Source organism: Phaethon aethereus, assembly GCF_964289735.1.
Source record: "Phaethon aethereus genome assembly, chromosome: 9".
NCBI classification, from domain to species: Eukaryota; Metazoa; Chordata; class Aves; order Phaethontiformes; family Phaethontidae; genus Phaethon; species Phaethon aethereus.
In genome coordinates this window covers 16062676-16206263 of record NC_138585.1, presented here as the reverse complement: position 1 = coordinate 16206263, position 143588 = coordinate 16062676, and the positions used below count along the sequence as shown (strand labels likewise).

The following is a 143588-nucleotide window of genomic DNA, read 5'->3' as shown; positions in this document are numbered from 1 at the left end:
CAGAGACGCAAGCTCCTGTGGTTGTGATACAGATGCAAAGTTAAATTTCAAGGATGTACTGTAGGCTACAATGTTCGCATTATGAGAGCTTCAAAAAAACCCCTCCTTCCAGAAAGTAATCTCTGAGAAGATCTTGCTTTGTCTTGAGTGCTGAGGCCACTTGCATAAGCACGGACTGAAATAACCAACACAAACTCTTTCAGTATTTGGCTCAACACTATTGGTACAAGTGAGGTAAATCAGGCACTCCTGGATCAGACCCCAGTGCTCTGCATGAAGATCCCCAAACCGTAAAGTGGCTCTGTTTTGTGTTTGGCAATGTGTTGTCAGAATGTACAAAGCAGAAAATACAGGTGAAGAGAGGGACTGATCGTCTGCCCAACATCTGAACCCTCTGTACCCAGCATGGGGGTCTGCTCCTCTTAAAGGCAGCTGGAGAGTTCAGCAGAAGATAAAGAGCTGTGTTAAATGCCTGGCCCTCTCTTTGGCCCATGAACCTCTGCACCAAAGAAATACTGGAAATTCAGGTGCATTCTTCCCTGGAAAATACAGGGAATAATGCAGGAAAATACTTCTTCTCAGTAAGTGTTAAAATGCACATAACAGATGCTCTAGATTCACTGAGATCTGGAAATTGCCAGCTTCTTTCTGCTTAGTAAAAATTTTGCCTGGACAAAGTCAGTGAAGATCCAAGATCTGACCTTGTGCATGACAATATGTCTATACCAGCTAAAAACTAGGATAGCTAGTTGGGGTTGGACTAGATGACCTTTAAAGGTCCCTTCTAACCCAAACTATTCTACGATTCTATGATAAATGATAGCAAAATCTATTGTCCATTTCTATAAATCCAGACATAGAAATCCAGATATAGAAATCCAGTTCAGGACTGCTGTCCCCTGCTGCAATCCAGGCTGCCATAGGCTGGATGAGGCTAGAGCATCAGCAATGTCTTCACTAGGGTGGGTGAAAAAAAAACCCTGTGTGGTTTAACATGTTCCCTAAGGATGGAGGTGAAAGTTCTTCCACGCCTTTAACGGAAAGAGAAGCTGAGACACACTTTTCTTAGGTTTGGTAGGAACTACCCAAATCCAGTCCTTTCCACCATGGACACCACATCATATGGCCATGCCCACCAGGGGCTGAGAAAAGGCTCTCGGCACAGAGGTATACCTGCTCAGGGGCAGTGGAGAAGCAACAGGAGTCTCAGGAGGGTGTGCACAGCCGTGGGTACTGAGGCACCACCGGAGGTAGGCTTCCTCCACTGACTGCCTGGTGGGAAGACTGGGTGGAGAAACTCCCTTTCTGCCCCCAGGCAGTACGAGGTGAAGCCTTATATGTTATGAGGGCTGGAGGCAGATGGGATGGCTGTGGGTGGAGTGGGCTGTGTCCCAAAGAGCCCCTCCGATAGCCCCTCCGATGGAAGATGAGGGGCTGAGTCCTCTCATGGATTATCCTGGAAGCAGCGTCTTGTGCTGCAGCACAGAACTGACCAGCAACGTTAAAATATAACCCAGACCTGACGCGGCTCCTAAACAAATAATACTCAGGCCCTGGGACAGACGGGACAACAGCAGGTCCATATGGCTTTGCTACGGGCTCAAGCAGCTCCACAAGGCTCAGACCGTAACGCAACCATCCCAGCAAGAGCCCTTGTGGCATCGCTGCTGCCTAAGTGAGGGAGGCTTCGTGCCTGCAGAGTTCATGCTGCTTTGGTTGGCAGATGTTTACGTTAGTCAAACTGAAAGCAACTTATTACCAACAGATGAGCTATATTGAACAGATGTAAACACAGTGGGAGAAGTGATGGAGGCTTTTTTACAAAATCCTGAGAGACAAGGAGTACAAGAGTTATGAGCGATGTGATGAATTAATGGATTATACCAAGAATGCATGAAGACATCTGGAGGTGATCGGAATTTCTGCCTGTTATTGCAGGAAGCTGCATCCAGAGCTCTTTTTTTAAAAAACTTTTTCACAGCCATGTCAGAAACATATATTCGCTGTGGGGCTTTTGGGGCAAAAGAGCTGGTGCTGGTAAGCTGTGCTGGGGCAGGGAAGCTCTGGGGACGTTTTTGGGTCTGGTTCCTAGGCTGTGCCCGGGCAACCCTGCTCCTTCAGGGACACACCGGGAAGGAGAGGGAGGGCGAACCCACTGCTGTGCTCAGCTCCTGCTCTGATGCCTGTGTCCCCGCTCCTCCCCGGAGAGGCAAACGCTCCCTTAACCTCCCCGAGGGAGAAGAAATGCTGCAAAGCCACGGGCTGCCCCAGTCCGACTCACCCAGTGTAGAGATGCTCCTCGAGAGGAGGTTCTGAGCAAAGACATCATTACTTGGACCAAAATCCTGAATCAAATCCTTCCCAGACTATGCAGCCAGCACGTTAGCCCTCTCCACTAACACTCAGGGACACTCACCAGCCCCTTGTTGCTGGTTTCTATACCTTTTTCTGAGGCATAAAGATTATCTCTTGCTGGGATGATTTATTTCTTGTTTAGCAGAGGAGAAATAGTCTGTGATCATCCACCAATGTGGGTGTAATTGCAGATCTCAAACCATTGATTTCTCCTGTTCTTTTTCGCCAGTATGCTGTAGTTGAAGAGACTTCTGGGCCTTTGTCCCAATGATGTTCAGCTTGTTTTAACGTGGTGGGAGCTGTTTTGTGACTTGCAACACATGGGTCACACCAAGCAGCAGCTCAGTGGACACTTCGGGATTGAACGTCTATGCCCTGATCAGGGGTGGATCTAAGGAACCAGTCTCATTAGCCCCTCCAGCCCTGTGCACCTCCTGGGGGTACACAAATAAGGCACCCGCATACCCCAAACACTACCTTAACTCAGGGTCCATCATCCTCAAATACACTTTGCATACGAAAAATGTACATACACGTATTCTCTGCTACGAAGAGTGTTGCATAAACATATGTGAGCCCTTTTCTTCAGGATCTATTAGAATAAGGGTTAGTCCTTTAACCATACTCCTGTTCTAGCCACACTCTATGATAGCTTTTGAGGATCTATCTCCTGCACAAGAGGACAGGGAAAAGGTCACAGCAACCCTTAGATTTGCCAGGTTAATGTTTTGTAACAACCAGTCTAATACTACATTGCTTCATTATTCAAATCCTGCTGACAGTCTATCTGATGTTTTGATCGGTTGTTAATATTTGTTAATCTGCTGTTTGATTTAACTCTGACTCTGATTTCATGACTGCAGTATTCACTCCTCATTAGCTCATTACCATACGACGATGCAGATCTATTTTACTTCGGTTGTTCATTCATTAGCAAGAATCCTCCCAGAAAGTACACAAGACTTCTTTTTTTCTTTCAAAATCACAACTGGTCCCTAAGGCTAAAGACATCGCAGGTGACCTCAGATATTAAGGTATTTCCTTAATATCTACCTACATCCCATTCAGCAGCAGCTCACTAGGTATGACAGACTGACTCCGCCTTCCTGATGGCTGCTGATGTCTTTACCAAGGCTCTTTGCTCCGATGCAGTTTCCAGCTGAGGCCCAACACTGAACCCTTCAGTGCCAACAGCCTTTTAGCCTTCTCCAGACTTTCACTAACTTCCAAGTAGTATTTTTGTATGTTTGGTCATCTCAGTCAGTCTCATTTTGTTTCCCAGGTTATAGGCAGAATCAGGGACTTAGCTGAGAGTGCCACGTTTCCTCCCTCTGCTTGTACTTGCCTCATGGTCTTTCCTTGAACTTGGGGCTCCCCATTGCACTCTCCATGGACAGCACACAGCTCAGTGCAGTCTGCCAGGGCTCCGGCTGCTTGCAGGTTACGGAAAATAGCAAAGTCTTGTAGGTAAGCTCTTTGCTAAGTTGATTTCATGCCTTACAAATAGGTATTGATTTCCCATTTTGATATATGCAAGTGAGAGAGAGAATGAAACAGTGACATCTGCAATGGCTGTCCTTTTCTGCATGCAATGCTTCGTCCTCTCACTGCCTCGATCAGCCTTGTTCATAAAGGCTCTTAGTAACTCCAGCTCCAATTAGGACTCGCTTTTACTGTGACCTTGTGAACTAGACTGTCTCCTTCTGCAGCTGCATGAATATTTTCTAAAATATGGATTTCCCTCCTTTTCACACACATTGCAATGTGATTTTTGTGTGAATTCAGTAGATCTGAACAATTATTTTCAGTAGAGAAGAATGTTACTTCAGAATTCTGTTTTCCTTACCTATTGTAACATTTGTGAGATATAATAAATGCAGTTCTCTTTGCGTGTCCTGTTTCTCTAACCCCACATCCAAGCTTCACCCAGAAAGGTCCTTTGCCAGGTGACCTGCTCTGACTCCTGTGAGGGAAATCACTGCTCTCCTGGAAGGGCACACAAAAGGCAGCAGCACAAACAGGACCAGCCCTTGGGAAAGTGGGGTGTGATTTTGGAGGCTGCCGAGACCTTTCCTGGTAGCTGCAGACCCCTGACCCCAGCGCACACTTACAGCAGCGGCTCTTGGACAGCTGGCAGACTTTAACCCCAGCTTCAGCACATAAACTTTCAAAGAAAGAAAAATAAAATTCCACCAAGAAAGCGAGATTTTCTCTCTCTCAGCTGGGGCTGGAGCCCACAGTTTGCTCTTTTGCATCTGTTAAACATTGTGGGCAAGCGATTAATGACTGAAATATTCTGTCCAAGCACAGTCACAGGGAGCAGAGGACAATTTTCTCCCGGTAGCTCTTGGGTCCCTGCTGTAAGGTGCCGTTGAGCGAGGAAGGAAAGAGCCAGAATTGTGCCATCTAGTGACCCGAAGAGAACGAGCGTCTGTCCCCGGCCACATCCTCTTCCTCCCTACACAAAAGCCTTTACTCATAATCCAGACTCTTCAGATGGCAATAAAAAACAGATGAGCATTAATTAACGAGCATTTTTATTACTTACACATCTTTCATGTGCAACCCTCCCGGCAGCCCTGACCGATGCCCTGTTATGACTCAGCTGCCTTTGCTTTTGCTCTGTTTTGCCTGAGAACCAGTTTATGACTTTATTATTCAGCTCTTGACGTGCGGAGGTGAAAGTCCAGCCATGCACCTCGCCACGTTCCCTTCGCCTTTCGCTTCCAGATGGTCACCAAGCGATTAGCTCCTCTGCACTGCTTTTTTTTCCCTCTCAAGGCTTACTGACAACAAGTTCTCCCACAAACACATCTGCTTTCTAGTGTTTTCTGGGGTTTTCTAGAGCAGTTTGCCATTTCTTCTCAAAGTCAGCAGGAAGTATAAGTCAGAGGATGAGTGGCAGCCAGAGGGTCACAGCAGAACAAGTGCTTTTCCAAAGCAGACCCAATTCCTGAAGTGATGATTTATAAAGAAATGGCTCATCTTTCCTTACAACTCTGGAAACGTCAGCCAAACTGCATTAACTGCCCTCGTTAAGGGCTGAGAGCTTACAGAAGCACAAGATATCAGGCAAAATCTCTGGTTTTGTAAGAATGGGAACACAGGCCTGGAGAAAGCTTGCCCATTCTGCTGGAGTGCCTGGGAGTAAGGGGGCAGGCTGGGAGAAGCAGCTTTCATAGGCAACGGTAGGTCAGTGGGGCCATCCCAAATACGTTTGCAGAAGGAAGGAACCCATCCCTTTCTCCATTTTAATGATCAGAAAGCCAAGGACCAGGGCAGTGCACACCGAGGCCCCTCTCAGGGTACTCTCCTTCCCCACCCCAAGCCAGGAGCAAGGTCAGTTTATGACCCTGCCCTAAGCAAAGAAACCCTACACAAACTCTTTTTGCAGATGGGTCCTGGTCTTCTGCAGATTTTAGAAGCGCCTAAGTCTCCTGCCGTGTTGCACAAGTACCACAGCACACAGATTCTCCCACGCTGGTGACAGCCAGCAGCTTGCTTTACTACAAGCCACTTGAAGCAATTCTGATGGAATAATTTTATTCCTTTTGTGAATAATCGAAGCACTCCAAACATGAAGCTGAACGCACTTGAATGCACATTAGTAGCACGGCAACACAAACCTGTTCCCGTGAATGTTTCTGCAAGAGCAGCAGCCTCCTGGGTGCGTTGCTGAAAGCCTCGCTTGCCCTCTGTTGGGTGCCTGGGGAAGGATTTACCGCCTCGGCAATGAGTGCCGCTTACTGGACCTTGTGAAAGAGGGATGCAGAATGATGGAGGCATGAAACCAGAACAGTCCTTGCTTGTTAACCTCTCCAGCCACCTGATTAGAAGGTGACATTCAATGAAATTAAAGGCAGCCATTTACTTAGAGCCAAGCAATTAATAAACGGGAGAAGGTAATATTTTACGCAGCATATAATGCAGACAGCCTGTGGAGTTCACTTCCACAAGGGGGTCACTGAAGCAAATGCGGCTTGTAGGTGGGAAGGAAGTGATGGCTGATTTAATGCCCACTAGCAGGCTACGCCAGCTGAAGTGACAAACATAATCAAATCTCATGCTTCAGGGCATAAATTGAAGGGGTTGAGTAGTGGAAGCAGTTATGTATATAAAAGGTCTGATCCTGAGAGGTGCTGATTACCTGCAATCCTTACTACGTTCAGCCAGCGAAAAGACACTCAGGAATTGCTTGACTTCTCCACTAGCCGAGTCTGTACTTGCTAATTTTCCTTATTAATAAATCCTGTAATACTTTAGCCTGCTGGCATAAACATTCATTTTGCTACAGTAACATTTATTTCCTTTCACACACGAGTCAAACATTAAAGCTGCTTCTAAAATAAGATTTTTATGGAGATAATTTGCGGTGGTGCTAGTAGAGAATTTGTCTCTCAAAATATGCTATAATTCTTTATCTAGCGAAGGTACTTATATAGCCTCATTATGAGAATATGTGAGCACTTCATAACATTTAGTGGGTTTATCTTCCCAGCTTCCTTCCTGAGCGGGGGAACCGGTACTAACCCCACTCTACAGGTGGGGAGCTGTTCCCCGAGGCAGGCTGTGGGCTTCCATTAATCTTTTGGGGTACCTGGGATCGACCCAGCTGCCCACTTTGTGAGCTTGTGGCTCCTGGGGCACGCGATGCACGGTACTAGGAGTGACATTTACCTTCTGCACTAAGGGGGGTCTGATTTCAGCCCCCAGCCCTCACCATTAAGAGAGCCGTGGCAGAGAGGTCAGGCAGGCTGAATCCAGCGTTCAGTGACCTGTCCATGACAAACAAATGAAATATTTGCTTTCATCTGGAATCCAGCTAAGGGGGAAATTCGGCATCTTTCCTCTGTAATTTGAGAACTAGACAGGCTAATACCTCCTAGGAATCACTTAAGTAGAGCTGATCCTGCTTAGGTATAAGGCAGTCTTCTTGAAGTCTCTTCCCATTTTGTCTGCAGCGGTCACCTCAAAGAAAATGGCACTCTTTATCTTACTAAATTTCTGTAGCTAAGCACGAAATATTTAACCCCATAATTCATGCCTGTGGGGAACTGCCATGTGGGTCCTGGGCCATTCAAAGTCTGTAGGTATGCAGTGTTAGGGCAGGAATAGCTGGGGACAGTCTCCACGAAATTAAGAATGGCTTTTATGAGCAAACTTCCCTTTTTTGTGCACTGTTACCAGCTCCTGCCACTGCTACTCCCTCCCCGAATCCCCATCTCTTACCTTGCCTCCTCTGGCCATAAATTTGCTGCTTTTTGCACTAGAAAAATCTGATATACTGTGCTAAATATTTTAAACGTGGCAAACAATCCTTCATCGCAGAGGGGCATGATTGCATTACAATGTATTAGAACAACATGACTTTGCCAGAGGGTGTTTGTTGGCACCGTGCCGAGTTTAAGAAGTAACTATCAAGTCATTTATCAACATTTGGTCCTAAAACACACAGGGCTGCACCAGCTTGAGCAGCCTTAGAGAGATAAATCTGCAGGCTGTGCCAGAAACCCCAAATACAGACAGACCTTTGAGGAAGCTTCTTGAAATCCAGAGCCCTACCAAAATGTCAAGCTGAGCTCTTGTGACAGATTCAACACATGATTTTGGCATTTATTCTGTTGCATTTTGTCTCCCCTTTTAGGTTCAGATGAAATATGTGCTGTTTTCAGTCTCTTGGCCAACCTGTGGAAAGGGCTGATTTGATCTCACACTACTGCAGCATAATGGAAGATCTCCCATGAATCAAGTGGAATCGCAGAACACCAACACATGGCATCTAGAGCTTGTTTTCCTTCATAATATCCTCATAGGGTGGAGGCAAATCAGCTCTCCCAAGGCTGAAATGTGGGGCAGGAGAAGAGGACATCTCTGCAGTCATGCAGGGGCTCAGAGATCCAGAGAACGGGCACTGAGGCACTTCACTTTCTGGAAAAAAGCAAAGCCATAACAGTACAGCAGACAGGTGTGAAGAGCAAGCATGGGGGTGAGAGGAGTGAGCCTGGGAGGCGCTGTCAAACCGCTTGGAAACAAGAAAGGCATGGATGTAATTTTTGAAGCACGGCATCACAAAACCTCTCACAGCAAACTCCATATGCAAGAAGTGAGACCAGAGGAATTTGTGTGGGTTTGGGGAGGGTCCTTCTTGTTGGAGACACTGTTCATGACCACCCAGAAAGCAGGCAACACATCCTCTGGGAAGGGCTGAGTCTAATGACAGAGTTAGCTTGGAGGGACTGTTGTCTGGCCCAGCCTGCTGATGTTGCTGGCAATAGTCCAGGTCAGTGCTGGGTGCTACACATAGTCATTATAGCCCAGTTCTCAAAAGTCTGGGTGCTCCTGGAGGTATGCTAAGGGTGGCCACCGTGATGAACAGCACCCACCAAGACAATTTTTTGACAGACCCCAGGGTGTATCAGCCAATCAAGCTGCCTGCTGGGGTGGCTCAAGTAGACCAGTGTGGTCTTGCTTGAGTGAGAAATTCAGGTCATGCGTTGGAAAGGGCTGCCTGACCCCAGGCAGTGCCCGTGGCTGAGTACATCAGTACATGGCTGAGTGCCCTGGCACCAAGCAGAAGGTCCCACACACCTCCAGTGTTAGTGTGACCAAGCCCCGACTAGACACCTTTGGTACATGTGGACACAAGGACAGCACTGAGTTCAGCTGAAGGTACAGTTGGGGAAAAGAGGACATGGCTTGCATAAGCCCTCCAGTCCATGGTCTGAACATCCTTCCAAGATGCCCAAGCTGGGCACCCCACTGTTCGCCAGAAACACAGCACTCAGCTGCAGCCTGGCTCCCACTCAAGGCTGGCCACCTCTTATTGGGTTATGCATGGGCCACAGGAAGCCCATCAGGGCCAGCGGGACCTTGCGGCAAGCAGGGAGAGGACTGACCGCAAAAGGCATTGGAGCTGCTGAGCGCGAAGACGGCCAGGGTGCGTCGGTGGGGGAGGCTGCTCCGCCGTTTCAGCCAGCACTGCAGGCAGCAGCAGATCCCGCAGGACACGAGCAAGGCCAGGAAAAACAACATCAGGAACCTGAGGCAGAGGCAGCAGGGGAGGAACAGTACCATCACCATCTGCGGGCAGCACCGACAGATGGCTGTGTGTCTTCAAATTAACATATTCATTAACATCTTTTGCAAATAGCCTTTAAATGTTGCGGTTTCCCCATTAACGTACTGGACATGATCAAAGTCCGTGGAAACCAATGTCTCAGTGCTGAGTGCTCAGCGCTGAGTTCTGGCTGGAAATTTTAACATTTCTCCCTGAAATCATTCATCGGTGTTGCCCAGCTCAGTTGCCAGCGTACAGTGAGAGGCTATGGATAAATGATTCCCATTAGTCAGTAAAGACAGAACACAGGGACAGCCCAGGAGCAATGCTCTCTAGCTATCAGTCTCTCTTAATGCCTTTCTCTCTATATATCCATCAAAGAATATTATTTGCCAGTTTTTCCCTCTAAAACAGATCTGAAACTTACCACACGTACCAGCTGCTAAAGTTTTCATCGCTCTGCCCAATGCACCTAAAAAGGGAAAAAGAAAAGGAACTTTCAGTCCAGCATGAGGGGACTGGACTGGCTCCAACACACATCTACCAACACAAAGAAAGGCATCATCGGTCAGTAGAGGATCGAGACGTTTTCCTCCATCAAGGGAACCCTATTAAAAGTCTCTCTATGTAGATGGAAGCAGATGCAGCTGATGTGGTTCGCCTTTCAACACTGGCACCCACCACCAGTGTTTTTGCTGAAAAGGGCCAAACGGCCCTTTCCTGGAAGCCCTCATTCCTCTGCCATGCCGGCATCCCAGGCAGGAGCACAGCATCCCCAAAAAAGCCTGGGGTGGGAGCAGTCGCGGGTGAGAAAACGGAGAGCCACACTCACCTGTTGCCAAGCTCACAGTCCGACTCAGAGTCTGCTAACTGAAAACACACACATAAATCAGAGAGGGCAGATATGTGTTGGTTTTTTTATAATTTACCAGTATAATTACCGATCTTCGAGCGGGAAGTTGGAGAGGAAGGGCCATATAGGTGCTGGCTCCTGCAGGGACGCACACCAGACCTCTCCTTAGAGACCGCAGGGCTGAGCTCTCACCGCTGCGGTCTCTGGTCCCAGCTAGCCCGTACCGGTACCGGAGGATAACCACGCAGAGAGCTCGGTAAATTCAATAGCTTGCAGATGAAAGCTAGGCCAAGGGGAAAGCATCTCTTTTGATGTGAAAGAGGGAAGAAGGGAGACACGATCAGGTGTCAGCTGTTCATAGAACTAGGATTGCTGTTCAGAAATGTCTGCTGAAAAGGTCCTGTGGCCAAATTCTTGGTCTGTAGCTCATTTTCCAGTATCTGATTGTGAATGTAGCTGTGAATTGGAGCTGTTTTAACCAGACGTATGCTCTACCCAGAATTTTAGTGTTTTCGGGTAGTAGTGGTGCATCATTCCCAGAGTCAGGTTTCAGGTATGGCAAATATGTGATCCTGAAACTTGTTTTTCAGGTATCTTTTCTACTCTTTGGTGAAGTAAGTTTATTTTTTCAAGCCTTGTTGATCTTAGCCTCAGTTTCAGATTATCTGGGCAAAAAGTAACTGGAGTGGTTCATTAGTATTGTTGAATCAAATTCAATACAATTTTTGGCTGACTCGCGTCAAGTGTGTAATAACACTTGTCCAACTTTTCTATGAAAAAACTTCAGCTTGGGTATAGAATTGCAATAACACCGGGAAACAAAATAAGGAAGATGGAAGCCTTTAGATTTATTTATTGGAGAAAACTATTAGACTGTAATCCGTAAATCATTACTTTACTTCGGATTTCCTTCTGTGTATATCCAAAACACATAGAGATTTCTGACTTTCTTTGAGTCAAGCTGGAAAGCTCTGTTCTGTATTAGAAATTTGTATCAAATACTTATAATTGAGAGATCTCATATTACATCTCTAATTAACAGGACTTCTTTGCAACAATCTTGTTGTGCAAAGCTTGTGTCACTGTAAACAGCAAGAAAGCCTGTGCACACACTGCCTTTCAATCCCTAGTTTCACCAGAGGCCTTTAGGTATAATAAGTCTTTTATATAAAACATTATCTGTGAAATTTCATGAGTGGCTGAAACTCAAATGAGGAATAGAGAAAAAGACAGAAGCTTCAACTCTTCCAAATGCGTCCTTTTAAAACTGAGCTAATTTGCCATTCTGCACACGCACCCTGGTGCAGAATATTTTAATTTTTTTTGCACTTCAACTGATTATTAGAATAACAGGTCAAAACCAGACAGCTGATTGCTGTGATTGTGTGTACCCTGAGTATTCTTCATGGCTGAATGACAACCTCTGGACTCTCTTTTATCATCCTTCAAACTACCTCGGCAGAGCTACCTTAGCATAGTTAAACGGCAGCAAAATGCATCTGCTCTGAGGCAGCAATCTATCAATGCAACCAAACACCCACCCGTGCGGCTAGAGACCCACGCCGTTCCACTTCAATAGCCATAGACAGAATAAAAGATTAAGGCAGTCATGTTTTCTCTGTATTAATTGGAATTGTCGGAAACATTAAACCCTCCCCAAATTCATCAGGTCCTCAAAAAAGCCTTCTAAAAAAAAAGGGGGGGGGAGGGGGGCTGATGACTAAATTCTATGAAAGTTGAATCCTGCCCCCCCAAATCTCTAAAATCATCCTGGTCCCAGTGAAGGGTTTGGTTACCTGGGAGAACGTTAAACACAGAAATCCAGTTCCTGTGATCCATGAAGCGAAACACAAAGCTCCAGGTCTGTGCATCATGAGCAGGAGAAACGTGGGAAAGCTTCATTTGCAGCAGTGTTTTACCCTCTGTAATTTGGGGCTTTTAAAACTTCTCTACACATTGTGCCTTCAGCCAGAGAACACGTTGCCCAATGGCTTCCTGTGCTTCAGAAATGACCGCTAGTCAGGGAATGAATTCGGGTTTGCATGGACACACTCAAACAGCTGCTAGAAGTTAAAGGAACACTAGTTTAAGGTCAGCACCTTGCAGTTGTTTCGGTATTTTCATAGCTGTTCACAAATTCCTGTTGCTGAAGCTTAGTTCCATATTAACCCACGGCCGTATTTAACAGGACCTGCTACAAATAAACACTGGAGATCATATTCTGAGGCCATGCTTTCATTACACGTTGCCTTCAGCTGCAGTTCTGGTATTAGAGGGAAAGCAGTGCTACCTACAACCATCTCCCAGGCACTGCGCCTATGATCTCAAACATGTGCATCAAGGATGAAGGAAACCCTTCCCAGCCTGAGACAACCACCACTGGTACCTCTACTGCTGTTACACAGCTGGCATGGGTTGGTTTGTTAGGAAAATGCATCCAAAAAACCACACGTCCCCAGTGGTTCTCATAAGGGGTACAAAATTTCATTGCCCAATATAAGGAACAATTTGATCCTAACGGATACATCTAGATGACGCAGTTAAACAGGGGTGGGAGAGGGTTTGCACCGTAGCTCTGATCGCTGCAGAACGGACGATCCCGGTTTGTTCGGCAGTCAGTAATAGATTGTCACTGAAGTTTACAGCCCGTGGCTGAAACACACCATTAACTACGGTTCTTCCAGATTTAACACCAAGGGTGTTGCCGTGAATATGTTTAGCCATAACTCCAGAAGTTAAGCATTATGTTGTGATGCCATTACTTTAGTAATGATTGACAAAGCTAAGCTGCTCTTGAGATATACCTCTGTGGCTTTGCTTCACCTAAAAGGTCAAGAAGTCTAACCAACTCTGATACACATACTCAACCCAGGTTTGTTATTTATTGTTAAAGTTTTGCATAAACCCAGTCCAAACCCTGGCGTTCTCAGATGTTTACTTTCAGCTCGCTGCTAATTAATGTCAAGCCTCTGAAACGATGCCCTCTGAGAAAGCATCTCTCATCATGTTGCTGAGTGCAAGTGCTACACAATATAAATGGTCTGCACATGTTGGTGTCCTGGTTCAGACCAATCCTTTTCAATTTTGTTCAACAGTAAATTGCCAAACCAATTTCTTAGTTGTTTTCTTAAAAGAAAAAGTTCCTGCAGTATAAAAACGTGCACAGCCTTGCTGGGAACCTTGCGACTCTTACAATTTCAGGCTTCAAAGAGATCATCCATCAGTGAACTAATTTCAGTTTTCTTCCTCTCTCAATTACTTCCCTCTCACCAGCACCCAGGGTATTTCCAATTTAGAGCTACTGAATGGATCATCCCCAGTATTTCAGGGGGCAGGTACCAAAATGAGCTCCTGGTACTGAAAAATAATGCATAGCATCTGTTCTGGGTCTATTTCTAGAAGAAAAAGGGAAGAACTGAATTCTGCCACTGCTTAGCTTCCTGGCCTAAAGGCAAACTTTGAAGTTTTCTGCTGATTGGTCCCATACAGAGGTTTCAAGTGGTGGTGGCAATTTGTGGAGCCTGTCCCCGTATTCTTGGTCATGATGTTGGGAAGAAAGCAAGCTGGCTAAGAGGGCTTCCACAAACGCTCTTGTTGCTTGAGGGGCAATCCCAATACTTCAGCAGGAAAACTCTCCCTGTCTGTTATCTGCTGAGCAGCTTGAATACATGACTATCATAAAGATCTCCAACACTTGCCAACCAGGACCTGACACCGAAAGCCCAAAGGAGCTCTGCACTGAAACCCCATTGGGCTACGACCCCTCCTGCCCGCTCCCTGCCTAGTGCGACACTGCTGCTTTCGGGGTTTTGCAATACCAAGAGACTCATCTTCTGTGTAGCTTTGTCTGAGGGTTATTGCCAGTCTGAGGGCTTTTTCCAGGCTGTCATTCCCCCCATGAGGAGATATATACACACATATGTATATACATACATGAAAGGTGTGTGTGCCCTCCTCCTCATCCACTTACTGATGAAAAGTTTGGTATCTCTTGCCTCCTCAATCAATTATACCCACCTCATCAGTGGACTTGGGAGGCTGCTCTCTGATAGATGTTAACTCATGACTGTTAGATAAAAAATATGTTATTTCCTCATCACCTTATGTCGTTGCTAGGTGACAAATGCATCTCCCAGGCAGCAACAGGGACTACTGCAACACACAGCAATTTATAATTGTCCATTATCTCTTTGCTTAAAGCACCTGGTCCTTTCGACAGAAGATGTGCACTTCTGGGATCATCCAAAGGGTGACTTTTAGAGTTGCCACAGAAACCACCTCCGCTGGGGGCTGACTCTTTCTGGGCTTCATGAGGGTGGATGCAAGACTGGGACCCAGGAGGAATTTGGGAGAAGCTGATTTAACTTGTCAAGTCTGACAGGGCCGAGTTTGGATCAGGGGTCGGAATTTCAGGAACTGAGCTCGTTCTTGTATGTATGCGCGCTAGAACAGATGGCCTTTGCTTTCTTGAGCGCAATACAATAGTTTTCAGTCATGCTTTTGGTTTGAGCCAAAGTTTCAGGGAACACGCTGGGGACTTCTGGATGCTGGTGAGCGTGGGAGGGAATTTACTGGCAAACAGGAGCCCACACAGAGCCCCTGGCAGCTCATAAGCACAGCTAGCAGTTTAAACCTGTTTAAAGCTCTTCCTCACCTTGCTAAGCTCTGACCAATCTCCCAGTACAGTCCAGAATGGAACTGTGGAAGACTTTTCCAGAAAGAAAACAAGAAGGGAGAGTGGCAGGAAGAGAGGTGGGACAGACACAGGGAAGGACATAGGACAGGATAGAGAGCAGAGAGATGTGCTGTTGAAGGGAGAAGAGGAAAGGCAGAGGAGCCCTGCTCTCTACATTAACATCCGCTGACAAGAGTTAATTAAGCATGTGTTGGCTTTTTTATTTTGCAGTGTTCTCATACCACCACCACAATCAATTTTTCCTCCAGCCCAAGTCTGCTGGGAGCTCTGCCCTCCCTACTCGAGCTCACTGCTGTGGCTGGCTCAGTCTTTGCTTTTGCAGCTGCACCCTCGGCATCTGGGCTCAGCCAGGCTGTGCTCATCCTGGCTGCAGTCACGCCTCCTGGCCTGTCCTGGGAAGACTCAGGGCAGGTAAATTCAGTTTAGCACAAGAGCAGAGCAGGGTAACAGGGAAGACTGAGCACTGCTTCTCTGCAAGAGGAGAACTAAAGCAGCTTTGGTCTTGTCTTCATGAAATGAAAGCTGCAAGGAGCTGCTTGCTCCCTACAAACGCACTGAGATGAATAAATCCAGCACCAGGGAGAGCTGTTGAAGCTAATGGCCAGTGCTGGCATGGGAACAAATGGGAGCAAACTGGCCATGAATAAATTCAGCCTGGAAATGCAAGGTTCACCCCATCCGGAACAGTGAGGTTGTGCAGCAGCTTGTCCATGGGAGGAATGTGGGCACAAAACCAAATGACTCCTGGGATGGAAGTCATCGAGCTCCCACAGGGAATGTAACCACTTCAGCAGGACTTGCTGACCCAGGGAGTCCTTTCCCACCCCAGTTCAGCCTTAGACCCTCAAACCCATCTGCGTACACAGGAGTCAGCCAAGACAGCCCTGGGCTTGCATGGGCAAGGAAGGATGAAGTCTTTAAGACAAGCCTTGGTAAAGCTGGCACAGCCTGTTGTCTTTCAAAACGATTATAACTAGTTGCTGCTCACTGATGAATAGGGCCCTTTGTGAGCCTGTGCGAGGGACGTGCTGCACAGAGGGAAGGAAAGACTCTGGGCATGGATTTAAATGAGTGCAAACAAGGATGACATTGTTCTGCTGCATCCTCCCCAGGAGCAAGGCTTTGCAGGTCACCCTCAGGTCTGAGACAACTGCAGCTACCTCTGCTGTTTCAGATGGTCCAGAGAGCCCTTTTTACCTTGATGTATGAGTAGAGAAAAACCAGCAGAGAATGGGGTCAGCGAAGCCTTTTGCCTGGCAGAAAGCTAAAGGAAAATGGATCTCTGTTTAGGTTGGTTATTTGTAAAAGGGATTTCTCCTATATGTGCATGCATATGCCAGACAGAACTACAGAAAACTGTCTTCAATACATAGGTGCTCAGGTAGTCCTCAAATTCTTAAATCACACATTCATGGGAAGTCAAAACTTTAACCAAAATAAAGTCCCCTGAACTGTTGTGAGAAACTGCCTTGAATTGTCCAAATACCCCTGTTCCAACCCTACAATGAACACCTGAAACAGATACTGCAAGAACTAAAATATTGAGCATACATGAAAGGATTTAGGCAGGAGCTTTCTTGCTCTGGAATTCACAGGGAGAATCAACTTTGAGAAGCGCACCGCTCCGGCAAGCGCCTTGTGTATGCCTACAACTCCGGTACTGACCCTGTTCTCACCATTAAAAACAGAAAATGGTGTGTAGTGTTTTACAGATAGCTGTGCTGTGATGGGGCAATGGGAAGCTGAAAGAATTGAGAAAAGTGTTGGGTTTTTTTCCTCTAAGTTGAGTTTTGCTTTGGAAACTTAAGTTATTTCCCAAAACAAGTGCCAAAATAACAGAATTTAGTTTAAGCCTAGAAGTTGTTTGGTTTTATAGGGGAATTCAGAGCTCAGAATTACAATTTAAGATCTGCTGCACCTGAGGAATAAATGGTAGTTTGGCTTCTCTTATTTCTGGCTTGGATATTAGGACTTGAGATAATTCCCAGCTCTGTCACCAACTTCCCACATAACCACAAACTTCTGTGTATTACAGCTCACCTGGAAAAAGGGTGTAAGAGACCCTTCATCTCACAGGCTCTCCAGATAGGCACTATACCTCCCACAGAGCATGTCAGAAATCAGTTCAAAGGGCTGGATAACCCTTGAGACTTGAGGAATAGAAAAGCAGAATTTAAGGATAAAGCTGATAAAATTAAAAGCAGCTTGAATAAAGAAAAAGATGAAGTATACCAGAAATACAGTCGAAGTAATCACCAGCAGAAATTTTCCCCTTTGGTTTTTTAATGCAAAATTGAAGGTGATTACAGCTACTTGAATCCTGAAGCCTGCTGCTGTTTCTCTGTGCTCAAACAGGTCCTCTTACTTTTAATCAGTTAAAACTGTATTTGTATTTTAATCATTAGAAATTCTATTTGGGTTTTAATTCTTTTTCTTAATTTCTCTTTTTTCATTACTTTGTTGCCAGGAGCTAAGAAATTACAGTTAAAAAATTAAATGTCTTTTGTATTTTAATCCCTGTAATTTACTTAGCTGCTGGATGTAAAAAGACAAAAGGAGAATAAATTGCTTGAAAGCATATAGAGTCTTCATTTTCCCCTGCCTTTGAGTTACTGATATCACATTGGACACCACATGGGAGGTTTTGGCTGAGAAATTAGCATGAGAATATCTGGCACATCCTGAAACACATTTTCAAGTCAATTTTCCAGGCAGAACCACTTAGCAATGAATGCTGAAATACATCGCGCTGCCAGGCATTATCAGCTGGCACACGTGCTACTTAGCCAAGAAACCCCCCGAGCCTGGGGGTTAGCTCTGCAAGAGGGGCCACAGGGACACATACATGTCTCTTGGTGCCTCCTGCAATACCCAAACCCGAGGCACCAAAGGCTTGCTGTGCCCTTGAGTGAAGCCACCCGCTAACAGTTCAGCCTAAGGCTTCCCCAGATTTTTCCAAATACCTAGTGACTAATTGCCACAGTTGATTGCTTATAGCCTTATCTTGCATCTTGAATTCTTGCCAGTTACCCCTTATGGGCTTATTTTGAATTGTTGGGGGGCTCAGGTGCAGCCTGTACCCTGCCAAGCACCCCCAGCCCACCTGAGCTCCAGGCAGGGAAGACCAGTGCTCTCAGACCCTCCTGTGCTGCAGGTAGAGTCACCTCAGGACAGGCTGCAGCCAAGCACCTGCGCACCCAGAATTAGGGAGGGCTCACATCAGCATTGAAGGATTCAGGAAACACAGCATCAGCAGGCTGCTCTCTAGCTTTCCTCTTGCGACAGGTAAAAATTCCCATGCTCTGCCTGGCAACGTGGCAAGTTGATGCTTGGGGCGAGATGCCAGGTACCCACCTGCCTTGTGCTCCCCAAGCACGCCGCAGCAGTGTGGGTGGGATCAGGGTAGGGATGAGACGATGAGGCTCCTCTGGGTTTGCTTCCTCCAGAGCAGCCTCCAAAGCCCCATAGCAGAGCCAGGCTGCCCTCCAGCCACCCAGCTCAGCTCACCTCCTCCGCAGGCTGTGCCAGGGTGAGAAACACTGGCTGGAAGATGGAGAACTTGCATCTTCCTCCCTGCTCTGTAGGAGTTTGCTGCATGTGTAAACAGACAGAGAGAGGGATGGGGGATTCTTCCAGGGCAAATAAGACCACAGAAGAGACGTACTTAGCACAACCCTTTCTCCCCCTCACCCTGCAAATCCCACACCAGCTTTACTGCTTCACTTAATCTCCCAGTTTTATATCTTCGCCTAGTGATACATCTGAAGAACACACTCCTTTTTTTAAATTCAACACATGCAAACAGCAAGGCTGCACACACTTCTTTCATTTACCCTGTCCCTTAAAACTCACCCTTTGATTTCCCCACTGACTCCTGCTCACTCAAATTCCCTCTGGCCAAGGAACATCTTCCAGCAACATGAATCTTCCCAAGCTCATCTCCCCTCCCTAGAGAGCCAGCTCAAACTCATCAGAGAGCCTTAGCTTGCCCTGAAGCAGGTTTTTATAATCCACCCGTCCCCCACGGGCCTTTGCAGGTCTGGAAGGAGATGTGCAAGCACTCAGGGCTGCCCTTGAAACAGCTGAGGGTGGTTGTGTAGGACCTATTCAAAAGGAGGGGGAAATAATTTTTTCCCCTTTTGCTCTGATGATAACCTCTCTCTTCTAGAGCAAGCAAACTCCAGCTGGCTACTTTCATAAACACCTTTCTTGTATTTGTAGTTTTGGTTTGGTTTTTTTGTGTGTGTGCGCTGTAATAGCACTTAGATACTCAGGGTGCTAGAGGCTGTGTAAATGTAAGGCTCCTGGTACACAGGAGAGTCTGGATGTCAGAGAAGTGGCATTCTTCTCACTTCCACCTGGAGGGCAATCAGCATTAGATATGGATCTATTTTTCAGACCTCCCTGTTCTCCTGCACCACCTCTTCCTGAGTCTCTCCAGTGTGCTACACACATTAATTAGCCCTGACCCTATGAGGGAAAAGTAAAATACTTAGCTTATGTTGCCTCTTGGGGTATCGGGCACAGTGTTTGAGTGACTGAACAGAGTCCTCTAGGGATACAGTGGCAGTGCTGGGGCTGGAACCCAGGAGTGCTGAGGTTCAGCTGCGTTGTGTTAAGTATCACAGCTTGCACACCTAAAAGGTATGCCTGGGGAAGGCTTTCTAGAGAAACGTCTTTGGAGCAACACAGCAATGCCAGTACAAACGCTGAAAATTGCAGCTCAGGCACCTGCCTCATCTCTTGTGCACAGACCTCATCTCCCTTGAGGTTCCCATCCATCCTCTCATGCTCCTCTTACTCCTGCAAGCTCTGGTGTCAGGGACAGAAAGAATGGGCCTAATCCTGCAAGTTGCAGCACTCCCACTGCCTGCAGGCAGGGCAGATGGTGCTGGGTCATCCTTGGGTTAACCCTGGGCAGTCTGCTCTTGCCAGGGAGGGTGCTGCACCAGCAACCCAGCAGTGCACTGGCTACAGGCAGTGGGAGCAGAGTGGGCCCTGAATGGAGCACAACCATCTGTGAATTTACTATTCCTTCTCAAATGCTAATTAGTTATTTACATAAAACTTTGGAACATTTTAATTAGTTGCGTTAATTTAGAATTCACAGAAAGAGAGCTATAAAAGTCTATTATATGGGACGTTTATTCAAATGAAGCTTGAAATGGCACATGGTGATGTACTCACAAATCTCCTGCCAACACAGTGAGAAGATGGTGGCCAGGCTTTGAGTCAGGCAGAAAGGAGACTGGCATTCCTGCTGCACTGGGTAAAGCTGAGAAGCCCGGTTAGGGAGATCACAGAATCATTAAAGTTGGAAAGAACCTCTAAGATCATCAAGTCCAACTGTCAAAGATAGTTCTTACCCCTTGAGGTCTCGGCTTGACTCATATTGTCCCAATGTCATTGTATTTGATGTGTCCTCCTCCTCAGGGGAGCATGAACGTTTCTCTCTTTTCTACTGGGCAGCTATTTTTTCCTAGAATTGTAGGGAGTCACTATTATATTTAAGATGATTTCAGGTGATTCACCCAAGCCCTGGGATGGGTACTACAAGGCAGCAGACCTCCCTCCTGCTCTGTGCGGGCTGTGACAGCAACCCTCTGTATGCCTGGACATCGTTCCTCTGCCATCTCACCTGCGGTGACTGGCAATAAAGGCAAAGTGTGCTGGTCCTGCCTCAGCTGGACCTTTATTCTCAAGGCAGGTAGGGAAGGACTTTCTTTCATCAAGTTCTTCCTTTCTCTGGCACTAAATTCAATTAAAGCAAAGCCGCCTGTATGTGGCTAGACTGATAACTCTGTAAATCCATCTGTCTCAAGTTGTTACAGAATCTAAATTACACCATCACCATTAATCCCAAGACAGAGAAATGCCCAAGCAGCTATATAAAATAAGAGACACTCTGCCCTAAGATTTCATCTGGCAGGGAAAATTGTTTTCTATATAAAATACAGCACACTTTACCTCTTGAGGTTGAAGACTCGAATCAATAAATCTAGAATTACCCCAAGTATACTTTTACTTGGAAACTGTCTTCCTTGAAGGAAGGTAAGTTCCAGCATCACACCCAGCTGTGACAGAGCTGCTGTCTGCCTGAAGAGCTTGAGGACAGCATGGAGCGAGGGGAACGCAATCCAAAACACTACAAACAGAATTCACGGGTGGTGACATTAAAAGTGAGAGGGAGCCACAAACTCTTCTCTGCTCCATGAAAGTACACCTGTTCTCTTGGGGATCACAAGAAGTCTAGGAATATTTTAATGTTATTTTCTAAAAATCAACAGAACAGTAGGAACATTGCACTGAAACAGATCCACTCCACTAAAATCCATGGGTCAGCTGGGCTTCCTGTACTTCTCTGATGACCCATAGTTCGGTATTTTGCAGGGGCTTGGTTTTGGCTGCAGAAACTTCATGGGCATCTATTACTCTGCACAGATACCGGAAAAAGTAAGTCATTGCTCACAGCAGGGAAAGATCACAAAGGACTGTCATGAGAGGCAAGAGGTGACTGTCAGGAGCAAATGATCCGTTCATTAGTCTGTGGGTTACGCCTGCAGAATAAGAAGCAGGGGTAAGTCCTGCTAGAAAACCTGTTAAGAAGGGGAGTGGAGAACATTTTATAAAGTTCAGCTCTACATTGTCTGGGAAAGCAGGTGGACCACTTAACCTATGGGTGGACTAGTTCACCTGGAGATGGAATAACTAGTCTGGAGGTGGCTGCTTCCATCTCTAATGTCTTTGGCTTCAGGGGAAAGGATTGTAACATAGCTCAAGACTGTGCAATCCCATGGGAATAGATGTGTTGATTTGATGGAGGCCAGCCTGGGACTGTTGTTTCAGCCTTTATCAAAGATGAAGAGCCTGAAGATAATCTGAGAATCACTGCCACCATCAAGGCAAATTGGAAATATTCTCTGTGCAAGAATTTGCTTGATAGCAACAGCAGAAGGAAATGAAGCTAGAAGGCATGGCAGCCAACTGGCAGGTAATTCATGGGTTTCAAATCCTTTAATCCAACCTTTTAAAGCTCATCAAAAGATTTTACATCCAGTATATAAATGCCCTGTGAAATACGAGACTGCTGGAAATTATTGAGGACAAGAGCCAAGCACAATTCAGAAAGAAATTGGACATCAGCATGGAAAAGGAGAATTTGCAGAACAATAGAGTATTATTTGGAAAGCTTTTCCATTTTGATGCATAAACTAGATTCACACTAACAGAGGTGCAGAAGAAACAAACTCATAGTTACTCTCTTCACTTTCTTCTGGCTGTTGTGGGAGCCAGGATGCCAGGACACCAGAACTGCGCTCAGCCCAGCAATCCCTATTTCCAGTTTTGGGCTCTTGCTGTTTATTCAGAGCTCGCTCATTGACCCATCTTCCTGTCACAAACCGATTAAGTGCACATGTCAGAAGGACTGCCTGCAATATAAAGTAATCAGGGAAAAGCAAAAGGGAACTGGAGGGTATAAAACAACTAGCTTTTTAGTAGTGACTTCACTGTGAAGGGACTGGAAGTGATGGCAGGGCACTGGCACATGTCAGGATAGTCCAGAGGAAAGCATGGAATTGGTTGGGAAGCTCAGCCCAGAAAAAGCACCTACAGCTTTGCATTGGCCTGAGCGTTGATCCCCTTCTCCAGATATACAGGGGCAGGCTCCCAGGGTAGGCTCGGAAATGTAGGGACAGCATCACCTCACTGTGTGCACCAGGCCCACTCCAAACTTCATTCCTACCATCCTCACCCCTAACTGGTCTGTCTCAGCATTGCCCTACATAAAACCCTCTGGAGGACCAGCTCGTAGGAGGCAAGGACATGCCGCATGGCCCTTGTGAATGGAGCGAGCAAGCCATCACCAAAAAATGAATAGGCTTGATCTCAAAGTTTTCCATGTGCTGGATTCAAACCATCATTTTAATTAAAATGAGGAGGAAAGGACAGAGGAGGAATGATAAAATAGGGTTTGGGGTGTGGAGGCTGTGGCTTGCTTTTCTTTGTAAGTTCATATCTCATGAATGAAGAGAAGTGGAACAGCATGGCAGAAAGCGGTGCTGGAGAACACTGGTCCGTAGCGTCAGGGCCGGGAGTGTCGGGAGACGATGTCCCAGTGCCCAACGGCTGGCCAGTGCATTGAGCGACAGCCTTGCCATCTCCCAGGCTGGCTAGAACTCCCCAGAGCTGCAGCTGGGGTGAGAGGGAGAGCTTTAACAAAGGGGTATATCTTTTCCTCACCAGCTGGGAAAGGTGAGTAGATCTAACTTTACATTTCATGAGAAAACAGTTTCGCAAAGCTTGTGTACTCAGGTGATGAAGAATTGCACTTGGCAGATAGCAAATGCACATCACATCCCGTAAATCTTTCCTAAAAGGGCATCACATATTAATCACTCTGCTGGAGTTCTTCATTTTTTTTAGAGCATCATTTATCAATTTAATTTAACATTACTGCAGTTGCTAAGGAGCCATGATTGGAAACCTGCACCAAACAGGTTTGAACACTTAATGTCCGGTCATGTAATTGGAAATGATTCAAAAACTCAAGCTGAAGCTTACCTTTCCAGCCACACTGCACACAGAGACATGAAAATGTTCCCTATTGTATATAATAATGCTGTTTATTAGTCAAGACTTGTAATTGTTGGGAGAATAGCAAAATCACAAAGGTTCAATAAAAGGGATTCTCAAATTAATCTCATTATGCTTGAAATTGAACCGCTTTCCATGCTCCTGGCAGAGATACTTCAAGGATATCAAAATTGCCTGTGCCTCTGTATTGCGTCTCATATCATGATCCTTCTTCTTTACACAGTAATGCAGGAAGTCTCCATCGTGGCAGTGACGGGAAGGGGGATGTTTGCTTAGTGATATGTGAATTGTTGAATAAAACTTCAGGAAAATTTTTGGGAGAGCAGTGAGGGGAGAGCTTTATTACATTACTGGGTCACCATCAACTCCAGAAATCCAGAAATTTTGCACATCTTTCAAATAATGAACATCAAATGGGGGAAAAAAGGAAGGTTCAATGCCGGTTCAAATTTCTGCACATCCGAAAATGTATCTTCATTTCAATTAAATCTTGACCTACCGTTAATCAAAAGAGCCCTCTGTGTCTTGCTGCCTCAGAAGACTGGCATTGCCAGCAGGATGCTGAAATCTCAGGTCCCGGCTCCCTGGGCAGTGATGGAGCCTTTCCTCGGGGCAGCGCGGTGCCGGCGCAGCATGCGGACGGCTCTGCCTCTGCAGGGGCTGTGGGCTGCATCCCACGTGTGTCCGAGTGCCTCTCATTGCCACCACCGCAGGGGAGGGCTGAGCAGCCACAAGGAATGAAACGACTTACCTGGTGTCATACAGCAGGTTTCAGATGTACCAGCAACCGGGACCATGAGAATGAATCAGGCTCTCCGGCTCCCAGCTCGTGGCAGAGGCTGGGGCATTGCGCTGAAGCCCACTGTGGGGTCACAAAAAGGGGCCTAGGCTGTCATTGAAAGGGACAAGATGGAAAGACAGGTCAATAATTTTTCTAGATTAGTATTTTCAAAGAAAAAGATAGCGTGATATTTTGAATAAGCTCCCACGACATAAATAGTAAGCTATATAATATCTATATACATATATACACACACACATATACGCATGCATTACGAAGAGCTCTTCTTTACTCATTCATTTCCTCGGGAGTTAGACAATCACAACTGAAAACAATCATTTGTATGCAGAGATAGACAGAATTTTCTGTGTTTTACTAAGAATACTTTTTGGCAAAAAAAAACCCCAATAAATTAAAATGGGCCATACTGAATAATTTTGTCTAAAAGAATAGCAAAAGAGATATTTTCAAAAAGTAAGGAAATAAAAAAGCTGATTGATTTTTATATCTGCAGTTTCCTAAGTCTTAATTTTATAACACTATTCTCAAGACCTGAGCAATTCAACCCTTGCATAAGGCTTCTAAAAAACTGTGTATTGCCCTGGGAGTGGTTCAGCATGAATCGGAGGCGGGGGGTTCTCACCAGAAAAAAGGCAAAAGTCCCCAAATTTTAAGTGGGCTTAGACCAATGCTTCCACTTTTTCTGATTCACCTTCAAAGCCAAGAATTTCCCAATTCTCCCAGGCATACTTGTGTGTCTGACAACTGGGCAGGCGGGCCATGAGCCAGCAGCGCGGCTTGCTCCTGCCGGTCCCTGCCCTCGCCACCAGCAGTGGTGGACACAGGCAGTTCCACTTCTGCCCCAGCACTTCCACTTGTGTGTTGCATCTTCAAACCACAAGGCATGAATCCTTGAGCAATAATATTTGATCTGATATTGCATAATCTGCTGAGCATATAAAAATCAGGAAGACCAGAATAATGCCTACTAACAGAATGTTTGATGATACTGACTGATTAAAAAAAAAAAAAAAATTAAAATTAAATGTTTTCCCTGGATCTGGAAGGACAAGATGCTCCTTAACACTTGAAGTGACTTTCAGTCAATATTTCCTGCAGCTTTCCTGACCTTTTGCAGCATCCCCCTGACTTTGTTTCTGATCTTAAACACTGAAGATTTAATCAATCGTTGCTCCCCCCGCTCTTGGAATCAAAGCAGTTCAAACCACCCGTATTTACTGAATGACATTAGGTCACGGTGATGAAGTAGCTGTACTTGTATCCTTAATCCAGTCCTTATTACAAAGCAACATAAGATAGAGCTGGTTTTGCCCGATAGCTCTGTACCGAGTAAAGCTCCAGACACTGCACCAAAGCACAGCGATGGGAGGAGGAAAGGACAGACCTTACACATTTCTCTAGGCTAATCTTAAAGGTTAATGGAAAGAGGACAACAGATTCCTCGTGAATTATTACTTTGCATATTAAACCTTCTTTCTTGTGTTGAATGCAAGGCTGGGGTGTTCCTTATTTTGTTACAGGAACTAGCAGTAGCTGATTTTATCCATAGTGCTACCAAATTTTATCTACCTCACGCCTGGAGAGTTGTTTCAGGAAAGGATGATAGATGCTACCAGCAATATGAAAAGCACATGCCCTTTGGATATATAACTGAAATGCAAAGGACTCACCTAGCTACTTCCAGAAGCAGAAGCACGCCTGGCTACAGCAGGAGAGAAAAATGGAGAACTGCTCCCCGGGGATTTGCAACAGCTCCTTTCCTCTGCCAGCAGGCACATGAGGAGGCCTGGGGGATTCACCAGCTCTGCTCACTGGGTGCACGTACTGCTGCTTTAGGCAAGTCTCTAGCAATCCACCTTGCATGGGTTTTCACGATCTAGAACAAACCCCAGCAAGGACTCGCATGATGGTTGCTCCAGAGACCCTGTTCCATGGAGCCACAAAGCTTCCAGTGCCAAACGCTCCCTTGTTAGGCTTCAACAGGAGTTAAACTGGTGATAACATCTGTCATAAATACTTTCAGGAATGGCAAAACTTCACCCTGCATTGCAGTTGTTGAGCTGTTGGCTGTGCCTTCCTGTTCATGAAGACACGCTTAATATTTTGAACAAATAATTCTTAAACCTTAGCCTCTTCCCTTCAGCACACTCCCTACTGACAATTTGTGCTTCACATTGAAAGAAACTGATTCTTCATTCAACAAATGAAACGTTTGTCAGAATGGCATATTAGGAAACCAAACCCCCTGCCCCTCTGCCCCGGGGCAGGACCCAGTTTTACCAGCCTGCGGAAGGGACCCTGCTGCTGCTCAGCCATCAGCGCATCACGCAGAACCCCCCTGAGCCCTCCTCACTGGGCGCTCCTCTCCTGCCTCGCCAACAAGTACCTCCACAGTCAACATTTCTGAGGTAGCCATGGCCCTTGGAGACTGGACCTGAGATACATAGAGCAGGGGTGTCAGCCCAGAGTCGCTTGGAGTCCAGACCTCATGAGTTCTCTCATAAGCAGATGCAACATCTCTGAGCTGTTTTGCCTCAAACATCTGGAACATTTCTTTTGCTTGGGCAAGTAATCAAATAGGTGTTACCCACGCTATATGTAAAAGAGCACTTAAGCTTGTCCTTAATTTGTAAAATAGTATTTAAATTCATGTTTAAACAACAAGCATTTTTTTTTCTTTTAATTAAGATTTATACAGGTTCCCATCTGTAGACGAAGCAATGAAGTCCTAATGAGCAAAGAGCCTAATTATGATCATTCTGTAATTGAAATAATGGTGTGCCTCAGAACAAGACTATTATGTTGCCAAATAATGGACTAATAAGCTCCAAGGAAGGACTAACACAGGTCTGTAAAAGACTCTTGCAGTTCTTATGAGGACATGCCTACTTGCAAACACCTTCATGTAGCATTCAAACATGTATAATGTGATATATAGAATGACTGTCCAAAGGTGTATATCAGGGTGTTGGTAATGGCTGAAGTTCAAGGGCATACCTAAAAGCAATGGAATTATTAGTGCAAGGTAGAAGAAAATAAGCCAGAGAAGCTGCATGAAGTGATGTAGGAGACAGATTAAAAGTATAAAAAGGGAAGTTGGTAGGACTCAACACCAGGAAAACAATCAACATCTGCCACAATATTGGTCCCACCGGGTGAAACCAGCTCCCTCCACACTCTGATTGATGAAACACACTTGAATCCGATATTTTTTCTTGCCTAAATGACCAGCTCTAATCACGAGCTCCACACATTGCTGCTTTCTTCATCGTTCAGCTGGTCAGGAAAGAAAAGATAATTACAGAATGTTTGTTTAGTAATTGTCTGGTTCTATTTTGGAGTTTGCTTCTGGTGCTAACGAATGCGACTCCATTATGTCATTTATCATGTGAACAGTCAGGTTGAGGAACATTTTAAATCAGGAACTATTTTGGTTTGCATGAGATATAACCCCACAGAACAACTGACAGCATGTGTGAGCAGAAAAATTCCATGCCTAAAAATGGGAGGTTAGGTGATTTCACTGGATAAAAAGCTCAAGTCACCAGCAGAGCAGAGCGTTCATGGGGAAGGGAAGAGTTGCAGCCCCATAGTTATCCTCATGAGGAAGTCCAGATTGCAAGTTATTTAACTGGCTTGCTAGGAGACATTTGTTTTCTGTTTCCTTTTGTACTATCACCCATTGCAAGGTAGAACTTAGATCTTGAACGTGCTACAAATTATACTGTAAACCTGACTTAAGTACAGACGAAATAGGTTGTAATTACATCTCAGGCATGGCAAAAGCAGGAAAGTGGAGCTAAGGGGAGGTACGCAGAGATATGTCTGGAAAGCGACGGCGAGTCACAGCTCTTGTCCAAAGAGCTCCCTCCCCATAAACCCACGTTTGAATCAAACACATTAAATTCCTCTTGTTATACTGTAGCACCAGGTACGCAACTTTTTCCTGACTTAATATGGCCCAACGCAAAGTACTTCTCCACTGGGGTGGGATATCACACGTATTCCCTGTCCTACAGACAGGTGTCATTCTTGGTGAACCTGAACACGGTGATTGGGGCTCAGCCAAGAGAAACGTGGCTGGGAGCACACAACCATGTGAGAACAAACTGGAAATTTCCTCTAAGGGTATTTTCAACCTCAAAATAGTATGCTAACTGATTGCACAACTGTGGGTTGAGAAACCTGTCTGAAGTGACTGGTCAAAGAAAAAACATCCATTTAGTAGGGTGCCCTCCCAGTAACACTGGAACAGAAGTTGTTTGACAATACTTTGGGTAATATCCTGAAGACTGTAGGTGACTAATAATAGCAGTGCCTTTTTTATAGAAATATGAAAGTCATAAAAATGATGGTTTAGAGGCACCAAAACTATTTATAAACTGAAGAAGAATTCAGTGAAGAGTTTTGACTAAAAAGGAGTGGAGGGTAAGAATTTTAATGTGCTTCAAATAGAAGTCAAATCTTTAAAAAACTGCAAAATAAAAGTATTTTAAATGGTTTTAAAAAGAGTTGAGTGGCTCAGACGTGAAAGGACACCTTTTGTTTCAGATCAGATGAAGATTTTATGTTTACTGGGATGAGCAACCTCGCTTTGAAATGTCCTGTAACTTCAGCCTTCTGAAGATGGGCAGAGAACTTCAGTTCACCCAAGACCTTTCATCCACGCTATACACAGAGAAATAATAATACAGGCAAATTTAACTGAAAAAACAATAGAAGTTCCCAGGAATGTTGACTTCCATCATAGGATTTATTGTTCATTTCCTTTTGGCCAATTACTGTCTTCAGAAGTTTCTCTGGCATATTATGAAGACTAAGTGTTAAACCTGGGAGGTCATTTAACTTGCAGCCTGTCGAGCATAACCTTACATCGCTGGTTAACGACTTGTGAACTTCATTGTCAGATGCTGCTTTGCGACTTTACATCTCCCAGTTGATGGCTCTCTGCCATGAGCCGAGCAACTGCCGGGTTTTGAGGGTTCCTCTCGCCCTTGTGAAATTCAAGTTCATTCTTCTTCTCCTCCCTTTGCTTTCTCCCTGCAAATTTATGACTTGCTAACAAATGCATCGCTCTTGATTCCCTCCTCTTCAGTGATCTTTAAGATCTCTTATTTCATAAGGAAGAGGCAGGTGGGTGATCTGCTTCCAAAAAAAAAGCTTCCATAACTGTGGCTGTGTCTTAAGGCTGCCTATGCATCTACCCAATTTCCATTGACATAATTCAGTCTTTTTTTGTCAAATTATATAGCAGTAATTAACCAAACCGTTTTCCTCAAGGTGCCCACATTCCTGTGAGAGCTGTAGGTTGCTGTACCCACACACGTAGGCAGCATCGTTTCATCATTCTTAGTACAAATTGAATACTTCCTCTGCTGATATTTACAGCTGTTGTCCAAATACCATCCACAATGAATGAGATATTCCTGTGGCTCACCCGATCCTTCAAAAACCTTTCTCCAAGCTTGTTATGCCCTAGGAGGCTAATAATATTTATTGCACCTTTGTAAATTTTGGCTCCATTCTTCTTCCTGCTACAGGAAAGAAAATAGTCTTAAAGGCTTCTGATTTTCCCTTGAAGATAGATGTGGAAACCCAGGACTAGAAGTTACCAGGAGCATCCCTGAGTCCTGCCCTCTGCTTTTGCAAAGCTCATGATGACATTTATAATCATACGGATTTCTGTTTAAAAATGGACTGATCCATTAGGCTATTTTACCCTTCCTGCATCTGCCAGGAGGCTGCTCCAGAAACTTCCCTCCCTGGTGCTTCAGGAGGTAACGATAAAGGGGTGGGGTGGGCCTTTAGCAGAAGCCACCCAGGTCAAGCAGCACCTTCGCTGCCACACAGTCCCAGCAAGGCTAGCACGTCCCCCCGCTCCTGCCACACAAGCGGGTCCACTGCAGCTGCACGAGGCTGCACTGCACTGATCCGGCACCCGGGACATCAACAGCAGTTGGGGTGGGAGGAATTACAGCACGTTCCTAGTAGTTGTGCAAATGCAAATGTATTACTCCAAAGTCTTCTCTAATGTAAATCCAGTGAGGTCAATGGCATTAGAGCAGAACTGGCCATTCTGCTTCATCTGTTATGCTTATTTTTATAATGACGGATAGCAGCTATTGAGAGAAAGGAACTTTCCAATGCTTGGAAATACACTAACCTGGGAAATGAGCTGCAAGGATGCCGGGAAACATTCTTTGTGCAGATGGGTATTTGCCTAATCGCAGTGCTCAATGTTGCTGAAAACCCCCACCAGCGTGAACTGCTACAGCTCCATCAGCGCAGCGCTGATTAACAGGGGCAGAGGGTCCTGCCCTTTAGTTAAGAGACGGCAGCCTGTTACGGAGGATTTCCTGATTTTGGCAAGTAACAGCATCTCCCTACATCAAGGCCTTGCTAACCTGCAGCTGCCTTCTCCAGGGATTGTGTAAGGTTTTCTGCAGTTTCTTGAGTTTGCTTCTAAGATCTTCTATTGCTTGTGTAACCTTTCTAAGAGTTACACAAAAGGATTGTTTTCCTTAAGAAATCCTTAACTTATGCACAGATAAACTGAGAGTCTAAAGGTTAATGTTGCTTCATCACTGCTGAAGTGAAATCAAAGATTTAAAAGGCCATTCTGCAGAATGATCTTGCATTTTTAGGGAGAGAAGTAAACTGTTCTTGATTATAATAATAAGCTTTTGGAATGTGGTAATGGAATTTTTTTCATTCAACAGATTTGATGTTCTCTTTCTTCCATAACCATTGTGGTTCATCATGGGACAGATACTCAGAAAATCTGGGTTTTGTTCAGAAAAAAAGACTATTGAAAAGACTATTAAAGCATCAAAACTTCTGTGTAAGCTTACGGCAAGACAGGAAGAGCTTTTACAGTTAGGTAGGATAAAACCAGGACATATTAAGTCATCTTCTACTTTATTAAGATCTTTTAATTGTCTCCATTTACTCAGGAGAGAGAGTGTGTTACTTCAGTGCCTTTCCCCTTTTGCAATGGTGTCGGCAAACCATCAGCCAGAGAAGCAAGGTGTCTGAAAACAACCCCAGAGACCACTCTGTGTAGAAATACCCAGCAGCAGGGAATTGCCTAGACGAGCGAGGCTGTATCCAGAGTACCCAGCTTTATTAATCTGCTGACAGCCTGCCGCTTCCCACCGGCACCAGTGAGCAAGCCCGGTAAGCTGCCACAAATCCGGCCCAGGCTAGATGCTTTCTCCAAAGACTGTTTGAGACAGATGCTGGTCTTGCCCAACTGAAACGCCAACCCAGTTTGAGTGTCCCTGCAAACCCCACGGTCCGGCAATTTATACAAATTCTGTATGTTTGATTGTGTTGTGCAGAAGGATGTTCAGGCATCCTAAACACAAACCGTGTCCAACGTGTGTACTTGTAGGTCAGATACCTGCCAAAGGTTGAAGCCTTTGGCGGCATAAGAAGATATTCCTCTCCATCACTGGTGTGAAATAATTTTAGCTTGTATGAAACACAGACTCATGGGACTGGAAAATATCACCGGCCTTAGGCTGTATCAAAACACGTGTGACAGAGATTTGAATGGACTTAGGTGCAAGTTGTGTAAGGTCAGGTTTCCATTTGAGAACCATTTGCATTAGCTGTCCTGCAACCACGGTAACACAGAGGAAGAGACACTAATGATATTTAGCACATGAACATGGACAACAGCTATTTGCTACATCCTCAGGAATAAACATAGATGAACTCATAATGAAGCTGTGCTTCCAATCCCTCCTGCCTGTGCAGGGTTTTTATAGAGGTTCATACAACGTGCCTCACTGGGGAGTGAGATTTGAGATCTAGTTTGGATGTAGTCAATATGGCAAAGAATACACAATCTGTGTTAGTCAAGCTCACCTGACACAGATACAATTGCAAACCCTCGTGCATTTTGGTGAATGAGCAGTGCATACTTGTCTGAAAGCCACGCGTGCCGGCACAGCCAGGCACAGGTTCCTCGCTGGAAAATGGTCTCGGCAGAAAATATTCAGCCCTTACACCCGTGTGTGGGTCACCTCAGCTTCCTTGACAGAAGCAGATGGGAGGTCCATGTGCTGCTATGTTAGAAATGTCTGTCATTCTCCAGTTTCTTCTATGTCCTGTATCTTAGGTTATCGGGTGTGCTCTTCTCAATGCCAGTTAAAACGTAGGTGTAAAACACAGAAGGCACGTTCATTTATAACTACACAGACTATAACTATATGTAGTCTAGGGCTTCTTTCCTGAACTAAGAAGGAGAAAAAATGGGTTAGGTGGGTGTGAGTAAAGTAACAAGCAGGAACATGTCTTTTAGAGATTATGAAACTACCTTGATCTCCCAGTATCAGAAATGCTGGCTAAGAACAAACAAAACAGAAAACTGCATGCAGGCTAAGAGTTGAGACAAATACAAGAGAATTGGGAACAGACAAGGGAATAGTAACAAGTTTCTGATCCAGCCTGGGAACTTACTATTGCAAGCGAAAATGGAGGAGAAATATGAGGTCACCACTACATCTTATTTACGGAGAAATAAATGCAATCTTGAGATTACCAGGTGCGATATTTCAGTGAGAAACGAGGACTTTAATGCCATTGTATGAAGCGTCAGTGAGACTTCCTCCCAGGTAATACTGTAACTACTTTTGGTCATCCATATGCACTTTAAGATTAATTGAAACCAGAGCAGATGGAGGGAAGAGGTCTGAGGTGAATTGAGAGTCATTTAGGAAAGAAGATTGAAAAGCCAGTCCTGTGTAGCTCGGGGGAGAAAGGAGGCAAGAACTGTCTCCATAGAAATACCTGAGTAAGGAGCGGTGAGCAAAACAGCTACTGAAATGAGAGCCAATGCTGGTGCCAGAACATGTGGGAATAAACTGGTGATGGAAATGACAGGAAGGTTTCTGAGCGTCAGGGGCATGGACAGTCTGGGAGAATCTCCCAGGAGGAGTAACGGGCAGAAAACACAAACTTGTTTTAAGTTGGGGCATGGTCCTTTCATGAAAAGGACTATATACAACATTGTGCCTGATGTGGCAGAGAACTGGCTGCATGATCCGAGCTCCTCCTGTGCTTCTAGCTCTCAGTCGACTAACGGGAATAGAACAGCAGCAAAACGAGGCCTTTGGCCACTTGTTACTGGAGATCTGTGGAATATTTTCACAGCAGTCGCAATGCCAGCAGCTCCAGTGTCCTGGCTAAACACCAACACATTCCTCTGCTATTTAAGTCCCCCCGGTGGTTTCACTTAGTAATGCTACTCTTTTGTTCCCTGCCCCAAAATTGTAGCACAACGTTGCCTTTTTGTGCTTAAAAAATGTTTTCTATTTACTGAATTGCTCTTCAAACTGTAGTATAATTCACTCTAGGGTGTAACTGTGTTGCATTTTAACCTGCACAGAAATAGCATGCGCAAGTGTAGAGAGGATGGGAGAAAAAAATAGCAGTACAAAAATAATCTTTATGACAGTACTGAGCCCAAGTGAGCAATATTACCCTTATTTTACAGTAGGGAGCTGCTGATTCCTTTAATCTACAAGCAAAAAGTGTTTGAAACCTTTCCCATGAAAACACCACAAGCAGGTGTGGTTTTGGGCTTTGCTAACAGCTGTAGCCTTAAAACAATCTTTGGAAACTTGGTCCTGAACCTGAATTCATAAGCTTTTAAATGAAGTCTAAAGTTGAATTCTGGCTCTCTGTCAAAATCAGAGAAAATTAATGACACTGGCCTAAAGACCCTAATTTGCACTGGCAGCCTAGGATTTTGGAACGGTATGAATTTCCCAGGGTGTCTGTGTTGATGACTGTTAACCTGCATTACCAGTATTGCAACAGTGCCTGGATCCTCCCAAACAAGAATAACGACATGTCCTATCCCAGATCTGTATCTATGGATGGCAGATATTACGTAGAACAAGGTATCATTATTATTATTATTTAATTCTTGTAACAATCACTGGAGCAGCTGAGCTACTCCCACAGCTGCATTAAACAACATGACTAAAATATGCAATCCTTTTGTTATTTCATTTTCTATGAGAAAAGTGGACTGTTGTGTTTTAACAGAAGATTTTAAGCACACATTTCTCTGTAAGTATGTTGGAAAATACATCTCACAAAAAGTGCCTTGTGATTCCAGTTTTGCCTATTTTCAGTAATGCAGCTGAGTGTACAGATAGCTCCAGACAAGATACCTTGGATCGTGGAGCTGTGCAGGTAGCACGGAGCAAAACACAGACTAACCTGCCCTAAGAGTGGGGTAAATTAGTCTACAAAGAGCTCTGCCATAACAAGTTACTTTAATACTTGGATGGATTTGGGTTAGAGGTGGCTTGAGTAGCGCTGACTCTAAGCACAAGCCAAGTAGGCAGATGTTCAAGGGCATTCACCACTAGGACAAGAAAGCTGCTGAGATAAGAAACTTTCTGCCTAATTTTGCTGTGCCAGAGCCCTGGGAAGGGAAGGGGAGAGAGGTGCAGGAGGAAGAGCTATTCCTGCCAGAGCAGCAGGGGCAGTGCTGGCCTCCCACCGCAGCTCCTTCACACCCTGTGGCACAGCCAGGCCACAGCCGCTCTCCATGGGGATCAAGGAGAACTTCACGTGTGCCCACCTTGATGAGCTGGGGTGGGCCGACGACAAGGACCTTTTTTCCCAGCAGCAGTGTGTGTGCAGTGGTACCTCACACAGCCTTGAGGAGAAGATGGGGAGATATGTTCTAGTGATGGCTGTGAAAGGTTGCACCGGGTGCAACTGGCCGGGCCCTGCTCTCCAGGACAGGTTTGTTGCAACGGAGTTTGATGGGATAGAGTGAAATTTGGTCTCCTAGATATCCTGGAGCCACCTCCTGGGCATAACGACTGAAATCTTGAACTCAGTCCAACGCGGATGCAGTGCTGTAGCCAACAGCGCTAAGAAGTGCTGCAGCACTTTGAACTGATCGGAGTTTCCTCCTTCCAAAAGGCTTTGTGTGCAGATATATCGCTCTGCTGTCAGGCTGCCAAGAGGTGACAACGGCATGAATAAGGCCAGGTCATTCACTGCTAGGATGGAAGAGCCTCCTGGGCAAGCTGAGAGGACAGCTTTCCTCCCCGCCTGCGGCAAGGGCACTCCTGCACTGGGGGCTGCACCGATTATTGCTGGCCGCATTCTCCAGGAGAAGGTGCCAGCCCAAATTTCTGCAGATTCTTCTTCCACACCTCAGACTCACTGTTCTTTCCCTTGGAGGACATTTCAGGCACCCGCTCCTCATCCGTCAACAAAGTCAGTCTCACTGGGGCTCCAGCCGCGGCAGCGATACAGCAAAAAGGTGCTACTCCTCTGGGACGAGGGTGCTTTGCAGTGCCACGGCGCCCGCCGCCGAGCCCTTCCCTCCCAGCACACCTCGGAGGGGAGAAAGGGAAACTTTGCTTTCCCGGGGGGCAAGTCACCCGCGGAGAGCAGCGGGGGCTGCAGCGGCGTTAGGGGCTGGGCACGCCATCCCGCTTCACCGAAACAGGCAGCGGACGGGCTCCAAAGGCTCCCGGTGCCCCTTGGCCGCCGGGGGGACGGGGCGCTGACTTCAGGCAGCTGCCTGCCTGCCTGCCCCTGCGCTGCCAGCAGCTTGAAGCCGGCAGGAGAGCTCAGGCCAGGAGAGGGAGCCGCGGCCCGCGCTCGGCCGCGTAACCCGCCTCCTCCCTGCAGGACCCCGCAAACTGCGGGGGGGACACCGCGGCAGCCTTCCGCCGTCCCGCCCGCCTCCGCTCCCTGTCCGTCCGCCGGCTCGGACTCCCCCCGCGCCCCGCCCCGGCTCCTGCCGGTTCCCCGGAGTCACCCCCCGCGCGGGGGAACCCCGCCCGGTGCGCGTACGGGAGCACGGCCGGTGGGGACAGGGGCGGCCGGCGGGGAGAGAGGCGGGGACGAGGAGGAGGAGGAGAAGGAAGAAGAAGAGAGCGCAGCGCGCGGGACGTTGCTCCGCGCACCCTCCGCGTTCTCAAGGAAGCCACGGTGCGTGGGGACGGGAGGCGTACGCGCGTGCTTCTGTAGGCGTGGGCGGCGGGAGGGAGGCGCGGCGTGCCGGGGCCGGGGGTTCCGGCCCGCCCCGGCCGTGAACTTGCCCGCACTCGGAGGCAAAGTTTCTGGCGGAGGCAGGCGGCTTCCAGCGTGGTGGTGCGCGGGGGCGGTGGCGCGCAGCCCCCAGCAGCTCCCGCCCGTCGGCCGGCGGGGAGAGGAAGGAGAGAAAGAAGAAGAGCGGCCCGGGAGAGCCCGAGGAGCCTTCGCGGCGGCAGCGCCCGACCTGCCCCGGCAGAGACGCCTCTGCACGGTGAGAGCGATCGTGCGCGGCCCTAACGGGAGCGAGGGGCGGGGGAGGCGGTGCCTGGGCCGCTGCCCGGGCCGCTGCCCGAGCCGGGGCCCCCGCCGCTGCCCGCGGGCAGGAGGCAGCGGCGCGGAGGCAAGGCGCTGCCGAGCTGCGGGACCGCGGCCGCGAGTCTGCGCCGCGGCTGCCGCCGGGCTGGCCGTGCCTCCGGTACCCGGAGTGCGCGGTGGTTTGCTTAAATTCCCTCCTTTGGGCCAGGGAAATTTGGATATTCCCAGCTAGAGCGCTCCACGCACTGACGCATGCAACTTCAGTTTTCATCCGCGTTGCAAATCCGTGAGCTCTGGTAGCTGCTCTCCTCTGCTGTCAAACTGGTCTTTGGAATGGAAGTGGGGAGGGGAAGGGTTCAGTCTTAAGCCGCAACAGGAGAATAACGTGATAAAAACACGTCCAAGAAAACAGCCTGGAAGCGATTAGGAGCTGGCAGCAAGATGCCTTTTGCTGTGTGTTGGCTGGGGACAGCTGCCCCCTTACGATAAGCATTTGGGGGGGTCTCTGAATGGAAGCTGGATGGTGGGAGTGCTTTCCTGAAAAGGCAGAGAAGGGGGGAAGAAGAGACTGTTAGGGCTCCAGTGGTTCAGGTGGCCCTTTTCTGTGCCAGTGTCATTTCCCTTCGTTACAGTGGCAGTGCTTGTTCCTCAGCCTGGGCTGGTTTCTTGGAGTGTGTACGGTGCTTGGCACAACGGGATCCTGCTCCCAGGCCCTTAGGATGTTACTGTAAGATGGATTATAAATACACTCTCACATGCATGCCCTCTCTTTCCATCCTAGCCTCTGCTTTGTGAATAGCTGGTTATAACGCTCAGATAAAATTGTGTTTTCTTTTACGGACCTTCTTTTCTTATAAAATGATGGCCTTTGTTCCATGCATTTATTTTTGTTGTCCTAGGAAAGGCTTTTTACTTCTGGGTTTGGGAGATTGCAGCAAGCTCCTTCTATTTCTTAAAAATCATTTGCTTTGTAATTAAAAAGTACTATTTTCCTAATACTCCACTTTTAATTGTGGCCCCTCCTGGGTAAGCAGAACTGTCACTGAACTTACACTTCCATACACAGAAGGATCGTGAGTATTATTTATTCACCGTGCTGTGGAGAGTCCATATCTCATAACTTAGAGGGCCATTTATAACAGGTCGCTTTTGGCAGCTCCGGAAGATTTAGTTGCTGTCTTGTGTTCCTTGCAAGAGAAGCCTCTCCTGTTTGTATGGAGGGCACCGCTCCAGCTCAAGGGCTTTCTGGTGGGAGGGCTTGGTGCTGGGAAGGGTCCTGCTTTCTACCCCCATTGCCTGCCTGGCTGTGGTGAGCAGGGAAGGGCAAGCGGAGGGGGTTGAGCTCAAACACTTCTTCCCTGGAAGTGTGTATGGAATAGTTCCTGTCACTGGGAACACCTCTATAAGGAGCAGTTAAGGATGCAGGATAATGAGGGACGTGGCGTGTAAGGCTGTGAGGACTTGGTGTGGTGGAGGCACGCAGGGCACTGAAATGATCAGGAAACATTAAGCTGGGAAGGTGGGAGACTGCTGCATGGAGATGAAGCAGGCAGCTGTGGGGCATTTCTAACACAATACTCCTGTGCGAGGCAGAAGGCAGGTCTACATGCACGCAGCCCTGTGACTTTCCCAGTCTCTGGATGTAGCTCGAGTTCAGAGTGTCTAAGTGTTGGATAGGAAGAGCTGTGCTTGCTCAAGTCGGCCCATACCTGGTCCCTCCAGAGTCCATGAAGGAAAGCTTGTGTCTGAACACCTCAGGGCTCTTTCCTTTCAGGGCTCTCTCCTTCTAGACATCCGGTGCTCTGCGCAGGTATCCTGCATCTGAGCATTAGCTAGTGTGCAGCAGGGATGAGTACGGCACTGGTCTGGGCTTAGGCAGGCTCATAAGTGCCTGGCAGGAACACATAGGTTCCTCTGCAGGACACCGCAGAGGATTGGGAGAGCAGTGTGGCGGGAGGTTGCATGGTGCCTGTATACATGGAGGTAAGGGAAATGCCTCTTGCTGGCCCTGGTGCTGTAATTTTAAGCTTTGAAATATGCATATAGAAAGGAGGAGGCAGAGAGCTTGTCCCAGCTTTATTCCTTCAATACCTGCATGTGCCAGATGCTAGCACCAGGGAAGAAGCATTTCAGTCCTTCAAAATAAGAGGCCAGAAGATGTTCTTTTATTCCTTCTCACTTATTGTTATGTTTGGATTTTTATGTTGGTTATTTTGGCAGGCATATGATTCATATCCCTTTCTCCATCTGTCCTGGGTCCCCCACTGTTGTCAAATGTCCTCCCATTTCTGCAAGACTCTGACTTGCAAACACTTGTCACGAAGACAACCCTTGCAGCTGGTGGTGTGGAGAGGTGTCCCAGCTTGGCTCTCGGAGCACAGGTTGCACTAGCAAGGTGGATAGTTCGGAAGATTATAACCAGCATGTGAAAGCGTTCACGAATCTGTGAGCATTCATGCTGTCCAGTCTTTCTTTTCATCCTACAGTGACAGGGAATGCTTCGGGAGTAAAAATAGATATATGGGAAAGCCTATATAAGCTGAAATCTGTGAACACCGCCACGTTATCTGGGAACTGAAACACATTCTACAGTGGAGCTCACAGTGCAGACGTCGCCTGCTCTCCTCCTTCCTCCCCAGCCTTTCTCTTGACACAGCTCACGGGTTTCGCTGCCCCCACGCGCGGAGCCGAGAGCCGTCTGTGCTGCCAGGCTGACGCAGCCCGGCCGGAGCATCTCTGTGCCCGGCGGGTGAGCGCTGGGGCTCCTCCGGCTGCGCGGGGCGGAGGCAGAGCCGGAGGAAGGCAAAGCTGGCTGTGGTGTGTGCCGCCCCCCGCGCTGCCGCCTGGCCGGGGCTCGGGGGCCGCGTGCGGGTGGGTTTCTTTCCCTCCACCGTTCGTAACCGCTTTGCTCTGCTCTGCCCTCGGCAAAATGTATGGCTGAGATTTGGTCACTGCTAAAGTGGAACGAAACAGCTGCTGCTTTTGGGAGGTATTTTAGGACTTCTACCCCCCCCCCCCCAGTGTTTTTGCAAAGCAGAAGGCTAATCTCGTGTTTCTTGGCCACAGTTTTGTTACATGTAGGGCTTTTGTAAGCGGCTGAGCCACACACACGCTCAGAGAGATTGCAAAAAGGAATCCAATTTGGGGAAATTCAAATGGTGCCTATGCTTTTGGGAATTTCAGCCTTAGCCAGCATGCTTGCCACCTTCAGCCTCAGAGGTCCCAATGAGATACATGCACAGATCATGATATTCATAAAATCAGAGTCTTATTTGACAGAAAATAAAATACAGGAACATGAATGTGCAAGGGTACATGTTTTGTTATAGGGTTCCTTAAAAGTCCTTGCTGGTAAAACAGGATTTCTACTACAAGCGAAGAATCATATCTTTAGTCAGTCCTTCGTTAATTTAACAACTCTCGGTTTCTAAATGGGAGCTATATCCCCAGGAATTCCTCTATCACAGGTTTCCCTGGAGTCTGGATGATTATCCAATTACAATTTAAAGAAAATTACAGCGAGGATAACTGGCTGAAGATAGAAGTCTCTGAGAGCATTAGGGAACAAAAAGGAAAGAGTGTGAGAGAGCGAGAGCTTCACTTTCTCGTACGTGTAAAATGAGAATTATACCAGTCCTGAACTTTTGCAGTAAGAGCAGTCAAGGTCCCTGATGTTGGGTTTGGACCTTCTCGCTTTCCTCCTTTCTTTCCTTCTACTCCTCTCTCTTTTGTTATGTGCCAACTCCATATTTATATGAAGAAGTTACATTGATTCTTACGGAGTCTTTTTAGATTTACATATATTAACGAAAAGGGCCCGTTAACTTAAAAGCTAAAGGGACCATTAACTTAAAAGCTCTGTTTGGGGCAGAGCATAAGAGATTGCTCTGAGTCCTGGGCTGAATCAGGGGAGTGGTAGGTGGTTCTGGGAACACCAGGGAGGTGCCAGAGAGCCATTGCCTTGGCAATCCCACCCCCAGCAGGGTCACCCAGAGCTGAGGGTCTGTGGGTTGTGTGGGCACAAGCTGGGAGCTCTGGGTTACAGCCTGGAAGTGCCACGGCTTGGTGGTACCACCACCTTGCTCCAAGCTCCCTGGGCAGTTTTGTTGTGCCACTGAAGGGCAAAGATAGAACGTGAATCACACGCACAGATACTTTAGAAGCCTCTTCAGCTGTGCCAAGCCGAGGCGTTAGCAGAATTAGAAGAGGACTTTAAAAAAAAGAAAAAGTAAGTTTTAGTACCTCTCTGTGTCTTTAACTAGAAAAGCTGCTCTGTGGTTTTTGGGGGCGTTTGTCATTTGTTTTTCCTCCCAGTTTTGATTAATCCCTTGTATGACTGCAATAAAAGTGTAATGGAATATCTTGACTCTTCTAGGCCTGATCCTGTCCACTCATAGGGATGTGATGTTTTTGGATGTTCAGGGGATGATTTTTATATATTTGATCAACCTGTGTGTAAAAGCTTGCAAAACTGTGACCTAAATGTTTATCCTTAGCGCTGACGGGATGCTGTGGAGCTGTTTAAGTACATATTTATAACAATTATGCTGCTTGGCAAGAAAGACATGAAGTTTTCTTCTCGGGGGGGAGGGGGGAATTTTTGCTTCTTTTTGCCTTTTTCTGCCTGTGATTTGTGATAATAGTTGCCTTTCTTTACCATTTTGCCTTTTTGTCCTAGATGTAAATAAAGAGCTAATTACAGTTAATAGTGCAAGGAAATGAAATTTTTGAAGAGTGAAAAATAACTCCCATCTGTTAGATTTTCAGGAGTGCTTTGGGGGTTTGCCTTCTACTTGGAAGGAAGCCAAAACTTATCTTGCTCAATATAAAGTTTTCCTTGCAATATTTAAATTGGATTTTTAATCATTTAAAAAACAAACAGAAGTGGAAATAGCCTTTCAAATTATGTTTGGCCATGTTCTTAACGTGCTGGTTGCTAAAACCTGAACAGCTCTGTCATATTCCAACTGAAATGAGTTGAAATCCCACTACCAAATTTCTATAGGAACAGGTTTGAGACCTTATTCTGGAAAAGCATCTATTTTTCATAGTCGTATATTGCATTTCTGTGTTTCCTGCCTGCTTGGGCTCCGTGTGCCCAGCCAACCAGCCCCAAAATGACTTGTTCCAAGGGAACTGCTGCTTAAGTAATTACTATTTAAGACAGGCTCAGAACCAACGTTTTCCGTGGGGGTTATGTGGTACATTTAGCCCCATCAGCTCCAGTGACTGATGAGCTCAGGGAATTAGTCTATACTTTATACTCATATGTTACCTTTCATCTCAACACCTCTAAGCACTTTAGAGGTGTTAAGATGCACAGCTGTGGTGCAAGGTGGGGAGAGGCTGTTACAAAAGTGGCTCGGGAAACAGAGGCACAGATTTCAGAAGCCTCTACTAATGTGCTCAGTTCAGGGGACAGCCATTTAGAAGCTCTCTGATGCCTGATTATCAGGGAGGCACTGTAATTTTTTTTATGCACTACACTTGGTGATTGATGCCTCTGTAGGTTTCATGTAGATTAACCAGAAACTCATATTGCTACCCTAAGCTAGTAGACTGTTTTAAAATCTTCAACCTTAGAGAATTACAGGAGCATAGTAAATGGCAGTGGCAGGAGCCCAAATTTCTAGTGTGGTGTAGGTTTTTTTTTTTTTTTGAGGTTAGCCCTATTGCAAAAAGCAAATCTCACAAGGAACTAAAACAATCTCACCTCCATCCCACCAGAGTAACATCCAGGGCCCCACCTACACAAATTTATCAGCAATCTGTTGATTCGAAGCTCTGGGATCTGTAGAAAATACTTATTCTGACACTGAGCCATACAAATTCACTCTAAGACAAATAATTGGATTTGCTCTGTTGAGAAATAGCAGCCTCCCCCCTCTTCCTTCAAGCACGGATACCTCCCAGCCCTTGTTTATAAGGCGGGATCTGGATAATGGGAGGAGGACATAGGTGTTGCTGCCCAGCGTGATAACACTGACGGGCTGTGAAGGGCTTGTAGGGCACTTGGACTCTTTGAACCAGCACGAAATGTGCTGCTGGATCCCAAAACGTGTTGCTGTAGCAAATTGTGCTGGTTGCAGTTGAGCCGGACAGGGCTGATGTGTTGGGGTGACTGAAGGACGTGGCAAAATTCAAACTCCGCTGGACTGACATCCCCGTGGGTTGTCTTTCCGCCTCCATCCTCCTGAAAAAATAGCTTCAGCCTCAGTGCATTTACCTTTCTCCACCTTCCTTGTTCTCTCTCAGGTTGCTGTGTGGACTTCAGGGAGACTCTGTTTAACTCTGGCTCCTTGGGGTTGCACACACGCAGACACCCCTAACTTGAGGTCACGGCGAGGTGGAAATGCTTTTCTCCAGGCTTTGTGTCCTCTTCTTCCCCCATTGCACAGGGGAGCTGTATCGTGGCATTTCATCCCTGCTGAATAACCCTGGGTTCTGGCTACCCAGGAAGACAATGTTTTCCCCTTTCTAAGCTTTTTTTTTTTTCCCCGCCTTGTCTGCCAGGCGCAAAGACTCTGTAGTTGCTCACAAGAAGTGTCAAAGACCAAGAGGGAAACTCAGCCCAACTTTCCAAAGACACTCGGTGATTGCTTCCTTTCAATGCAAAGAGGTGAGCCAGCCCAGGGCTAGAGTCAGTGCAGATTTGAGAATACGAGGGTATCAGCTTCCTGGCATCGGAAGTGCTCAGAAATTAAAATTTTGGAGACTTTTCAAATTTTTGGCCCTTTGCAGCAGGCTTTTAACACATAGCGGTATTTCCTCCTGTTGCTGTTCCTTGTAGCCTTTGGAAATGTCAGCAGTGCATATATTGCCTTTTGTTTGTCATTCAGCTGGAGAAATGAATTCATTGCCCTCATGAGATCAATCACGTTCTCCCCAAATAGTTAATATTGATGACAATCACAGCGTACTGCTGCCTGCAGCTCCCTCTCAGCCTTCCCACTGTGGAGGTACTGTGGGTCACAGAGCAGACCCTCTTGTGGGAGGCTCCTGGACTTGAAAATTCAGGGTGCCGTTGTTTGAAGGTTGAATTTGGAGCTGCGCTGATGGGGTCAGCGCAAGCAGAGCCCGAGCAAGTTCTCTGTGATAGTGCAACCTAGTATTTGCAGAAGGAAATGTTCAAGGTGTGGGGAGCAAATGTGATACACCTGACGTAGGCAGGATTGTCTGGTTCTGTTTCTCTCTTTCCCTCCTTTTTTCTGTCTGTACCCAGCCTGTTTTAGTCGCCTTTGCAGAGCGCAGCTGTACTGCGCTGACCGGGGAGGTGCGAGCACGCAGAAGACAGTTGCTCTGATACTTGCCGGGAGGACCGAGTGGGTGGGCTGGGAAGGCCTGTGGGAGGGCTGAAGGACCTCCGGAGAGCTGCTCGTCCGGGGGGAGGCAGATAGCTCCTGGGCTTTCAGTGCCTTTGCTGCTCCTTTTTCTGTTGCTTTAAGTTTTGCTGTGGATTGACGTGTAAAGCACATTTATGGAGCAGCCTGTCTGAGCTGGAGGAGAGGGAATGAAGCATCTTCATGTCTTAGTCTTGTTTGCTTTTTCTTATAAGGCTAAATGCAGTTAAATTAACATGGTTAATATAAGTGCCAGTTGTGGAAACATTGTGTGGCCCAAACTTGGAAAAGGAAAACTCAGCTGACTTGCTTTTACCCTTGAATATGTTGCTCCTCCTGAGATGCCTGGAGTTACTTGAGGAAGTCCTCCTCTTGCGCCACAGGGAGAGTTGGAGATCAGGTCTCCGCCGCTGGCAGCAGCACGGGTAAACCTGCTAGCGGTGCTGGAGACGTTGCAGTCTGCCTGCGGGTTTTGTGGCGATGGCACAGGAAAAGGGAGTGAAACGTAGTGATGTTGTGCTCTGGGGTGTGGTGGTGCTTGGAGGCACTGTGCCTGCCGTGTCCGTCTCTGGGGGAGCAAGAAGGCGAAGTTGGCAGAATATAGAGCAGCCGTCCTGGGAATCCAGTCTGCAAGCAGCGAGGACTGTAAGGGGAGGAGATGAAGTGAAAGGCAGATATGTAGCTGGCAGCAAAGGCTTGAACTTAAGAAAAGAAACTCTTGGAGCGTTTTTTGAGACTGAGAGCCCATTGCAGCTAGTGCTCAGCAGGGCTGGGCGCAGCCCCTGCTGTGATGGTGCGGATGTGCAGTGGGGCTGCAGAGCACTGGCCGTGCCAGGCTGGGCTTGTGAGGAGATGCCGCTCCTGGGAAAGCTGCTCTGGGGTTCAGGAATCCCAGGCCGGTCCTGCGAAAGGCAGTAATCCCAGCTAATAAACCTGCATTGTATTCTCTGGATTTAGAGACTTGGGCTGAGCTAGCTTGGGGCTGCTGCTGTGCGCTCTCTTGTACAGTGTGGACATGCTGCTATGTCCACAGGGACCGTGGAATAACCTCTTAGGGAAGGCAGTGGAGTTGCTTATATCTAAAAGCCATCAAAAAGGGGCAGAAGGTATAAATTGAATGTTTTTTCTCGGATGTCTCCAGGTGCTCCGTGAGAGCTAATCAGGACTCTTCCAGCGAGGGAGGAATCTCACTCTGGATTCCTTAAGTCTCCTCAGGTCTTTGAGCCATGTTGGTTGTGGATTTCTTTTTTTTTCTGTGCAAAGATTAGTTTGTCAGTTTATTTTCCGGTAGCGCAATATGTGGGTATTTCTCAGAGCTCTCCTTTCACTATAACATCGCCATCCAAAATAGAAGCATTGTGTCTGGCTTCATGGAAGGTCTCAGCTCTCTTTGAAGCTCTGTTGGAAGCTTTTCATTCCCTGGCTATTCAGACTTAAAAAATAGACTATCTTGGCTGGATACCTTTTGCTTGAGCACAGAAGTGCTCTTGTAGGTTGGTGTTTGAACTGCGTGGTGGCCAGCGTGTAAGCATTTGTAATCCATGTTGTTTGATTTCATAGCTGGGTCTCAACCCGTCCCTCTTCAGCCCCCTCCACACATCTCTTGGTGATAGTCCCAGCTGTTTGTCTTGTCCATGTGTGCGTATATTTTGGAGAGGTGACTGATTATTGAGCTAGTTTATTTTAAATGTATGGAATGCAGTGTGCTCTGCTTGCTAAACAGCTGCCAGGGTGTAATCAGCAGCACCCTGGGCTCCAGCAGAGCACTGTGTGAGATCTGTAGCATTTCTGCTTTGCCAAGCCCTGAGAAGACCCCAGGAGAACTGTAAAGGGAAGGAGGGGATACTGACTTTATTCAGATATATTTTTCAAGCCTCCCCCACTTCTCTTCACCTGTCTAGATTGTGCTTTTTCCTTTTCTCTTGGCCGGGGGTGGGGGCAAATAGCTTCTTCCTCTGAATTCTGATTATTTGTGTTAAATCTGTTGAGCCAAAAGGATGCCAGGAGATGGTATCTAAATGCCAACAGCGGATCACAAATTCCCTGCTGGGCAATCGCCTCCGTGTCCCAAATGTTGGCACCAGCTGAGGCAGATCTTGCACTACCAAGGAAGCTCCCAGAAATGACTCGCTGCTAATGAACGTCTCCATGCTCTTCCCTGAGCCTCTGAGCTGGGGCTGCTGCCTGCTCTGCCCACGGGAGCTCTTGGTGCTCTTTGAAGGTCAGCCGTGCTCGGGCAGTTTGTGCTGCCGTGTCCAGGTAGAAATAGCTTGGGACTACCTCCCTGGGTGACCCCTGGAGTGACACACGGCTGGGTTTGTTTATCCCCATGTTGGGGATTTAGTTGAAAAGCAATTAGTGAAAAGCCAGCAGACCGCAGCCCTTAGCCTGGGCGTGCAGTGCAGGAGGCCAGGGAGAGGCAGTGGGTGACGGGCACAGAGCCACCTTGGATGCCTGATGTCATGTCCTCAGCTGGCAAGGAGCTGGCTGAGCCACTGACCGAGAAGACTGTTTATAGATTTTCTTGTGTTCTGTCTCTTTTTGTTGGTTCCCCCCCGCCACCTTCTTCTGTATACTTGGTAGACCTGGGTGTAAAGCCGTGAGCGCTGTATTTCCCCAGTGCTTCCAGATCCTGTGTGACAGTGGCCAACTCTGGTCAAGGAAAACAGAAGATGCTTTCTGCTAGTGATGGGGGAGACCTCTCACCAGGGCAGGTTTCCATCTGACTCCCACTAGTTTAATTCCCCACCCCTCCCAAGCAAGTGTTTAATATTTGCTGTGATTCTAGCTGGTGAAAAACTTTGTCTGCTCAAATCTAAATGTTTCCTTTGGTTTTAAAGATATAAATTGCTTTTATAATAGAAACATCCCAGAACAAAATCTGTGGATTTTGGAGATAGCCTTCTTTATTGTCAGGCATGCGATAGCCTGGTGAGTGCAGCTTACCCTGGGAAAAGAGAGGGTTCAGCATCGTTCCCACCAGTCCCGGCTTTGGATGTGTCACCATTAGACACGCTCATCTGGGTTGCGCTTACGGCTCCCGCGGTATCCCTGGTGGGATCCCAGGCTTCGGCCCTGACTGATTCCTGATGAAATGTGCCTGGCTGTTAGGGAGCTGCTGCCAAGACAAATTGGGCTCCCTGCCCCTTGGAAAGATGCGCGTGTTTTTCCGAGGGCGGTGCCGGGGGCCCTTTGTTGGTCGGTGTCCCTGCACCTGAAGTGACGAGTGTGGTGTAGCGGGCACGAACGCAGGGAAGTGCACCGAGCTGCTTATGGCGTTTGTCATCAAACTGCTGCTGGTTTCCTCCCCATTCCCTTCCTGGAAGCTGTCTGGAAAGAAAAATCTTAATGAACATGCTAATTTCCCATGGAGAGAAAAGGCTGGACTTCCAAAACCCATCGCCTTTCTACCAACATCTCCAGAGATTTCAGTGTAATGTTCCGTGGCTCGGGAGGGCTGTCTGCAGGACTGGCCAGCTCGTTGCAGGAGTGGCCCTGCAACGAGTGGGAATGCTGACGCGGTAGCAAAGGGCAGTGCTGTGCAGCGCCCAAATGTCCTCTGGAGGAGACGCAGGGTCAGAGAGACGCTGCACAAATCCCAGCTAAGTGGCACCCAGATGGTTTATGCTACAGTAGTTCTCCCCTTTGTCTGACTTATTCCTGCACGTACTGAAAAGCAAAAGTGTTTCCTGGAGGGCTGAAGGGCTTTTCCCCACTTTCCATTAGTGTTTTTGCTGTTACTTTTCTGCAGCTGCCTTTGCAGGCTGCCCTTGGTCTGCCTTTTGGATTCTTTGAGTTTACTTGGACTGTACATCTATTTTCCCCATAAGAAAACCCAGCAAACTCATCGAGCAGCCTTCTCCAGTGCTGCTGCGTGAGGGTGCAGGGACCCAGGGCTCGTGGGCACACGGCGATGTGGGAGCAGCGGAGCTGTGCCCCTCTCCTGAGCGCCAGCCTGCTCTGCAGCCCATCAGCCTTCAGCCCCAAGTCCACGTGGCACAGAAGCAAAGCATTTCCTAAGCTAGCCCACCCTGGTTTTTGCTAGCCTTCCTGTGTCTGCAGCCTCTTTCCTGGGGTCAGTGCTGCGGTCTCGAATGGTTTTGACTCGGAGGGCCTTGGGATAGAATTACAGACAGAAAATAATACGTAGAACCTGCTCTGGCTGGTTTTTTTTTCCTTTTTCTGAAACTGCTTTATATTAAATGCCCTTTCAGCCAGAGCACTTAGTGGCAAGGTTTTGAAGGGTGCTTTTGTTCTGCGTGCCGTAGTGTGACTTCTCAGTGAAAAGCAAAAAACCTGTCAGCGCTCCCTGGGTGCCTGTAGTTAGGAGGGACAAAGGCGTTTTCTTGGAAAATGCAGCATTGTTCTGTGGAATTGGTACAGTGTCTTTGAGAATAGGTGTACGGTACTTACTTTGTGTAGCTCTCCGTTAATTATTTGACATCTGTCTTGGGTTTTATAATTGTTTGGAAAGTGCGTAGGCTTTGTAGGGTCTGTGCTGCTAAAGGCAGAAGCAAATGATTCCTTGCCTAGGTCTGTTTGGGAAGGGTGTTTTATATGAAAAATACTAATGTTTTTGCCACTATAAAGGCTACTTCTGGCCGGTATCAAATGAAAAACCAAACCTTTCCACCACCTCTGCTTTTAAGAACAGGAGACACTTCCATGACTGTTCCCCCACCCCACTCCCTTTTCTTTGCTCCCCACTAGACAGAAGGTGAAAGTTTGAAGAAAGTACTCATGAACGAAAATGAAACAATTTCTGATTTGAAACAAAAGGAACATTTCAAGTAAGTGCCTTAAAAAAATTTCTAGCAACAGCACTGATGGAATGTTTTCCCCAACCACTCTATGAATTGCTGTTATTAAAATGTTAATTTATGGAGACATTAAGAACACCTCAGAGTATATTGGTCTCGTGAGAAGTTCCTGGAGCGCTGAGGATGTATCAGAGCTCTCCAGCTTTCTCCTGGCTTCTCAGATTGTATGCTTTCTAGCTGTGGTGTGATTTCTGAGCTGGTATGCTCCTCTGCTCGCTGATTTTATTCCTGGCTCCCTTGAGTGTTTGCTTTTTATTTTATTTGCTCGTGTACTAGAGGTGAGGTCTGTGACCTTTTTCGGGTGGATGCAGTTGGGTGAGCCCCTCCGCTGCAGCCTGGGGTTTGCGCTCTCTGACCTCTGGCTCTTTTGGTTGCAGCCAGAGATGCAACCAGAGAGAGATGCGGGTGTTTCAGCGCACTGATACCAAATCATGCAAGACATTGCGTCATATGCAAGCAAAATGGCAACATGCTTTCTGCCGTCACGAAACAAAGAAGCAGGTTGCTGGAAATGGTTGAGAAAACTCCTACGTTCCGGTCAAGACCAGGGTGTGTTCTAGTCCTGTGGCGTCAGGTTCTTGGAGCGTTGCGAAACCCACCCTCTCGCTCTGCGGCTGAAGGGGTGCAATGCCCTTCTGGTGCTGCTGGTGGAATCATGTTATCCTCCCTGGGGAGAAATGACAGCGTTGTGTGACCACAGGACTGTTGTGCCAAGACCTTTCTCTTTGGGATATATCATAAATTTCGGTCCATTTAAAGCAAAGCATCACAGTGCTAGCAGCACTAGTACACGAGAATTGGTCCCTGTGCCATGTTAGCAGTACAAACCATCAAATCCTGTGGCATTAATTATTATTTTTTTTTAAATAATCATGTGCCGCAGGAATGAAGCTGGACTGCAGAAGCCATCCTACCGTATAGTCCCCTTTATCATCTTCATTGTGCGTGCAAGCTCTCCATTTCTTTACCAAAGGGGGAGAATCCTCCTCTTTCCTCTCGGCTGGCGAAGGCTGGCATGGTCAGGGCACCCGGGAGGTTGCGATGGCTCCCCTCGGCCAGCCCTTGACCCTCTGCACGTGCCTTCCACGGCCCCTTGTAGTCAGTATAGCCAGGGCCATGGTGAACCGAGTCCCATGCCCGTGCTGGAGAAATTGGTGTAATGTGACAGGCTCTGTGTCCGTCTGTCTCCACTGGTAAGATCTATGGAGAGCCTGGAATGAACCAGAAGCAAACCATTCTGTGCAGGGCTTCTGATCGTATAGCTGGGTAGAGCAAGAAACAATAATTTTCCTACTAGCAGGCAGAGCATGGAAATCTTAGATACCTTGTTCATGGGAACAGAGACCTGGTGGCTCTTTGAGGCAGTTGAAAGGAGCATGTTCCTATGTAGTTAACGGCTGTAAATATTAACTCTCTGCAGAGTTCATGTATCACATGAACATAGTAGTTTACTTTGGCCTTGGGCCACAGAAATGGCCTTGCTCTAAACGAGAGGAGCTCATCCGAAATCAGTAGTTGTTCCTGCTTGCTTCAGGGCTGAATTCAGTCCGATTTGTGCAAAATGCAGGAGAGAATCACTGGAAAATAAAGGTGAGTTAGGGCACACTGTGCGTTTCTTTAATGACAAATGGAGAGGGAACCATGAGGGATATCTATTATGCAAATGATTCCCCCACTGTTTACACTCCCTCTCTTCCAGCATCTGAATTCCTAAAAATTCCTAAAGTCCCACCAAAAGTGCGTGTTGGTTCTGTCTGTCTAATCTGATGGTGTAAAGATCTTTTATCTTTCTTCAGCATTTCCAGAGGGTAGGAGTACTTAATTTTGTTTCTTCCCTATGGGGTCGTCTTAAGTGACATGGGGAGCTGGTTGTAGAAGGCAATAGAGAAGGGTTTGATTAGCAACTGGCATTTCAGTTTGAATGAAGGAGGAAGGGGACGACCAGCCCTCTCAGCTGGACCCCAGGGAAGAAAAATCAACTTCTTCCTGGCTTCTTGCCTGTTTCTGAGGGCCTTATGGCTTCCAAGACAGTCTGCAGCCCTTTGCATGGACCCTGAGGGGAAGAGCAGGCTTGCTCCGGCTTTCCTTTGTGTCTTAAAGATGAGCCAAGGAGAGGAAAAGCAGCGTACAAAGGCTTTTCAGATGCCAGCACTGAAAAAGAAGGATTCAATATCCGCTCCTGGATTTTGAGTAGTGCGGTTCTCGCGTCCCGTTCTTGTTAATCTCTGCAATCTGTGCAATCTTAGGTGCTCTCTGCTTATGCTCAAAGCCCTTCTGCGTAATGCATATATTATGGACAGGTTTATGAGGGACACATGTAAGTGAGCTCCGTGGCTTCTCTTCCCCACCTTTTTAGCACACCCTGATGGAGCAGATTTCCCCGTCACCTCTTGAGCGCACTCCTGACAGTATCGCCATGCTCATTACCGCATCTGCCCTGCGGGGCCGAGATGCTTTGATGAAGTTCATCCTTTTAACCATCTCTTCTCCCTTTGTGATCTGACAGCACCCAGGAATATAAAATGCAACCTTCACCCCATTAATGAGAGCATCTAGTAAATGTCAGTTTTCCTGACTACCAGGTTACAAGTTGCATCCTGGAAAATCTAGAAACACAGGGAAATTTAATTCTGAGAGCTGAATGCCAGATACCGGAGCAGGTGGCAAGTGAAACTCTGGCAGTGTACATTTATCTCAAATTACAGGAAATTGTGGTCTGTAGCGGGAACGGCGGCGAAGTCTGGGATTGTTTTTTTGCTGATCAGTGCTGCTTTGAAAGTATAAAGCTTTGTTCGGATCATTTCCGAAAAGCGTACGAACCTGGCGCTTGTTTACTCCTGCATGGTGGCCATTCCAAGGAGGGTTTGACTGGAAATTGCTGGTGGAGCCTTGTCCTGCCTCAGCCCGCCTGCAGGAACGGGGTGAAGCAGTCGGGCCTCTGGCAGCCAGCCCCTTCGCAGGTCACCAGCAGACAGACCTTGCAAATTCGGACTGCACCGGCGTGGTTGTCACGCCGAACTGTCGGATGTGTGTTCAGTGCAAACGTGCTTCGGCCGCTGCTCGCCATCGCGAGTGCTTTCTGCACTCGTCCTTAGAAAGGAGCATGTGCGCGGGCAGAATGAGGTCTTGGCAGAGAACCTCAGTGGCTTGGGAGTCAAAGCTTGGGATTTCTAGCCTGCAAGCATCTACCTTACTCCTTGTGCTCGTAGGCATAGACTATTCCAATGACTTAAGTCAATGAGCTTGGCTGTCCTCTTCTGAGCCATCACCTCCCAGGCTTGGAGAGCTCGCGCAGCTGCCTGCAGGCGGGACAGCAGGGCCGTACAGATGCTGTTCATAAAGAATCTTAATGAACTAAAAAAAGAACGTACCAGAGTTAAAGGATCACTGGGTGGGTGGAGGAATAAACACATACACTCAGAGTTTAAAAAAATTGTCTGCAGTAACGAAATATTGTAAAATAACGAGAAGCCCTGTGTGTGCTTTGTCTTGGCAGGATGAAGAAGATGGTCGGTGCCCCGCTGGTTACGCTCTGGCTGTGCATGGTCACCCTCGGCAGCGGCTCGGGTAAGGACGTGGCATGTGGTGTGTCTGCCTGCTTATCACAGCAAGAGCTGATCTGAGGCCAAGAGAAAGCAAGCTGGCTGCGGTGATTTTAAGCATTTACAGTATTCCTGGATGAAATGGTCGTGTGTGAAATACTTCAGCAAAATGCATGAAAATGATGTTAGTTCTGCGTGGGTACTGTATAATATTCACATATAGAGGCTATATGTGAGCGTGGTGTAAATGGGCGCATTAGCAAATAGCAAAACCTCGACCTAAAAGTGCTTTGCAAATTCAAGCTGCCCGCTTGGTCCGTACTGTTATTCCCCTTCTGCGAGGGGCGAAACCAGGGCTCGGCACGTGGCACTGACTGGTCACTGAGGTACAAGCACGACCTGGGCTTGAACCCGAACTCTTCTATTCCCGGTTGGATCCGGAGGGGGTTGAAATTCCGGCTCTCGGATTCTGACTCATGCCTCAGCAACGCAAAGGGAGAGGGGAACTTCTCGAGTAAGAGGAACTCTCATACCCATCTCACTGAGTCACTTTACTGACAGGAAATATGTTGTCATGCTCGCAGCTCCTCTGGCACACGTTCAGCCCAGCTCTTGTGAAGAGGCAGATTGTGTGCGTCTCGGCTCCGGACTTCCTATTTGGGGGTGGAAGGAGACAGCATGATTTGCAGGAGGCGAGGGGAAAGGGGGAGGGAGGAGAGAACAGGCGCTGGCTTTATCGGGGGAAGCGTTCAGAAATGAGGGCTGTGCAGGGGGTTGAGCAAGTCCCCCGTGAGCCCTTGCCTCCCTGCAGCGTTGGCGAATAAGCGGTTATAATACCCTGAGCAGATGAACAGCTCGTGCTGAATTATTGGGGCCAGATTCACCACACGCACCTCAGCAAGGTTCACCTCAGTGCAGGGCTCATCAGCGAGGCTGAAGGCTTGGGAGGCTTTTCCCCTTGGGTTGCCCAAGGGCTGCAGGCATTCACAGTAGGGTGTAGTCATCAGTAGGGGATGTCCCATCCCGGCTAATGGGTGCCCAGTGGAACTGGTGAGCAATGGGGAAACAGCAAAGGAGAAAGAATATATGGTCTGGGTCTCCTCCGCTAAGCCCTGGGTATTAGGAGTGCCAGGGGAAGGAGGAACCCAGTGGCGCGGATCGCTGCTGGGAAAATCCCCACGTTGCGTGGGCTTCTGGACGTGCTGTTCTGCTCTCCACCAACGCAACATCCTCCTCCTGCCGAGGCAGCGTTACGACACCCCACGTGCCCTCATCTCGGGCTTTTTCAGAAACAGGAGGTAGGTGCAATTGAATGAGGATTGCCCAGGAAATGTTAGAGCAACTCTAAAACCTGGGACGGTCAGCTGGGAGCTGCGAATCGGGCACCCTGGCATTTGGGGTCACACAGGCTTGTGCCAACTGATCTGGCAGAACCCTCCATGCATTTCTGAGATATTTCGTGCTTTTTAAATATTCTTTCTTTAGCAGAGGTTTTCTGTACAGGATGCTTAGAGCCCTTGTAGAATGCTGTAAGAATGTAAGTGTCACAGGGTGATGCATGGGACACGTGATCAGTTAAAATCCATTTCTGCTGCAAATCCGCTGTAGTGTGTGTGTTTAATTTTTTGCAGGTCTGAGTGTGACAGACACGCTCATCAGTTCAGAGCTCTCTTTTTGTTCCATGGACATCATAAACCACTTTGAGCTGTCAAAACGTCTTTTGATATTCATGGCTGGCTTGTATGGCTGTTTGTACTTGGATGGAGGGGCAGCTGTCTGTGCAGCCCTCGGTTACACTGTGGGGTTTCCTGGGACTGGCACTAAAAGGCAACTGGAGCTCATTTCACCTTCGGAAAGTTGTAAACATGGACTAGTGTGGGAGACCAGACGTCCTCTGATAATGTTACAGCCTTTGGGCTGTTTTTTTCTGCTCAGAGTGGGGAACGTAGGTGAGGGGAGCAGAGCAGAGGTTATCCGGAGTGAATGCAGAAGGGCTGTGCGCAGTCTGCAGCTGCCCCAGTGGTCTCCCAGCACCGAGCGAGGCCTTGGAGATGGGTAGCTCCCACTGGGGAACCTGGCTCCTGGAATTTTTACGGTGTTTAACTTGGCAGAGATTTGTCATTTCAGCTGGATCTCGGCTGTTGTGGAGCAGGGCTGTAGAGCTGTTCATGAGATGAAATCGGAGTCTTCTGCTTTTTGGTTACCCCAGTGCTTACTTTTTCTGTGCTTTGCTGTGGTGGTCACGTCTACGCTGCACTGTCGGGACTGTCGGGCTGGGGAAGGGAAGGGGCAGGAGCCCGGTTGTGGTTTGCTGCTGCCTCTGCCATCCTTCCCAGGGAAGCAGCGTGGCCAGCACCACTGACCGGACTGCCCCGAGCCGGGGGTACCGGCTTTGCTGCGTCCCGAGCTCTCTGAGCTTACGGACGGTGTGAGGAACCAACGCTTACTAAATTTCAGCTATAAAACACCAGCACTGCCCTGACTATAAAGCAGACAGCCTTTCCATCCGGTTCAGCCAGTATGGCTGGTGGTCTTCCTGGCAGTGTGTCAGAAAGCTTCAGTACTGTACTTCACCCTACTTCTTACTGGAGAGACAAAGCTGCAAACTTTTCCCCCCTCCCAAATTTTGACAACAGCACCGTGGCTTAAACATCTGTTCTTTGGGCTCTGCTGTTTCTGCTGTGTATGGAGGCTGGTGCTGAAACAAAATCACTTGCAAGCTGGCAGAGGAAAGAAATGCGATCTGCATAGAGTAAAAGACTCTACACAGCCCGAGACTGAGTTTGTGCAGGGGTCTGCTACTCGCTCATGCCGTATGTGTGGGCAAATCTCTTCTGGTCTTGAGAAAATAGATCATCTGCAGTGCCTGGGTTTGAATTCCTTACTTGTGACCTTTGGGACATTGTTTGCAATGGTGCTTGGGGTCTTCTGCTTCTCTTGCCTCAGCCAAGTCATCCCTAAGATGGAAATAAGGCTTAGATCTCTGCACTTGTGCTGTAGCATGCTTAATGCACCCAGATGTTCTGATGTCCAGAGAAGGATAGCAAAAAACAGGGAACCCAGTTTTTTGGTCTTACAATGACTTCTTTGACACTACTGAAGTCATATAAATATACACTGGCTTAAAAGAGATGAAAAAGCAGTTGGACAAAGAACGTAACAACCAGTATGAATATGGAATAACGTTAGCTCCTTGTTTCCAAGCAAAGCTGACCTATGCTAGATACCGACTTATTTAAAAGATGTGGCTGTAGTCACGCTCCTTGTTCCATTTTTCTCTCTTTGCTAACCAGGCTGCTCTCTCATTCTCCATGAGCTCCCAGCCTTCACAGGGTGAGGGCTGGGGAGAGGGCCACAGTTTAGGAATATTGTCTTGGGGAATTAGAAAGGACTGGGCAAAGTGGAAGAATATTGTGGGCAGGAGAGGAGTAGCTTCGTACTGATTTTCTGAAGGATCCACCTAGTGTGAACAGGTAGCTGCCACGCAGAAATAGCCCTTTGGCGGGAGGAAGTGCTGCGTTTGCTTAGGAGCCTCCTCTGAGAGATGCCCGGGGGCTGTTGGACAGCCTGCGTGGTAGGATGAGCCCAGGACTGGGGTCAGCTTCTGCCCAGTGACACCCCAGCATGGCAGGCAGCGGCTGTATGGCTGCCAGGAGCCTCTGTTCTGGGGATTTTATTTTGGGTTTTGCTGCTATTTGCTGGACTGTGAGCATATCTTTTATACTCCCCCATACCAGAGGCTCTCAGGCACCAGTTTTGTCCTCTCCGAAGTCGGCTTCAAAGCGCCAGACATCCCCAGTGCTTCTGGATTCAGGTGGTGGCTGGAGCAGCGAAGGTCTGACCGCAGCAAGCCAGACACTGGGGTCCTGCTCCGGGGGTCAGAGCTGCCGCCCGCACCATCTCCCGAGGGCCGATCTGCGCTGTGTGTCTCTCTCATGCTCAGCAATGAGGCGGAGCAGTTACTTATGGCCAGGGGAAATTTGCTGATTAATAAATTACTGTCTGTAAAACACTTTGAAGATGGAAAGCCCTGTGCAGCTCCTCAGGATTATTACTATATAGCTCTTAGTCTACTGATGGGGTTCCAGTGGCCTTATTTTCCTTACGATTTTTGACAGCCCCAGAAGCTGAGAAGCTTATTTTAGTGTGTAAAGTCAAAAGAAAAATAGATTAAACTGCATTATTGTTTTCTGAAGAGACTAAATCCCTCCCCCATCATCTTCTCTTGGGATTTCCTGACTTCCTCCTACTCTTCCAATCTCAGTTTCTCGCTGTCCTAATTTAGGACATGATTTTATAACCATCCGTGCCCATCTGTGAGATAACTGCAGTTGTAGAGGCTTATGGCGCTTGGGGGCATGAAGTTACTCAACACCGAGGGCGCCGAAAGGTGCGTGGCCCCGAAGTGGATGTAGATAAAACCCGCAGAGCAGAGCTGGCCTGCGTGCAGGTGTGTAACGGCCGCCAGCAGCCTCCCTCCGCGGCAGCCGGAGTTGTGGCTGCCCAGGAGGTAAGACCTCCCGCCTGCTGCTTGTCAGCTGAGGAAGCAGGTTGTGAGGGGCGAGTTCTGTGCCGGCGTCAACGAGCTGTGACCTGTCCGCACAGAAGCGCGGAGATGTATGGAAGAGAGCAGCCCATTTTGGGTGTGTCACTGATGTGATATTGGACGGTGGCTTTTGCTGCTCTGTGTGTGTCGAGTAGGGCATCGGGGGGCATCAGGGACCTGCCTCCTACCCTCCGTGTCCGTCAGGTCTCCCTGCTGCAGCTGCCTGGTTGCGCGCTCAGTCCCATTCATTTTGTGGCACACAAGTGACTTCTGCCAGGCTCGTAGACCCTTACGGTGCGTTTTACTGCCTGCTGCATTTTTGCAGTTCCTGTCCTCATCCGAGGACAACTGCTGCAGTGGTGTTTTTGGGGTTTTTTTTGTTTTTTTTTTTTATGCAGACATCCCTGTGGATGTCTCTGGTGGGCAGTGCAGAATTGTCGACTGTATTTTAAAGCGGGCAACAGGGACCCTGGCTAAGTCAAATAACTAGGCTACATAGGTTTAACTAAGCAAGCCCATGGCAGAGCCAGGACGTGAGCCTGGACTGTGTCAAGTCCCAGTCTGATGTCCCAGGCACACAGAAAAGCCCCTGCCAGCTTGAGCACAGCTCTACGGTGGTGCTGAGCAGGTAAAACCATCTTTTCATGCTGCCTGTCCTACAGCTGAGTTTGCAACGGGCCGTTCCGTTTCCTCTCTCTGTCTCTGTCCTCCCATGCCGCTCTGCTTTGCTTCACTCTGCAGCTTCATCAGTGAGGTGGGATGGGGAGTAGCTATTGCTCCTTTTCTCCTTCAGGCTTTGAAGCAGTTCATACCCCTACCTTTATCATTTTGATCTCAATTTAAAAAAAAGCCTATAGGAAAACATGTCAAGCCTGCTAGATAAAACCAATTTTTTTTTTTTTTTACCCAGTTGCTGGAGGTAGCCAAAATACTCTGTGCTGCATACTGTAAGCTTTATGCACAGCTAGAGAGCGAAGGCATGGAGATCACTGTGGAGGAGTTTTAAAAGACGCAAACAACAACTACCCTTCCCCATATTACAGGCTGCACTTGATTAGGTAAGGAAACTGAGTCAGGGGCTATGGGCTCCATTACAGAATCATCGTTTTTTGGATGTTGTGCTTTGCCTGGTTCCTCTGAAGTCAACAGAAGTTTATGCAGTCAGCTTGTTTTTCGTGAAGTTAGCAGAGAGGCAGACTGTCACACCTGTTTAAACTAGACTTTCAGGATCTGAAGTTAAGCTACCACAACATATAAATGCTTTTGGAAATGATGAGCCGTTCTGCAACAGAAAGTCCTTTTCCTTCTTCCTTTCTTGGCTGTCCTATCTGTCTAAATGATAAAAGCAGTTGGGGAGAGAGAGACTCTACCCTCGTGTGCAGCATCCAGTGGATCTGCTTCCACAGGGGCGTCCAGCTCAGCGGCAACATGGGATGAACATGGTGAGACTTGGGAGAAGCATAAATCGGCGTCACCAGAGCCATTGCAGCAGAACCGCGCGGATGGGGCTGGGCTGTGCACTGTGTGTTGGAGCTGGTCACGGGGAGGTTTTTGCTCGGTCCACTTCCACTTGCTCTCTTGGAGAGGCTGTGGGAAGAAGGTAGTGAGGTTATGACAGGCCCTTTTTGATGTGTTTCGACTGAAAAGTCGGATTATAAATTCCTGCAGAGTTTGTGCAGCTTCCAGGCTGAGCCTCCAAGGCAGTGTTGAGCTCCAACCAGTTTTCAGGCATTCCCTGACCACCATCGCTGCCGCAGGGGTAGCGTGAACAACCCACTGAGGCGGCTGATCTTGGCTTGGGTTAATCCAAGTTCTCTGTCGTTCCCACTGATTTCAGTATGTTAGGTCTGTGTCGCTTCTCCCGGTTCAGGGAAGATATTCTCATTTGTTTTTTCTCCGTGCCACCCTCCTTCCGCAGTGCTGTACGGTCGGACGGGATACAGACGGCGTGGGGAGCGCTGCCGTATTGCTCAGCCGCTGGGCGAAGCGCGCGGCCGGGAGCGTGCCGCTGTGGGGTGGCCTGGCGCAGGATGCGCGTGCGAAAGGGAGAACGCAGATGCGGAGGAAGGGTGGGTGCCGCTGGCACCGGCGTAAGTGGAAGGCGCACCCACGCGTGGCTGCTGGCCGCAGCTGGTACCTCCGGTGCTCGCAGCGCTGCTCCTCCATTCAGCCCAACTTCCTCTGCTTCCTCCTCGCCGACTGCTGCGAGCTTGAAAGAGGTCGAGGGGAAAACCTTAAAATGGTTTTTAAGGTGGTAATGATTAATTCTCACTTAATCGCTTTGCGTGACCGGCTTTTTCTGCCTTATTGAAGCAGATTCTTGCATCAAGCTAACCGCTGGCCTGGCCACCCTCCCAGCGCTCCCCGGGTGGGGGCTGCTCACGTCAGCTCGGCTTTAAGGTGACGCAGCAGGGGCGGCCGAAGAACGTGGGAAGCTGTTGAGATAGCGCGGCCCCATCTGATGCCATGGCCCCAGTGGCGTGGGGAAGAGGCGTCTGCCATGTCGGTCAACCCGCAGCATTGACGGCTTCGTGTCCCGCTGCCGCTGCACGGTCCCCGTCTGCATGCAAGGCAGGCCCCCTCCTAAAATTAGAGATGACTAGAAAGACGCATCAATTTGGCAGATGGCAGGGTAATTTGTGCCATGATCGATGGCTTGTTATAGGGATGCCGCTTTATTATTTCTTCATAGAAATTTTAACTAGGGGAAGCCTTTGTTTGTAGCCCCAGGGGAGAGAAGGGGTAGAGGTGGTGTGGAGCTGGTAGAGTTTTGGTGGTTGAAAATTTTTTTTTTTTTTTTAAATGGTGGTACTTAAAAAATGCCACACTGTGGACAAAATGGGACAGCATTTCCTGATGTGGCCTTACTCTGGTTTTCTTCTTGAGCCATGGGTTAAGCAGTTTGTCTCTTCCTGAAAAAGCCAAATAATTGCACCAATTTCATCTCTCTCTTGGCTCTGTGGGTGCTTGTAATGGTCGCTGCAGATGCCTCTCGGGAGCATTTCAGGTGTATGTATTCAGAGCTCTGTTGCCATGGGGGTAAATCAGTGCAATAAGTGAACGGTTGGGAAGGGTTTCCAGAAATGTCTGTTTCCACCTTCATGCAGCTGAGCAACATCGTTATTTTTTTTTTCCTCTCCTTCCATTTTCTACTTTGCCCCTGGAGAAGCCACTTTCTTCAGCTTTGTTTGGCTTCTGAGGAGGCGTCTGTTCTGGGATACCTGGTATTTAAGGGCATTCTAGCACCAGATTGAGAAACGGGACATCTGACTATTTCTGTAACAGAAGAGGTTTCTGTCCCTTGTGTCAGCAGTAGATACCCCTGTGAACGCAGATTGCAACATACAGGCCAAGCAAGGAAGACATTTGGAGTTAACCCTGCCAGTTCACCTGGCTCCCGGTGTGCGTCGGGGAGGAGCAGGAGCGCGGTGCCCGCTTTTGTCATTTCTAGGAAGATGCATTTGTGGGATGGTGAATTTTTAGAGAATTTTATTGTCTCCCTCCGTTACATGTGCAGTGCTCTGTTCGCTGCAGCATGAAGGCACCGTGGAGTTGCATATAGCCCCTCCATCTCTTCACTGGTCTCTATTTGTTAGTGAACCTCTGAAGTCAGAGCATGAACACTGATGCCACTCGATTTGATCAGGAGCTGCTCTTAACTCCAATGGCAGGAAACATTTCGAGGGAGAAGAAACTCCCTTCCTAGGCTTAGCCAGTGGAAAAAAAAGTGTGAGTTGCTGCAAATGGGCACAGCACTGTAGAAGTTTGTACTGTTTCTCACAATTAGAACTGGGTTCTTGCATCTTCATTCTGCAATGTCCCCTCAGATATTGTTACTGCAGTCAGGATATATCAACATATGTGTGTGTGTGTATATTATTTTTTTTTCCATAGTGGGAGCTGAGATCCAGTGTGAAAGAACTCATGCCATTTTTTTCAGGCTATCTCCAGTTTAGATGGGCATCCCAGTAGCTGCATGCTGGTGTTAGCAGCAAGTAGGCTCTGAATATCTAATAAAGGTTAAAATAGTGGAAGGGGCACAAAAGTGTTGCAGGGAGCTGTTGGATGCAAATAAAATTATAGCACTAGTAATGCGAGCATCCCCTCCGCTTTGCACATGCGTGGCGTGCTGTCTGGGCTTGACCCATCCACTGGGGTCTGCTGCAAAAGTGGCCCCGCTGCAAAGGGTATTGCTGGCACAGGGAAAAGAGCCACACCGCTGCCGAGGAGGAACAGGCTGACAAAGGTGTGTGTGAGGGATGCCCTGCAGTGCCCTCACGTGCCACGTCAGGCACAGCCCAGCTATCTCGGGCATTAAACACCCCAGAAAATTGACATACTGTCAGTGTGGCATGGGCAAGAGGGGAGTTGTGCGAAGCGCCGCAACTTCTGCCCACAGTGTTTTATGCATGAAGGAGGTCCCGCCCCAGCCCGTGGTGTTTCTTGCCATCTCCGCTGTGGGCGATGGGTTGTGGCGTTGCTCCCCGAGCCCTCGGAGCCATGCGGGGCTGGCTTTGCCCTGCAGCCGGGAGAGGTCCTTGCCGCAGGGTGGCAAGCACAGCCTGGGATCTCATGCCGCACGGCTGCTCCTGGGGTCTGGGGTGTAGCTGCTCGTTGCCAGCACCGTTATGTGCTGCGTTTGGGGTTCAGCTCGGAGTACGCAGCACCCCAAGGCAGGGTGCACGTGGGGATTACCCAGCTGTGAGACAAAATCTCCAGTTACAGCTGTTAGAGCAAAGAACAGTAACAGTTGCCTCTTCCCCAGCCAAGAAGACAAGGCCCATACGTTGCTTTTGAGTAATCTAGGAAGAAAAAAGAATAAAATAATTGTATTTATTTTCAATAACTCATTCGGGTAGAACACCTAAGTAGTTTTATAATGCTGATTTATGAGCTGTTGTAAAATGCAAGGACTGTTCATGATTGCAAATTTCATTGATCTTGACTCCAAGAATCTCAGTACCGTAATGTTTTATATAGTTTTCTTCCTCTCCAGTCCTGCCATTTGAAATAATAAGGACAACTTGCCTTTACGCAGCCCAAGAGGAGACAGCCAACTCAGGTGCCAGGAAGAGAACCCAGGTGTCCTGATTTACAGACCCAGGTCTGCTCCTTTCCCAGGGAAAGCCTTTCTTTATAAAAACAAATGCCCCCCTGCCTAAGTAATCAGTGCTTTATCATGCAATTAGCAGGCAGTCTCTGGCAGGCTCGTTTGTCTCATTTCCCACTCTATGGAAACTTAACTGTGCCTAATCCAGTATCTTGACCCCACCAGCATGAAGCAGTGTACTGGTTCCGGCTGGCCTTGCCCATGGTGGTGACTGGTGGCTATGCACCTTCCTATGGTATAAGGCTTCCAGTAGTGGTTTGGCCTTTCAAAAGGAGCCTTGGTGCTGGCTGTGGTAGCGGCCGCGCTGGATGATGCTGTGCAGATTTGAAAGAAATATTTACATGTTCCATGAGATGATGACCGATGGCATTCTCCAGCTGTTTAGGTTTGGGGTTCCTGCTAGCAAATACTTACGCTCCTGGTAGCTTCACTGCCTCTTCCTCGCCCAATTCACTGTCTTCCTCCAGAAGTAGCACTCTGTCATACGGGTGTTTGGTGTGCCACGGGAGGAGCAGTGCAGTTTCCATTTGCATTTATGTGTAAACCCGCCAGAAAATGTTTCTATTCTTATTGGCCCAGATCCCTCCTCACTGTGACTAACCATTGCTGGGCCACAGAGTTAGTGTTGCTGCCTTAGAGTGCTGTGGGCCCATCTTCTTGGCTTTTCTTAATTAAGTAGGAAATTGGGGCTAAGCTACATCCCACAGCCTATTTAAGGAAGATGAAATGCCAGAAGTCCTGCTTTGGGCCTGTGATGTCAGTTCAGAAGGATCGGGCTCAAAGAGCATATTGTATTCTGTTTTTCCTCCGGGTCCGAGTTGTTCTAAAATCTGCAAACTGGAAGAGGCTTTGCAGCGTCGCCTCTGGTGTGCCTGCGATGTGCTGGGATGCTGCTCTCGGGGGCCGTTGCAGGCAGCACGCCCCTCCTGGTTTGACTCATTCTGGGCTCTCGGATGCCAGGCTGCCCTAGCTAACGCCTCCCAGCAGCTACAAGAGATGCACTGGGAAGCGTGCCGTGCCGTGCCGCGCCGCGCCTCGTCTGCGCGGGGAGATGCAGCGGCAGCAGCCTCTCCGTGCGCCTCAGCCGGCGCCGGCCGTGCGGGTTGCTCTGGGGTTTGCTGACACCCTGGGGCCGTGCTTTGCTTGCACAGAGGCCCTTCACTGGGCATCCTGATGGGTCGGAGGAACGGAGTGGAAAGGAGCTCTTGGAAGAAAAATAGGTTTTGACTGTGCTGTTTGTCATGATACTACTCACTAATGACAAGAATAAATAAATAATAATAAAAAAAAAATTAAAAAAATTTTAAAAATTTAACAAATTAAAAAAGAAAAAAGCATTTTCTTATGCTGCCCAGTTTCTCTCTCACTCTGTCTCTGCAGTGAGCCGCGGGGAGCCTATTGAACTGAGCTCGGGGATCCCCAGGAGACCCTGCTGCCGCCTCCTGCATGCTGTCTCTTCTGCCCCTCAGCCTCCCTTTCCAAACGACTCTATAAACAGCTGCTACATGTCACTTGTACTCTTTGTGTTATCATAGCATGCGCAGGCGTTGCATAAATCCATCACAGGAAGGACAGTCCGTGTTCCCAGAACCCACAGTCCAGCTGCTTCTGGCAGGGGCCATGGCCTGTCGCTCTAAAGGAGGGTTGGTGTTTGCAGTGTAACTGGTTTTTTGTCCCTCTTCTTCCAACACCTCTATTTCCGTCCTCGCTATCACTGTGCATGGATGCACGCACACCTCTAGCATTGTTTTCATCCAAATTTTATCTTCCCACGCTGTTTTTTTTAAATGGTTGCATTTTCTTGGAACTCTGTAGGAAGCCTGGTGTTATACAGGAATATCCTATCCTATCATATTGTCCTGATGGGGGGTAAATAGCTTGGAAGGAGGTGTACAAATGAAGTAGAGGTTTGCAGGGTCTCTGGAAATGAACAGTATTCTTGCTCTGCTTTATAAAAACCAAGCTTGCTTCCGCTGACACCACTATATTTTTGCCTCTGATTTTAATGGGGACAGGACCAAGGGCTGTGGGGAACATGGGCAGAACTGTTTTTCTCCTGCGGATTTGCAAGCTAAGGTCCCTTATTCTTCCTGGTTGCAGAACGTTGCGATGACTGGGGCGTGGACACCATGAAGCAGATCCAGATTTATGATGGGGAACCTGCCAAGATCAAATGCCCACTTTTCGAGACCTTCTTGAAGTACAACTACAGCACAGCACATTCTGCTGGCTTAACCCTGATCTGGTACCGGATCGGGCAGGACCGGGAACTGGAGGAGCCCATTAATTTTCGTCTCCCAGACAATCACATCAGTAAGGAGAAAGACACCCTTTGGTTTTGGCCTGCTCTTCTCAACGACACTGGGAATTACACATGCATGCTCAGGTAGGTTGTGTGGTGCAGCTTCTGTATGTCTTCAGCATAATCGAAAGACTTTCATGGAATTGGGAAAACTATGCTGTTAGCACCAGATCTTTCTGTAGGGAGAAGACCATTTACATAAGCATTAATGGGAAAAGAATGTTACAATTATAAGACCGCTCAGTGCTGAACCAATTTACATTGTAATAATGCTCAGAGCCTTGCAAACATTAATGAACATGCCTCTCCTTTCGAGCTGCAAGTGTCCATGAAAATATTATTGCTGAGCCCATGGCAAAATCCACAGGCACTCACCATTAAGAAGTGATCTGTATGTCTAGAGTAAAAATAGCTTCAGATGGAGGGGTAATGTTTTGCCTGCATGCTAATTTGGCAAGGATTCATGAGATTCAGACTTCTAGGAAATTAAAAGTGTCTCTAAGTGTGGTACAAAATGAACATAGCATCTGCTATGCACTGAGCATAAGAGCTCTTTTTGATCTTCCTCACGTTTTCTCTGGTTCGTCGTGTCTTTGACCCTATTATCTGCTTTACCAGCAGGGGAGTGGATATTGCTTGTTAGTCATCTTTATAGGCTTTTCTGAGCTAGTGTGGCCATCTCTGATGGTGGTGTCTTTCCCACATATAAATGAGTCAACTAAGGCTGTATATACCTCATCAGCGCTATGATGCTCATTATTGCAGATGTGATTTTTATTTCATTCCACTGCTATAGAAGCAAACAAGTTTCAACTAATCGGCCCTATTCTCCTCTCTCCTTAGAAATACAACTTACTGCAGCAAAGTTGCATTTCCCTTGGAAGTTGTTCCAAAAGACCAACACTCTTGTGTGAGCCACTCAATAAAACCCACTGAGGAGATGTTCTACTTGGAGCATAACAATGAGAAGATCATATGTCCAGATATTGATGGGTTTTACCCTGCGAGTGTAACACCAACTGTCAAGTGGTACTTTGTAAGAAGAACTTTTGTCTTATCTGGGTGGTGGGGGAATGCAGTGTTGTATCTGAAAAAGCGATGGTTGTCATGAGAATCATGGAGCTACGTTTCAGTGTCTCTCCAGTGATGAAGCTGTTAATGCAGCTTTACTAATTTTAAGAGCTTTTTTTCCTTTGAGTTCAAGGGTAAAACTGCCCATGGAGGAATTTGAATAATTGAGAGCTAACGCTGTAATTTTTTTGACCAGCGTGTGCAGGAAGAGAATACTGTAATAGGGATTTAGGAACCTCAGTTCAGCTGCTGACAGTATACCTGACCTTCTGTGTAAGCAAGGCACTGTCCCCATAACGGAAACTGTGATTCATATTTCCTCTTCTGTAAAAAAAAAAAAAAAGGACCAACCAAACGAAAAAAACCCCAAAACACCAAACGAAAAAAACCCCAAAACACCAAATGAAAAAAACCCCAAAACACCAAACGAAAAAAAAACCCAAACAAAAAACCCACCTGCTAATGAAAATAGCTTCCTTTCCAAAATCTTCTGAGGTCAGGAAATGAAGTTGTACATCGGGCCTCTGCAAGGACTGTGGGTGCCCTCTTTGACACAATCCATCAAACCTTTTCTGAAGATGGAGACATCCCTACCCCACCCTCCATACTGCTCTGATAATTAGGCTGTTTCCAGCTATCCTCTGGCTCTTGCCTACAGCATTACTGCTCAGTATTATTAAATTTTGACCTCAGTGTTTTTCTCTAGATGGATGCCTTTAGTCAAGAGAATAAGAACTCTCAGCGGATCTGCAGCCAGAGGGTTATGGGACTAAATCCTGTAACTTCTTATAAAGCGCTTTTGCATTTCTAGATAGGAAAAAACCACCCTCTAAAACCCTTTGGGAAAAACTTGCTTTTTTATCCAAGAGGATCAGTTTCACTCCGGTAGTTGAAATACTTTACTTGTACCATTCATTGATATTCAAATCTCAAAATCAATTAGCAGAATGAAACAAAAAGCCCCATGGAAGTAATTTTTCAGGCAGCAAGTCATCCCATGCCTAGTAAAAATCATTAAAAATGGTATATGACCCCTGTCTTAAACTGCCCCATTAGAATGTATCTGATTTGGAAATGTACCATTCGGAAATAATCTCTTAGAAAATATGCACATCTTTGGGTTTTATGACAATCAAGAAGTCATCTGCATAACCCCTTTCTGAAAAGGGATCTCTAGCTTGGTACTTGGCAGAGGTTTCCTGCCTCGCCTGACAGAAAGAGAAGAATTATTAAGGTTTCTGTACTACAGATTCTCATTTGCCAGTTGCCAATTTTGGGGCCTCATCCTCAGCTGAAGTCAGTCAGGGTAGCTTGATTAGTCCCGAAAGATTTAGACAACGGTGACATCAAAGGGGGATATGTCCTTTAGTCTTGGTATCCATTCATGAATACATCATCATTTTCTTCCTGTCTCTCTCTACTTTCACTCTTTGCTCTGCTGAGGTGCTCACCTTGATTGCAAATGTACTTCTGGATCAGAGATGTCTCTTTTATAAAATTGTCTGTATTTAAGGCGGGATAAATCTATTAGGGTCATCTGCTTCATCACCTCATTTTCAAGGTGAATGTACCAATTTGTATTCCAACGTGCTCAAAGTTCATGGTATTTAGGTCTGACCTACATCACAATTCCAAGTATTATATTCATAGTTTAAAAACAGATCTCTGTAGTAGCATTTAAACCAATATCTTTACTTTAGAATCCAGTAGCTCAAGTGTTTTTCTGCCTAACTCCAGAACTGCAACTTGGTGGATGGCTTCTATGAGCGATACCCTCAAGGGCCCAGGCTTGTCATCGGCATCGTCCGCAGTGCATATAAAGGAAATTACACTTGTATTGTGACATTCAAGTACCACGGAAGAACCTATACTCTCACCAGAACCATAATGATGAAGGTGGTGGGTAAGAATGACTTTAAAATGTGTAAAATGCAGGTGAATAACTGCAGAAATGGTGGAAACAGATAGAAGAGTCTGTCACAGGATCCATTTGTGATTGTGCTCAATCTGCATTACCCAGCTTGACCCGATATATTTTTGCTTGCTGGGATCAGCCTCCTGTGGCTGCCCAGGACACGTTGCACTTGAGGTCCTACCCACCACCATATTACATGCCCCAAACAACACAGAAGGTGACCAGGCTTAGGCTGGTGAGGTACAGCCCGTGAGATGGCCAGGGGTACCCTCTGCTGGCGTGTGCCTGCATAACCCTGGCACTCTTGCTCATTTTTGTCTCCAGTGCCCTTTGCTCGTCATTACTCGTGGGATTGTCCCATTATGGCTAACTTGCCTCGGTCTTCTTGCAATCTCAAAGCCTTATGTGCTGAGGTTGAGACTGCTAAGGGGGCTCCAGTTACGCAGCCCAGTGCTTGGACAGGTCCAGCCCAGGCACAAGGGCTCAGCCTGCCTGGCAGGGAATTGCAGACAGAGCTTAAAAACCTAGTAAAAGAGTAGAGCACATGCTGAGTCCCATGGCAACTGCTGCTTCAAGAGCTGAATTAGATATTTGAGAGCAAGTGATGTTTGTATTTTGTTTTTTAGAAGCAGCAATAAAAAGAAACTGGTACAGGTTGTGTCTTGTGGGAGATGAGAGGGGTATGGAGCTCTTCTGATGCGAGAGGCCTAAAAACTTGTATCTAGACTTACCTAAATTTTGAGGAGCCTCAAAATCTGGGTGTGTCCCCGAGTTTGGGGACTAGATTACATTTCTCTTTGCGTGGAACTCTGCAGCGGGATTGTGTCACAGGTTAGACTGGGGCATGCGCAGTGGGGCATGAGGGCATCGTGAGCAAGGCTGCAAGGACCTCAGGTTCTCATGAAGTCTGGGTCCCCGCATGGGGCTCGCTCTCTTCTCGCCCGCAGGGTCTCCAAACAAGGCCTTGCCACCACAGTTCACCTCTCCAAATGAGAAAGTTGTCTACGAACTGGAAGCAGGTAAATGGCAACGCGTGCTGCCTGCCGGGATGGGGAGACGCAGCCACGCTGAGAAGCTCTCCCCGTCCGCCGCGTCCCTGGCGCTTTCCCTCACAGAGCACACGAGCTGCCGCGAGTTGCCTGGCAGGCAGCGTGGGGTGCCAGTTCTCAACGCCAGAATAGGAGAGCACAGCTTTCAAAGTTTATTTTTGCAAGCACAAGTAAAGATGGATATTGAGGCGCAGAGATGTGGGACCATAGGTGCAGATGCAGACGAAATGGGGACCCTCAGCTAAAGAAAATCCTGTAGGACCTTGTCTCGGCCCTGTCCCTGGCTGTGGTTTCCTCCAACCCTCCCTTATTCAGCCCATCAGTGGCTTCAGTCTTCTGGCAACTTCTTGCTTATCTCCTCTCCCTTTTTGGCTGATTACTTCCTAATTAATGACAGCTCTGCTTTTGCTGGCCTCACAGCATTGTGTAACAGGGTACCACACCCCTTCCCCCACCCCGTCTGTTTAGACTGATAGTTCTTTGGAGCAATTCCCTGTACTGAATGGATCATGTTCCATCACATTGCTCTGATAGATGCCGTGCCAATGACAAAAATTAGCAGCAAAGTCTTCACTTTAAAGCAGAGCTTTTTTGGCTCAGAAGGCCAGACTTCTTCCATAGACACTCTATCAGCTAAAATCACTTACGGGCTGATCACAAAGATGTTCACATTCCCAAGCCTGTTCTTGAGGGAAAGTTAAATGCCTGAACAAGTGGTCCCACACCAAAATGCTTTTGTGGAGCTGCATCTTTCGCTTTATGGCATCTGTGCCCTCTGTAGTGGGGCTGATTAATACCTCCTGGCTTTCCAAGGAAGTAGTTGGCATGGAGCTTCTCCCTCTGGGTAGGCCACTTGGTGCAGTCAAGGAATTTGTAACGCATTTGAGGAGGGAGGATATTTTTTCCTACGTATTTGTCTGTCATAAATCAACATGTCCGTGATGTCACCGCTTGCACCGTGATCCTTTCTTCCCAGGAAATGACCTTGTTCTGTCCTGTGAGGTCTTCTTCACTTTTCTGAAGGACTCCCGGACTGAGGTGTGGTGGACCATAGATGGGAAAAACACAGATGACATCATGGACCCCAAGATAAAAGTCACACAAAGGTAACATAGCGATGTGAACCTTCATTTGTATCTGAGCCTCTCTTGGGTCCTGCAGAGGCGTGTGGGTACAGACATGTGATAGTCCCATTTTCCCTTGCAAGTGAGTGTGGAGTCCCCCACTTCCCTGATGAGCTCCAGGGAGGAGCCCTCCAGATCTGGACAGTGTCTCATCTTTGTTGTGCTTTAACATTTAATCCCAAATCCAAAACATAGCCTCGTACACGTTAACCATACTAGGTTCTATGAAGAAAATTAACTCTATCCCAGCTGAAACCAGGGCAGTATTACTGAAGAATTTGAGGGAGCTTTGTTTACCAGTTCACATCATCACTTGTTCAGGTCCTGGTAGTGGTGCCAACAGCTGGTGCTATTGTGGGACTTCTGAAACAGGAGCAGACACAATTTTATTTGGAGGAATGTTCTCAAATAGTATAAGTAATAAAAAAGTTTCAAAAAACAGGCTGAAAGCAAAAAAGTAGTATTATACATAGTATTGATTAGGAGGAACATCAATTCAGTTACATAAAGAAGCCAAATGAGGTTCAGAGTCCCGTTTGCTGGGTGCTGAATTGCCCGTGGAAGGCAGTCGCTGCCCCAACCGGTTTGCAAACCTATGTAGAAAAAGGAAAGGCAAAAGGAGATGCTATTATCCCCATTTTGCAGATGATCAGTTCAGGCAGAGAGACAAAGTGACTCATCCAGGATTGCACAGGGAATGTGATGTGGGCTCTGAACCCTGAGTTCATGAGATCTTGTTGCTTTGTAGGCCAGAACTTCTTTTATCTCTGAAATACAATGTGACACAGCTGCAATGAGAAAACTATGAGTGGCAAAATAAATATTAAGGAAAATCAGATAAAGGAGTAGCTGCAGCTGTATTAAAATCTGAAGTGTGTATCAATTTATAAATATCAGTTTAGGTGTTTTGTTTTTTTTAAAGAAAGAGTCAGGTTATGTCAGGGAAAGGAGTATTTGTCACTAAGAACTTGCTGTAGTTTCACATATGTAATGCTCTGGTTTTTCTCTTACAGTGAAATTACTAGAGATTTTGAAGACAAAACTGTCATAAGGACTCTAACAGTTGCAAAAGCCACACCAGAGGACTTGAAACGGAATTATACTTGCTATGCTAGAAATGCCAAAGGCGAGGACCATAGCCAGGCCATAGTGCGCATAAAAGGTAAAATACTTGCCGAGCCTGGGTGTGAAATGAGGCATGCTCAGAGAGGGCTGTGGGTCCTGCCTTGAGCCTTGCCCTGCAAAACAGTAGGGGAGCAAATAATTCCATCGGGCCTTTTTCCCCAACACATGCTGTTCTGGATGCGCTGCTGTATTATTGCTGTCACACTGCACCACTTCTTGAAGGCAGGGAGCGAAGGACATGTCACATACACCCTACCACAGTCAAGTTCTTGGGGAGAGAGGGCTGGATAGACCTGTTGTCCTTATCCCATCCATGTACCACAGCTGAAGCAGCTCTGAGGGGACAGGCTGCTCAAAATGATTTCAGGTTGCTTGATTGTGTGAGGGTTTTGCGTGATGCAACAGCTGCCAGTTGGCATCCTCCCGAAGGCAGTACTCATTGATATTGCTCAGAGAGTGAGACAGTCTAACCATGACGCTCTGTGGATTTACTCTTTGCTGTGATGATGCTGCAGTCTAGATACAGCCATCTCAGCATGGATGGTATGGAATGATCCAGCTCTGTTCAGTGTGGGGTTTTTTCCTACATCTATCTTTCATCAAAGATTTTGTTCCTGTTTCCCAGACCCACCTCTCGGTAATAAGAACTGAGCTTTCACTATAGGTATTTGAGGTTTCCTGATTAAGGTGGATACTTCTGCCTCCTTATCAACTTCATCTAGAGCTTCAACACTTGCTTGTTGTAGATTGGACCTCCCTTCTCCCATGAGGGATGCTGCCCTGCCTTGTGTAGCTCATGCCAGACACCTTCTTCCCCCTGCTCTGCCCTATTAGCATGGGGAGGCTCACAGAGTCTTTACTGAAACAGCTCTTCCTTCTTGGTACTTGACCTCCTTCCTTTTAGTCCCATTCCTTTGAGACAAACCTTTTCTGGATCATTAGGAAGGAACAATAGACCAAACACACAACTGAGAAAGGCTGAAACCATCTGCCAGTGTTAATCCTACATACATAATTCTTCTGGGATGATGTTTGTACATTTAGCAGAAGCAAATCTAACATCTTCAGATTCTTTCTCTATACAGCAGTGCCTAAATGCAGTTTTCTAGTGGACTGATCTGTACTAGCCTCTCTCTTCCTCCCCCATCTGCTACTGGGCCATTGAGCGGGCTTGCTCTGAGCAGACCTGGTTACTCACCACCCCTCCTTTCTGCTCTGTTCCACAACAAAATCCAGGAACCATCCCCGACCACTGCTGGCAGAGCTTAAGCTAAGCTCACCGCAGACCATCCCACTGCACATAGGAACATCAAGCATGCCAGAACCTAACCCCTCAGCACTTGTCTTCCAGTTTTTAGCAAGTAGCTATATAAGTTGGCTCCAACTCTTTCATTACATTAGGTTATATATGTTTCCTGCTTTTTCTAGATGATTTCCCTCTCCTGCTCATGTACTTCTGCTGCTCATCACCTAATGAAAGTTGTTAAATTCCTTCCATTTTCTTTTTTGTAATTCAGTTTCCAAGATTTAATAAGTTTTATTAGAATTTGGTGATGTTTCCACTCACTGCTGTTCTCTTATTGTGCATTTTGCCAGTGTGCATGTCAGCTGCCACCTGAATTGCCATAAAAACGGAGTTGCCCAGGGATACAGTTAAAAGTGTTATTTTCTGTCCTTAATACAAAGAAGTAGCAGTGGTGTGACAGTCACTGTATGAGTTGGAGGGGTGCCTGTGATATTCTGGCTTGGTGTCCACAGGTTGTACTATTTGTTTGCAAGCATTTCAGCTTTTCTGTAATGAACTCGGATTCTTCTTTTGTGGTAGAAAACCATCAGGCCGTGGCTAGTTATATCCTTGCTGTCAGTCTGGGACACACACAGTTCTTGTGGCTTATCTGATGGGGAGGGAAAATGGTGGCCATTGCCCTTATTTTGCTGCAGGTGAGCTTTGGCTGGCTCTCCTAGAAGTAAGTGCTGTTGCGTTGCCCCAAGAGCTTGCATATGCTGCTGAGAAGTCACGTTCATGAGCTGGCTCTGGACTGTGCAGGTGGTTTCTGTCAATAGGTCATTCTACCATCTGGCTGCTCCCAGGGTCTTGCACAGGGGCAGGAGTCCAGCCTGTGCTTTGACTTGCTTTGCCAGCCCAACCAGACCTAGTAACCCAGAATGGGGACTCCATGGTGGCCATCCATCACAAGTCCTGCTGGAAAAGCCTTGGCTTGGCAACCTTCCTCTGAAGGACCAGGTTGGCTGTTCCTCTGTCGTCTTTGGCTGCATGTGACACAAGCTTGTTCCTGCTTAGCTGAAGGCCCAACCTGTTCTGTAAACCAGACCCCCTCTTTCTATTCAAACCCAGTTGTAGCACCGAAGTACACCGTGGAGCTGGCCTGTGGACTGGGGGCAACCATCCTGCTTGTTGTGGTGCTGATAGTCGTCTATCACGTTTATTGGCTTGAAATGGTCCTCTTCTATCGGGCTCATTTTGGAACAGATGAAACCATTCTAGGTAAGGAGTTAAAGGGCTTACATTTATTTTATCCTGCTGCAGGACAGACCCTTTGTTTTCATACAGGAATTTTCATATAAGCTATTTTTAACCCTCTTCACAGCATAATGAGATTTTGACCTTCTATTTCTATACCTGCACTCAATTGTGTGGGTTGTTGTAGAACAAGAGGGGTCAGGCTTGTGTCTGGGGAAAGAAGAGAGGAGTCCTTTGTATTCTCTGCAGAGGTGAAGCATGTATGTGTCAGGCTCCCTGGGGGACCGCCCTGCCAATGGCTAGCTGTTTCATCTGATCTAGGTGGTCAAGATAAGTCACCAAGTTTCAGTAAGTCCCTGGTTTCTCTGGTGACTATGTAAGGATTCACAAATCCAGGATGATTTGCTTTAAAATGTGGGAAGGCATCCAACAGGATGGATGTGTAAATCGCCCTTCTGTCCTCAGTTCTTCCACAGCTTCCCTGTGCTACTGTGGGAGTTCATCTCTTGGGATTCTGAGCTGAGATTTCTTCCTCTGTGGGATGAGGAGGGTGTTCGAGCCCTCGCAGCTTGCGGTGTGAACCTGCCAAGGGGGTGCGGAGGTTCTCAGAGGGTGTAGGCAGGATGCAAGTCTCTGTCTGGTGGGACTGCTCATGTGGATAGAGAGCAATGAGAGGAAGCAATGTCAGCGATGTCAAAAGACAAAAGGACCCTGGACAGAACGGGTTGGTCATCTTGCTGTCGTCTCGTGTCTTCAGCAACTCAGCAGTGTCTGGGTGCCTGCACATTCAGGCTGGGTAGCCAAAGAGGCAACGGTGCTGTCTTGTAACTATGGAAATTGATGTGTTTTAACCTGCGGTGCCTGGGCTCAAAGCGAGCCTTCATACCTGCTTTTCCTGTGAAGCAAGTCAAAGGCGCAGCATGTGCAGTATCACAAGTGTCTCTTCTGCCATTTGTGTTTCTCTGCGCTTCCAATGCTCAGACGGGAAGGAATACGATGTGTACGTGTCCTACGCACGCAATGCGGAGGAGGAGGAATTTGTGCTGCTGACACTGCGGGGAGTCTTGGAGAACGAGTTTGGGTACAAGCTGTGTATCTTCGACAGAGACAGCCTCCCTGGGGGAAGTGAGTATTTCATAGGGGACTGTGCTCCATGTGCATCCTCTGTTGTTCTTTGAGGTACTGATAATTTATAGGAACTGCCCTATCCAGATTAACTTTATCCTTTGTTTTTTCCCTATCTCCGTTAACAATCCCTTGTTGGTATCTTCTAATGTTTTTGCTTCACGTGACAATGTCACAGATGCTCCAGGCCACCAGAAAGGCTGCAGTGGGCAAATGGTGCTTGTTGGTCATTTCAGTTGGTCTCCCCAGGACTGATGTGCAGGAGTGATTGATCTATCAACATGAGGGAACTGGACCTTCATGCAAACACTCAGCTGCCTTAAAAAAAGGGGATAAAGCCAAGGCTAGAAAGAAGAGAGGCGGGGGGAATGTGATACTGGACCAGACGGGTACCTCACAGAGAGTAATGGTGAGTGCCTGTAAGGACCAGGAGTGTCTGCTTCAGAGAAGTGTGGAGAGCACTGTGCCAACATCAGTGAGAAGATAACATGGCCTCCCACTCACACTCATTAATTAGAGTGTCTGTGTCTAACATGGCATACAATTAAGTTGCTATGATTAAGACTACTTTGATGCAGGTAGTGAGACTCATCTCTTCATGAAGCTGTAGATTTTTTTCACAGTTTCAAGCTAAACCAGACAAGGTTCTGGACACAGCGTCTGCTGGAGGGATGCTGGGAGTCACCAAGAATGGAAGTTTATGAAACTCCCCAGATACGTGTAGAGTCACAGGTGCCACAGCAAGGGCACAAATCTAGCCAACACTCTCAATTTCCAGTGTCCTGGAGGATGAGTTTGCTGTGTGATCCCTGATGCCTACTTAAAGTTCAAAGCCTGAACTTTTGCCAGTGCAGACCACCCCACTTTGAATTCGTGTACTTTGGGGCAGGACCCCACTGATGACAGAACCTGTGCTGATAAAGTCCGTTGGGGTCCCTTTTGGGTAGGACATGAGGGACTGCTGGAGTCCCAGCCCAGCTGCAGCAGGGAAGCAGAATCAGTCTGGGATCTTTTATCTTTATCTCCTAGATTGTTGGCAGGACACAGGACCTCCAGGTTTGAGGTCAAATAAATATGTGTACCTCAGGGGAGAGGGAGACAGCTGTGATCCTGATTCTGTTCCTTATAGAGAGAGCTGGATGACATGGTAGGGTACCCTCTAGGCTCTATTTGCTTGGTGCCAGCCCCTGAGCTGTTCTCACCAGTTGTTCCTCAAGACGTACATCTCCCTCCCGTTCGCTCCACCACTTCTTGACATCCTTCCCCTTTCTCTATGGAGGGTCTCTTTTTCTCTTCCCAGTGCAGGTCTCCTGGGTTCCCTGCCATTCGCCCTCACCCCCGGAGCGCTCCCATCCCTGCTCACCGTGGCAGTCGCTGCCAGCCTCGATCCAGCGTCAGCCCTCCAGAGCACTGCTGCGGTGGCTTCTCATTGCGCTGCCATCTGCAACACTGCTGGGGCTTCCCCATCGCTTCTTAGCTGGGATTTGACTAATCTTCTTCTTGGGGAAGATGGCAGGCCAGGAAGTAGCTTTTGGCAGCTGGTGTCATGCCTCCAGAGTGTGCATCTGTGTCACCGGTAGAGAGTTATGTTGTCCTTGATGAAGAAACAGTAGGAGATGGATTATCCTGTGAGTTTGCTGACAGGAACTAATCAAATGTGCTTGACAGCTAAATGAAGTTGCCTGTCAGAATTATTTTATTCTCTGTTGTATTTTCTGAGCAGTCCAGAGCATTCCCTTGTTGATTAATGTGGGAGATCCTGCAGCAGAGAGTGCAAGCACCAGGATTCACACTTACGAGGAATTTTCACATTAATTACAGGGAGGTGCCTAAGGACAGCCTACCTGCAGATGTTAGAAAATCAAAGAGGACCCACAGTAACCACAACATGTCTCCAGCTCAAAGGGTGTCACTTTTGGGACACTTCATTAAAAGTCATCAGGGCAGTTTACTTGTCACTTTTAGAAACACAAATCTGCTTTCATTGATGACAGCAACAGGAACAGCTGGATGAGTAACAGCAGTTAGGATGGTAGTATTTCCAAAGCAAATTAACCCGTGAGGACACTCGGGGAGGGTGTGTATACTTACTGTGCTTGTTTGGTGTAGGGAAACTGAGGCAAGAGGAGTGAAGGGATTACCCGGAGTCATTCTGGACTTCTGCCAGAGGAGGGTGTAAGTGTAGGCATTTGGGCTTCCCGACGCCTCTTCAGGCTGAGACTTTTCCTTCAGGTCATGTGTTGTACAGTTGCCAATTTTTCTGCTTTGCTCCAGAGAGCCTCTTCCAATCTCACTAGAAGGAAGCTAACAAGCCTACCAGAGCAGCTCTCTTGGCCACATGGCATCCTCATAGCATTGAGTGGTGTCACTGCCATGTAGTACGGTGTCTTTTAGATGTAGCTACCTCAGGCATCTTTGCGTAGCATGGGGAGGAAGAAACACATCTGCAGGCAGCCTGTGGATGGGAGTAGATGATGTCACTGTATGGGGTGGTAGGTGCCAGCATGGTGTAGCAAGCCCTACCTGGAATCGCTTGCAGGATTGGGAAGCACCAGCGTAGCCTCTAGAGGGGACCTCCAAGCAATTTTATTGTCCCCTTCAAGAGACACCTGGTGTCACACTAGCAGTTCAGCAGCATGTTCTTGGCCATCACTAACCACCTCAATGTTTCTTTCTCCCAGTTGTCACAGATGAAACCCTGAGCTTCATCCAGAAAAGCCGACATCTGCTTGTTGTCCTGAGCCCCAACTACGTCTTGCAGGGGACACAGGCCCTGCTGGAGCTCAAGGCTGGTCTAGAGAATATGGCCTCCAAGGGCAACATCAAAGTCAGTCTAGTGCAGTACAAGGCCATCAAGAAGAGCAAAGTGAAGGAGCTGAAGCAGGCCAAGGCGGCCTTGACTATCATTAAATGGAAAGGCGAGAAATCCAAGTTCCCAAAAGGCAGGTTCTGGAAGCAGCTGCAGGTGGAAATGCCAGTGAAAAAAATTAGCAGGAGTTTGAGCCTTGATGCGCTTATACATATCCCTGAAAAATGTTTGTCACCATCAGAAAACAAAGCAAAACAAACCTCAGAAATCCACAGGTTAGACCAGGGAGTGGGAAGGAACTCAGGGTTTTTGCCATGAAGGACTGTGTCTCAAGCATTTCAGAGGACAGTCATGCCTCCCTGCAGCTTTTCTACTGCCCTGGCAGTAGAAGGACCAAAGATGCATACACCTCCTCGCTGCAAATGCATGTTCTTGTCATCAACCACACAAGCCCTGGGCTCAAGGTCTAAATTTGGGCTATCCGTGTGGGATGCAGCCAGCACCTTGTGATAGCATGGTGTTTGTATAGGCCAGTACTCCTAAATCCAGTTCCTATGGGACCTTTGTTAGCATCCAGGGCAGAGCTCCTTTCCTCTCCTAAGTGGCTTCACTCCTTCCTGGTCGTTGGTCCCTGTTGCGGAGGCTGGGGAGCAGTTTGAAAGGCTGGCTCCAGTTTAGAGCCTTTCATACGTGTCCCAGCTATATAGTCCTGATCACTGTGGAATCACAGATTTCTGCTTCAGTGTGGGGAGCATAGACTCTTGAGGCTCCTCATCTTTGCTCCCCACATTTCTGTAGGAGCAGGTGCATTCAGATAGTTTGGTAAATGTAAAATGGCTGTTACAAAAGCATTTTAAAAAAAAAAAAAGCTCTTGCTAGGTGATACTTGTGTTGTAGCATTTCTACTAATAAGCGGTCAGTCTCTGGGACTATGCATTCTCCTGAGCACATCCTTCAGGGCTGTAATGCTCGTAATCCAGGGGAAATCTCTCTTTAGTACAGGCATGGCCAAGAGGTGCTTCTTTGTAGAGTAAACTCAGGGATTTCACAAACACTGCAAGGAACCTGAATTTACTACTGAACCCACTTACTGTCTCTGTGCTGCTGGCTGGGGGAAAGCACATGCGAGTTGCCGCTGAGGCCTCTGGGATGATGCTGAGTGTATGTCCCACTCCCCAGGAGACCCCCAAAACTTATTTGAACTTATTAAAAATTACTGGCTTTGTCCAGCTGGATAAGACTGTGGGGACAGGCTGAGAGAGTTGGGGTGGTTTAGCCTGGAGAAGAGAAAGCTCTGGGGAGACCTTATTGCAGCCTGCCAGTACGGAAAGGGGATTAGGACAAGAAAGATGGGGACAGACTTTTTAGCAGGGCCTGTTGCAATAGGACAAGAAGTCATGGTTTTAAACTAAAGGAGGGTAGATTCAGACTAGATTTAAGGAAGAAATTTTTTATGATGAGGGTGGTGAAACACTGGCACAGGTTGCCCAGAGAGGTGGTAGATGCCCCATCCCTGGAAACATTCCAGGTCAGGTTGGACGGGGCTCTGAGCAACCTGATGTAGCTGGAGATGTCCCTGCTCACTGCAGGGGGGTTGGACAAGATGACGTTTAAAGGTCCCTTCCAACCCAAACTATTGTATGATTCCATGAAGACTCAGTGTTCTCTGCCTGGGTACGAACAACATTGCCATTCATAATTCAGGGCTCAGGTTTAAACCTGACTTTACAAAGCAAGTCTCCACCCATCTTGTTTTCAGCCCAGAGTTGCAGAACAGAGGAGGTATCTCAGCTTCTGCAACCTTTGCACAAAATGGAAATACAAAATACCACTGAGTACCAATCCTTGCTTCAATGAGAGGCAGCAGGCGTAGGAGAGGACCTGGTGTGTTAACCCCCAGCAGACAGGCTTTTCAGACTGAGGAGGGGAGTGTCCCTGCCCTTGTAGGACGGACCAAAGCACAGTGTGACCCTGATGTTGACTGGTACTGTTGTTCACAATGTTTTCACGTAAAACTACAAGCTCTGGGGGTGTCTCCGTACTCCTGTAGCTCCTAATGCGAGGGCCTGCCTGCTTAATTGTGGAATTCAGTATTACGCACACTAAGTGCATGCTTATTTTTTGTTGGTAATGGTTGAGTATCCTGAGTCACTTCTGACTCATACTTTCGCTCTGTTGGTGTCCAGCGGGCAAAGCATAGCCATTCATAATGGCATTAAAAAAGCACTACGATTTGGAGTCTATGCACTGTTCACCCAGCTGAGCAGGGAGGTTTGAGGGCGTCCCACTAAACAGCCCAGCCTTAAAGGAGTGGGGCTGAATCCTGGCGTCGGCAAAGCCGCTTGCTCTTAGCATCTTATGATTAATGTTATTCCAGGGCTGTGGGGAGCCACAGCCACCCATGCCGTTGGGCAGGTACTGTACAAACATGGAACAAATAGAGCTTCTTTCTCACCTTCTTCATCCTGCCCCGCAAGTTAGCTTTGCTTTAAGCAGGTAGAATTGCAATCAGCTTCACTGAAGGCAGTGGAGCTCCTCATCTGCTCAGAGGGGCTTAAAAGCTTTGCTGTTATGAGCTTTTCTACCGTGGCTGTCTGTGGACGGGCAGAGCTGCTTCCCACACTCCAGCAAACTTCATTTGTTTGAGATAGCACCCAAAACCATGCTCAGCTTTGTGAAGCCATTGCAACCATGTCATTTTGCCCAGCTTCACCTTTTTGTTTGTGCTTTCAGCATCCCTGTAATCGGCTGCCAGATCTGCAGGCAGAGGGAAGGCCCTGAGGCCAAAGCAGAACTGTGTTAGATTCCAATTTAATGTAAAAAAATTGACTTAAAAATAGGCATAAATTCAAGTAGCATCGCAGACCTCCCCACATCACATCTCACTTTTGGCTGAGGTACCAAAAGGACTTCTGCTGATGTTTTAGTTTGTCTGATTATTTTTGGAAGTTAAATCCACCTCATGTATTTTTCTGATTTTATTCAAAGAGTTTTCCAAATGAACAGTGGATCAGGACTTTCTCTGGCCCACATTGCAGTGGCCCTTGGTGCCACTGCAGCCTCAGAACAGGATTACTGAGAGACAGCAGCAGAGCACCCGCAAGGCAGAAAGTGTGATGGTCTGAAGGGGGGCCAAGAGGTCCAAGGGGAGCAGCATGGAAGGAATATGGCTGGAGCGGGCTCTGCTCCCTCAGGAGCTTTACCACTGGCTTTGCTGGGAGCTGTCAGGCCAGGAGTAAACCCCAGTCACAGCTGTAATGCAGATCTGCAAAGCGCCTCAGATGTGCCTGCCATTTCGTCCTCTGCCACATGTGGTTTCCATTATGGGATTCTGTCACAGCATCTGTCTAGTTCAGTTGATTCATTTGAGTTTCTGTGCTCTAACCTAACATTTATCAATATGCAGCTCATAGAAAATTCCTCATTGTTATTTCATGGGGAAACAGCGTGGCACAAATTGGAAAAAAATTTCCCCGCCCCCGTGCCATTTTGATGATGTACAGCTGTTCCAGAGTTTTCTGTTCTCTTTTCTGTATGTTTTTGCCTTTGTGTTATTTGGTCTGTGATGTGTCAGTATTATTTTGGTTTGCTTTTCAATAAAACATTTTCACTTTTGCATTTCAGTCCTTGTTCATTTCTCATAAGTATCATTTTCCTCCCCATTACGTCTGCAAAAGGCCATTAAAGAAATTACTGTGTCCAAACATCACGATCATCTGGGGACACCTCCGTAGAGGGGGACATTTTCCTGGCTGTTTCACAGTGTGCCTGCAGAGACCTGAGGCACCACCACTGCTACCAGGGCCATGCAAGCAGAAACGCAGCGACACGCAGCATTCAAATGTCACCCAGCAGTGAACATACACACACAGAAAGTCTCTGACCCGAAGCGTTCTTGCTCAGCAATCACGAGACAGAAAGATGGGAAAGAAACACCATCCCTTTGCTTGAGAGGACAAGCCAGAGTGTTGAACACAAATCCTGGAAATCTGCCCTAACCACAAAAATCAAACTCACTCTTAGGCTGCTTTGCCCGCCGCCTTCCAGGTAGTTGGCTGGAAGAGGTTCATTCAACTTCATATTTTCTCATCCAAGCCACTTTTGTTGAGATGGGACAAGTGTGTGGCTCTTACAGTCCTCTGTTCCGTCTCGGGGGTTCATCAGGGGAGACACAAGTAAACCAGCAAAAATACGCAGTGTCCTTTGTACCCATGTAGTAAAGATGGAAGTTTTTAAGTATGACAGCTACCCAAGAGTATTGAATTCCCAGCTCAGCTGGTACCCAGACCCCCACAGCATTATTGCTGCCTGGCCCAGCCTGTGCTGTTGGTGTCGCTGGGAGGAACCATCCTGCCTGCACACTGAAGTGGCCACTCAGGACTTTTTGTGAACTGGGATTATTGCAAATTGAACATCCCAAGGTATCCCTGTCAACCAAGTCTAAATGCATCCCATTCTCCAAAATAAAATCTATCTTTGGGAATTTGAGCATTTTCCCTGCCAAAAAAATGTCAAGTCTTAAAAAAGTGTTGCAAATTCAGAATTGATAAAAGAAAGCCATCACTGTCAGCTCAATCAAAACATTAAAGTTAAGCAGTGTTGGAATCATTCACATTAATTGAACCGGTGCTTTTTGAGCAGGCAGGTAGAATAGGTGACCTCCCAGGGGCTGCTCCTGCCTGTGTTTCACTGTGGTTCTGTGATTCCAGTTTCAAAAAGAAAGACCTTTCAAACAGCAAAGGAGCTTTTTCTTTCACAAAATGTTGAAGCTTGGCTGATTTCAAAATAAATCTCAATCAGTTATAGAAAGGTTTGAATGAGGTCTGGACTCAGTAAATTGAGAGATTGCTGTCAATTCTTTGTGCCTTTGAAATAGGGTGGTAAGAATGTTTCATGGCATTAAGTGACAATTCTAACGGAACAGACTTTATCATCTACTTTTGATTTCAATGACTCAATGTTTTCCTGTGTGTGTCAGGGGGGCAAATCCCCCCACCAAACCTTGTATGCAAGAAAAAAAACCTCCAAATAATTTGACTTAAATTCCAGTAGTATGCTAAAGAACTAAACGGTGCCTCAGTTTCTCCATTAGCATATTATTGTTCAGTCATTTTTCCTACCCCAAGTTCTTGGTCCCCAAATAATCTAGTGACAATGAGTTTTACAGCTAGTCATGTATCTTTGAAAAAAAGTATTGCTCTGTAGAGTATTAAAATAAGATGCATCCAGGGGCAACACGGTGCACCTTCTGCTGTGAGATAAGAGACAGCCAAGTGCCGGAAGAATAAGAGGCATTGCCATTGTAGGGAAGGAGCAGTATTTTTATTTATATAAAAATATAAATATATTCCAGGCAGGGAGGGAGGGGGGTCTCCAGACTGAGGAATCAAGGCAGTGTGAAAGGCAATGGAAGCAGCAGGTAGCTCCTCTCCCCAGAGCAGCTCTTTGCAAGACATTCCTACAAGGTTTTTCTCACTGAATGTGCAAGAGCTCTTAGGCCAGTGCTCCCTGTCCTGCTTGAACATCACCTTGTCCTCAGGCCCCCTCCCACCTCAGGCACCAACACTCAGTAAGTGGGTGTTTGCGTTTTTTTTTAAGTTTTTATTCTGTTAATCAGCTTGGGTTAATTTGCTAAGAGCCACAGCCCTACTAAGCCGCACCCTTTCACTGCTCGCCCATTAGCCATGACACCTTCAATATGCTTTCTGCATCCCAAGCCATAGAGAGAAGTCCAAGGACATCCTTCAAGTTTGCTGCTTTTCAGCGTTCGTAATAAAAGAGATGCTGCCCTTGCCTGGCACCATTCCAGTTAAGCATCTTGCTGAGCTTTACAAACTGCAATTAATCTCAAGAAATGCTTTGAAGGACGGTATTTTCACACACACACACACCCCCCCCATGGCTAGTGGAACTGATGCAGAGGTTTAAGGCTGACATTTTTGCTTTCGGTGTTCGGAGGCTGCCGTTTCTGGATGAGAGAGCATGAGAGGGAGGGAGGGAGGTGGGTTTCGGCCTCGGCGGTGCAAGGCGAGGCACAGTTACATGCTTGCTTCCCTTTGTTCCCCTGGTGCAAAGGGCTGCCAGAGCTGTGGGCAGGTGGTTCCCGAACAAGACCTGCCCTTTATCAAACACCCGCACTTCCCTGGGCAGCAGTGATGCCATGCAGGGCCGAAGTCAGAGTACAGTCCTGGCGTCATTTACAACTTCAGCCTTCTCAAAAACCCACTGCAAAGCGCAAATGCTTCTAATGCTCCTGCAGTCCCCGCGGGCAGGAGCATAGGCGAGCTGAAAGTCACGGGGTTTGCACCAGGTTTCCCTCTGTGGGAAGGGGAATCTGTGCAGGTATTGCCACCAAACAGCTTCCTTTGGCTTTTCTTTCCCCACTCCCTCCCCCTTGTGCACCCCAACTCCTCTGCCCTCGCGCTCTTAGATACCACCGAAGCCGTGTTTGACTTCATCCAGAGGAGCCGCAGGATGATCGTGGTCCTGAGTCCCGATTACCTGACGGAGAAGAGCATCAGCCTCCTGGAGTTCAAGCTGGGCATCATGTGCCAGAACGCCATCGCCACCAAGCTCATTGTGGTGGAGTACAGGCCGCTACAGTGCACCCACCCCAGCATCCTCCAGCTGAAGGAGTCTGTCTCCTTCGTCACCTGGAAGGGAGAGAAGTCTAAGCGCTCCGGCTCCCGGTTCTGGAAGGCATTGCGGCTCGCGTTGCCGCTGCACAGCCTGAGTGCCGGCACCGGCTGGAACGAGAGCTGCTCCTCCCAGTCGGACATCAGCCTGGACCCCGTCCAGAGGAGAAGGGGCCAGCTGAAAGGGCAGCCTGACCCACGGGGCGCCGTGGCAGGGACTCTTGCTCCCAGGGGGTCGGTCCTGGCCGCCGAGTCAAAGGCCACACACCGAGCCAAGCACTTCTTGACGTGCCGGTGTTGCGGGACCCATTGCAGTGGCAGCAGCAGACTCAAGCGCAAGCATCAGGCTGTGGCGGAGCCCAAGTGGGACACTCACCTCTGCAAGCCAGGCTCGGGCAGGCCCGCGGCGCAGGGGGTTCAGGGCAGAAGTCGGCCCGAGCCCCTGACGGCACAGGCCCCGGCTCTCGCCCTCTGCCATTACAGCGACCTGTCGAACAACAACGACTTCTACGTACTCTAGCCAAGAGGCTGACGGCACCGCAGGTGCTGGGCCGGCAAAAGAAACTCGCCGCAGCCTCAGCTAAGATATTTTCATGATATGGCAGGCTGACGCACTGTCATTCACTGTCAAGTCCCAGGCCAGAGCAGGGGACTGCGGCGATATCACTGGTGCTGGTGACCTGAGCCAGGGACCTGCAGCCACAAACAGAGCAGCGGCTGGGGGCTGCCCGCCCGGGGCCTTCTCCTTAATTTAAATTGCCAAGTGGAGCTGACAATACATTTCTCCGGTGTTGCTTTTCCGCAGCTGTGGTTGTGTTTGCCACTGGGCAGATGCTGGGGTCGGGTGTGGGAGTGCAGGTCCCCGGCCGGGGGTCAGGAGGGAGGGAGGGGTGGGGGAGAAGCCCTGCTTCTGGCGGTAACCTCTGGAGAAGGGCGAGCCGGGCTGCATTTTGCTGCAAAGAATAAAAATTTGCTAATGAGGGCAATGGGACCCCCCGCCAGCGCAGGAGTGCGCTGTGCAGTACGGTGCATTATCCACTGTGGTTCATAAGAACTTGGTCAAAAGTTTTAAGACAAGTCCCTTCTCTCCAAATAAAACTGATTTCTTTAACCTGCTGTTGTTACAAGTGCCGTGGGAACTGGTAAATGCCGGAGCCTTGTTCACCAAGGAGGTGGTTTGCCCAAGCTGGCTGAGGTCCCCTCCTGTTCCCAGTGCTTCCAGTGTGCTCCTGGGCTCGGTGCCTCTCCTGGCTTCCCTGTGTGATGAATTTGTTCTGTCAGTTGTGTAGCCTTTCGCGCAGCAAGAAAGAAAAACATTACAAATCTAGGGAAATAAGATTTAAAAAATTCTCTGAGTAGTCAAAATGCTCAGGAGCAAGACCTAAAACACTCACAGAAAACCTCAGGCACTGAAGCTGAGGGGTCAAAACTCAACCACACATCATTAAATAACCAAAAGTGCCTTTGAACTGTCTCCCTGGGGCTGCTGTTTCATCAGTCCATTGAGCCAGCTGTCAGCAGCTTTTCCCACTCTTCATCTGCAATGAAAACTTCATTTGCCTCAGTCTGCTTTGTATAATGACTTCTCTCCTCACTGAGAAAGGGTGCTAATCTTGGGAGTCGGCCACTCGCCTTCAGCTGATGCTCAGCCATGCGAGACCAGGTAATATACTGCATTTGTTTTCTTTCCCTGAGACAAAAACAAGGTCTCCTTCCCCACTCTGGTCAGTCTGGTTGCTGCCTCTCAGGTTGGCAAGTAATTCTTTTTCTCTGCCTTGGAAATATGAACTGAGCCCTCAGGGTACAGGGTCTGTGGTCCCCAGGACATACCCTTATCTGATGTCCTCAGGTGCAGCCTTAGTGAAATTGCTGGAGCTGTGAGGAGCCCCCCTTCCCCAGTATTGCCCCCACTTTTTCCATCCTTTCTTTTGCAGATCAAGCACAGCTGATGGCTCTCCTGTTACAAGACTCTGTGAGCTGAATCCTAACAGCCCTGCTGCAACAGACCAAGAAAACAGAAACCAAAAAACCTGGTGCTGAGTCGATCTAAATAAAATATGGGCAAAAACCCCCTACCAGCTTATAGAAATTAGAAATTCAGACTCCAGAGAACTCTCCAGGCGTGGATTTCTCTATAATTTCAAGCAGACACATTTTAAATGTCTGAAAAAAGTTTTGTGCATACGTGGCCACTCTCACTGCTCAAAGAGGAGGAGCAGGAATGACATATTTGGAAAGCTATCTGATAAATTGCCAAATGCTTTCTGAGAAGTAATCAAAATACCATTAAATGGTTAAATGGTTCCACTTGCTTGCAACTAGATGTGGGATGGTACTTGCAATGAGTCTGGTAGAGGTGAAAACACAAGCTACAAAATACAAATAATTTGCAATCAGTCAACCTCCACAGTCAGCATATTTGTTATTTGTTGGCATTTAAACAGCACTTATTTACAGACTTTGCCCTTCTTTGACTGTGGTGTTGTCTCAGTCAACTACAGCAATCCAAAGATGCAGGAAACAACAGCTTGTAGCGGATGTACAAAATGGCCAGCTGCAGCCTGTTTGGGCAAACCGTCATCTCTTAGTGAAAGAACAAATGCAAACTGATGAGGACCATTGCTTCTCCTGTTGCTTCAACAGAGATAGTGCAATTTTACCACCCCTTTTACTACCCATCAAACTGACCCAGAGTTTTGGTTGTTCTATAACAAGTACTGAGACATTGTGGATTTCAATGTCTCCAGAGCCTTTCCCTGCTGAGGCCAGGCTCCCAGAGCCTGAAGGCACACCATGCTGGGTGGGATGTCTCAGCAAGGACACAGGGACCAAACCCTATGAGCATGTTGCTTAGAAATATCCCCAAGCTCCAACATGAGGTCCTGCTTTAGGACCAGAACAAACTCTTCGCAGAGTTGAATTCTGCTCTAAGAAAACCAGTTAAAACCTGTTCGTATCCCATCTGACACTGAGTGGCGTGGATGGACTGTAGTCACTGCTCTCTTCTCTGGTACACATGTATTTGTCTGTTGTATACAAAATGCAATCATCTCCAAAGTTAACAGTCAGCACAATACTGTAATCCCCTTCACCTCACTCAGTCCTCTCAAGAGAACTGTTCAGAGGGGCGCACGCTCAGTATATATGGAGAATTTCCACCATTCCCTAATAGAAAAACATTAATATAACCTTGTATATCCTGCCTATGGCATGCAATGGTACATGGCTACCAGGTCATAATGTGTAGAGCCATTTGTACAGTATTTCAGCCGTTACCTAGCTGATTTTAATCTGTGGAAGGCTGGTGGTGTCATGAAGATGCTGAACAGAGCTAGCTAGGCAGTTTGGGAAGGCAGGCAAGTCCATCTCAACTTCAAATTGTCTTCACTTCAGTGACTGCAAAGCTCTGGTTTCCAAGTTTCACTGGACATACCAATAATGGGCTGCTCTTCACATCTGAAATGTTGGATGAATCACTAATCTGCAAGAATTTATACAAACTCTCTTCCTAACATCAACAAGAATTTTGTTCTCATCTATTATACTAGATGCTGATCTCAGAACATCTGATCTAAGTGTATTTATAGCAGACATTTTCCCAAATGATGACAAGACCGTGAAGGAACCAACAGATGCCAGAAATAAGGAAGGAATGCTTAAAACCCTTAAGCCTTGCTCCATATTTGTATTTTTTTCTCCTATTGCTGGTCTACCACAAATCTCTCTTAAGGGTGCCACCACCTCTGGGATGCCCAGTGTAACCTACCCAGCGTAAGGGTAAATCCCAGAGCCATGACAAGCAGGTGAGGGGAGACCATATGAAGGTACACAAGAGGGTACGCTCATAGCATGGAGCTGCAGCCTGGGGGATGTAGCTGCTCCTGGCTCACCACCCAGGCACTCAGCCCCATCTGGCACCCAGGAACATGTAGTGCTGTTCTGGAAATGCATGAGTTGATACACTGTGGCAGGAGCAGGGAAAAACACTAATGGATGATCCTGTAGCTCCCTGCCCAAAGCCATGTGAAAAGAGGCAAGGTTTGACTCTTGTTCACGTGGGTGTTTATGCTATGTACCATTACTGGTCATGCTGGGGAGAGGCTGTGGCTCTAAAAAGACATAAATAAATGCAGCACTCGGGCCCATTTTTGCAAAGGTGTTAATGAGACACATAATGTTGCAGAATGGTTTGTAGAAGAATATGACTTTAATTCCTCGTAATACTAGACACGGTAACAGCCAGACATAGGGGACTCAACATGTACACTGATATGCCTGTAATCAAGCTAGTGATTTGTACTTTATGAAAATGTATCTGCCACATAGTCATTTGGCTTGAAAATATCAAAGAGTTTTCCAACTCATCAGTATTTGTTCAAGTGAATAATCAGCCTCACCCTTAATATCATGCCTGATTGTTGTTTTGCCTGGTTTTTGCTTCCAGATAGGGTTCTTGTTCTGCCTCCTCTGCTGCAGAGAGTTCTTTTTCTGTCCATGGGAGTATTTGCACACTGTTGCCAAATCATTTGGCAATCCATTCCCCATGAAAGGTTTGTTCTCAAGTTTTCCAAAATGTTTTCTTCCTTTTCTTTGCTGTTTAATCAGTTTCAGATCTTGGGTAGCAGAGACATCTCTCCTGTTGCCTGGGCTGCACAAGCAAGCGAAGTCCCTGACCCGCGGTTATTCACTGCTTCCCACTGACTCTTTCCTTCATGCCACCACATCTCAGTGGGAAACCAGACTTCATTGCTCATCCACTCCAACACCTTTTCCAAGGAGGTGTTATGGCTGAGGTGCCCCCTCGGCACTCCACCAGCATAATCTTAGGTGAATTTTTTTGTTATGCTGCACTGTATCTGCTTGGGGCCAGTTCACCAGGCAAGCCAGATCACGTTGCATGCTTGGTGAAGCGGGAAATAGTGATGACAGACAATCTTTGTGCCATCTGCCACAGTTATTAGTAAATTATGTTTTATTTATCTCCAGATCAGCGATGAAGATACTGACTCCCGTTAGAAACATGTTCAATTCTCATCTATATACCCACAGTTACTGACCAAGCTGGAAATACTATTGATAGAAAAAGGTCATTTATGAATATCTGCTCGCATCGACCCATGATCACCGGCTACTAATTAATTACACTGACACCTTGAAACTCCAAATATGGACAATTCCATATTGACCACTCTGGGAAAAGCCTGCAGTGACCCATACAGATTCACAAAGAACTTGAGTTTCCCATTTGCAGAAAATCCCATTGTTTTGGGTTGTTTTTTTTTCTCTTCTTCTGTTGTCAAAGAGAGCACAAATAGCACAAGATGACATCAAAATTTTCTATGAAATTTTCTTAGCAATCTATATCTATAGCAAATGGAAAATACTTGATTCCTGTTTTCACTTCTATTTTCTTTAACATAAGCATGTTTTGAAAAGTTTTTTAAACAAAGCTCAAAATGTGTTATACCAAGAGTGTCAAAAACATGTTGATATTTCACTTCTGTTTTGCTTACAGCATGTTTTGTTAAGACTAGTCCCTTTTAAAACATTTCAACTTGAATGAAAACAGCGTTTCCTTTGGAAAATGGCTTCCATTATAAACAGACCATCAGATCTGCACTGGTTATCAAGTTTGCCCTTTTCTGAATATTGGCCCAGCATTATCAGTTTTCAGTATTTGCAGTTTCCCTGTCTTCTAAGATTTATTAAAGAATTAGGTCAGTGATACCATGAGCTCCTCAACCAACACTCTAGCAATTGAAAAGCCTCCAACCGTATTCCTACAGCTAGCTGGAAAAAATCAATGTTTGCATATCAGATTGTACCAGCTCCTCAAATCTCACTCATGTTTGTGTATCAGGTCCAAGAACTTGGCTGTGGATAATGCCTTACTACCTCTTTCCTCCTATATATTGCCAACACAAATGAAGATGTCTCTGAAGACAGTAATCCATGCCTTCTGCTTTGCTCACACTCTTTCAATGCACACTGTTGCCAGTGAAGGAAAATCCTGCTCCATTCATGCTTACATTTTAACTGCATGCTCCTTTCTGGAGGCAGGCAAGAGTAACATCTATGATTTTGTTTCACATCTCTGCCTCAAAAGCATCTGCTCCACTAGTGGTGATGCACACGGGAGCAGCTGCTTGCTCCCATTCAGTATCAGCCTCACTGGCACACGTTCATTTACCTGCATTTAACATCCTGATGGACAGCATTTCAAACTCACTCATTATACGTTTCAGATTTGCACGCATGAAAAAAATAGTAACATATCTGGTTGTTGTCCTCTAATACCCTCATCTATTTTGGCTGGTTTCATGCACTCCAGGAGCACAATCCTGCCAGAGTCCTGGTTCACTCAAACAACTGTAAATGCTCAGTTGGTCTACTTTTGCCCAGCATTTGGCACAAAGCTGGACCTGAATGGAGAAAAGTCAGGGTATCTGGGCTATGTCAACACCTACTACCCAGCTTCTCAAATAACCATCAGACCCCATATAGGACCACTTTGTTACTGCTGGGTGCTAGTTTTCTGCTTGCCTGATTCCTTTTTCCCTTGAGGCTTTCAAGGATACAGTTTAATAAATGCCAACAGTGTCAGCAGAATCCATTCATATCACTCTAATTTTAAGTATTTATTATTGTTTCTTTTGGGACATACGGAAATAGACCCAAGTAACTGGGCTGAGTTACCCTTTTCCCCAGGGACACCTTGCACCGCTGTTTTGCTTTGTTCTTATCAGTGAGCCAGACCTCTCTCACACGCCCCCCTCACTCCTGCCAAGCTCCTACACACAGACATCATTGGGAAGATGCCCAGAGCTCACTCCAAACCTAACACTTTGCTCAGTCCAGCTCAACTGCTTGCAACTCCTCTGACATGAATTTTATGCCAGGGCGTGACCCAAGGTCGCCACCGTGTAAACTAGATCAAGATGATTTAGCTTCCCATCCTAATTTCTAATTTAGCTACCCCTCTTTCTTACCTCTCTGTCTCTGAAGCTTCCTGATAACCATTGTCATGCACACAAACAGCATCCAAATATTTCCAGCTGCTCCGCACACCAGCCTGACTGTTGGAGGGAGACAGACCTAGCAAGTGGCTGGGACTCATCGCCTGGCTGTACGCCAGCCTGCCTGCTTGCTTGCGTTCTCTCACTTGTTCCCCACTGAAATACAGCAGCTTGCCTCCTGCCCTTAGACCCCTGCTATAACAGTGTCTGGACAATTCAGTCTCTAGCGTATTCTTTCTCTCCGTCCTCCACAGGTAAGGAGGTGTGTTCCAGGTGCTGCACAGATGTCAAGGAGACACCTTCTGCTCTAAAGAGGCTCTACTCTTATTTTGTGCGATCCCAGCTGCCATACATAGCCTGCAGTAAACTTCGGGAAGGTACACTAAGTCTCCCCGGTTTGACCCTGCATACAGTGAAGAGGACAACACAACAGATGCTTCTGAGCAGTGACTTCATCAGCAAGCGTGATCCAAACCCGTGTGCAGACGCCTGTCTGCCAGTTACCAGCGCAGTGCCGGAGCATCCCGATCCGAGCAGCCTGCAGGGTGTCACCTCCTGTCACTGGCTGTTCCGGTTTGGTGGGTAGCTTATATTTAGTTTCTAGTAGGTGATGTTATGAAGGGAGATGGAAGAAGGAAAGATATGGCAGAGAAAATAGATCATGTCATTCCAATTAAAAAAATGTATTCATCCTGGCATTTTCAGTTGTACTTTTATTTATGGTAGAGTTACTTGTTTTATTTTGGAAATACAGCACTTGGCAAGCAAATAGCAGCTCTCCATTCCAGTAGTAAAAAGTGAAACTGTGACCACTCATTTCACAGACTAAAGGTAACCCTCATTATTTTCTGTTTAGCCAATGCTTTTACAGAAACACTAGAATAAGAAGAGCAACTTGCCCAAAAACAAGCTCTAGGGCTATTGCTGAGAATTCACAGCTGCCTGGCTGGCACTTTAGCGGCATTCCCCATTAGCTGCTGTCACCTTTATCACTTAATTGGAATAACTACTGTATTATTTGATTTTCATCACTTTCAGGTTGGCATTTGGTGTTTCTTTTTAAATAATATATGCTGTAACCTCCCTCCCCTTATAACTAGGGATAATTACAAGCTCTTGATACCTCTCATCCCTGGCTGCAAAAGCAGAGCAGACAGGATTAATACTAGACTAGTTACATTAATATTTTACTTCATTCTTGAAAGATAGAAAGTACCAAATAATTAACATTGCTAGCTGGTGGCAGGGAGAATCCTTGCAACAAGTCCCACCTGCAGCAACTCCTTTACTTCCTCAAGGGTCATCCCTTAACTAATCAGTCAATGCTCATTAATTATATCAGCCGTGTCCAAAAAAATCTAGCTAGGCAAGCAAGTCCTCATGGAAATGACTGAGAAGCAGGGTTGGGTTCAGGTGTATCACCACATGCCTGCTTTAGCAGTGGAAGTGGAGGTCACCAGAGATGACTTTTCCTGCGGATTGCTATAGTAAAGTATGACTTACTATCTCCCTTAAGAAAAAAACACTGGGAGGTGACTATCTGGGTACTTTCAGATACCTTACTCTAGATAATTGCCCTGGTTACATAGAGACTTCACTGTAGAGTGGAGAGATAAATTTTGCATCTATTAAGCTTAGCTTGTTCAGTTGAAATACAGCTTCTATATTGTCTCTATAGAAAAATCAAAGGCAAATGTGCTGGTGCTTCCCTGCTACTTTCAAAATGAGCTGCTTTGAGTTTTGGGGGTCCAGATTCCCAGTACTTGCAGAGCTGACTAGACAAGACTGCGCTCTCCTGTGTCTCCTCATGTCCTATTACACACCAAGTGGATGTTATAATAGTGAGCTTAATAGTCTTTAGTGCTCTGTCTCCATCTCCATGTTTTTGTGAAGTTAGCCCTTTTTATGAAGCTCCCTTAAACTAGCTGTTTCAATGCACAGGCTATTCTGAACAATCCCAGTCTGGATCAACCCAAATCACTTTTTTTTTCCCCTCTTGACTTCTCCCCGCCCCCCCCCGCAAGTATTTACTGCTCCTTCCCTGCTGGCCTATTTGAGGAGACGGACATAGAATCTTGCAAAAGCCTGACACTGTGTTCATGACTTGCTCTGCACAGAAGTAGTCAGATAATCAGTAATGATAAACGCATGAGAAATCCATATCTAGTTTGCACCTTTCCCACTGTGCCATCAGCTGTAGCCAGTACAGGCTGCTTAACACACTGGGAGTGCATCACACCTTTCTGCAGCACCTGTGGGGTGCGGGGAGGGGAGAATGTGAATGGGTTATTTTGTCCTGTTCTGCATTTTTAGAGACGTTTGGGCTTCTGATATATGGCTTCAAATATAAGGGTGAAGGGTTTGCTTTTTTCCTTGTAGCTGGAGCCTTATAGCAACTGTGCTTTCCTGTTAACCCTTGCTGTGTTTCCAGCGCTGGGTAATCATCTACAGAGATCAGTGGTGTTTTTTATAGATGGAGTCACACATTACCCTTCAGGTGCAGCCTGAAAGGGAGGTTATCCTCACAGGAAATGCAACCAGCAGTTTGCACTTCCCTCTGCATTAAGGACACACCAGAAAGGTCCGTAGGTGGCTGGCAGGGGCCCTTCAGAGAGAATGGCAGCGCGGAGCTGCTGCTGCGCTTCTGCTGGCATCCACCTCTTAGGGGCACTGGGTTCATTCACATGCCTAACACAGGACAACACACCTTGCCACTCCGATAAGGCAGCTCTTTTGAGACGTCTTGCTTGCTCTGGACACCCTTGTACGGAGGCGTCAGCTCCTATTGCGTTAACGTGCGTATCGGGAGTGCTGTGATATTTGCTCTGTGCTCAGGATGGGAGCTCTTCTAGCTTCCCCCACCTACTTCACACAGAGATACACACACTTCAAGCTGTCCAGTGTATCTGAAGAGGGCGGAAAGTATTTGCTAAAAATATTTATGCAGAAGTTATTTATGGCCTGGCCCACATCAACCCTGTGGCAGCCGTTACACAACACCGCACAAAGAAGCGCTTATCTGGAGGAGCACACAGTCAGTTTTACAGCCCACAAGTTACCGAGAGGCAATCCTATTGGCTTTTCAATCACATCCTAGGAATTTGAGGCCTGGACATTCAATTTAGATGTCAAATCTTGTCAAGCAGGCTCTGCCAAGCTTTTCTCATGCCTTCCAATTCAAAAGGGACTCTGGTAGAGAGGATCAGAAAATGCTGCACCACTCCAAAGCATGGTACTTTTCTCCCCAAAAAATTGATGTAGGCAAAGCAGGTCTCCCTAGATGGAATTAAGTTCAAGACTAGAATTATTTTCTCCCTCTACATGTTGTAGAAAGTATTGCAATAGCTTATGAAAGGGGCAGCAGACTTACTCCTCAGCTGATGTTGGGCACAGAAATCGAATTTGGCTCACAAATGCACCTCACTGCTCGAGTGCGTATCTAGCCTAGATGGCTTTTGACTCAAACTCTAATGCAGGTATGGGGAGTTTATAAAACCCTTGGTTTTTTAAAACCTATGTCTAGGTTTGAAGAACAAAAATTACTCAAAATTCAGTGCAAGGGAGATCCAACCTTTTGTTCTGGACTATCTCCGCCTTCATGTTGCTTTTTTGATTACATCTATGGTCTGCAGTGGCCTCACAGGTGCTGATCTTTAAAGGTCTGTACTAAAACTTCCAGCCTCACCTGTTACGGTGAGGACGTGAGAAGTGAGCTTACTCAGGTAAGAAAGCAGAAGATACTCTTGACGTAATGATGCTGGTGGGATGCAAATGTATGAGAGGAATGACAGGAACATTAGCACTTCCCTGCACAGCTGCTCGGTACGCGTGCCCGTGAGTCAGCGTGGTTAGAGCATAAGTCTTCAGTTTACTTATGAGATGGCAGAGGGAAAGGACATTGAAAACCTCACTGCTCTCGAGCTAGGATTGCACACATCGGTTTCCCCTTCTCCATCAGGTCACTGACCTTCTCAAGGAATGCAGATTGGTTTGACACACTTGTTTTCATCAAATCCCTGATGACAGGTCCTTATCATTTCATTAACCCTTCAGTACTAATGATAGGATGCTCAGTAATCACTCGCATGCCCTGGCTCTTGGAAAGGTTAATCCCCAGAGCCTCTCTCTGGCCTCTTTTAAGATAAGTATTACACTTGCCCTTTTCCACTCCCTTGGGACCTCTGTTGTCATCTTTGCCTCCTCGAATGCAATCACTAATAGTTCAGAGGTTTAGTTCAGCTAATTCTTTAAGCACTCTAGGGGGAATTTCAGCAGCCTTTGCCAGCTTGAATACGTGGGATTTTTTTTAAGCCTGGATATTCCTTTAAATCATTCTTCTACTATGTTCCTTTGGAGTAACTTATTCCTTTAATACCATTAACCATCTTAATTGCTTGGTTAGGATTTACTTGTTTGTGAAAAATAGAAGCAAATTAATTTTCAGTACTTCAGCTTTGACATGCTTTTTTCCCTGTTTGCTCTTTCCTGCTCACAAAGTAATGGGCCGGTAACATCTTTTGTCACAGCCTGTTCCTCTTTCCCTTGCACCTCTGCGTCCCTTCTTGTGGATGGCCAGGCCAAAGTGCTGCCTTTCAGGACCCTTTGTAGGAAAAGGGACACGAAGAAACCTTCAGAGATGGAGAATCGGATGGGATATACATGCTGGTAACACCTGTCTACTCTTGGGAAAACTTTCATGGGACTGTGGGACTTTGTCAGCAGCGCTTGAGCGCAGGTGGAAAACTCTGATTTGTGCCCTCCTATGCGTTCGCTGATTTTAGTGCTGTTAGATCTGCCTTGGGTAGATTTCAGCAGTGTTTGACCGAACCTGTCTCTGTGTGTTACCCGGGTTCCCCAGGTTGAGTAGAACGGTGGCCTTGGAGCTCCCACCAAGGAGCCAGAGGAGCCTCAGCTGTGTCCAAGCCTATCCTGCAGCTCAGCAGAGCCAGAACTGCCTAGCAATACCCATGTTTTTGCCACTGAGGACATATGTCTACATGACATGAGCATGAAGCCAGCTCATTTAGATACATATATGGGAACTCAGAGGAGAACTGTTTTTGATTAACCCTTTCTTTTGCTTCCCGGCATTCCTGAGTTCTGCAGGATGGCTATAAGCTCCCACTGTTCAGAAAAGAACATCAGATTTCTTTTCCTGATGCTTTTCTGCCTCTTGCAGCTGTTGAGAAGAGCTAAGGAACATGTTCCATGAAAATTAAGTGATTGAGTTCTAGTTTTCCAGGTTTAAATTAGTTATGAGCTACTAATGTGCAACAACAAACTAACGTGCAATAACAAACTAACATATAGGAGATTACCAAACATCTGCTGCTGTGGTTTTCCTTCCTGTGAAGCACTTGGTTATTATCAGAAGTAAGATCTTGAACACTTGGTTATGGAACAGTCACTCCTAGGTCTCTAAAGGGTCAAAAAACCGGAAGAAAGTTTTAAAAGCCTCAGAATCATTGTTTTAGCCACTCAGTATTTTCAGGCTCATCTGATTTTTTGAAAGATTGTCTCCATCAGTTTATAGTCCTCGGGGATGGTAAAGCTAAGCACGGCTAGTCATCCACATGCACTGTAGTTGACAGTGAATGCAGGTAAACAGAGTTTGCCCATATAGGAGCAGCCCATGTCTTACAGATAACTTCTGGGTGTATTTACCTGTTTTTAAAACTAACTTAGCAAGAGGATGGCCATGCTTAAACCAAGGTGTGCGTGGTTTGCAAGCTAGTTATAAAAGTTAAAAGTTATAGCCCCCCCAAGTTATAAAAGTTAAAGTCATAAAGTTAAAAATCAGATGAGCCCACTCCTAATCACCTGCTGGCATTAATCAAGCCACCGAATCCATAGTAGAGCCCAGCACAGACATGCCTCAGCAGAGTTTGGCCAGCTGTAGCCTAGAAAAGCCCAGCAGGAAACAATGTGTGAAAGTGAATTCTGTGTAGAAAAACAGAGAAAAGGAGTATCCTTAAAAAAACATATGCTGGACTTGAAGCTCTGGGTATCTAGGATGGATGTAGGGCTGACAGCCGGTTTCAAACATGGTTACAGACTTCATGTGAGTCTCCCAGTTTCCTCCAAATCCTTCTGCAGCAGGTCTAAGTGATTTAATAACCGGAGTCAAACATTTCTCTCCTACCAACAGTATCCCAGCTGACCACACTGCTTTGCAGAAACTCCTAATTACAACGGAGTTCTTGGGTGCAATTGTAGCTATTGTAATACCCAGATGAAATATATTTTGAAATTGGCAACTGAGCAATTCATCTAATGCAGCCTCTCTTCCTCCATTCACAAATTAGTTGTGATGGACTTCGTTGGTTTTTTTGGTGTGTGTTTTGGGGTTTGTTGTTGGGGGTTTTTTGTGTTGCCTTTTTTTTTTTTTTTTTTTTTACTCACTCTAGTGAGTGGTGTGAGAGGATGGGTTCCAGTCTGCCTGGAGTGTTCCTGTAAATCAATCTTTGCACAAAAGCTCAAGGCTATTTCTGGACTTCAGTTTTCCGTTAAAATTCATTTATGGTCCAGAGGTGTGTTTTGGTTTTTTTTGTTTAGTGAACATTGAGAAAGGCACTGTGTGTACTAATGTTCTTGTCTGAGTATTTGAAAAAATACTAATATTTACTCATCAAAACATCTAGATTGAGTTTGAGTTTCTGTAAAATAGACAGCTTATATATAAAAACACAAAAAAGTGTTTTTCCATCACATGACCATAATCCTATTTTCTGACCACAAGAGCTGACACTTTGAGAGTTTCCAAATGGAAATTTTATTTCTTTTCATTTCTGTGATACTAAGGAATCTAACTCCATTTGCTTTCTTGAATTACCTTGGATTATAGCAAAAGTCTTGCTAATTTAGCAAGCACAGACTAGCATTTTCAAAATCTCAAATATTAGTATTTATTTTTAAGTTTAAAAGAAAAGAGTTTTCTATACAGTGTTTTCAAAGAGTTTGTTTTTCATACAGCTCAGCAATTGCAGCCATCTAGATATCTACTTTAATCCCTCTCTTCCCTTGCTACTGTTTAAACAAAGATCAGTGTTGTTGTTTTTCCAACTAAGAACTCTTTTAATAGTCACTTACACAGACCATAGATCACAAAGTCTATGGCCCCATAGATCACAAAATATGAGCTCATGTTCTGATGAATTGTCAATTGTTTCCAAAGGGTTTGTAGGCAGCACGGCTTTGGAAAGGAATGCGGAGTGACTATTTTTGCTTGCATTATTCATCCATTCCTTTTTCCCCCAAATAGCCTCTTTTCAGTTCCAAGGCGTGTGTGGACTAGAAATAGCACCAGCCCTGGAGGATCTTCCTTTACAATTCACTCAGACATTCATTCCCCAATTTAGGGTGTCTGTTCTCAACTTTTCCAAATAGCATCTCCTTCCCTTGTCCATTCCGCATGCCTCCCAGACAGCAATAACCAGGCTGCCTCGGGAGACGGATATTCTCAATTAGGCCAAAAAGAACAACCCCACTGCTTGTCTTCCAGCCAGCAGGTGCAGCAGAACCTGATTTTTATTAACTGGAATAGGTGGTGCAAAATTCCCTGTTTTATGCTTAATAGTCACTAGAGGGCAAAGCAGGTCTCCGGAAGGCAATATTGCCTCCCAAAAGGAGGTTGCCTGGCTCTTGCCTTTGGCTCATGAGGTGCTGGTGTGGGGTCCTGTCTGCAGGGATAGAGCTGGACAGGCCCAGCCTGACTGCTCATTTACCCGGTTTGGGACATGGTCAAGTTTGCCCAGAGACATCAATTCTTGCGTGTTTCTGGCTTTGGAACACAGTGTTGGTATCTTTTGATCTTGTTTTTCACTTTGAGCATCTTACAAGGGCAGGGCAATGGTCCTTGCAGTCCAGCAGCCATCCAGTCACGCATCTTGCTACCAGGAGATGGCAAGGGAAAAATACATTGAGCTGTTTTCCCCAGAATATCCACCCAGCCACCTGTGGCTCAGATAATTCAGGATGTAGAGCTCGGACCTTTGTAAATAACATGTAGCTGTCTTGAATTTTCTGATGGTTTTTTACGTATCAGTAGCCCCTGGACATCTACAGTACTCTTGCACAGAAGGCTCAGTTTACTTGGGCATTGCATGGAAAAAATACTTCCTTTTGTCTCTTGAAGACGCTGCCTGGTTGCTTCATACCGTGTGGCCCTGTGATGATATTAGAGGCAGCAAGCTGAAGCCACCTTTTCATCCTCAGCAAGCCCATTGTGAGTTAAAATAGCTCTGCCGTGTTCTCACTTATTTTTTTTCTCTTCTGGGGTGAAAATCCCTAATGTATACAGTGGTTTGGACATTCACGAAGTCATTAATCCTGCATGGCAGATCAGGAACCACCCCTTGAAGTCAGCATGAAGCTAATCAGGGAAAAGTCGATTGAGAAGGCAGAGGAGGACACTGGGAGAATGAAACCTGGATATGACAACTCCAGTGCAACAGAATATTTTTCTTGGCATGGCTGCATCCTTAACATATTGAGAAAACCCACCTAAGCTAGGATAATAAAAGGTGCCAGTGAAACCTTAAGTATCGCATGTGTAGGAGTATATTCTGTTGATACTGTCCCAACAATAAGCTATTTTTATGTCAGTGTGCACTAAAATGCCTTTGGAGGGTGCTTATGCAGCAAGAAACCCTGGCTCTTTAAATCTGAGATTTATGCTGCTGAACTTTCTGATTCTCAGCACCCTGGTGAATATTAAAGCTCCTGAAATTAAGGGCAGAAATGTTTTGGTGTTTCTAAAACAAATGGTGGACTTCAAGATCTGCTTACCAAAAGAGACTTCAATCCAAAGTGTTCTAATTTTGCGTGAAGCACTTAAAAAAAAAAAAACACAACCAACCAAACAAAAAAACCCACCCAAAACCAAATCAAAAAACACCCACACCCAAAAAACAGCTTTCACTATTCTTCACAGGCCTGAAAATCCATTTTTCCACCCATCTCTGCTAGAAGTTTTCAAGTAGCAAGATTCAAAACAATGTCTGCAGTCGGTCTCCATTATTCCATACTCTGCCGCTTACTAAATCCTGCACACAAGGTGTGGAAGTCACTATGGGCCAGCTTACAGAAACAGTTTGGCTGTTGGCACATGTACCTGGTGCCACAGAGGTTGATTGAGCTCCAGATGGGAAGGTCCTGCACTGGGCTGAGAAGGGATTTCATATGAGCAGCAGCTTCCCTTTCCGGAGTGCCAGCATATTTTTTCCTGCATGGGAAAGGCTTTTCAGTCCGTAGGGCTTTACCATGAGATGGCGAGTCAGCCCATAAATAGCACCTCAGGCGAGTCAGTACACCCAACCCTGAGCCAAAATCAACAAAGCCTGTGCTTAGGTCTTGCTGCTGAGAAATAATTGCTTTTTGAGCTGTGCAAGTGGCCCACATAGAGCCCTTTAGCCAAGATCATCTATTACCTTGAAATCCCTGAAATAAGCAGGGCCCAGGGAGGTCTATGGCAACTCAAAGGAGTTTGGAAAGGTGAGGACTTCCCAGTCAATGAGATCATGGACTTGCACCAGTGAGCATCCAGCTCAAATCTACACTCAGCATTCTTAGCAGAGACTGGTGGACGATCTGTGGGCAGCCTACATCATGCAGAGCAGGGCTAGAGCATGCAGCAGTTGCTGAGCCAGTGGCTGGAGTTACTCTGCTTTTGGGAAAGACTAGCTCTCCCAGATTGCACTGAAAGTCCCATGAAAGTCAATGGGAGGATGTATTTTATTTTGATGTATCTACATTTGACCTTACTGCAGGAAGGACAAGGATCTAAGGCTACATTTTTTGACGTCTACCCATTTAAAATGAGACATGAATGCCTAGTCTCCACTTTTTAATTGCTAAGCAGCCACAGCTCACACTGAGCACAGGGATAATTGTAAGTTCTCATCACTTCTGGAAAATGGGCCATTAAATAGGTCATTAAGTATAGCATTATGTGTCTCATTTCAGCCACCCAGGCTGAAGAAATTTGGCTGTTGAAAGGCAAACAGAGGCACAGGTTAGCACTGGGTGCAGACTGGCTGGCCATGCCGTTATTTCCTGCTGCACACGTGGCACTGAAACAGCACAAGCAACCTGGGAGCCTTCAAACACATGCTATGAAGTCCACACTGGCATTTGATAATCTGCCTTCTCAGAGGGAATCAAACCTTTCCCTAAAACCATGTTTCCAGAACACAGGAGAGATCCACAGCCCAACAGGACCTCCGAAAGTAGCAATCAGAGTTTTATATTTTTAGATCATTGACTCATGCCTGGTTCAGGTTGGAAGGTCATTCAAACAGTGGCTCTTGGTATCCTGCTGTGAAATGAGCTGACTGCTGTCTCTTTTGGAGCCTGGCTGTCCACAGGAGAAGGACACTGGTTACCTACAATAAGCAGCCATCTGTCCCCCTGTGAACATGAGAATGGCCGTACCAACTCAGTCCAAAGATTCATGTATCCCTATATGCTGCCCCCAGCAGTGACAAAACCAATCCACAGGAAAACATGTAAGAACTTGGCAAGGACATATGACTCTCCCAACTCCAACTATTTGCTGCTCAGGAACTACTAGAGCCAGAAGGAGTTTCTCCGTCGTTAGTAACCCTCAATGCATTTCTGTCTCGGGAAGTTTCTCTGTCCTCCTTGGTCTTAGGTACACTTATAGCATCCACAGCATCCTTAGACAGGGATGGGCTGAATGAAACTGAAGAGTGAATTAGAGAAAATGGATATGAGGAACAGTGGGAAGCAGCATGAGAAAGCAAGCCAGCTGAATTTCTCCTTGATGCAGCTGTAAGGAGGCCTTTTCCCAACACGCTGAGTCTCTGCCACAGCTTTGGATTTGCTGAACCTGTTTGTGAAGAATCAGGAACATACGGAAAAAAAAAATATTAGTGAGGTATTTAGCATGAATGTGAGCAAATTAAGCCAACTGTGGGACTATGGGATGACCCCACCCAAACCCGCATGTGTTCTATAGGTCCCGGAAACAAAACTGAGGGCTCAAATAGCATCATTGTCCTATGGTGAGCTCTCTTTTTTGAAACATTTAATGATAAATGTTTAAACAGCTGCCTCATAGGATTCAGGGCAGGAGAGCAGTAAGGCATTGTCTTGTATTAAAGCCACAACTGGACCTTGGCCAGAGCTGAAGAATTTGTAGGTGACCTGAGTACATTTTTCATGCATTTTGCTGAATCCCCTGCATGGCGTAACTTTCTCTGTGGGAGATTTAGCCAAACAGTCTGAAGAAAAGAAAGAAATGTGGACAAACCAGCTTCTGTGATTTATTGCCTCAAAGCCATTCAGTAGAGATTGTCCCAGCTGGTCATAAACTACATATTTCCTACTTCAGTGGAGGGGAAGAAGGGTGCTGGATGCACATTTTGCCCAGATAGAGATCTCTATTCTTTAATTTATCTCACACACTTAGGACAAATGAATAGTAGTGTTGATCTTATCCCATGCTTAATTTGTTGTTTATTTTTCTTTTCTTAGTCCTTCCTTTTCTTCCACTGCCTCCAAGGTCAAGTGAGATTTACAGAAAGAGAAATAAGCCCGACTCTTATTCAACAAGATGGGAAGTTTCTTTTACCAGTTTTATATGCAGCTGGACGGTTGATAAAACTCATACATCAACAACCTTGCAGATCAAGGCAGAGCAAACCTTATTTGTCTCATATCCTTAGTAATCATAACACCTCAACTGGTGTGATCCTAGAGAATACAAACCGTCAGGGAATACCAAACGCTTATTTTTTTCTCTTAGCACTACTAATGGTGATTTTCTTCCTAAATATGGACTGAGATAACAGATCCATTGATTAAAAATATTGTGAGGACCTGAGTGTGTGACTGCATTAGTGTTTCAGTTCAGATCAGGAGCTCACTTTGCAAGCAAATTTGTTTGCATTGTGGTGCCATCTTAAGGATGCTTGAATTAGTGTCCCTTTGGAGGAAATCTGTCTGGAATATGTGCTCTCCTAATCCTTTCCAGTCACTCCTGGGAAATCAATCCCTATGACCAGACTGTGGATGGCATGAATTAAAACAAACTAAAAAAATCCAACCATGAAATGCATTTACTGTGGATGTCAAGTCCTCAGCAAAACTTTTCCTGGTCTATGGCTCTGCTCCTCTTAGTCCATCCTACTTGCTAATGCAGATATAGTCATAGAAAACTCACAGATGATCCTCAGTGAATTTGAAGGCTTCATGCCTAAGCAATTCCAGCATAAACCACAAAGTAACAGTAAGAAATCAAATGAGTCAGAGACCAGGTGTGTTTTGTGTCACCTGTCTGCCCGCAAGACATGCGAAATGCAACTTTTTCTGTTATGACAGATAGGGATTGTTTAAAATGTGAGTGGTCTTTTTTTATTTCCATGTAAATAAAATCCTTATTTGTGCAGTATGCTGAATTGTTTGGGCTAGGAAACCCTCCTTGAAAAGGGAGCAAACCTGGGTTTCCTCTGAAGCCCTGTATGTGCCACAGGGCTTCAAGAGCAGCTTCACGTTGTACCAAATTTCCTGCTGAAACACATTTTCCACTGGGAAGAGACCCACACATCCAGAAAACTATTTATCATGAAGGTATTTAACCTTCGGGGCGCAACCCTGCCCACCTGCAGCACCAGCATCCAAGAACTGCCAGCGGCTTGTCCTTCAGCCCTGCGGCCGAGAACCCCCTGAGCACCACATGAGTGCAAAGCCCCATGTCTCTTCACCTCCCATGCCCTTCACCTCCGCTCCCCCTTCAGATGACTGTAATTAAATCCTTCGTTCATCAGAGCTGCCTCAGGTACCGTAAGTGCAGTGTTACGGGGGCAGAGGGGTGCAGCGTGAGGGAGGCTGCGCTCTTGGGAGCGGGATTAAGTGTCCCTTGCCATTGCACATGGATGTCTGTGCACCAGCCTCGCGCTCTCAACTGAGTGTACGCTGATTTTTTTCTGGTGACAAAGAAATCAAGTCAAATCGACTGAGACTGAGTCTTTTGAGAGGGAGAGAAGAGAAAGCGAGCGAGAGAGGCTGACACGCATCTGATCTGCCATGCAGGCTGGTGGACAGGTAGCGACTGCCAAGCAGTGTGTCCTGCTCTGAGCTGAGTCAGAGGATGTGGAGGTAAAAAAGCAGACACCACCTCTGCCACCTCACTACCCTCAATGATTAAATGTCCTCCAGAAGTGAGCTGGGGGATCATTTTGTTCAAGTGTTGGCAAAATCTCTGAGTTTACAGTGGCAGATTGTGAAAAATTTCTTGGTTTACTCCTTGGGACTTTCCATATTTCCTATTTCCATGAATGCAAACTTCTTTTTCTCTCTCTTGGACACATGCACACAGGTGCTAACACCCCACCTGATATCAACCACCATTTCAGTAATAAAAGAGAATCACTTTATTCTCAATTTTTTGATCCATAAGCAACCCTGTCACCATGAATACCTAGAAGGAGGTTCATGACGGTGCTGAAAACCAGAGCAGAATTTGATGTCTAGTTCTGCTATACATTTTTTTTTTGTTGTTAAAATATTTTACAATTTAAAAAATCAAGTAAGTCTGGAAAAGTTCAATAGTTCTCATTTTTTACCAAAAACTTCTTTGGCTGAAAGTTTGCTTTCAATTAAGATATGTTCTTCAATAACCCAAAGTTTTAAACATTATTTTTGCAGGACTTTTAAGGAAATTACGGGCAATCAAAATGTAAAGGGTTGTTACAACTCTGACAAAATAATAACCTGCTGTATCTACCTTGTTCTATTTAATTTTTAAATCTGTGAGGCCTGATGCACTGAAGTGCTGTGCCATCAGCACCCGAGAAACCTGTGCTCTACCCTCCCTGGCGCAATCTGCAGATGTCAACGTGTTAACTGCAGTTGATTTTTGGCAGATGTCTGACTTTGGGGATCTATCCTTTTCCAGACAAGCTCAGTAGAAGCCTTTCCCCTTTCTTGCACATCCCTTTCCCAGGCCTTTGTGGACACAGATTTCAGGGAAGGAAAACTGATAGAGAATTAATCAGCCCACCTTCCTTACAGATATGAGATCTGCATGTGGAAATTCCTTACAAACACATACCTTGAAACTCAATGTACAGCCTTGGGATGTAAGGGCATATTTGAACTCAGCAAAAATAAGCAACACAGTGAATATGAATAGCCTCTGTTCTGCAGCTTATGTACCGCTTCTGCAAACACAGTGGTTTATAATTGACTGAAAGGAGAAATACATCTTGCAACACCCACAGCTTCTGCAGCCTGAGTGGTTTCCCACCTGAGCACCTCACTGATCTGTTTTTATCCTGTGGAGAGGTTACAGCACCATGCTGGCCATGATTTCCTTTACATAACAGGTGCTGGTGATGCTTTATTTTGCAAATGAGGCATTTCATGTACTATCATGAAAATAAAGAACTACTACAGCTGAGGGGGGGTGAAATGGTAAGAAAAGGAGGAAGGGAGGGCAAAGAATGACTTTGCAGACAAATCCTCCACACTATTGAATCTTTGCTGGCACAGAAAAAAACCAAACATCAGAAATGTCATGCTTCAATTCTCCACTGTTGCATTATCTTTTCCCTTTTCTTTTGCTAGTTCAAAATACCTACAAGTATGCTGCCCTCCTTGAAACAGCCTCCTTGAAAATTAAGTGTACATTTCAAAGACTGTGTACAATATAACTCTTTGTGTTTGGCTTGGAGAAATATTTGTTGGGTGGAAAGGAAAAAGGAATTTAGAGTAGCTGGTAGTAAGCAAAAGTTCCACCACTGCCTGGTCAAAACGCATTGAAAGTAGGACAAGTCTTGACCGTGCTGGACAGGAGTTGCATCTTGCAACCTTAGAAGTGAGTTGGAGCTCTTGACAAGGAATGGCAAAACCAAACACCCCCAAGACCTGTCAGACACACACCCATAGATGGGTAAATTCACACTTACGAGTGTGACAATGCCACGGAGATGACAGTGAGGACTGGTTGCCTCAGCATCAGTCCCAAGACCTGGGCAGGCTCCTGAGCTCCCTGTGGCACAAGCTGTATTGCCGGTGAGGCTGTTACTGGCTGGTTTAAAGTGTGCTGTATCTACATGTGGAGCAGCAGTGAAAATATCTTATGTTATCTAATAATATCCCCTTCCTGTTCCCCATGCTTTGATCTTTTCATCCTCTCCAAACCTCTGTGAGACAGAAAAATGCTAATATCCCATGTGTACAGATGGGGACCCAAGGGCCAGAGAGAGAGAATTGGAAACTGCTCAAATATTGCTGCCAGTTTGTGTTACAAGTTGCTCCACAATGTCCACTGAAGTTACCACTGATGAAAGAATGAGAGGGGTTGTTTTCATTCCAAACTTGGCAACTTGATATTAAGTGACTTTTTTTTTCTTGGTTCCCCACTTCAGCCCAATGCTTCCAAAAGAGAACTTCTGGTGAGCTGGCAGGAGAAATAACGATGAATTCACCCCCTCAGGTGACACGCTCTACCTGCTCTATATTCCTCAGGAAAATCAGGGAGGACAGCCGATTTGGATTGCCTTTTGTTTGCTGAGCAGTGTACAGATGAGATGATTAGTTCAAATAAGTGGGTAGGACTGAACTTTCTTAGTATATATTTGTTCTGTCCTCATTTCTTTTCATTTGGTCTCAGGTGCCAAAGCACGTTACCGTGATGATGAATATACGAAGGTCTTGGAAAATTAGAATTAAATATGGGTATTTTTTGTAAGTTGAGACATCATATAAAAGGGAACTCTAAGTCTAGTGTAAATAGTGATCAACATATTTATGTTTGTTTTTCAGTCCAATTGTCTAAGTGCCCTATGCCTTGTGTTTTAAAATAATACTTGAGCTGAGCTGATGCCAGGATGCATCTCTCTTCTCTCAAGACACCTAAGCAGCACGTACTCAGTTAAGGAGAACAGGACGGGCGCTTAAGTCTGCTGTTGTTCAAAGCTTCGATGCGACACTCGCCCAGCACTGTGCCACTTCATGGCTGGGCCAGGGGTGAAATGCATCTGGATTTAATGTCTTGCTTGGGCAATAAACAGACCAACAGGAAAGCTTTGCCATACTTTTGTGGCTTTTAAAATTAATTTTCCAAACTGCCATAATTCACTGTGAGTTAGCAATTGCCTGGGCAAATTTTGGAGTTAGCTTTGGTTTTGCTTGAGCCAGAACTTGAATTCTTCCTTCTACATTCAGAGAAGATAGAAGACTTTCCCTAACTAGGTTTATTTCAAACCTCAGTTTTGTGCAACTCTCTAAAAGAAGCTCAATTTTATACATGCAGAAGAGGTACCTCAGTTAGTGCTTCAAATAATTTCTAGGGAATGTTAATTTCTCATCATTTGTGTGACTTTCAGTGTAGAACAGTCTGAAAGTTCTCCAGTTTTTGATTGATTTTGGCCTGCAGCTGTCCCACAGCAGAACTGAGCATTTCAGGAGAAGTAATAATTTCGGCATATTTTGAATTCCAGACTAAAAACAAATGTGAAGAAAACCCAATTATTATTTCATTTTGGAAGATCTCTTGGAAATAAAAAATGGAAACATTGAATTTAAAAAGTGTTTCAATGGTTTAGAAAAACATCATTCTGTTTTTGGCTTTACTACACTGCTTTTTCATTTAGATGAAAACAATGTTTTGGTTGACAAGCAGCTCAGTTAAAATCTCCCTTCTAGCTATCTTCGTGCTCCTCTCCTGTACAAGACCTGCTCAGCAGAAGTTACAGGAACAAGATCAAAGCCATCATCTTGATGTGGGCAGGCAGAGCCTGTATCCTGGGTCCACACTTGGAAAGATGTGCAGCTCCTGGCATCAAATTGCTCCTTTCTTTGGCACCCATTACCAAGAGCTGCCAGCTGACACAAGGATAGCAGTTTTCCTGCCCAAGGACCTCTGAGGTAAGGTATTCATTGCTTGCTTCCATTGGGAATAAATAGAGGAAAAGATGGCCAATGAAATAAAAAATGCCACGTTCAAAGTCAATTAAAACTACATTTTCCATTCCAGGTACAATCAGGCTGGGAATTCAGTGTTATTAGACATCATTGACAAGATGCATAAAAAGTCTTGGACTTGAGATGAATGTATATGTATCTCTGTGCGTACATCCACACATATCTCCAGAGTTATCGTAAGTCATTCTAACATATTTGCATGTATTAAAATAAACCTTATGCCACTGTGTTTGTGCCACAAAGATATTTAGACCCTAATCTGTACCATCTAAGTTCCCATTGAAATCTAGGAACCTAGACAGGCTGGTTTCTAGACCCTTCTGTTGTCCTGCTATGGTGTGTGCATTATTCCCGCTCAGCTAATCTGACCTGAGAGCTGCAGCTCCAAGCAGTGGTCTGCTGAGCCAGTCTCAGTGCTCTTGGAGATGAAAATGTGTAAACAAAAAACTTGGTCCACCTGGTGGCTCATATTTGGGTGGAGGAGGGCCAGGCTGCCTACACTGGCATTATGCCCATAAGGAGTGGAGTTCAGGTACCTGGGACCTGCCAAGGATTGTATGAACATGTCCAAGTTGCAAGTTTCGAAGCCATTGGGAAGCAGTGAGTCAGTGGAGGGAGCAGAAAAGGATCTGATAAATTCTTTGTTAAAGGCTTGTTCCAGTTCTAATTAATCACATTCAATAACAATTCAATTAGTGCCATGAGTTAAAAATTACCAGGTTAGCTGCATATACTGAGATGGTCACATTCAGGGCTGAGACAAAAATAGGCTGGCAGAAATGAGAGGCATTGAATAAGGCAAAGATCTCCTGCGACATTTCTGGAAATTGTTCATGGCTTTTTTCCATGTCCTCGTTCTCCAAATGCTTCTAGTATCGCTTTCCTTCTCTGACCTAGGCCCTCCATGGCATTTCTCCCACACATTTTCTCTTGCTAATGAGCATGATTGGAGACTACTGGTATGAGCGTGGTGATATGGCTAGTCAAGCAGATTGGACCCTCTCTGAGAAACGCAGTCCCATTCTGTTAAGAGCTCTCTGTACACATGACAAAAAGACACACACTGGAGAAGCCCTGGGAAGATGAATACAGACAAAACAACAAGCAAAAGGAATATAATTAAATAGGATCAGTCTCTCTGAGAACTAATGGTCCCAGAAGTTTAGCTGTCAGCCCTCAGACTGCTGGACACCATGCTCATGTTTCCCAGTAGGAAATACACTGTACAGCTATCTTCCCTCAGACTTTTCCTATAAGCCATTTTTTTAATGTGGTTCACATCTTGTAGCTTTTACAGCTCTTTTACAGTTCATTGTTTATATTGGGTCAAATACAACAGGGTTCTGACTTGGCTTTTTGGCTGGTAAATAGGAGGTCAAGTGAAAGTCGCTATCCCAGGCTTTAGAGCATTAAATAAATTAGTCATGTAATGAAGGAGCAGAGAAAGTCTTTTACCAAGGGGAAACAAGAAACACCAGACTAAAAATTTTCAGTGATTCTTTTAATAAGAAAATAAAAATTTAACAATGGAAATAATCTTCTGCAAGCCAGGTCCGTATTCTGCCCTTCATCTTTGAGGTGAAATGGCTTTTGGTTACTTTGCCAGGCATTTCTTCCTCCTTTTTCCACTTTTTAAGTTCTTTTGGGATATGTCAGAGAGAGGTATTTTACTGGAGGGAAAGGGAGCACAATCAGAATATCACGGAAATCTGAATTGCTGTGTACATACATACACACACACATTAAGATATCCGTGCCAGCACACCAGCAATGTGTCATTGCTGCCTCTATATCTATCAGGCTCGTGGAGGTACAGATCCTGTCCCACTTGAAAGCTAATCTGTGGAGTAGATTCTCCAAAAGCTGAGGGTGTTGCTGAATATTTCTTCTTGGCTTGCAGAGTCAGTTTTGCTTTGCTCTGGCACTGCCATCATGAAGATTCTTCTCTCAGGTTCCAACATTTCTTTTAATTTCCAGAATCAATAGCACCGTTTTGTTTCAAAACAAACTTGTCTTGCCTTTACCTGAACTCAAATTTCACTGCTCAAACAATATCTAACTGGAGCGTAGACAGAGTGACCTTTGTACCCAGTGCATCTCCACGTGGCACGTCATCAACGAGTCAGAATATTGACCTCTAAGCTCATTTTGCATTGAAAACTATGAACAAACTCCAGTTGAAATCAATTAGAACAATATATACTATTTTTGGTAAATGATTTGGAAATAAAATTAATCAGAGCTGTTTTTCCATATGTCACCGAGACAGCTGGAGCAGTGCTAGTGGTGGGGCTAACAGGCAACATGGGTATAACTATGGAAACGGGGACTCTGGAGAGGAAAGCAGTGGCAAAATAAACCTTTAACCCAGCAGCCAGATGAGTGGTGGGAACGATTTCTTCAGCACACAGTGTCCCCTGTGGCTCCCAGCATAATAGGTGCTGATGTGCATGATGATTGAAAGTTCACGCAAATCATAGGAAAGGAGCTTTCTACTTGTCTTACAGAGGCAACTACATGCTTGTTCAAGCCACAGCTGCATAAGCCTCTCTCTAAAACAGATTAATATGCTAAGCGAAGGGTAACAAGCAAGCAGGAGGCTGCAGAAGCTCTCAAGGATGCCAGAGTAATTTCATCACCTTCTTCTAGTAGCTAACGGCACTGCTGACAAATGTGCAATCACAACCTTTAAGATGGTGTTTCTACACATGGGTTGGGGCCCTGATGGCACTAATAGCTCTTAGCTGCCCTGATCAACCTCACCTGGGGCCTTCAGACACAGCCCTTAACTCATTGGCCCAGGGATCCTATTTAAGCTCAGGCTGGGCCCTTACGTTCTTGTTTGAGCTATGCTGTGGGAGGGTGCTGGTCTGTGGCTTGGCTGTGCTCTTTTCTGGCAATGAATCCCAAAGGTCCAGACCCCAATGCATAGATTGATTTCCTGGTCTGACCCTGGATATGCCTTGCTCCTCTGGACCTGCCTGGTCATCACTGGATCTTACCTGTGGCCTGGCTTCCTGGTTTGCTTTCAGACCTGTCTCTTCGCTGTGGATTTCTCAAGTGATCTGGATTCTCAGCTGACCACGGCTGCTTTCCATGGCCTGCCTTGCTTGGGTGTTGTGGATGGGGTTGTGGTTGGTGAGGCCCCTGTGCTGCCAGTCAGCCCTTGCAAATACGCTTCATACCTGGGATGCAGAAGATCTCTATGCAGTAGTTGAAGATCTTGTATCTAGTGTTTTAACCAGGGAATTGTCCAGGCAGTCTTCAAAGGGGGTAAGTGTATTAAAGATGTGCCTTTACCCTCAAGGTTCCCTCTCAATTGTGACAGCAGTGGGTTAAGGCATATACTGCTCCTGCACCCCATGCAGTGCTTGCTTTGAGAAAAAATACTTGCAGCAGCCTGTTCTCGGCTACTACCTCCTCCATATGCCCCTTAGCTGGGCATAGTGCAGGAATCTGGCGCTTGACAGGACTCTGCATTCACTGACACCAGCATTGGCAGAGGGAGGATCAGGTCTGTGATCCTTGGAGGTGTCAGTAGTATGCGAATAGGCTTAACCAAGACCCCATAGTATGCCAAGATTGAAAACTCTTTTTGTTAAGGACTATCTTTCTAATGCTTATGGAGCACCTACCTCTGTGTGGTCTTGGTCACATTTCCAGGTGCTGCTGTAATGTAAATATTTACTAGAGTAATAGCCAAGCTCCAGATGTCTTTGTTTAGCTTTTCATAAGCTCGCATACCAAAGCAGGCTAGAATTCAGGAGTTACCAATAAGAGACCCTATTCTAAAGGTGATGATGGTGTCACTGGCAGTATGTAAGGATGGGTGAGGTATTGTCCTGGTTTCAGCTGGGCAGATAGCAGATATGGTTGCTCTTGGGAATAAGTATCTAAAATTGCTTCTGTGAATGCCTCGAGAACTGTTTAACCCACAGTACCTGTCCTGCTTGTTGAAAATACTTAGAACTATTCATTAGTTTGGGGGGAACTTGCTCTCTTCAGTGTTGTTAATGGTATTTTTCAAACCTAGCCTTTATCTGACTGGGTTGAGCCAACTAATGTTAGTGACAGGTTAAACTATTTGGTGGCTTTTGGGAATCTGTCTTTATGACTAATGCTGGGAGGGTGAAGGGAGCTGGTGAATTTGAAAGAAATTACCGTGCCCCCTCATCACTTTAGGACTATCAAATTCTGTGAATTCATACTGTGTAAGGCTGCCAGTAGGGACCATGATAGCCACCATCCTTGCTGAAGGGTCTGTAGAGCACCTGGGACAGTAGGGCCATGATCTCACCTGATATGGCTTAGGCCTGACCACAGGCAATATTAGTACAGGAGCTGCCTGTATCTGGCACTAAAATGTCATCACTTCTTGCAGAGCTTGCAGTTCTGTTTACACGCTGTCAAATATCTTTCACTTAATGGAATAAAAATAGTCTATTTGTATTCTATTCTATATATACACTCACCACAATATATACATAGATATGATGCTGCAAATGTGCTTACTCTTGGTTATAGATGTTTTCCTGTTGATGTAAATGGCACTGTTCAGATGAATAAGTGTTTGCAAGATCAAATACTGTGTGTATACATATAAAAAAAGTACATGTATGTATAGGTTTGCTATCGGCCTAAATCAGAAATATAGGGACCAAGAACTTCCTCTGATAAAAGAGCAACCCATGTGGTATGGGGAAAAGAAGTGAAGGTGTCATGGTCTTGATCACAGCCTCCCAGTACTAGGAGCTGTGCTTAAGCAATGAATGCTATAACGAATTCTGACACTAAAATCTACCTATGACACTTCTAAACCAGCCCAAGCAAGCCTTCCTCCAGAAACTTCAGCAGAAGTGGACTTCAGTGTGTTATTTGAAGATGTTTTTGCATTTGCATTAATTTCAGTGGGAAAAATATAGTGGTGGAGTAGTAACAGAACCCAGTGATTGTAAGATATGTTGGCCACGTTTCTAGTTCTTGGTAAGGCTGTGGGGTTTGAAGAACTAGGTTTTGTTTAAAAAAACCCCACTATTTTCTCCTATGATTTAGATGAGTTATTTCAAGGGGAAATTCCTTCCAATCAGCTTATTGTGTTTTGAGACAAAACCAGAGCCTTTGCTGTGCAAACAATAGAGGTTGCAGTGCCAGCATCTTCCTTGCCTCAGCTGCAATAGTCCATGTACTTCTTATGCTGCTCAACTGGAATCTGAACCCTCATGCTTGAGTGTTCAGAATAAGGTTATTAAAACGGTCCAAGATCAGAGAGCAAGGCTAGAAACTGCAGTCCTCAATGGTTTCAGTGTGTCCTGTTGGCTTTGGTAATGGTTCACATGTGGGGATTGTAGCACTCTTCAGTGTGTTCCTTCAGGCAGTGCTTGCACAGGCATCCCGGGGATTCCAGTCTTTGATTTGGCATCAAACAGCCTAACAGCTAAATCTGTAGTGTCTGACCAAGTTGCCTTGTAAGGGAAGCAGTTTCTTTATGAGCTGCTGCCTTACCTCTCTCTTCCTTTCCCGATTTCCCCTGACTTCTGTTTTGCTTTTCATCCACCCTCCCTATCTAATCCTTATTTTTTTTTCCATGAACATTTTTTACTACCTGAAAGCTGAAATTGTGCAGCATATGGGTACTTAATGCAGGCCACCTGCACACACCCAGTGGCCTCTACACAATCCATGAATTGTATGCTTGACAACTTCTGTTAAAATGCTTTGCAACCAGAAACTGCAGATATGAGGGTCAGGCTGCTGCTAAGACATGGTGAAAACCCTGAATTGTTATGTGCGATTCCTTTCCTTCTTGTAAATGTTGTTTATTTGCATAAATTCAGAGGAGCCTCATGGACTTCCTCAAAGCTGCAGCTGTTCCACTGCATTAATCTCAACCCCCTCAACTTGCTCTGTTTTGTGCTGCAATTTTGCCAGCACCCACTGCTGTCTCTAGGGCACAGCCCTTTGGTTCCATACGTTGCTCTTCAACTCACACATGCAGTAGCACCTAATGGTGTAAAATGCTACTAGTGGCACAGATCCAAAAATTTTAGACTTATTTATTAAAAGCTTGGAATTTGATCTCGCAGCAATTTTGTACACAACTTATGCAGTGGAGCCTAAACCTGCAAATACAATGGAGGTAGCAGATAGTCATAATTATAGCGCCAATAAGTGGTGTTTTATAAGCAGTCTCCTGGCAAGATGTCCTCCTGTGTATGCTGTTATGCAAGCCATTTCCCCTTTATTAATTGTTGCTAATTATGTTTTCATTGTGAATGATCCATTAACTAGCTTACCATGGCAGAGTTGAACAAGAAAAAAGTATTTCACTTGCTCAGGGAATAAGTAGGGGAAAAACCAGATTAACTCTTTGGGTCTCTGACTGCTACTTGGTCTCTTCAGACATGTTTCTTATCTCTGTTTATTGGCTTTCATGCTCAGTGGGCTTCACAGCTTGTAAAAGAAGCATGCAGGTGATATTAACTGTTCCTTCTCTCTAGTGCAAGTGATTCAAGGTCCAAATTTTTTATTTAAAAAGCCCCACAGCTTTTGCTAAATGTAAATGGCAAAAGATGGCTAAGATGTGGTTTGAATGCTTTAACCACTTACACTGGCCCTGAGACTTAAACAATGGCATCAATCATAACAGATCTGATCCACTTGGAAGGTGGAGTTGCTTCCAATCAAATGTGGACACAGCCTTTTCTTGAGATACTCATGAAGGAACTGCTGCATGTTTCAACCCTCCAAATAAAGTGAGTTTTAACAGTGTGGATCTCATCACAAGTATTTATTTTATGGGACTTGGATACCAGTGTTTATCCAGAAAAGCAGGGTCACTAGTGGGTAAAAAGAATTTTAATTGAAGACTCATGTCTGTATAAACATACAGGCCTAACCTGATTGTGGATGCAACCTGGTTTCAACACCCTGATGGTACTCCAAAATAGTTATTGAGTAAAATAGATAGACTCTATAAATAAATATAACTGTATATTTTTGTAATCCACTTCTATATTCTAAACAGTTTAAACAATTAAGAGGGAATCCTAAGGGAGTAGGGATTTATCAAGCTGCTTGCTTGTAAAGCAGGAGTATACAATTGGATATCACTCAAATCCAAGGCTCAGAAAATAAATGAGTCTTTGAAAATACGGCATGGTAAAAGACTGTAATTTCAACCGAGTTACATGCTGAAGCTATTACAAACAAGAGAAAAGAAACAACCTGCAGTTCCGATTACCAACAGGACTGGGAAAAGAGCAGCCAGGCTGAGCCTATCAAAGACCATGGGCACTGTTATAGTAACAGATGATGAATAACCAAGGGGCTGGAGAAGACCTGCATGAGCAGCTGCCTCACTGCCTGCATGTGGTGGTGCTTCAGAAGGACTCTCTTGAAGCATCTCCAGAGAGCACAGGTAAAATGGGTCAGTGCGAAGAGTGTCTGGGAAAGCATGAGGAAAGTGTCCATGTTGTGCTGCTCTGGGGAGGAATTACAAACCATCCCAGTGCACCTGGAGCAGCTCCCTGGCACTGTCCCACTCCTTGACTCAGGTGTATTTCTGCAAGAGGAGCAGGGAACTTGGTTATTGCAAATACCTACTGCTGTGATATCTGCAGTTTTCCTCCTTTTATGCTACCATATGTTATTCTCTTTGGTTAGACTTATTTATGTTCATTGCTCTTTTCTTGTTGTTCTAATTTAAAGTCACAGTTAAAGGCTCCAGCTTCTTTAATTAAAGGCTAAAGAGACCAGAGCTTGGGGATTGGCCAAAAATTGTCAACATTATTATAGATTCAAGAGGTGATATGTGTAAATATTCAACTCCTTTCCCATTGTGGTATAACTCATGGCCACAGGGCAGGTGCTCTCCGACAAAGATATAGGCAAGTGTAGGGCATCCAGACTTCTTTGTCCTCCAGTCTGCAGGGAGGGCTGGGCAAAAGCTCTGTGGACTGACTCATTTTCTGGAAATCTGGAGGAATTTTTGTGTGTTTAAATGAGCTGCAGGTGAAGGTGTTTGGGATGCTGTGTTCAAGATAGGAACATACTGGGAAAGCTGATTTTGAGCTACGCTCTTTCACAATGATGTGGAGAAAATTAGCTTAGGCAAAAGGGACCTTACTTTGTGCAAATGGCTCCAAAAGCAAAAGGATCAAGGAGGGTCAGTTCCCATCCAGGTCTGAGGGTCAGATTGATAGTGAACACAACTTCTTCTATCTGTGCCTATTTGCATAAACATAAATATCCAGGTTGACCAGGGCTGCAACTCTGAATATTGGGGCACAAGGTGCACAGCTGGATCACTGCAAGCTGTGTGGTGCGTATATTTCAAGCCTAGTTTGCATCCAGATCAGAAATATATGGTGTATTAATACAAGTCTTGTTCATTGAATACACCTTTTCAGCATGTATTATCCTGGACCCAAGATTAAAGTTTGCTTGAAGATACTGGCTGGAAGAGATCAGACCCTAATTATAGAGTGACTTTTTTTTTAAAGGCTGTTTTTCCTTTATTAAGCATGATGGAGGTGCTGAAATGATTGATAACCATTTTAATATGAGTAAAGTATAGGGAAAAAACTTGGAACATAAATGCCATTTAAGAAAAAGGTTTCTATGAGATTTGCTTTCAAATACCTTCAAATTTATGATTTGTCACAGAATCACTTTTCCGAGCAGCTGTAACAGATGGGCAATGACCTGATAGCTGCTTTTCTTCCTGCACACTAGCACATCACTGCAGCCAAACCAGAGTTGTACTTGTGACCTATGTCGCATCTCTGCCCTGTATTGCAGCTTATTTTAGGAAGAAAACACACTACACCATTCTTACCAGAAGATGGCAATGAGAAATGAAGTTTTAAATGTATACATAACTTTATTTCTTTATCAAGCATGGTACAGTGATGCTTCAAGCTTTTTGAAGAATTAAAAAAAAGGCAGCTTAACCTCGACAGAGATGAGCATCAATGGGCTGTATCTGAGGACATTCAGCAGTGGGGAATGCAGGTTGTGGTTTAAAATCAATTTTTCTATAACTGCTTTTTCATAGCTCGTTTCCATGGACTGCACAGCGGTTGAAATGCCCAGAAGTGTTCAGCAGTTGAGTTTGAAGTACCTTAGGAAGACTTGACAGGTTAAGCTTCACCTCAGCAGTGGGGTACTGCTGTAACTACCTCCTCAGGGCTCTGACTAGCTTCTCATGTGTTTAACTGGGAGTTTTTAATAGCATGGGGGGGAGGAGTTAGAATTTTTTGATCTCAGGTTTCTCACATTCAGTAGGAACGTAGTAGTTTTAACATAAGGCTCATTGTCAGAGGTTCCTCAGCATGACTGAAAACAAAGCTGTATTGCCATCCTTCAAGAGCTGTGTGCACGGGAGAGCTGTTGCTCACCTGCCTCGGGGACATGAGGATGTTGCTCTCTGTGTGGCTCTGAACCTGGCATGGCAGCCCTGAGTCCATCACTAGATGTAACTCCCACATCACCTTGTGCTGCATTTCTTTTGTTTTCACTCTCACCTCTGGAAAGCCCTTGATTCATGGCACAGGATGGGAGACTTCTGGGAATCTTCAAAACTCTTTCCCACTAAGCTCTTGTTATTGTTTTTTATCATACTGACTCCTAATATACGTCAGGAGTAGCACAGTGGAGTTGGCAGAGGCATGTTCACAGTGACAGAAGAGGAAATTTCTCTCCTTCTTTAGTATTTCTGTGCTTGACTGTGAACAGTGTGTATCCTATACAGAGATATGCTGTAATGGTTTTACTAGTGGGGAGTAACTTAAAACAGAGCAGTTCCTCTGGCCAGAGTGAATTAGCAGTTTTTCAAACTTCCCCTTAGGAAAAAAAGATAATAAAAATAAAGTCCTTGGAATCTTTGCAAAGTTTCCTTCGTTGATCCCCAGAAAGTGAGATCTGTTTCCAGTAGGAGGCAGCCTGAACACTGAAGAAGATGAGACACTAGAAGAGAAGTCAAGCCACCAAGGGGGGGTGGTCAGAAGTTAGTGTCAGAGCCAGGCTGAGATGCTTCCCGTATTGCCTAACCCATGCTCATTCCCTCAGGTGATGTTTTGAGATAAGGAGCTCATGGGTATAAAAAACTTATCATTTTACAGTCCTGCTGAGGCTGTTCTTTGGTTCTTCCTTACCTATGTAAGCTGACTATCTCCTGGACCTGTTATTCTGCAAATCCTTGAGGGGGAGGACAGCATTTGGGGCTCCCCCTGTAGGGTTAAGGAGGCAAGTCTGTGGTGTACATTGTGGATAGTGATGGCAACTTGTGTGCCAGTGATCTATTCTAGCTTCCTTGTTTGTACTCATTTCAGTTGTTATAAGGAAGAATCTCCAGTATCCTCTGCTGTTCTTTAACAGCTCAACCAGACCTAGTGTCAACAAGGAAGCAGCTAATCAAAGGCTGCTAGTGTAAATGATCAGATCCAAGATAACACAATTAGACACGCCTCCACAAGTGCCCCTTGCCCATGCTCTTTGTCTTTCCTTGGTTTTGCACTAACCTGGCATTGCCGTCCTCCTCCTCTATGGGCTGATGATCACAACTCTATCATTTTATGGGACTGCACATGTGGAAGTCCTGTGTGCATTATTTTCTCTACTTGGTCTTGTCACTTGCCAGAGCTTTGATTCATCCTTCTCTAGGGACACTGCAGAGGCTATTGTCCCTAGTGGGAAAACTTTGGTTAAATAGTTCAAGTTGGTTTGTTTCTTTTGTGGGACATTCTGATATCCTGATTCATGCTTAGGTGGGTTTCACTGCAGTGGCATATGGCAGGATGCAGTGTGAACAGGTTCATTCTCCTCTGTCACTCCAGGTTGAATCCTGATGTTTTTTAATTATTCTGTCACTCAGTGATAGTTCAATGTGTGCTAGGATTACAGGACCAGGACTGTGGAGCCAATACACCATCATTGATTGTGGTGAGGGCTCAGCCAGCAGGGTGATGGATGTGGTTTAGAAGCTGAATGCTTGCTGCAATAGCTTGGCCTTCTGTGTCAGATGCAAGGAATCATTGCATCATCCCTGCCTGTCTTCAGGTCCCACAGAGCTCTGCGGTGGGAGTGGAGGATAATAGTTGGATAAGACTGTAAAAGCAGGGGCTTGTGTGTTTTATGTGTGCATTCAAGATCCTGTAACCTTCTGAAGATGCTGTGCCTTATGCAGAAAAGGATTGCCCCTGATCTTTGAACTTGTTGGCACATTTTAGCTGTAGGCTGCATGCCAGTGGGCTGTTACTTTCCTAGTGTATTTGAGGCTACAGTAAGGAGGCAAACCTGATCACAGAATTTCTTTGCTAAAGAGAAGTGAGCAAAAACAGACACAAGTGCTCAATGCAGCACCCAAAGGTTCTTTGATAAGAAAATATCATAGAAAAGTGAAAGTTTTATCTTCTACCTTATCACTGATTTTGTGTTTTTTATCTAGTTTCTGCTTCTCTTTTGTTTATATCCTTCATTCTAGCCTTTCACATGCAAAATGTGTTTTGGCAATAGGCATGGAGACTCCAATTTGACATTTAGTCACAGTCTAGCGCTTGCTAGGACTGCTGGGCTGCTTAAAGTTGAGTCTGCAAAAATCAGTGTCTGAGGATTCAGCTGTACAAGATGTACGCAGAGAAGCATTATAGGTGGGTGCTCTTGTCAGTTTTTTTGACAGAGGAGAGGTGCCAAGCAGTCAACCTATTTACAGCATGGCAAGTAATACATCAAGGCTCTGATATTTTAAGCAGTAGGTTGTACAACATTCATAAAGGAAGAATAGGAGTTATGCCAGCCGTGCTGGTTATTCATCATCATCTCCATCAGTTTAGCCAGTCTCAGGTATTCAAGTTGTTCTTTCTCTCCTTTTATTTCCTAGTAAGCATTACTTTATTTTCTAGGGAGCACAGAAATAAGAATAGGGAATGAACATAATGATGACAAATGGCTGCTTTGGCCTTCTCTGGGAAGACTGTGATAACCTAGGTCTGGTCTTTGTGTGTTCCTTCTGCCTCGCAGTATGAGTTCACTGAGGTGGCCCTGGACTGGCAGACCTCCAAATTGGCGTGTGTCTGACATTGTTCGGCAGGAACACTCTGTGCAGACCCATGGCACGCTCCTCTCCTTGGCATCAGAGGAAAGAAAACAAAAAGCCTTGGTCCCAAGTTTGGTTTTATCGGCACACATTATGGTTGCCTCCTCCATCTTCAAAAAGCTGTTGCAACCCCAAGACCACATCATTGGTACTGTCTGGCAAATCCCTCCTCGTTTGCTGATGATAGACAACTGGCTGGCTTGGTGCTGATGAGTAATGCTTCCCTGCTGCAAGTTGGTTATAAGCATAGAGGAACAGCTGAATGTCAATAAATCACTAATTATTATCACCCTGTCTATCTCCTTGTTCAGCTTAAGTATAGTTTTGGTGTAAATTGATTCCACCAGGGCCTCTGTGGGCAGCTTGATCTCCCACATGAGAGAGTTTGCAATTGGTGGTTCTCTTTTCCCTGTTCCACCTTGGACTTCAAAGCTGAGGAAAGCTTTCTAAAAACATTTCAGCAGAACTGTTTTCCATCAGAAAATGCAATTCTCAAAAATGAAAATACTTCAAGAAATACTACTGAGTTTTGTGGAGATTTCCAATTCAGGCAGAAAAATGCATCCCAAATATCTTCTATTTCAAAGTCTTTGACATAAAACTTAATTTTCCAGTGTTTTTTTCAAAATCAAAACAAAAGCTATAGTGTCAGTGCTCAACAAAATGGAATTACCAGTTTTCAGCTTAGCTTTAGAGAGAATCACTTAGACTGTAGTTGTAAAGATTGTTATATCAACCTGATAAATCTGATAATAAGGGATGAATTACAGTGGAATTGCACAGCAATCTTTTGTAGCTGATTTTTAATCAAAGGCAGTAAAACCGCTTTTAGTCAGCCTGAACACAGCTGTCCACTTCTGAACAAAGAGTTGTAGTTGATATCCCAGCTCTTGCTCTGGTCATGTAACTATGAGGGAGCGTGAAGGTGGGAGTGACTAATGGGGATATTGTTGGAATAGCTATTTGCCAATGATAGTAACAGCTGGATTCTATTAGTAAGTGTAATGAATGAAAGGTGGTGTGAGAAATGCTGGTTGTGACCTGTCTCTCTCACTTCATCCCCTGCTGAGGAAAACTTACCACCTCTGCTGCAGCAGCAATCTGAGCACCATCTCCTCTGGCCTGCAGCTCTGGGAAGGATGGATGCTTGTGTCCAAAGCAGTCCTTGTGACCATGCAGCTGAGCCCCAGTGCTGAGCTGTTTCTCTCTGTAGGTTTTCACTTGGAATTTCTCCTCTGAAATGCAATGGTGGAAGTTCAGGAGGCACTTAGCCTACTTTGCAGATGGCAAGCATGGGCATAACATCCTGAGGGGACTTCTGCTCCTGAGCAAAACCACAACATGTGGTCTAGACCAAATGACATCCCACACTGTTGTAAAAGTTGCTGCAATATAGAGTCTCTATACAGACTTTTTACGCAGGGATGACCACTGCTCAAGAAGAGAGCAAACTCCTGCCCTGGGACTCTGAACCATGATGCAATTTCAAGAGGGGCTTGCATCCATGCTTAGCTAGTGGCCTGTTGGGAGGAGAGGCTTCCATTGCACAGGCTTTTTCCAGTGTTGCACCTATTGGCTGGGTGACCAACTGGCAAGTATTAAGTAGAATCTGAGCAGCTGTTGCCTCTGATCTGTGTTCATGGGGGATAGCAAGAGACAATTATTCCACTAACATTAAACATGAAATAATTGCATTAAAATGCCCTAGGAGAAAGGAATTTAATTGAGTCTTTTTGATCTATGGGTATTTCTTCTAGGAGATTTGACCCTGACATGTGCCTGACTTGTTGCATCCAGTTATAATTTAAACAGTAGGAGTTGAATTACCCTTTTGCAAGGGAATGAACACGCAGCTGGGGTTAATACAGAAACTGCCACAAATGGCTGTCCTTTAAGATGCCTAGGGAAGGGTTAGAGTGGATAGCTGCGAATTCTGGATTCTGCTCCCACATGCATTTGGACAGAAGGAAGAAAGTGTGAGGTCATAAGGAAAAAATCCATAGCCCCATATTATAAAGGAAAAAGGAAAATCATGGATCATGCTCCAGGAAATGGCTAGTCCAAGGCAGGCAAGTGCTGACTGATTTTTACCTGCAGGTATATAGTACATGAAGACATGGCTGATGAAGTGTGGATTTAGAATCACTGAAATATTGAAAATTTGAGGTAGAGAGACCTACAGAGTTTTTCTGGTCCAACTTCCAGCTCAAAGCAGGGGTAACTTTGAAGTTGAATTGCATTGCTCAGGGCCTTGTCCAGCCACCTTCTGACTATCTCCAACAACACCTACCTGAGTCCTTGCTGCAGCGTTTGCTTTTATTGTGAGGAATTTTGTCCTCATCTAGAAATATATGTATCCTTAGCTGTGTCTGATTAACATAAAGATAATGGAAAGAAAAAGGCCAACATAAATATCTCTGAGGGTTTCCTAAAAGGAACTGGAAAACAATCAGGAGAGGAAAGAAGACTGAGTGAATGCTGGTGCTCAGGAGATAGGCTTTAGCTTCAGGACAAATAGGAACAGAAGGGAAAGATGTTCCTCCCTTGTAGCTAGACCAAAACGAGCTTAAGAACCAAGATAGCCAAAGTAAAATAATCATCAAATGCCCCTCACCATTCATTATCCTTTTTCCTCCATGAGCATTACTTACCTCCTTGCTTTTGTCTCTCGGTTTCCTGTTGCCTTGGAGTCAGGAGAGATCTTGGGTAAGCACTGCAATTCTCTTCTCCACTTCAGGGCCTGCCAGGGAAGGCAATAGGCATCCAGCTGCCTTGGACAAGCATGGTTTGCTGATCCTATGGGCCAGTACATTTGCTTTGTTCATTGTAGCCTCCGTTGGGATGCGAAGAGAGTGCCAGCCATGGATTTCATTAATTCTGCCATCAGTAGGTCTGAATTCGTTGCCACTAATACAATGCCTTTTTCTATGTACTGTGCCAGGGGTATTTTTTTATGACACCATGTGTGACCTCCTGTTACTTCTCAACAAATGTTGGCAGGCACAACACAGCTGGCAGAGCAAAACAGCACAGTGTGTCACAAACTGTTGAGTGCATCCATGCTGAAATGAGCAGCCAATTCCAGAGTGGGCTGAAAAATATCCATAAGAAATGCATACAAATATTGCTCCCCTTTACTCCAGATTTCTTTTTCTTTTCACATGTTATCTCTCCTGACTTGGACTCAGACAACAGCCAGATCAAGGCTATATTTTTATTTCTGTTCTATCCTTCTAAAACTTCCTCAAACTACTGTAAAACAGGTGTGTTTGAACTATTCCCAAGCAACTTACCAGTTAAGTCCTTCCTCTGAGCTACCGTTCATCCTCTGCTTTTTATGGGAGGGTTTGACCTGTTCAAACAATGTATTACAAATAATGATTATGGTAAAGGTTTGTTGTTCCCATCACTGGATAACATGCTTTTTTTGCCCTCCTTTTTCCTTTGGGGTTCTGTGCCTCTCCTCCCTGTTGCTGTGTGTGTGCATGTTGCTGTGGAAGAGGAGAGCAGGGTGAAGTGCTGCAGTTAGTCATAGGCAGCCTGGGCTCTTCTACTGACAGAAGCAGTTATGAAGGCTTTAGCTGCTCAGATGCAGGCCAGAGGACTGTGTAGTGTTGCAAAGCGTGACTATTGGGGATACTGGGTTTCCTTCTTTATTAATAAAATCACCTGCATGGTGTGCTAAAGAGCAGCTGTGCCATCCTAGGAACTTGCCCTGCCCCAGCCATCCCACAGCCAACCCCAGCCTCCCTGTTCATCTGCTCAAGCCACACGAGAGGGCAGAGTCATTGCTGTCAGCCCAGGGCTCTGTCTGCTGTGACTGACTTCACCCTGAGCTGGAGACCCTTGGGGCTGTTAATGGTGTTCAGCCCTGTCCCTCGGGGTGGCTACACAAGCACATTTGGGCTCCTGTCTTCTGACAGGGTTTTATTTAGCAGCTGTCAGTTATGGTGCAAGCTGACCTGTCTTAGGATGACCATGGTAGGAGGCAAGTGCTCATGGAGCAGATTCATGCTGGGACACCCTCTGCCCTCTGTCAGAGCCGTGCATATATTTTTGTGTGCTCAGTGTGGTACACTGGACTTGAGAGTCTGGAGAGGTGTTCCCCTGCCAACATGCCTTTCAAGACAGCAAGGCAAAAAGAAATGGCTTCAATACAACAATCCTGCAAGCCTGGTTCTGCAGAGACTTGTCATTTTTTTGGCACAGAGGAGAGCATTTTAAGCTGATGAGAAAATGCAATAGGCTGATTTACTTGGATGCTTCAGTGTTTCTTTTACTTTAGCCAGGGGAGGCCATAAGGGGGTAGAGACAACCAAAATATAATGCTGCACAAGGCTTGTTTGTATGCACTGGGGCTTGCAGGCGCTTGCTAAACTTGTACCTGCACGTGGGCCAAGTGGAAAAGGAGGGCAGGCAAAGGGAATTTTCTTGCTAATCAGCCCTTGCAGAGGCAGATTAACTTCCACTGTCAGCAGCTCTAAGTGAGGCCATGCAGCTTGGAAAAGATTTTGAGAAATGTGATGGGGGGGGGCGTTATGCCTGCCTCCTCTGCAGTCATGCTCTCTTGCAGAGATTTGGACTGTTCCAGGCCCTCTGGCTGCATCCTCCTTTTCCTCCCTGCGGGCCTGTAGAGCTGGGCCCCACCAGGTGGCACTGGCGAGATGAAGTATCCTGCAAGAAGGCAGGATAAACCCCAAGCCATAAAAGGATGGAAAGAAACCCATTTCTCTTTTGTGTTTGTTTTTTTGTGGGCAAGCCTTGCTTTCCTCTACTAAAGTGCCCATTCCAAAGCAAAGCATCAGCAGAGGCCCCGAGTGAAGTGCCCCAGGGCAATGATGTTGCTGGTAGAGTTGGACATACTCTTCTGGTGGGAGCATCCCACTCCTCTCTTTTTCTGAAGATGGCTGGTCTGTCGGCTCCTTGGTGTCCCTTTCAAGACTGCAGCAGGGCTCTAAGCTACTGGGGTGACACTAATTGCCACTCTGGCTGAAGTGTTTTGATGGCAGAGGATGGCACCGGCAGAAATGAGGATGAGAGAATAAACAGGTCCTGACAGAGAACACCAGCCAGCACTAGTATTGGGTATCTCTTAGAAATGGGGAAGTGTGACCCATCATCCTGGCCCCAGGGCTGGCACCAAGACTTGTACATCAGAAAGCCAAAGAGAGGGTATTGCAGGGGCAGTTCACTGGAGAGTGGTGACAGTGACTCAGTCCCTAGTGGCTGTTGTTAAAGCTAGGTGTGAGCCTATGCATTTGCAGTTTTTCATAGAAAAAGCCATGTCCTTGGAGACTTTGACTTTCAATTTGCAGTGCATTTAGGGAATGAGGTGCAAGAAAACTCATGTCCCTGTTGTGACGGGGAGCCCAGGGTTGCATCTCTGGAGCAGCTGCACACAGAATGGCTGCTCCTATGGCAGCTCCTGGACAGAAACCTGGATCACAAGGGCTGACTGGTCTTGTGTTTCATCATGCTGCTGCCTCTAATTATACTCAGACCTACCTGATTGCCTATTCCAGAAAATGAATGAGACTAGAATTTACTGCCTACTCCTTTTTCTCTGCTGCCTCTGTCATTAGTATCCAAGGGCTCAAACTCAATAGCACCTGGTCTCCCAGCTCTTTCATGTGTTCTGGTCGCATCTTCTGGAGAACTAGTCCAAAGGTTGGGTGCTGGTAGTTTCTCCCTGGCTGATATAGCAAAAATGTCAAAGTGTTCCTGGTTTCTGGAGTTGTGGTATACTGCTAGTCTTCTCCCCATGAATTCCAAATTCAATTAGGACTTGCTTTACAGGAAACTTTAGATAATGTCTGCCTGTGTTCACAGCTCAGTCAGTTCTTTGGGTGTAGCCCAGTAGTCTGAATAGCCTGTGATTTACTGCCACCAGTGGAATGAAACAGAATCACTTTCTCTGATTTATATTCTCTATTGTAGTTAAATATTTACACAGTATCAAGATCTTAGTAATTGAATGGCTAACAGGTCACAAATGTTTATATACCTCTGAAATGGCCACAGGGCCATTGAGGTAATGATATTTCATTCTGATAAAAGGTCTTTTAGTAAGAAGAAACTTAAAGGTTTTTCAGCTCCATTTTGTTCTCAAAGGTAGTACTAACTCATGCTGATTTCAGTAGGCTAGTTCAATTTTTTCAGATTGCAAAAATGACCCATTTATTTCAGAAGAATAGTTTTGTTGAAATGAAGCAATTGTTGTGGAGGAACATGACATCTTTCACACAGCAGTATTGTTGACTGCTTCAGGTAAGAAGGCAAGAAAAAATACCAGGCTAATATCAATCTTTGAAGGAAACTGAAGCTGACAGATTTAAACAATACCTACCAGTATTAAATCAAGGCTTCTCCATTCACCTGGAGAAAGGTATCATTAAATATTTCATGACCAATAGGTAATCAAAATTAGCCCTGTTTCCTGAAGCAAGAGGGATCCTGTCATTCCTACTTGTTCTGTTTAATTCTGTGTCCAAGTGAGGTAACTGGAATTCAAAATAGATGCAACAGTTATAACTGAGTTTGAATACTGCTGACGTGAATTCTCATTGTACAGTAATATTAAGAGTTTGTAACTGAGCTGACCTGGGTTACATTATTGTCAGGTTAAGATTTTCTCTAGGGCTGGCCAGGAGTGTGCATTTCTTAGAGTTGCTACTTGTGTCTTGAAGCTGTGTGGTTTTATAACCAAAAGAGATGTCAACTTTCCCTAGAATCCAAATCTGCATAGAAGCTTTCTGTCTACACAGATTTTCCTTTTTTCCATTTTTACCATTGTTTGAAATTGTCAGATAATTTTGTGCTGCTGGATTTCAAATGGGACTAGATGGGCAAAGAATAGGAGAGCAGTGGCAAGCTAGTTCTTATTATTTTCTGTCTCTTGATTACTGAAAGTAATTTTAGCAGCTGTCTGTCATGTAACTCCAGTGTCAATGGATCCCACTTATAATGGTCCCACTTATAATACTGTAACTTGGAAAAGCCTTTTAGAAAAGAGGAAAGCTCTTTGGGATCCCAGTCAGTGGAAATAAGAACAGAATTCACTACAGAGTGGTTAAGAATTTAATACTATTTCCAATATAATGAGGCCCATATTCCTCTCTGGATAGCCTACACAATCCTATAACATAGACTAATGTTTATTTTAATTCTTTCATAACAAAAGTTTCTGTAGTACCAAGCTTAATACCTGGAGCTTGATACTCAATAAAACATGCAATGCTTAAGAGGTTACGAAGGATGCTGCTTCTCAAAGGTTGCAGGGATTTCTTGGTTTCTGTCCTAGCTGGGAGGTAGCTGATAATCTCCTCCTTCTGTATCTGGAATAAACTGCAGTTCATGACACTGGTAAGGGGACCTTTCCAGTTGACGATCTCTCTACATGCAATGATATGTAGGAGGATACTTGGCCTCTGGACTGAGCCTGCCTGTTACCCACCTACCTCACAGCCTGGGCAGAGGAGCCCAGCACTGTTTGTACCTGTAAACTGTGTCGGTTATGTTTACCAAGGATGCAGCCCTATGCACACAGTATTACTCACTGGTTCCTTAACACCAGTCGTATCATCAGGCAGAGATTACCTTGAGATTAAAGAAAGGCTATTCTGTGTGACAAGGTCTTTCCAGCACTGGTAGCTGCTGGTAATGGGACGGGGGTGTCCCTCCCACCGTAGGTCGTGTGGATTGCACAACGGTTGGGTCTGATATTACGAGACCCCTCTCTCCGGTGGGGACCGCTTGCTCGCCCCTGCCCCCTCACTGCGCGGAGGAGCCGGGGCCCAGCGGGAGCGGCGCGGCCGTTTCAGCACCCTGGCCAGTGCCGCCGCAGCGCGGGCGCCCGGGACGGGGCTGCCAGTACGCCGGGGGCTCGGGGGCGCGGCGGGTCTGCCAGGTGCTCGGCTGGCACCAGAGCTGCACGGCTGTAGAGCGAAACGCCCTCAACTAGAAGCCACAACTGGGAATCGACAGCCCGCACTTGCACATCTGGGTGTGCAATGGCAATGCTGGGGCCTCAGCTGCCTGGCTGCTGTTATCTGCAGCTGGGCCTGCAACTGCACAGCTGGGGCTTTGGTGGCACATCTGGGACATTGGCTGCATGTGTGGGCTCTCAAATGTGCTGTTAGACCCTCGATATGCACATCTGGAAGCTAGGATTCCTGGCCTGCATTCTGGCTCATCTAATGACATTTTTTGTGCCCCTGAAATGGTAGTATAGCTCCCACACTCCCAAATCCTGACCCTGCGTTCTGTGGTCATTAATGGGGAATAATGTGGTGGTGGAAGGTGTTATACATGCAAGCACTGTTTAGTAAATGAATATTTAGAGAGTGTTCTTTGACTAATAACAGCTTCCGAGACAGTTGTTGGGAGTTTCAGCTAACAATACCAGTATTACAATTACAGTTTTTTGAATGGGATTTTTGAATAAATCAGGGAAAATAGAGCTCAGACTTCCAGAATCTACATGCCCCTACTGATTTTTGTAATCTGTTCCTTGTGCACTGTTATTGTACTGATTTCCTTGGGCTGCACTGTGTGTAAACATTTAGCCTTGAAATAATTCAATGATGCACAACTAATGAAGCAGAGGAATGACTCTGGAGACATGGCATTTTAGGTGAATCACAGCTCATTCCACATTTATAGACTGCTCTCTCTTTATGATGGGATGTCAGCCACCTGGCAACAAGCCAGAGTGTTTGTGAATCGGCTAATAGACTTATTGTGGCTTCTAGAGGAGGGCAAAATAAACTAAGGAAGGCTCACTTTTTATCTTTTCCTAAGCAATAAAAAACCTCGCATTTCAATTAAAAATAGATCTCTGGTCCCAGTTGGTGCATGGTTACTAATAAACCTGCCCATGATCAGAAAGGAAAGTTAATAAGTAACACAGCTTTACTTTAGTCAGCTATACTTGACACCAAGAGGCTTCAGTTCTTTGCTCATGCTTTTCTTGCTCATCTTCAATCTCTTTACATGACACCTCAGTGCCATTTTACAATTCATCATTTCAGAGTCAAAATCAGGAATATCCAGAGTACTATGATGAATCAGGTTGCCCTGGATCAGGATGTTCAGCTGTTTAAGAAAGAAGGTATAAGTCTATTAAGTGAAAGAGCCTGATGCTGCAAAAATAACCAAAGAAAACCACAATACTTCCCTACATCCTAGTAATTTTGTAGCATGGAATCTATTTCTGGGTCAAAAGTATAATGGATGACTGCAATGTGCTGTGCAAGCCCAGACTGAAATGGGCATACCTGTGGCCATTACATCTTTACTTCTGTTATATTATGAGCCCAAATTGCACCTCCTTGTGTGGACACTTGTGCTTGCAGGTAATGAAGATACCTTTCAGTCCTCTAGGGAGGTGTGTGGGTGCTAGGTGTGGTACTGTGCTGTGTAAGCAACAGCTGTGTTTACAGGTGCTGAAGTGGGCAGTAAAGAATTGCATCAATTAGGTGTTAAGTTTTATTAGACATAACTTAATGACACTGGGGAAATTGACATTTACGTATAATCACAGCCTTTTTCAATCACAAAAATAATGAACATCAACATAGTGTGTTAAATTAACTTCCTTTTCTATTAGTATACCTTTCTAAAAACATGGGTTATTTTGAAGTGTGCAGCTGCACGTTACATTCACATAATAAAGCAAATAAACTTCAAATAAAAAAATAAAAAAAATATGTTAATACAAACCAGATATTTACAGACAATGAAGTTCACTGCCCAAAGAAGCTCCCAGGGCCCCTAGGCCATTCAAGTCATGCTTCCTCATCCTGGAGGTATATGTGCCTGGTACTGATCCTTGGTGAGAGGGAACTTCTCACACAGTTTGCAGCAGCAAGAATCGTGTTTTCTTGTTAAATTGCTATGAACTAGTCCAGTGGTGGATTCTGTAGAAACCAAAGCACCGAAATTAAGTGTAATACCAGAGGTGATACCAGAACCCAGAACTGCTGCTCCCTGCTTCTCTATTCCAGCTGCCTGATTTGTTTTTGAAGTTACAATACAGTATTAAGCTGAAACTCTCAAACTCTGTTATCTCCTGGCTACCTAGTTGTGATGGCTGTGTGAAGAACTGAATTTTGTTTCCACTTTTTGCTTTCATTTCTACTGATCTCTAGCTACCTCTGTGGCATGGGAATGCATCACAGGCTTCCCTGGGTTTTACCTTGCACTTCCCATGAGTCGCTGGGTGGTTCTGGCTCTGTTTCACCCACTGGGAATGGGTACAAAAAGATAAACAGGCAGTATCAGACACAAACCAGGACTGAAACCCCATCTCAAAGCCTGGTCTAGGCTTTGTACAGGCAAGACCTTCTCTCCCATGTCTTTGCAGGCCAAAACAGTGATAAAAACTGGACAGTAATTAAAGGCAAATAAGCATTTCCGGATTTTTCTCTTGTGAAGAAAAAGATGGTGTGTTAGGCTCCATTTCCATGGTTGATTTTTACAAGTTCAAGCTAGGGTGCATCTACACTACGCACCTATGCACTGAGGAGTTAGATTCAGCCCCACTAGTACCAAATTAGTAGCAGTCCTGCTGCTTCATTCCTCGCCTGCACCTAAGGTCATGAGCCCTACCAAAAGAGTAAAATAAGCTCGAAGCAACATCAGGTTAATGCAGCTTTACTGCTTTCAGGCCCAAGGAAGTCATGCGGACACAGCAGATCACAGTACTTTTCCTCCATATTCCACCGTTTGACAGTAATCTGCCATAAAGATGTCTCTAATCTATTATTCATCATTTATTATACCTGCATGAATGCAGGTTTCTCAGAGGAATTGGGTTACTCACCTCTAAGCTACCTATCTGAAAGTAAGTAAAGGCTTTCTTGGAGCAATATTTGACCAAAGGAATGGTTTGGTCACTGGGACTTGTCCTCAATGAATCCACTGAATTAGATAGGACTTTTATTATTTTATAGAGAACCAAAAAAGCAGAAGAGTCTTAGTCCTCACGTTGGGGCAGACTTGCTTGCTGTGTGTTACTGTTAGATACAGAGAGAGTAGCTTGTTTCTATTGTTCTTCATGATAACTCAGGAAATACTTGTTCAAATGATGCTGCCAGGGATAAATAAATCACCCTTAGTTATTTGTGAAAATGTTTTGGAGATTTTTCTGTTTCCTTTCCAGTGTGTTCCTTCCACTACAGTGATCAGCAGCATTAACAACACAGAGACCTTTGCTCAGGCAGTTGTCTAAACCAGAATTAAGTTTTCATGTGCACGCCAGGAGCACCCATCAGCTGACAGGAGCAGCACCATGGGGCCCTCTGCCCAAACGAGCTCCAGTAAGCCAGGCTCAGATGGAAATCCCTGCCACATGATTCAACACCTTTATGCCAAGTAAAATTCAGGAATCCACAGGAAAAGAAGAGGATTCATTCAGGTAAATAATTCATTGACCTATTCACTTACATCTAATTTATTTGCTATGGGACAAGGGGCCAGTCACCCCACTACAAAAGGCTGGTAAAGGTTCAAGCATCAGTTTGTTCCCACTGAAACCCTACTTTGAGATTGTACCAAAGATCTGACACTTTTGGTTTTGGTCTCTGCAGGAGGAGTTCCCACATGCAGTGATATAAAAATGTGGAAAGGAAATGTCAAACAGGTAGAAAGCTTTTTTTTCTCTCTTTAGATTAAAAAAAAAAATTAATACTTGCTGACAGGACAAATGTACTTATTACTGCTGCTGATTCTATAGCATTGAAATACATAAGTAATGGTATTCAATAGTCTTGGAAAACAGATTCTTCTCTACTTATGTTTTACAGCTGCTTTGGGTGCAATCTCCTGACTAAACTGTATATTCCCTGCATGTTGTTCATCCCCTACGCCACACATACTAGTGTCTCCCATCACATATTCATGTTAAAGTCATTTTCTATGCTACCACATACAACAATAAAAACTCTAGTGACGGGAGTATCTTCTTTAATGCTACCTTATATAGTAGGGAAAGAGGAGATTAATAGAAAAGAAATGCCTTGAGAAAGAAATAAGCTGGTTTTGGGACAGGGTCTTCTGCTTTCATTGAAAAGCAGAATAGTGCTGTAGAAACAGTGGTCTTGTCTGACTAGTTTTCATCAGCCAGCCACATTTTTACTGACTACAACAAACCTCCAAGCAAATATTTGTATTTGTTCCATGTGCATTGTTTGGTTTGGGGTTTTGGTGTGTTCTGGGGTTTTTTTGGTTTGTTGTTTTTTTCTTTTTTACATCCAGCGCAATAAGGCCTACAACAAATGTTTTCAAATCGCCTATTCTGGAAGTCTGCCCTATGTTTTTAAACCAACTATCCAGAAATACAGAGTTTGTTTATTTAAAATTCTTCTGGGAAATTGCTACTGCTCCTGATGGAGAATCCTGAATACTGCAATTCTAAGGCACAAGAGGCTATTTTGGAGATATTTTTATCCTCTAAAAATAAAGGAATATTAATTTTTTAATAGGAAAATAAGCCATTAAAAGGAAATTCTCACATATGGTTACTTTTACTTATGTAATTACCTCCTTAAAGTCACTGGGACCATTCTGAAAGCAAGAATAACCAAATTGCTCTATTTCCAATACTTAGGCATCAAACTACTATAAAGCAGAAAAGAAAGGTAACACAAAAAATTACTGGTGAGCTTACTTCATGTCAGTTGACCTCATATCATTAGTGTTACTGAAAGTCCTGTGCAGTGCTAGAGCACCTTCTCTCCAGAGATTTTTTTAAAGCATTCTCAAGGTAGTGATGATCACAGCTTCAGCACACTACTGCCTGACAGAAACATGGAGAGACAAGAGCTGGTGTTGAAGGCTGTGGTTCCCAAAGGCTCGCTCTAACCACTAAGTGATACTGCCTCCCCAAACCAGGAGAAACATTTCCCATAGAAAGCATGGGGCTAGGGGAGAAGGAAGAAGCAGCCCTGACACTGGGCTGATGTTGATTGCAGATAAATCTCTGTGTGCTCTCAGAGATCAGGACAAAGAGGTCAAGAAGTTGCTCCCTAGAAAGAAAATCTCCAGTTTCACAAGTGCATCTCTTGATGTTGCAAAAAAGCCCCACTGAAGACACAGAAATGGCTTATGAAGCCAGGAGTTGTTCCCTTTTATAAGGGCTTCCAACACCAGGCAGGTAAACATGGAATAAAATCCATCAAAAGACTAGTGGGATGCTGCAGGCAAAGGGAAGCCATCCTTTGCAGAGGAAAGAAGTGCTCTGAGTGTACATTAACCACAGATGAGAATTTCTGCCACTAATACATTGGGCCAGAGCCTTGGCTGGTGATGGCAGTGTTACAGCATCTCCAATTCTAGTTCCTGTTCCAGGGCTCAAAGTCTTTAAACTCACTTTATCAGACAGATAAAATACCTTTAAAACACAATGTAGTAAACACATTAGTCTAAAATCCCCTGAACTTGCTAAATCACTTGTCATTAAGTAGCCTCCAGGCAACAGAAGCAAATCCTGTCTCTTTTGGGGCATCATCAAAGAATATGACAGCACCATGTGACTGCAGGTAAATCAGCCTAGCGTTGCGCATTAACAAACACCCATGGTTGCCTTAATCCAGGGTATCTGTGTAGACAAGAGACACAAATCACCTAGAAACTGCTGATCCTCAGCCTCCAAATTATGCCTCCTTTGTTATCTGCCAGAGAGGTGCTATTTCCAAACTGTATTCCCAAAATGCTTTCCAGTTTGGTGCACGTGGGAGTGATCATCAAAACACTCCTGCCTGGAAACTATCAGATAACAAGGAATAGCTGATAGTACAAAAACCATGAAGCAAGTAGAAGAAGGTATCTCAATGCAGGCACAATAGAAGCGGATCCAGTTTGTACATCTGGCCTGGGGCAGATAATTGTGCAAGTGCAATCTGGAGCCACACCTGTGAAAATCTGGCAGGGAAGGAGGAGTGGGTAGGTGACAGAGTAGCATTTAACAGAGCCCAGAAGGTTCAGGCATCAAAAATGAGCTCTTTCTCAAGCACAAGATGAAATGTCTCTCTCCTACATCCCCTATGGCTGACCTTTGATGCAAGTGCATTATTCAGCCTGCTTGGGCACCCAGGTGAATCTCCATCCTCCGTCATCATCCCTGCGCACGAAGGCTTGTCCTTGGTGGAAGGTGTGCGTTCTCACGTTGCGGTGAGGACTTAGAGATGTTGAGAAGGCCACTTCTGTTTTGTTGGGTGACAAATCACCAGTCAAATAAGGCAACCCGTAGGCTGGGAGGGAGGAAATGCTTGGCACTGATGAGGAGACACATGGTGCTAAAGAAAACTGAGGAAGGAGGGGAGAATCCTCACTGCATGGGTGGGTACTGCTGTTAGCTGGAGGCACATGGCTGCAGCTATACACTGCTGTTGCTCCTTCTCTGTGGTCATAGTCTATTGCTTCACCAGGGCTCAGGCAGTATGTGTCTTTTCCAAGGTCTGAGGGTAGGGCACTGTAGTTAGCTGAAGTTTCATCAATGGTGTTGACATCTTTTAATCCTAAAGTCTGCAAGACCCAGCTGTCCACAGCAGGGCTGGCTTGTTCTTCACAGGCAGTGAATTCATTAAAGAGGTTCCTTCTAGCTTTGGAAGCATGAGGAGTTTCTTGAGGAACAAAGCAGTGGTCCTCTTTTAATCTCCTCTTGGTGCTTTTGAGAATAGCACAGTTTTTTTGGCCATGGCAGGATAGCAGTTTCTATGAAACAAGAAAAAAATTAGGTGGAGAGAAAAGATTGAAATCTGAATTTCTAGTTACCTGGAAGCAACATGTTTCTGATATCAGATTTTGGATGGGCACTATGGTTACCACTGTCCTTATAAAAGATACTTTTTCTTTCACCCTGTGCTTAAATGTATGGATATGCTTAACTATTTTGTGTCTTTACAGTTTCTGCAACAACCCAGTCCATGAAAGAGAAGAATTTGACAATGTCAATAAAGCCTGTGCTTTGGCTACATTCTCACTCAGTATGGCATGAAATGAGAGCTCCCACCTGGCTGTATGGCACTCCTCTGTGCTGATGCTGCCAGCGGCATTTGGCAGGTGAGTGGGGTATCGGGGGCAATGCGGCAGCATGATAAAGAGGAAGGATGTGAAGGTGTGGGGCATACTGGGGCAGGTGTGGTCCCGGCCAGGGTGAGCTTGGAACAGCAGATCGAGTGGCTTTGAGCTCATTAATCCACCTTAGTTGCCATTATCCCAGGCCAAGGGATAATGCCTTGAAGGACATCCCTGGATGCTTGAAGGATCAAAGAAAAGTGAGAATAACAGGGAAGCTCCCCACCATGTCATGAATTCACTGCTCAGCCACCTCTCATGGCAGTTCCACCCTGGACTTGTCTCCACGTGACACAGATGGGTGGCCATGTCTCCCTGCTGTGTCCATTGAAGGAGACCTTTTCTACTGCCAGGAGCCAGGTCTTGGCATGGGAGGGGGGACATCCCACACTGTCAACTCAGAATAGGATGTAAAAGGAAAGTTTGCTATTTTTTACAGGCGTTTTTAGCTCATGCCCAATTCACATAGCTGAGCAAATAATTAATAGTTTGGTTTCATGGGCAAGTCTGGAATAGTAAAAAATGTCTTTAAGTCAACAAGAAACAATTACCTTTATTTTGGAAGAGAAACAGGGAATTAAAATATTTAACTAAAAAAACCCACCAACACTAGTTTAACAGAATGTTTCATCTCACCTGAAGTGTTTAATTTTGCATTTCACTTTTAAAAAAATCTTTTAAATTAAAAAATCTGAAAAAAATTAGGTCAGTATTCTAATGTAAATGAATGAAGCATACCATTGGAAGATAACAAAACATAAAACAGAAAGCACCCAAAACATAAAAAAAGGAAAAATTAATCCTTATCAAAAGGCATACTTGACAAAACAGAAACACTCACGAAATATATATTCAAATTTGAGCTTTTCACTGAAAAAAGCTTTAGATGGAATAATTTTACCTTGCTTATAAACTTACTTATAGCTAACTTACTTAAACTAAACTTAATTATGCCATGTGCTATACTGTCTCCACAGTCAGAACCCGAGAGGATGTCATTCCTGGGGGAAACTGTCACCTTAGACCCATGACCAGCAATTTGGCAGCTCTGTGAAATTAAATAGATCTCCCACTGCAGATTGTCTACACTCTTAGACTTTCCACATATTTTAATGGCAAGCACCTATTGAACCCATTTCTTCTGCACACGTCTATACAAGAGGTTTGAACACAATACCTTGGCTTTTTCTTCTAAACACTTAATCAGGGCAGAATTCAGGTATTGTCGGAGGTTATTATTTTCTTCATGTAACCTAGCAAGTTCCTCTTCCTTCTGAAGCAAAGTATCTTGAAGCTGTGGAATAGAAATATTGATGAATAGGTGTTGACTCTGTAACTTAATAGCAATTGCCCTATGGTACAGTCTGCTTGGATTTGATGATCTGGGTGTTTGTTTTGTGAACTCAACCCACCCCCTCCAGCCTCTTGCCTCTGTAAATCTAAGGGGCATGACTGTTCAGTTTTCGCTTTTGACTTCCTTTATTCTTTAGCAAGTGTGTTTGAGAAGATTACTCTGAAAAAACCTTTTAACCACGGAATAATAATAGAAAGGAATTACGGGTAACCCTGTGAACAGCCAGAAACAGTCATGGGCACGACAGCAGCTGCCAGACCTCCTCCTGAGCAGCAGTAAGCACATATTTGCATCCCTCATTCTCATTTATAGTTGGCTGGTGAGGAGGTGAGGAAAAGGAGAAGGAGGAGCTGCAGACCAACAATTTATGGGGGTAGAGTGCAGAAGGAAGATACAGCTGCCATTCTTTATGATACAGCAGTACTCAGTGACTCCTTCAATCCTGGACCCTACTGTGCCAGTCCTAGTACATGTATAGAGATGAGATAAGTGCTGGTCCCAAGAGCTGAACAGGTATGTTTTGATTTGCAGAGGTCTAATACTTTTTAATGGGAAGCATGGGTATGTGCAGAGAGACTTTGCCTCCTGATCATAGCTCTGGAGACTTCTTTAGGAGGGTGAGGGCTCTTCTGCCAAGGAACCTGGGCATCTGCTGACTGCAGGCTAAAAACCACAGATTTAAATGATTGAGGTAGAACCAGAGAAAGAAGTACACTGATGTCTGGAATGAGGGTTTGATTCCAGGGACCTTGAAGTTAGCAAATGTTTCCATTGATTTCACTGTGTCAAAATATCACTCCAAGGATTTGATCAGAGTGCTCTTTCTGGGCTTCCTTCATCTAGGACTGTTCAGAGTTTCTCCTGCCCCTTGATGGGATTTACAAAACAGAAAAGAAGAGATAAAACACAGTAACAAGGAAATGCTTGTTGGTCAAAATGGTTGATTTTCCACAGAAGTAGGTAATTCTGGTGGAATAATTTCTCATGAAGTTAATCCTGGTGGACTCAGGGGGACACATGCTATGTAATTTTTAGTCAACAAGCATGAAACTCTGCATCATCAGAGCCTGAGGGCCTCTCTGGTCTTCTCTAGTGCCAAGGCAACTGGTGCAATATGCTGTAACAGGGGAGAGGTGAGTAGGGAACCCCACAACAGTTGTTCCAGCTTCACGGGACAACAGGGGGGAGACAAACACTTCAAGCGAGGAAGAAAAAAAAAAAACCAACAAAAAACCCACGTAAACAAAGTGGGTTGCCACCCGTTTCTCACATGTGAGCCAGCGAGAGGGAGGTGTGCCATAAACACCCAGAAGGGGCGATACATGATACAAAGTTCAGGAACCTCGGCGGGGGAGAAAGCGAGGTTGCTGGGGGCGCGGAGCCCTTACCTGCTTGTTTCTGTAGAGCTGGGAGGACAGCTGGTCTCCCCGCCACGCCGCGTCCGGGGCACCGAGCTGCGGGCTGCAGAGCTGGCCTGGGGGCGAGCAGAGCCGCGGGGTTAGCCCGCTCCCGTTTCCCCGCCCGGCTGCGGGACCGCGGCCGGGCCCCTCCCCCGACGGCGGCGGGAGCGCACTTACCCGGCGGCCGAGCCTCCCGCCGGCCCTGCCCGTGCGGCGGCTCCGCGGCGCAGACGGCGGCCCAAGTCTCCTTGGAAACCCCGGCGGGGGCGGGCCAGGCGCAGCCCGGACCCCCGGCGAAGCCCGGCTCCGGGCACGGCCGGTCGGTGCTCTGCGGAGGGAAAGGGCCGTGGCGATGGGGCGGCCCGGTGGAGGGTTCCCCCCGCCCCGAGCCCCCGGGGCGCGGCGAGCCCCGAGGGGAGGCGGTGCCAGCCCTGCTCCGGCCCCGGCGAGAAGCGTCCCAGCGCTGCGGGCTGGTATTCCCCCCGTCCCGGCCGGGCTTCGCTCAGGTGCCTGCGGCAGGGGAACACCGCGGTCCCGGCCGCCTCTGCCAGGCGCCGCCTGCCCCGGTGGCATCTCCCAGCCCCGAGCCGGGTGCCCGCTCCCCCTGTCCCCCGCCCGGTGGCACCGCACCGCCCTGCTGCCTGCGTGGGCAGTGCCGCCCCCGTCGCAGCCCCCCGCAGCAGAGGGGCGCCGAGCAGAGGTGAGCCACCAGGAAGGTGGCCGAGTTTCCTGCAATCCCTTGGGAAATACTAGGGTCCTGTAGTGGGTTCAAGGTGAAGGGCGGACCCAGGCTGTCCTTGGCCCGTCCATTCCTCCCATCTTGGGGGCTTGATTTGGCTCTAAAGCAGTACAAAGTCAGCAGAGTCACCTCCAGGCTGCTCGCACTCTCTTCTGCCCCTGCAGGAGCCCCAGACTGCACAGTAGCCAAGCCTGGGGTTGCCTCTGGATTCACCCCGTTTCCCTCCTCCAAATAAGCCCCATCTGCAGCAGTTCTGAATCTCTGTAAGACAACGGCAGGGCTTGGAGCCTCAAGCAAGGAATCTGCTCACCCATGGGAAGGCACAGCAGCAGAGACTGCTCTTGCAGGTGGAGGAGAGCCCTCTTCCTTCCCCATCTTAAAGAGGGCACAAAACCTACTGCAAGCCCCCAAGGCAAAGCGACCAGCTTCTTTTCTGCCTCCAGGTCGAGAAAAATGTAAAGAGCACTTACCATGTTAGTGGCAGAATGAAATGCAGGTCTTGGGAGCACGTTTCTGTTAAAGCCCCAGCGAGGTTTAAATGGCTCTGAAGGAGGGGGAGAGGGGGGAGACCGGGGAGGCGAGTTTAATCTAAAGGAGCTCCCAGTGACGCCTCAGAGCTCTCCTGAAACCCAGCAATCTGATTTGGTGTAAAGCTGTCAAACTTGTGACGTGAATAAACAGCAAACTTGCTGAAATCAAAGTCATTCTGGCCCCACAAATCAACACAAGGAAGGAGGGAAAATAAAAGGAGAGAGAGGGGAAAAAAAAACCTCCACACACTTCAGGACAGCACTGAACTGGTGTGTCTGTGTTTCACTCCAGGCAATGAGCAGGGATCCAGGGAAGCATCCCACATGTTCAGAGCAGGGCTGCTGGTGTTGCTGGTGAGTTTTTTGTTTTGTTTTGTTTTCAAGCCTTGTTTGCAGTTGTAAAATCTAGCAGGAAGAAGCAAGTTTGTCCAATGTACTTGGCTGAGGGAGTGGGTTTTCTGTGGCTTCCTACGAGTGTGTAGAAGCAAATATGATTCAGAGCACTTCTGTGGACAGTTCTGAGGAAGAAAGTGAAGGTTTCAGAACAATACAGTCTGCAATGACAAGCTCCTGCAAATGTCTCACTATATTGGGAATTAGTTTTCTGTCAAGCCCTGGGTTTCCAGAAGAAGATATCAGGATATAAATGCTGTCACAGTGGTGTAAAATTTACTATTATAAAGGATAATGTTGCAAAAGCCATATGCAGGTGTTTGAAAGACAGAGATTGTCTACATATAGTCGCCTCTAATTCACATCAGATTTCCATGGCAATTAAAATCTATAGATAGGCTTGAGTTTTTCCCAGGGAAAAAATATAAAACAACCAACCCTTCACTGAGGGTCTGTCTTTGAATAGCATAGGGGATGGTGGGAATAAAGCTTATAGCAGAGCAGTTGTTTAGTCAGGATCCTGCCTCCTGCCATGGCAAGGGCTATTCAGGGAGGTAACCCAACCTGCCTGCGGACACAATCTGCAGCCTGGAGGGTGAGGCTGGGCCGAAGGCAGGCCAGGCTGGCATATGGGATGGGCTTTCATTTCTCCCCTGGAGGATGCTCAATGTTGTTACCCCATTAGCAAGGCTCAGGGACAATACAAACCAAGAGGGCCACTTGCCTTCCATTCTTTCATTACTGGCATATTTTCCTAGGTTGCTGCCCAAGGTAAACTGGCAGCTATGGCAAATTAAATCACTGCCATCTCTTGCCTTGAGTATGTTTTTTCCAAGAGAGAAATTTTAAAAAGGGCTCATGCTCCAAATCCACACTGCGCCCAGCCTTGGGTCACCCTTTAGCTTTCCTAGACCCCAGCTATGCATGGTACATCTAATAACTGCTGTGAAAACCCAGGCTCTTCAGATGCCAACCCCTCTCCTGCATGGCTGTGTGGAATGTGGCGGGGCATCTGTTGGCTAACAAGAAACACAAGCTTTGTGAAACACTCCCAACAAGCACCAAGCCCCCACTCAGCCCTCCTTGGTTTGGTTAGTCTCTTTGCCCTTTACTGGGCTGCCACTTCCCAGCATGCTGTGGCAGTAGTGGCTCCCTCGCTCCAGGCACGGACTGCCACCTTGGGGCCCAGCAGGCCAGCAACACGCCCGGGAACGGCCCAAGCGGGGCAGGTGAAGCCAGGGCTGGCGGCAGCCCTGACGCTGCCAGCACCTCACAGGAGAGGCTGTGGGCTGGGCAGGCGGCCGAGCAGCCTCTGCAGGGCCGGGCAGCGAGGCAGACAGCTTGGGGCAGGCTGGAGGAGCCCTCAGGACTTGAAGCAACCCCATGCAAGGTGCAAGGGCCCCACGGAGGCCACCCAGCTCCAGCAGCCCCTCCGGACCCACGGCCTCGGCCTGGGCCCGCCCGAGACAGCAGCCATCTTGGGGCTGCCTCAGAGGCGCGGGAGCGCCGGGCCCGGCCATTGGGGGAGGCGAGCGTCCCCGGAGACGTCATCGCTTTGCGCCGGCGCCCGCACCCGCCGTAGGGGGGGAAATGGTGGCTGCAGGGGCGTAGCCTCGTCCCTCGTTTCTCCTTGGGTCAGGTCACCCTGTGCCCTCTTTCCCAGCCACATGGCCCCTCTCCTGGTGTGTCCCCGCAGCCTAGGGAGGTGCCGGCCTGGCCCTGGGTGGGGGGGAGGCAGGGGCAGAGGAGCCTGCACTTGAGAGGCCTGGTGGGTGAAGGGCAGGGGTCCCCTGTGCAGGGGGTGCCAGGCTGCCCCTTGTAGCACCCCTGGGTCACCTCAGAGCTTATCTCAGGGGACCGAGGGCAGCCCCAGAGAGAGGAGAGCTGGGTGTCCAAAAGCACATCTAGGGAGGGACAACGAGTGGGCCAAGTTTCCTTCCCAATTCATGTAGATGTGGGGAAAAGCAGTGCAGGCTCATAGCTACTCCTAGATGGGGCCCTTTGCTTGGTACAACACTGGTGGCTTTGTCTCTGCTTTCTCTTGGCAGAGCTCTGTATGCCTAGGCATGCTATTTGCCTCTGAGAAGTGGTGGGAGGAGTATGGGCACACTCTTGGAGTGAAAAACAGGTACAAAGAAAACCTGTGATCACTCCATTGTTGCTTCCGCAGAGCTGGTATTGTGTTGGTTTGGGTTTTGACAGTTCTTTGCTTTCTGAGTTCAAGGAATTCATGTCAACTCACAGTACCGTGGTTTCTGTACTGGGCTGTGAAAGATGGTACATAGGTAAAAGACTACCAGATCAGAGGACAAGAGCCTCATAGGTTTGGGGAGATAACTTTTGGGTGACTTGCTGTCAAGGAAAAACAAATGCTGTGGGCGCAAGAGAGAAAGAGCTAATTTTGCAAAATCGTGCATGGATGTCACGCATGATGATAGAAGAGCTTCAAGTCCTGGTAGCAATGACACATCGATGTGTAATGTAAAAGAAAACCAAGTAACGATCATCTACTAATTCTTTTCCTGTTCATCTGAGGCAGCCCCTCTCAGAGCTCTTGCTGCTCATTGTAGTTAATGATGCACCTCCTTAATGGAAACTAAAGTTCAGGGATGAAATGTTTATCAAGACCACAGTAGTGCTTCAGTGGAGATAGGATTTCACTTTGAGTGTCATAGCAGCTCTTCTCTGAAGTTTTGAAAACACATTAACATGTATTGTGTTGTGTTAATTCCCATGTGGCTTTTGTACCTATAATTTTTTCTATAATTTCAATTATTTTTCTTGTTTAAATGACAGTGATGAAGCTAATCCTTCAGGTTAAAAAAACCAAACAAACAACAAACTTGGATTTTTCTGGTTTAATTAATTTTTATGTAGAAATGGCCCAAAAAATACGTTTGGACCATTGTGAACTGGCTCTCAGAGGAGATGGTACAGAGAAGAAAAATAATAATATTTACAAATAGTTTAATTCAACTTTTATAGCAGACTTACTACAGTCTATGTTACTTTTCATGCTAACATCTGCATGGATGCCCAGACCCATGCCAAATCCTTTATTCTGCCATATACAGATACAGGTTCTGGTTGTTCTCTGATCAGTCTTCCTCCTTCCTTCCTCCAGTCTGCCAGGACTAAAAGGCACTTCCCAAATCCAATCCCCTGCTGTTGAGACATTCTTAAACTTTTCAGTCTCCCTCTTAAAACTAATTAGGTTATTTTCCTTATGTTATTCCCACTGTGAGGCTACACCATACTCTGAGCTCTGATGGCTAGACACTTTCTAGTTTCCAGTCTGAATGTATTCATAGCAGGTATAATCCCTTTTGTCCTTGTGCCAACATCTTGCTTTAGCTTAGACAGTTCTTCTCCCTCTGTAGCATTTATCCTTGATGTCTTTGCAGAGTGCTGTCACATATTGTCTTTTCCTTTGTTTTTTAGGTCACATAAGGCAGGTTCTTTTACAATCTTCCCCTAACTTAATCACTGCAGGAACCCATCTCAGAGAATATTCCAGCTGACATTAACCTGTTTTTCAGATGGATGACCAAAATTACTCAGTCTGCTGTGTAATGCACCAATGTTTTAAAGAACAACATTGGTGAAAAACTTTTTAAAGAAAAACATTGGTAAATCTTTGTATCGTTTCTTCCTGGTATATTTTAGGGTAATGTTTATCTTTTCCATCACTCTCTCACACCAGTTACTAGTTTTCAAGTCATTGTCAGCTGGCAGTAAATACACCTGTGGACTTCATTTGCTGTAAAATGCAATTAGTCAAACTGAGTCTTCAGTGCTGTTGGGTTTTAGCGCTCCTGTGCTGATACTGTGTAGTACTGTGGACTTTCACAACTGTTTAGGAGCAAACAAATTGAAAAGATGACTTCAAGATGGAAAAACTGTAGTAGACCTTTCTGGGTTTACTTGCAGTTTCTCACAGCAAGACTGGTGAGTCAATGGATAGAGGCTATCCTACCTAGTTCTTGTGGTGGCTTCAGTGCTTTCTTCTGGTTTGAAATGAAGGCACACAGTGTGCCTTTAAATATGTGTGATTTTGTTTCTGTGTTTTCTGGTACATGCTGGATGAGATTTATCCCTGATAGATTCCTAGAAGGAAATTTGCTATTACTAGTGCTTAATTGTGTTCAGAAAAGGGTTGTTTTTTTCAGGGAAATAAGTTGTATTTTAGCAGCAGTATGGAAAAGGATAACATTTTATAGTGATCTAGAAACTTATTCAAAAATATTCAAAGGCTGAGTTAAAACAGTAAGTCACTAGGGAGATACTCTAGTAAAACAGCTCTGTCTGTATACATAAAATTTCCAGCTCCTAGTCCATGCAGGTAGTG

General features: G+C 46.1%; 3 protein-coding genes across 3 annotated transcripts; 1 reads left to right on the top strand and 2 right to left on the bottom strand.

The window, feature by feature from the left end:
• Positions 1 to 8134: 8134 nt before the first annotated feature.
• Positions 8135 to 12136, bottom strand: TMEM207 (transmembrane protein 207; the record flags this gene model as incomplete). The annotated part of the gene is made up of 5 exons (XM_082003387.1): positions 8135 to 8283; positions 9252 to 9394; positions 9840 to 9884; positions 10245 to 10282; positions 12062 to 12136. The coding sequence occupies 5 exons, from the start codon at positions 12134 to 12136 to the stop codon at positions 8135 to 8137; spliced, it is 450 nt and encodes a 149-aa protein (XP_081859513.1).
• A 22792-nt stretch (positions 12137 to 34928) lies between these two features.
• Positions 34929 to 84209, top strand: IL1RAP (interleukin 1 receptor accessory protein; the record flags this gene model as incomplete). The annotated part of the gene is made up of 12 exons (XM_082003460.1): positions 34929 to 35015; positions 36032 to 36334; positions 52358 to 52421; positions 64153 to 64438; positions 65198 to 65390; positions 67163 to 67328; positions 68288 to 68359; positions 69366 to 69495; positions 70527 to 70675; positions 72995 to 73144; positions 74102 to 74245; positions 83485 to 84209. The coding sequence occupies 12 exons, from the start codon at positions 34929 to 34931 to the stop codon at positions 84207 to 84209; spliced, it is 2469 nt and encodes an 822-aa protein (XP_081859586.1).
• Positions 84210 to 133816: 49607 nt separating this feature from the next.
• Positions 133817 to 138151, bottom strand: GMNC (geminin coiled-coil domain containing; the record flags this gene model as incomplete). The annotated part of the gene is made up of 3 exons (XM_082003459.1): positions 133817 to 134461; positions 136002 to 136118; positions 137567 to 138151. The coding sequence occupies 3 exons, from the start codon at positions 138149 to 138151 to the stop codon at positions 133817 to 133819; spliced, it is 1347 nt and encodes a 448-aa protein (XP_081859585.1).
• Positions 138152 to 143588: the final 5437 nt, after the last annotated feature.